The sequence below is a fragment of the Moschus berezovskii genome, chromosome 11 (assembly GCF_049115385.1).
Source record: "Moschus berezovskii isolate FMDL1 chromosome 11, NW_MosBer_1.0, whole genome shotgun sequence".
In the NCBI taxonomy this organism is placed as follows: domain Eukaryota; kingdom Metazoa; phylum Chordata; class Mammalia; order Artiodactyla; family Moschidae; genus Moschus; species Moschus berezovskii.
Window position 1 is genome coordinate 87,553,364 of NC_142470.1, and position 144,179 is coordinate 87,697,542.

A 144,179-nucleotide genomic window follows, 5' to 3' on the forward strand; every position below is an offset into this window, starting at 1 on the left:
CTTTAGCATCAGTCCTTCCAATGAACTTCTACCTTATCCCCCTTACTCCCAACTCCTTGGAGGCAACTAACTTTATTTTTTCACCTCTCCAAGTTTATTTTTGGATAGGTTGGTAGATATATGTATGTTTTCTTATTTTTTCCTTTGGCACAATAGGTAGGCTCTACATAGGCCCTTTTGCAGTTTGGCTTTTTCATTTAAGAATGTCTCTTGGAAATAGCTCTGTATCAATTCATAGATATGTTCCTGTTCCTTCTTGACAGTTAAGAAGTGCTCGTCATGAAGAATTATCATAGCTTATTTAACCAATCATTTATGCTCAGATATTTAGCTTCCAATATTTTGCAACTGCAAATAACACTGTGGTGAATAACCTTGTGCACAAAATAATTTTTTTCGATTATTGGAGTTGTATCTTCAGGGTTAATGCCCAGACGTGAGATTGGCATGTCGAAGTGTAAATGCGAATATATTTGTTGGATATTGCCAAGTTCTTCTCCATAGGGGTTATACCATTTTGTATTCCCAGTGAGGATGCAATGTAGGATAGTGCCCGAGTTCCCCCACATTCTTGCCAACAGAGTGTAATCGTCAGCTTTTGATTTTTTGCCAACCTGATGGGTGAGAAATGGTGTCTCAGTGTTGTTTTAATTTGCATTTCTCTAATTATGAGTAAAGCTGAACTTTTTTTATATGTTTAAGGGCCATAATTTGATCATTTTTTCTGGTGAATAGTCTGTGGATGTTTTTGCCCATTTAGTAACAGGATTTTAAACATTTAAAAGTTGTTTATTTGGCAGAAATAGCTTTTAAAATAATTTATGTTAACTGAGAGAAGAATCCCAAAGTACCTGGCTGTGGATAAACTATGGATTCTGCCCTCCAGGAATTTACAGTCTGTAAGCTGAACACCATTACAGTGGATATGAGCATGAGCTGTGGACACAGACCGCCTGCCTTCAAATGCCAGTCCTGACACTTAGGCAAGTTTTTAATCTCTTTGCGCCTCAGTTTCTCCATTTGTAAGATGAAAGTAACATTAGCATTTAGCTCTTAAGATTATTGTTAGGATTAAATGACTTAACATGTGTAAAGTACTTTGAGCAGGAAACATTCCATAAATGTTGGCTATCTTAAGAGTCAAGAAAATCCTCTCAGTACGTTGATTTGCTCCCATAAGAATTCTATTATATAGTTAGTTATAAAAAATGAAGACCTGGAAGTGTAGAAACATTAGGTGAATCAGTAGATAGAATTGTAACCCATTCATTAATTTATTCATTAATTTATTCTCAGCTATTTTTTGAGGCCCTACTAGGCACTGGCTTAGGTACTGGAGATATAGTCTGAACAAGACAGATCTTTGGGCTCCTGGATGCTCACTCTTTTGTGGTGGAAGAGGCCTGTGTTGGGTGTGGAAAGAAACAAAACCCAAGGAAACCAATTTTGCTTTTTGGCCACACCATGCGCCATGTGGAATCTTAGTTCCCTAACCAGGGATCAAACCCGAAGCCCCTTTATTGGAAACATGGAGTCTTAACCACGGGACTTCTAGGGAAGTCCCCAAGGAAACCAATTTTATCTGTCTTGTTCATCAGTAGTCTGTTCAGCACACATAACAGTGTCAAAATTCGTTTGTTTGAATGAAAGAATGAAGGAAGAAATGACAGAGTAGTGAAAAATGAGGCTTGATGCATAGGTAGGGCCCAGATCATGAAAAACCTTGTTAACTCTTTTGAAGAGTTTGGACTTCATCCTGAGCAGAGAAATCACATGAAATAGATTTGCATCTAAGAAAACTCAAGTTGGTCTGTGTGGAGGATCTAGACAGGGGGAGAACAACAGGGAGGCTGTTATAATAAGTCCAGCGCAAGATGATGAGGTCCAAATCAAGAGGGAGGCTGAGGGGATGGAGAGGAGATAAGCTGAAGGGAGGTTTAGAAGTCAGAGTTGACATCACCCGGACTTGCTGGGTGTAGAGGGAGGAAGAAGGCTGCAGCATCACTGAGAGTTCACTGTGATGAGAAGCTGAAGACAGGAACTTCCCTGGCGGTCCAGTGGTTAACACTCTGTGTTCCCAGGGCAGAGGGCATATGTTTGATCCCTGGTTAGGAAATTAAAATCCTGCGTGCTTCTTGGCACAGCCAAAAAAAGAGAAAGAAATTGAAAAGGGATGACTGATGGGGAAAATGGAGAAAGGCTTTTTTTTAAAAAAATTTTTTTATTTATTTAGTTTTAGCTGCACTGGGTCTTCATTGTTGCCCTCAGGCTTTTCTTAGTTGTGACGAGCAGGGGTGACTGTGTAGTTGTGGTACAATGGGCTTCTCACTGTGGTGGCTTTTCTTTTTGTGGAGCATGGGCTCTTGGTGCAGGCACTTCAGTGGTTGTGGCCAATGGGCTTAGTTGCCCCACTGCATGTGGGATCTTCCCAGACCAGGGATTGAACCAGTGTCCTCTGCATTGCAAGGCAAATTCTGAACCATTGGACCACCAGGGAGGCCCAAGTATGGCCTTTTAAACTTATGGGTTTGAGGTGACCATGGGACAGTGCTCAATCTCTTGACTGTACTTGCTTTCGGCTTTTTTATACTTCTTGGAGTCAGGAGACTAGGACCTTTCCAGCACACTGTAATGGGCCATGAGGTAAACTGTCTAATATTGGAAAGTACACTGGTTAGGGGGCATTCAGTTCAGTTCAGTTCAGTCGCTCAGTCGTGTCCGACTCTCTGCGACCCCATGAATCACAGCACGCCAGGCCTCCCTGTCCATCACCAACTCCCGGAGTTCACTCAAACTCATGTCCACAGAGTCGGTGATGCCATCCAGCCATCTCATTCGCGGCGTCCCCTTCTCCTCCCACCCCCAACTTTTCCCAGCATCAGAGTCTTTTCCAGTGAGTCAACTCATCGCATGAGGTGGCCAAAGAATTGGAGTTTCAGCTTTAGCATCAGTCCTTCCAATGAACACCCAGGATTGATCTCCTTTAGAATGGACTGGTTGGATCTCCTTGCAGTCCAAGGGACTCTCAAGAGTCTTCTCCAGCACCACAGTTCAAAAGCATCAATTCTTCGGCGATCATTACTTTGTCAACAAAGGTACATATAGTCAAAGCTATGGTTTTTCCAGTAGTCATGTATGGATGTGAGAGCTGGACCATAAAGAAGGCTGAGCACTGAAGAATTGATGCTTGTGGTGTTGGAGAGTCCCTTGGTGGAGAAGGAAATGGCAACACACTCCAGTATTCTTGCCTAGAGAATCCTGTGGACAGAGTCGGACATGATTGAAGCAACTTGGCAGCAGCAGCAGCAGAGTCCCTTGGACTGCAAGGAGATCAAACCAGGTAATCTTAAAGGAAATCAATCCTGAATATTCATTGGAAGGACTGATGATGAAGCTGAAGCTCCAATACTTTGGCCACCTGATGCAAAGAGTGGATTCATTAGAAAAGACCCTGATGCTGGGAAAGATTGAAGGCAGGAGGAGAAGGGGACGACAGAGGAGGAGATGGTTGGATGGCATCACCAACTCGATGCCCATGAGTTTGAGTACGCTCCGAGAGATAGTGATGGACAGGGAAGCCTGCCATGCTGCAGTCCATGGGGTCACAACAAATTGGACACGACTGAGCAACTGAACAGCAACAACGCTGGTTGGGAGGTCTCTTGACTAGTAGTGCAGCCTGAACCCTCCAGGGGTCCCTGATGGGGTGTGCTGGTGCTAAGTTTACTGCTAATTGTAACTGGAAGTTTATTCTTTGATGACAAAAATAATTCATCTTTGCATCTTCTCTCACACCTTAGAGGATGCATAATGCAGACTGTGAGCAATATTAAATAGATGTTTCATAGAAGATTAGGAAATGTAGGAAACCCATCATAGGAAATTAGGAAATCCATCATCAAGCAGGGTTCATGGCTTTTGGGGGTTGCCCCAGGGTCACTGAGCCAAGACAGAGAGTTTCCACATACAGAGGAACTCCAAATCCCTTTCCATTGATACAGAAAACAGATGAATAAAGAGTCCAACCAAACCCCCTCTAGAATGGCACTCTGCAAGCTTTGATGACACCAGTGCTTTTCTAGAGGTCATACTAGATGAAAGGCTGTGAGAAGACCTGGACAAGACAGCGATTTGGACACCTGGACACATGCCTTTACCAGAGAGAAGGAATTTCTAGTGAAGCTGGTGATAAGGGCAAAGATCCAAAAGAATAGAAACCATGTTTCACAGGCAGATATTTATTTTTAAAAGTGACCCGAACTTTCTCTAGGATGTCACTGGATCCTCACAAGAAGGTGCATCAGTTAGTAAAGGATCTGCTACAATTCATTTTCTGATTAAAGCGCTTTCTGGTTTGACCCTCCTATAAGGGGCTAGGAGCAGAAGGGCAAGGGTATGCAGTTAAGAAGATAGGAGGAGGGTCTCAAGTAGAAGGAAACAGACAAACAAAGCAGAGGATGGTCTCTAGATGGGAAACGGTATGAGAGACTTGTGCGAAGAAAGACCAAAAGGAAAAGCAGGCCACCAGCAATAGGTTAGGAATGGCGGGAAAGCGAGGGAAGGAGGGGGAGACTAGCACTGGGGGAGGAGGTGGGGAAGAAAAAAGGAGAGAAGGAAAGGACTATGAAACATTTGCGGTGCACAAGTCAACGATTATGGAGAAGAAACGTAAAGAGAATTGGGTTACTGAATTGGGAAGGAGGGACTTGGTTCTCTGGAGAGTCCTGCGATTGCACAGCGCTCGGGGGGTGTGGTCCTGAGTTTAGGGCGGTGGGAGCGCGAGAAGGTTGCGGTGCGAGCGCGAGAAGGTTGCGGTGCGGGCGCCGCCCAATTTCTCCCCAAAGTGGAAGCCTGGGAAAACCGAGGGGCAGGCAAGCAGGCTCGTAGGGAGGAGGCGGGGCGAGGGCGCCGCGGGGCGGGGCGAGGGAGGGCGTGGGGGAGGTGGAGGAGGAGGAGGCGCGACTGAGGGCGGCGCTAGGACCTGCCGGCGCCCCGCCGGCTCCCGGGAGGTTGATAAAGCGGCGGCGGCGTTTGACGTCAGTGGGGAGTTAATTTTAAATCGGTACAAGATGGCGGAGGGGGACGAGGTAACGCGAAGCCAAGAACCGCACCAAGGGCTGCGGCGCCGGCGGCGGACCAGCGACTCCAACACCGGGGTTAACCACGTCTCGTCCACGACCCTCCTAGGTACGGGTTGGCAGGGTGGCGGCCGCAAGGCCGGCGCAGGGAGAGGGCGCGGGCCGCTCGGGCTCGCGGGCACCGGCCGCAGGCGGCGGGGTCGTCGTCCGTGGCTGGCTCCGCTCTCCTCCCGCCGCCGCGTCTGGCCGCCGGGCCTAGCCCCCGCCGCGCCCCGAGCTGCCGCGGCGCGCGGCCTGAAAAGGGCGGCCCCGGGGCCGCGGCTCCCGCAGCTGGCGGGTGAACGGGCGGCGCGCGCGTCTGCGTGCGGCCCGGCCCCCCTGCCCGTCGCCGCCGCGTGGCTGCCGCGGTGTCCGCCCCGACCTGAGGGGGCGGCCTTGAGCAGGGGCTGCAGACCCAGGGCGCGGGGAGGGCGGCGGCGGCGGGCGGCTCTGTCCTCGGGAGCTCCGGGCTCGCGCGGGCGACCTGTCAGCCGCCGGCACTCGCTGCCCTGTGTCTCGCGCGAGGAGAGGGAGGAAGGGTTAACCAGGTCGTGATGGGCCCGGCGGTGGAGGAGGACGCGCAGCGCGCGGGAGGAGCGGACTCCTCGCTGCCAGGTCGGGAGGCTCTCCAGACACCCTTCCAGGAGGGAACCGCAGTCCGCAGGCCAGGGCTGTGTCCCGGGGCTTGGGTTCCGGGGCCCCGCAGTTCCCGAGCCTATTCCTGCGGGTAGTGCGTGGCTAGGATGCAAGTTCCGATTTATTTGTCAAAACTGGGCTTTTGAGCTGTTTACTAGTACTGAGACCATAGTGAGGCCCAATCGGGCTGAAAGTGTTGGTGGTGTGAAGTCACCTGATCCTTCGCTCCCCGGTTTTGCTGAATGTGAGCTCCTACTGTACGGGTAAAGGTGCGCCCCTGCCCCTTGGAAGACGCACTTGCTTTGGCAGCAGGGTGTTGTGTGTCTCTCTTACTCATAACACCCTATTTTTAGGAGTTTAGCATTTGATCTTTCACTGTGGTGTGAATTGAACGCCTGAAATCTTGATTGAGAATTTTGATGGTACTTAAAGGCATAAAGTTTTTCCAAGGCTTGTAATTAGTAAAAGTTTGAGCTTAGGTAAGTATGGCCATGACATAGATAAGAGTTTATTAAATATATTAAGTATGAACTGTGTTTTTCAAATTTCTTTCCACAGTCTGATAAAGGTTTTGTGAGGTAAAATGTAAAACATTTTGACGAGAAACTCCTTTTAATAGAAAACTTTATGTGAAATATATTTTATCATTCACCTTAGCCCTTGGACGTGTTGATCGTATGTCAAAGTGAGGACAAACTGGAAGTTTTGTTAAGGGACAGGGAACAGGAAATAAAGTTGGTTTTATTATTGCTTGCCAACCAAAGCACTTGACAGAGCTGTTTACACAGAAAAAAATGCCACCAAAGAAGAGAGGTATGCCTTAAGTCTATTCTGGTTGGAATTCTCGTCATTAGTTGTTCTGGAATGCCGATGGATTGGTTAATTTAGCTCTTTTGGACCTGTGTGTGCAGGTGTTTGTTTACTTATACCGTTTTAGATGTAGTTTCAAAGCGTTTTATGTGCTTGCCTTATTAGGAGAAACATTGCTTTATGACTCACAGTTATGAACATCGTTTTTAGGCTATGGCATATTCAGAAGAGATGCTATTCTTAAGACTTGATATGTCGGGGTCATCATTTATTAAATGCTCTGTCTGCTACTCACAGGTTTTTGTCTTTTGTGTGTGTTTGTGAAGTTAGTCCTTCACTTGAAAGCCATTTCTATCAAATGACTGCTCAAAATAGTCCTTCTCCCTGCTGATTTTCTCTGAGTTACCCATTACTACATTAAAAACTAAGTAAATTGGTTGAGATTTGTGTTAAAGTAAGAGCAGGCTGTGAATGAGTAGGTACTCATCTGGTGATTTTGGCTGTAGAAACTCTGTCTCCCTCTGCTTTCTGGATAAAGTTGAAGAGTTGGAATGAGTCAGGTGCTGCTCTTGTGGTTCAGTCTTAGGAAAATGCTTTGTGTCTCTTTAGTTTGTATTCTTTTTAGGATTGTAAGACCTTTTTAAAAGACCTAGGAACTCTTCGTTGACTTTGTAGGATGATAAAAATCTGTGGATGTGATTAAATCTATTTAGTAAAGTGTTTTGAAATCCTTCAAATTTTTTATTTGGGAAAGAAGGAGCTGCCTTATAGTAAAGAGGCACTTCTTATAGGGCAGATAAACCAGGAGTTAAAATGAGATTCAGGCCTTAAGTGGAATGCACCTGTTTTCAAATTCATTTTTAGTTTGCCTCTCTGTTTTAACTTTAGGGTAGGGTTTTGGAATACTCACAAGTGAAAGTAAGTTTCTTCAAATTTTTAGACCGTTTCCAAAATTGTGCTTTTTCCTTTTATCTGCTATTAAGCAGCTACTGAGAGTATACCTGGAGGACTGTCACCTAGTTTGATGCTGGAGTTCAAGATGTATTTAAAATTGTGAGACCTAGTAGTAAGATGCATTTTTAAGATGTTTATGTTGTTTATGCTTAATTGGAAGACCTTTTTGACACACAGTTGTAAGTAAAGCTGTTTGGCAGTCTGTCAAAGGGCCAGAAATGTGCGGGGTGGGAATAGAAGTTAGACTTTTTGTAATAGTGACTTATAGCTTTACAGAAGGAGTTTTTCTCTAGAGTGGGTGCAGGGAAACAGCTTTAAAATTTTTTTTTTTTAAAGTGTGATGGTATTCTGATTGTCTAGCCATTTTGGGGTTGTAATGTTTACTCTTTTGGGCATTATTTAACTTTAGGAAGATAGATGTGAATATAGAATAACCAAACTTGATCCTCCAATTCATTATTAATGTAAATTTCTTGCTATCCTTTACTCTTCTTTATCACCCGTAATACAGAAGACCTATTGAGGGTCTCTATAGCTTTAAAAGTGGATATCCAGAAAAAAAGACCAACCTGAGGATATAGTTTCAGTAGGATAATACTTGATACTGTATAAAGCACTTCAAACATTGTGCTTTGATTTTATTCTTAAAACCTTCCTCTGTAGGAATTAAGTTATTGCCACTGAAAGGAGTGATTGAGACTGGTCTACAGTCACAGAAATGACTCAGAGGTACTCTTACTGCTCCTCACCAGACTTGGAGGAGGGTAGGGGCCTCTTTTCATTCAGATTGTCACGTTTCATAGTCATGACTGGGTAAAATTTTGTTGAATGAAGTCTGAAATCATACTGATGAGAAGATGGGGCAGTTAAAAAGTAAAGGTAGGGCAAATCACTTAAGTGGAGTGGGAAATTTTAAAGTAGGAAGGGAAAAGGTGGTTATGGAAGAAAGAAGAATTAATAAACGTTGGGGTTAGTCTTCTGGCCAGTACAAGTAGAATCTAGGGGATTCCCTTGCTAAAGTACCAGTTTAGTAAAGTTATTTGTACAATTGGTATTTCTGTGATTGGCATCAAAATAAATAGTAACTAATAACTTGGTGAAATGTGTAACTTATGGAAGATAATCTAGGCTCTCTAGCAGGTTTTACCTTTTTATTGTATAATACTGATTGTGGGGGCAGTGTTTCTTTAACTGTGACGCTCAGTCATGTCCGACTCTTTGCTACCCCATGGACTGTAGCCTACCAGGCTCCTCTGTCCTTGGGATTTTCCAGGCAATACTGGAGTGGGTTGCCATTTCCTTCTCCAGGAGATATTCCCAACCCAGGGATTGGACCCAGGTCTCCCATACTGTAGGCAGATGCTTTACCGTCTGAGCCACCAGGGAAGTCCAGTGGAAAAAAAATGAGAAATCAAAAGCTGAGTGACTTCATTTAAACTCTGAGCTTGAAATCCCTCACATGCAGTAGTGATAATCATCCCATAAGAGCTGTTGTGGAAAACAAATGAGGTGAGGGTACAAATGTTTCATAAATTATAAAGCTGTGTGTAAGATATAGTAATGTAGGGGTAAGACTATGCCAGCTGGACTGCTTGTTCTGTTATAGTAATGTACGTGTAGATTTGCAGTCAGAAAGTTTCTTTTAATTTTTTTTCCCCTGTAATGTGGACAGTTTAGTGTGGTCAAGAGTGGTGGGTGAATTTTTAACTTTATCTATAAAATGCTGATAATGTGTTCATGATTAGGGTTATTAAATGTGATTAAAGTGCTTAACTCAGTATCAAACATTCTGTTTGGTGGTATTTACTACTATAATGTGTGGTTATTTAAGATGACTTTGAACTAAACATTTAATTTTTAAAATAGGTGATTTGAAAAGTCTTTGTTCAGTTTTTATCAGATAAAAATAAACATTCATATTTCTCAGCTACCTTTATTTTAATAAACTTGCATTTTAGAGAATCATTTAATCATGTGGCAAATAATCTTCTGAAGTTGTTTATTTCAGTTGTAGGATTCAATATGAATCATGGCAGTTTTCAAGTAGAAAACATTGGCTTTTCAAAGAGTAAAGGTGCAAAATCTAATTTATGTCTGTATGCACAAGAATGTCTGAAACAGTGATTGACTTGAAACCACATTAGTCATGAATCCCATAAAAAGCTTTTTTTTCCCCTTTCTGTCGGTCATCATTCATAGATGAGTCTTTGGTAGTGATAAGAATGTACTTATTTTAATTCAGGACTTAATTTTGAATTTTGAGTACTGTAAACTTCCATGGCCTTCAGATTGAAATAACATTTTTTTTCCTTCCTGAAGGAAATATCTACACTAGCAAGCTGGTAGATCTTTTTTTTTGTTTTTGTATTACTAAGTAGATAATCTGTGGAGGCACTTTAGAAACTTTAAAGTCTCCTATAACGAAGCTTTGTAAAGGGGTGAAATTGGCACCCCTTTGAGCTGCTCTTTTCCTGTTTGAATGAATGGGTTTATGAGCTGGATTAAAAGCTGGATTAAGTCCACTTTTATCAGACTGGTGGGAGGGGGTTTGAATTTTGAACGATAAGTTGGAGAGGAATTTTTTTGAAATTTGAACGAAATTCACCATTGTTCTTAGTTTTTTTGATGTCAGTGGGTGATGCCATCCAACCATCTCCTCCTCTGTCGTCCCCTTCTCCTCCTGCCCTCAGTCTTTCCCAGCATGAGTCTTTTCCAGTGAGTTGGCTCTTCCCATCAGGTGGCCAAAGTATTGGAGTTTCAGCTTCAGCAGCTGTCCTTCCATTGAATATTCAGAACTGATTTCCTTTAGGATTGACTGGTTTGATCTCCTTGTAGTCCAAGGGACTCTCTGAAGAGTCTTCTCCAGCACCACAGTTTGAAAGCATCAATTCCTTGGCAGTCAGCCTTCTTTATGGTCCAGCTCTCACATAGGTACTTCACTACTGGAAAACCCATGGCTTTGACTAGTTGAACCTGTGTTGGCAAAGTGATGCTAGGTTCACTAAGCGATGCTAAGTGATCACTGTCTAGGTTTGTCATAGCTTTTCTTCCAAGGAGCAAATGCCTTTTAATTTCCTGGCTGCAGTCACCGTCTACAGTGATTTTGGAGCCCAAGAAAATATAGTCTGTCACTGTTTCCACATCTATTTAGTCTTCCTTTTGATTATGGAGTTATTTCTTACTGAATAATGCTGGCTAAACATCTTTCTAGATAAATCTTGACTTACAGGGTAAGGTCTTAAAAGTAGATTTCAGGGTTCAAATGGTCTGTACAGTTTCAAAATTGAAGACTACATCAGCATATCCATTCGGAAAGCTTATACCCATTTAGTCTGTCTCCATTTGTTCACAAGTGAGTGTTGTTAATTAAAAATAAATACCAACACATGGGAAAAATGGGGATCCTACTGTTTGTTTCATTTGCATTTCTTTGATTACAGTTGATATTGAAATTTTAACATGGTAATTGAATGTGAATTTATTTTAGTTGCATTTTTTTGTATTTGACCTGCTCTCAGTGTTTATCTTATCTTTGTAAAAGTTCTTTTGTATACAAGAAATTCTTTTTCATGTTTGCTTTTTGACTTTGTGGATTGTTTTTGGGAAATACTATATTTTTTAAAAATACTTAAAATGGTTCCATATGAGTTCTTTCCTTAAATTGGCATCTCTGATGGCATGTCTGAACTTATTAACTTAGTGCTAGTCTCTTGAATATTTAGGTATGCACATCTTGAGGTTTTTATTTTCTTTTTTGTTTTGAATTCTTTGTGAGTTATTGAGTGTTTGTTCCTATCTCTTTTTAATACCAAAGTATGGGTATCTGCTTCCCTGATAGCTCAGTTGGTAAAGAATCAGCCAGCAGTACAGGAGACCCCGGTTTGATTCCTGGGTTGGGAAGATCCCGTGGGGAAGGGATAGGCTACCCATTCCAGTATTCTTGGGCTTCCCTTGTGGCTCTGCTGGTAAAGAATCCACTTGCAATGTGGGAGACCTGGGTTCGAGCCCTGGGTTGGGAAGATCACCTGGAGAAGGAAAAGGCTAACCACTCCAGTATTCTGGCCTGGAGAATTCCCTGAACTATAGTAGTCCACCGGGTTGCAAAGAGTTGGACACGACTGAGCGACTTTCATTCACATGGGCATCTGCTTCAGTGCCTAGTAGGGTGGTAGAAGCTTCCAAACTTAGGAGCTAGATTCAGATCACCATTGTTTTCAAGCTTTAGCTTCCTTAACAACAAAACCCTACTTTAGAAATTTAAGGTTGAAAGATAATATTTTTCAAAGCTCCTGACATCTATTGAGTGTACAGGGTTACTCCTCAGGGTAAAGGAGAGCCTGAAGGGGCTGCGGCTAGTTTTCTTTTGGGGGTAAAGAGGTGGAGTAGGACAGTCAGGTAGAGGGCCATCCTTGAACAAAGAACTAGCTTTTTTCTGCCCTTGATGTTATGTTGCTGTATTGACACCTACCTTATAAAAAGACTTTCTGTTTCTTGTAGTGAATACTTTTGTAGAAAAGTGTATCACAGATCACTCTAAGCTTTCATGTAGTTGGGAGATCAGATAGACCTCATGCATATTTGTGAGTAAAGTTTATCATTAAGTTTCTAATTTCAGAAGTAGAAATTAGTGTGTTAATATAGTTAAGGAAGACTTGGGGGAAGTTGGTCTTATCAGTCCTTGAAGTCCTTAGCAGAGTTGTAGGATATACCACTTGTTTGAAGATAGAAAAATAAGCATATGTCGGGAAGCTTTAGTTAAAGTACTTGTTCCTGCTTTCTAAGAATTTTTCAAAAAAGGTTGCTTGAAATATTTAAAAGCACTTAGAAGCAACTGAAAGATCAAATTTTTAGAGCATGTTTAATAAAAAAGGATATGAGTTTTTCTGTAGCCAAGTACAGCAAAGAATTGATTTAAATAACTGAATAACTGCTAGAAAAACTGTCTGAATACCCCCCAGATGTACCTGCTGCTACTGCTAAGTCACTTTAGTCGTGTCCGACTCTGTGCGATCCCATAGACGGAAGCCCACCAGGCTCCCCCGTCCCTGGGATTCTCCAGGCAAGAACACTGGAGTGGGTTGCCATTTCCTTCTCCAATGTGTGAAAGTGAAAAGTGAAAGTGAAGTCACTCAGTCGTGTCCGACCCTCAGCGACCCCACGGACTGCAGCCCACCAGGCTCCTCCATCCATGGGATTTTCTAGGCAATAGTACTGGAGTGGCTTGCCAGTGCCTTCTCCGCCCAGATGTACCTAAGAACTGTAAAGATGTATGCTCCCTACCTCTGTTTTTGATTATGTATGTATGTCTCTGCCGCACGAAATCCTGACACTCTAAAACTGCCAAACTTAGAGAAGGAACAAAGGAGAGGATAGTGAGAACCTTTGATACTCTTATCCCGTTTGTTTTTTTCAAATTAGTCATATTTTATCTAGCTGGAAAGATGGTTATTTGTCCCTTTTTGACCCTGTTTCCTTTTTACCCCTGCTTTTAGTAGGATTTTGCCTGCACTGAGCCAGGGTTGGGATTTGAGTATATTCTTTGCTTTTCTTTCTTTAACCTGCTGCTGTAATAAGTCATCTGAGGTTGAGAGTTGAAGCAAAGTGGAACGTAGTGTCTTGTTTCCAGAGACTTGACAGATATCTGTTTGAGATTTGTCATGAAAAGCCTATTCTAAATTTAAACTTGAGTGTATTTTTTTAAATAACTTCTTTGCTAGCTTGTTACCCCAAATTTCAATAGCTCTTCTATGAGTTTAATATCTTTTGTCTTACTGCAGAGTTAGTTTGGAGGCCTTCAAAGTGAATGATTAAACTATTTGCCTAAATTGAGGCAACGTACTCTGGTTTTGTTGGATTCCTGATTACTGTGTTAAAAAATCTTGGCGTCACTGTACCAACAGTACTTTTGGAAATGGAAATTTAGTGCTTTGTCGCTTTATAAAGGCTTATAGAGAAGAGAATGTCCCTTATAAAAATATGGAATAATTTAGTATTATCTGTTGCCTACTCTAAAGAAGGATATTGAAGCTAGCTAGCTCTTGCATGCCTCACTTTCTATTTTTACTGTCACCTCTTGACTTTGAGCTTTTCACCTTATACTCAGGCTCCTTCGTTTGCCTTATATCTGATTTCCCTGTTTTTAGACTCTCATTATTATACTTACTCACTCATCACTTTCAGTTTATCTGTGCAGCACAGCTTTGATCCTATCACTCTGCTTCAGAGTTTTCCATGGCTCTCCTCAGGATAATGCTTAGCATTTTTAAACTTTTTTTTTTTTTAAATTTATTTGGTGGCATTGGGTCTTAGTTGTGGCACATGGATCTTCCATTTTTGTTCCATCATGCAGATCTTTAGTTGCTGCATGTGAGACCTAGTTCTGACCAGGGATTGAATACAGTCCCTCTACATTGGAGTGCATCTTAGCCACTAGACCACCAGAGAAGTCCTAGCTTAAATTAAGGTTAGCTTAATCTGACTCTCATGACTTAGAGAAATACAGCCTTCTCAAGGGTATCTTCATTGATAACCCTTGTTTAAATAATCCCATATTATCTCTTTCTCCTTATACTGTCACTTTATACTTGTTTGTGTCAGAACTTTGAGAGTAAGGACTGTTAGTAGCAAATTGTACTTCTCTAGTGTCTAGCAATAGTGCCTTGCTCACTGATGATTAGTCTGAAGTACTTAGGTTGAGAGAATCTTCATGAGACATCTCTGAACATTGTTGGAATCAGTGAATATGAAACAGTAAGTTGCATATTTGTTTACATATACATATATATGCATATCTTACCGAAGATGGGAAAGTATAATTTTATTGCATGTTATGTTTTTAAAGTCTTCAGTTAAAACCTGCCCTTCTAGAAGTTTTATGAAGAAAAAAATTTTTCCCTAATGGGGGACTGTATAAATGATTTGCTAACTATAAATGATTACGTTTTGACAAGGAAATTTTTTGAAAAAATAAAGAGAAAGATGCTGCATGCTAAGATTTGTTATAAAAATGAGAAACTTTGCTTTTAAACAAGCTATTTTTGGTAACTTTTTTTTAACTTTATGACTTTATAAAGATCTTGAGCACATAAGAATTCACTTCTGAGTTTGTTCAACGAGCACACTTATTTGACATAGTTGGAGAATGATGGATCTGACAGTTACAAAGACTGGGTGTACATTGTGATCTGACCACTTCAAAATGTTAGAATTTTTTTAGCATCCCTCAGTGTCCTCCTTCATACAGATAAGAAAATTCTTAGCTGCTTTTGAGGATTATATAGTTATTAGCATAGAGCAGGCATTCTAAGTGTTTTTCTCTATTCTAAAGTAAAAGGTACAACATCTAAAATTATTTCATACAGTAAATTATTTCAAGGAATGAGAAAATTCTTAATAATATCTCTTCTCCCAGATACCCAGCTCTTTCAGTTCTCTGTTCAAATGTCTTCTTATTAGAGGAGCCTTGCCTGACTGTTCTTTTGTAAAATGGCAACCCCTATTTTCATTTCCCTTAACTGGTTTTATTTTTCTCTATAGCATTGGCTTCCCTGGTGGCTCAGATGGTAAAGAATCTTCCTGCAATATGGGAGACCTGGGTTCTATCCCTGGGTCAGGCAAATTCCCTGGAGAAGGGAAAGGCAACCCACTCCAGTATTCTTGCCTGGAGAATTCCATGGACAGAGGAGTCTGGTGGGCTACAGTCCTTGGGGTCTCAAAGAGTCAGACGCGACTGAGTGATTAACATTTTTCACCTCACACACTTGGATCTTTAATTCTCTTTCATAGTTTATGTATCAGTAGATATTTAGGTTCCAGTTGTTTTTTGCGGTTAGAGACAGTCCTCCATTGAAGAGGGCCCATGTCTCTTCTGTGCACTTGGGTAAGAATTCCTCTGGCATGTAAATAACTTATCTAAAATTAAATTTAAAAAGTTTCAATAGTGTTTACTCAAATTCTCCAAAATAGTGTACCACACAACAAAAGTGTGTCTTCTCATCCTTTTTTTTTATTTTAAAGGTACAAAAGATGCAGGCCCCCCCCTTGGGGTGACTTCGGTGAGATTTCCTGTAAGACTTTCCTTTAGGAAAGTCCTTTCCTACTGAGGACTCTTAAGTTGCAGAACCTAAATAGAATTTTTCTGAATTTCTGTCTTGTTGATTAGAGCCTCCCAAGCCATTATTTATTCTAGCATTTTTTAACTGGTCAACAAAATTGAGTTCATAAACTGCCACCTTTTTAAAAATAATCTAATTTCAGTTGAAAATTTTCTAATCTTAAAGTATTTGCACGTATATTTAAATGTATACTTTAAGAACTGGTTAATATCTGATGATAAACTTTGGGAGAAATATTTTGTGATCTATTTTACATTTTTCTTCTATTTAGATAAATGCATAAAAAACATTTTTATTATTCAGTATTTTTTTTTTTTTGTAGATTCAGCTTTTATTGTTTGCTCAGTGTGGGGAATAATCTAAATCCTCCATATTGAGGAAAGTCAACTTTGTTTTATATCAACTGAAAAGCCAATCAAAGTCAAATCATGTTTGATAAAATGAACACTTTAAAATTAGAAGTGAGTATATAATGAGCAGTTTTAAATCAGAAGCCAATATTTTAGCCATCTGTTGTGAAGAGCTGACTCATTGGAAAAGACCTGATGCTGGGAAAGATTGAAGGCAGGAGAAGAAGGGGATGCGGTGGTTGGATGGCATCACCAACTACGATGGACATGAATTTGAGCAAGCTCTGGGAGTTGGTGATGGACAGGGAAACCTGGCTTGCTGCAGTCCATGGGGTTGCAGAGTCAGACATGACTGAACAACATTTTTGTCTCCCAGAGAAACCCTAGATATACAATAACTTTTAGTTACTTTGTCTTTTATTAACAATGTTTGGACATACTAATTTTATCTTTTTTAAATACTATTTTTAAAGCAGCAGTGGCAATAAGAAAATATCCCTCATTCTTGAAAATATTTTTAGGATAGTCTTGTTGTTTAGTTGCTAAGTTGTGTCCAACTCTTTTGCGACCCCATGGACAGGCTCCTCTGCCCATGGCATTTCCCAGGCAAGAATACTGAAGTGGGTTGTTCAGTATTCTTTAAATGGAAACAGCAGAGATTCTATGTCATCAATGCCGGTTACTGTGGAAACAGTAGATTGCTGCTACTGCTAAGTCACTTCAGTCGTGTCCAACTCTGTGCGACCCCATAGATGGCAGCCCACCAGGCTCCCCTGTCCCTGGGATTCTCCAGGCAAGAACACTGGAGTGGGTTGCCATTTCCTTCTCCAATGCATGAAAGTGAAAAGAGAAAGTGCAGTTGCTCAGTTGTGTCCGACTCTTCGCGACCCCATGGACTGCAGCCTACCAGGCTCCTCCGTCCATGGGATTTTCCAGGCAAGAGTACTGAAGTGGGTTGTTCAGTATTCTTTAAATGGAAACAGCAAAGATTCTATGTCATCACTGCCGGTTACTGTGGAAACAGTAGATTACAAGTGGAAAATAATGTTTGAGTCTTATAGGAAAACATTTTTTTGTTTATCTCCTGATTTGAGAGTAATGAAGGAAGGAAATATGAACTACTGTATATGCTTTTTAAAAGTATTTTTTAAAGCTTGGTGATTTAGGATGGTCTTGTTGGTCAGATGAGCAAGCTGATGGGGGAAAGTATCTGATGTATGACATTAGTGGAACGTCTCCTGGAGTCTTCAAAATTTTCATTTTTACCATTTGCATCATAGTTCCAGTTTTATAGGAGAGAAATTTAACTGTAAGTTATTAATAGCAGTATTTTATAGGAGCAAATAGTTAAAACTTTTTTGTGGTACCTGTTTGGCTAACGGCTATTTCTCTTCTTAAAAATGTTTGTTTTGAAGTCCAAGTTTGTGTCTTTGTCAGTATTCTTTTTCGGGGCTGCATCTGTTTGGGCAGGGAAAGGGACGCCTGCTATGAAAAGCTCACCAGGTGATTGATGATGGCTCCAGACCAATATTTTTCAACCCTAGCTATATATCATATTAACAAATTAGAAAAATTTTTATATTTATATTTTGTAAGTAGGGGTGTCTATGTACACTGCCTCTTTTCACTTTATACAGCATCCAGAGTAGCTCAACTAGAGTGGTTAGCAGTCTTCCAGGAAAATGGAGGATTATAGTATAACTTGAAAGCTTGTTTTCCTTTACTGAAAACTTTAGCATCCCTGGAAACTACATGAAATAAAATAAAATGAATGATCTTTACATTCTAAATACCTGTAAAATACTGTGATCATCAGTACTCTCTCTGTTCTATTCAGAGGACCATCAATGTTGGCATCACAACATTATCACGTTGGGAGTTAGAAATGCAGTTTTAGCCTCCCATCCCAGATTGCCTGAATCAGAATATTCATTTTAAGAAGATCCAGGTGATTCATATGCATTTAAAAAGTTTGAGAAACACTAATGTAGAAGAAATAATACTAAACAAAGCCACAGTCAGGTCTCCCTCCAAACGGTGGTCCAATCATGTGTTTTCCTGTCTTAAAAATGAGTGAGCTTGGCTGCATAATCTCTAAAACCCCTGTGAATGATATATTAGTTTTAATTTTAAATATGGAGGCTAATTTTTAAGCATCTGTACTAGAACTTGAGTGCCCTAAAATTTCTTGACATTCTGGGGAGTGTATTCATATATTCCCTTTATGTGTAAACACTTGTAAGGAGTTTAAAAATGTCCCCCTCTCCAATTTAGAAAGCTGTTTCTTGAGTTCTTTTAAAAAAATACATAACTTCATAGTACCTTTTTATTGTTTAACCATAATATCTTGGTATGATGAGGACTCACAGGAATTGATTCACAAAGGAGTGAATTTGTCCCTATTGGAGATACTCAGAATTACATTTTTTGTTTTAATCTTTCATGGCACCTGCCCCTCCCAGTCACTAAAATGCTGTGGAAGTAACAGAAAGATTGAGAAGTAGAGTTTGAGAGACCTTTTCTCACTTCTAATAGCTCTGGTCTATATTTCTTTTGTGCTTAGATCTACTTAATTTCCTAATAAAGACATTCAGTTCAGTTCAGTTCAGTCACTCAGTCGTGTCCGACTCTCCGCGACCCCGTGAATCACAGCACGCCAGGCCTCCCTGTCCATCACCAACTCCCGGAGTTCACTCAAACTCATGTCCACAGAGTCGGTGATGCCATCCAGCCATCTCATTCTCCGTCGTCCCCTTTTCCTCCCGCCCCCAACCTTTCCTAGCATCAGAGTCTTTTCCAGTGAGTCAACTCGTCGCATGAGGTGGCCAAAGTATTGCAGTTTCAGCTTTAGCATCAGTCCCTCCAGTGAACACCCAGGATTGATCTCCTTTAGAATGGACTGGTTGGATCTCCTTGCAGTATAAGGGACTCTTCAAGAGTCTTCTCCAACACCACAGTTCAAAAGCATCGATTCTTCGGCAATCAGCTTTCTTCACAGTCCAACTCTCATAGACGGACCTTATTACTTTGAAGCAAATAACAGATTATATGAATGTTCTGTGTGTTAAAAGAGTAAAGGTTTTTAAAGAAACAGCCTTGGTACTATTACCATGCTAGAAAAATAATTCTTTAATACCAAATATCCAGAGTTTTTATTTCCCTGATTGCTTCGGCTTTGTTGTAGTTGATTTGCTTGAACGAGGCCCCCTCACTGCATTCGGTTGATATGACTCTTAAGTCTCCTTCTCTTACTTCTCCCCTTTCTTTTTTCAACTTTTTGTCCAGGTTTGCTTGTCCAGTGAAATTTCCTATATTCTCGTTTTCTGACTCCATCTCTGTGGTGGTAGTGAATGTGACTCTTTTCTTTCCCATATTTAGATCTGGAGGCTTGATCAGTTTGATGTTTTTAAAAATTTTCCTCAAACGTACGTCTTTGGTGGTATCTTTTGGTTTCTGATCCATCACAGTTCAGTTCAGTCCAGTCACTTTGTGTCCAACTCTTTGCAACCTGAAGGACTGCAGCACGCCAGGCTTCCCTGTCCATCACCAGTTCCTGGAGTTTACACAAACTCATGTCCATCGAGTTGCTGATGCCATCCAACCATCTCATCCTCCGTTGTCCTCTTGTCCTCCCGCCTTCAGTCTTTCCCAGCATCAGGGTCTTTTCCAGGGAGTCAGTTCTTCGCATCAGGTGGCCAAAGTATTGAAGCTTCAGCTTCAGCCTCAGTTCTTTCAATGAATATTTAGAACTGATTTTCTTTAGGATTGATTGGTTGAATCTCCTTGCAGTCCAAGGGACTCTCTCAAGAGTCTTCTCCAACACCACAGTTCAAAAGCATCAATTCTTCAGTACTCAGCTTTCTTTATAGTCCAACTCTCACATCCATACATGACCACTGGAAAAACCGTAACTTTGACTAGATGGACCTTTGTTGGCAAAGTAATGTCTCTGCTTTTTAATATGCTGTTTAGGTTGGTCATAGCTTTTCTTCCAAGTAGCAAGCGTCTTTTAATTTCATGGATGCAGTTACCATCTACAGTGATTTTGGAGCCCCCCAAAAATAAAGTCTGCCACTGTTTCCATTGTTTCCCCATCTATTTCCCATGAAGTGATGGGACCAGATGCCATGATCTTAGTTTTCTGAATGTTGTTTTAAGCCAACTTTTTCACTCTCCTCTTTCACTTTCATCAAGAGGCTCTTTAGTTCTCTGCTTTCTGCCATAAGGGTGATGTCATCTGCATATCTTGGCAGTCTTGATTCCAGCTTGTGCTTCATCCAACCTGCCATTTCACATGATGTCAGTGAAACTTTTGATTGTCTCTTTGTGATGTTAACAGTGGGTTAATCTGTCCATTGTAATCTGTCCCCTTTGCTTTTCACTCAGTAGCCTTACTAGTCTTCTGCATTGCTGCCTTTTGAAGTCCTCATTTGTAGGGAATGAAGACCACCTGGGTTCTCTTTAAGACCTTACTACTTAATTGTTTCCTGGATAAACAGTGTTAAGTCAGATCATTAGTTCCTATGTTTTATTTCCAGTTGAGTTTTGTTTTAGGGTATCTTTCTATATCATGCTTGATTTTGAAAATAAATGAGAAGAAAATTGGACAAACATTTTTCAGGCATTGATTAAGAATATAAACTAGACATGTAACATATAAATAAATAAATAAATGTATTATTACTTAGTAATGATTATATAGCTTCCCTGATGACTCAATGGTACAGAATCCACCTGACAGTACTGGAGACTTACGTCCCATTCCTGTGTTGGGAAGATCCTCTGGAGAAGGAAATGACAACCCAGTCCAGTATTCTTGCCTGGAAAATGCCATGGACAGGGGAGCCTGGTGGGCTGCAGTCCACCAGGAGTCGCAAAAGAGTCAGACAGGACATAGCAACTAAACAATAACAATGATTATATATTTACAGCTATACAACCTTTTAAGGAATATTTTTTCTTAAACTAAGTTGGCTGAATTACTAGATGGACCAGGGGTCGAACCTGTGCCTTCTGCTGTGGAAGCATGGAGTCCTAACCACCAGACTACTAGGGAATTCCCTATAACCTCTTCTTAAGAGCAAGATAAAGTGCAAGTCAGGAGTCCTTCATTCCTTGGTAGAATTTGCTTTAACAAGTTAAGTCTGCATTATTCCAAAGATCTTATAATTATTTCCAAAATTAATATTAAAATAGTTTCATATTTTTCTTGGCGATTCTTTAAAACTTTGAATAGCAAATGTCTTCAGTGATTACTTGCTTTTTCCACTTTGAAAGTGCTTTGTAGCTGAACTATTTTGAGTGAGATTCTAACAATTAGGTCAAATTTGCCTTAAAACTATGCATTGCTGTATCTTTCTTGGCTTTGGTTATGCATTCACTTCCTGAAAATTTTTGGTTGTTGATGTTAGTGATTTCAGATAGTTAATTCCTTCTTAAATTCCAGCTAACATTATGGGAAAATTCTTCAGTCCATCTGTAATGGCACTTAACACTTCCATTGAATTTTCAGTGCCAGTTTTCTTCCTAAACCTCTCAGTCTTTTAAGCTAAAAACTTTTTCCTTTGATAGCTCACTTATTTGGTTCAGAGTTTTATGGATTTGCTGATAAATAATATTCTATCAAGTTTTCCCACATCGATAATCAGCCTGTCCGTTTTAAAAAAAAGACTGGTGACTATATTGACCTATAGATCTCTGCGGCTTTCAGTTATATTTTCTTGTCTTTCACAACTGTATGTTGTTGAACATGATAGTTTGAACCTGGAAGATAACTAGTACTCTTTCATATCTCATTTCTGTAGATTTAAATGCCATCCTTTATTTCTAGAGTGACTATTTTTTTACTTAAGTTTTTTAAAATTTTTTGGTGATTTTTCTTTTTGAGATCATAGTTAAAGCAAAAAAAGTTCCAGAGTTTGAAGAAAATATACAAAAAGTAGAGAGCAGAGTATGTATTTGTGTTGAGCACTGACTTCAGATTTTTTTGCTGGATTATTAACCTCAGCTCATTAGCCAGTGATCCTTAATTTTGAGTTGTTCAGTTTGACTCTGATTGTGGGAATATTAATTGTAATAAAGGTCATGGAAGCAGAGTAGGGTTATTGAAAATAGAGCCATTTCTTTCTGAGGCTTTGTGTGTCTGTAAGAGAGGCAGCAATGGGACTTTAGCCAGTTTTGTTGTCTGTTTTGTGTTTATAGCCAGTTCCAGCTTTTTAACACCATTCAGTGGAGAAGACCACAATTATTCTAATGGGAAAAACACAATTTGCTTTATAATGTTAAATTGAAACAAAACATTCTTGACTGAGCATTCTGTAAGAAGTAAATCATTGATGCATTATGCAAGCAACTGTATATCAAGTAAATCTTTTCGATTAGTTTTCAGCGTTAAATTATGTGTTGTATACACGGTACCCCTTTGTGCTCTAAAATATGCAAGCAGCACATGATTTTTTTTGAATTTAAAAAACTATCTGCAAAATATACTGTTTAAGCATTTAATATTTTGCTACTGTTGAAGTAAGGGGCTTCCCTGGTAGTTCAGTGGTAAAGAAACCGCCTGCCAGGCAGGAGACGTGGGTTCAATCCCTGGGTCTTGAAGTTCCCCTGGAGAAGGAAATGGCAACCCAGTCTGTATTCTTGCCTGGGAAATCTCATGGACAGAGGAGCCTGTCGGACTACAGTTCATGGGGTCGCAAAAGTCAGACACGACTTAGCGACTAAACATAGAATTAAAATAACTTCTGGGTTAAAGTTTATGACTGTGTTTTCTTAAAGCTGCCTAGATTATGAATAGACAGTTCCTACAAGAGGAAACAAATATACGTAGAAAAATGATCAGCCTCAGTCAAGGATATGCGTATTAAAGCAAAATGGATACTGTGACTAAAGAAATAAGTTTTAAATTTTCATTTTAGTTTGTTTTAAAAGCAGTTTTCTCAGTATAGGTCTACATATGAATGGAAAATGATTTTTTGGTATTTGATTCAGTTATTGGAAAACTTATGTTGGGAACACCTTGTGTATCTGAACCTTATTCAGTTGTAAATTTTATGAAATCTAAGTGATCGTGTATTTTTGATAAGCATTTAATGTCTGAGTTGAAGGGTGCTGCTGCTGCTGCTGCTAAGTCGCTTCAGTCGTGTCCGACTCTGTGCAACCCCATAGACGGCAGCCCACCAGGCTCCCCCGTCCCTGGGATTCTTCAGGCAAGAACACTGGAGTGGGTTGCCATGTCCTTCTCCAATGCGTGAAAGTGAAAAGTCAAAGTGAGGTTGCTCAGTCGTGTCCAACTGAGTGACCCCATAGACTGCAGCCTACCAGGCTCCTCCATCCGTGGGATTTTCTAGGCAAGAATACCGGAGTGGCTTTCCATTGCCTTCTCTGTGAAGGGTGCTATAAGTGTAAAATACACAGTGAATTTCAAAGACAGTATGAAAGAAAAATGTAAATACCTTAATTTTAAAACATTGATTTTTGAGTCAAAATGAGTATGTTGTATAAATTGAAATTATTTGCTTCTTTTTTACTTTTTAATGTGACTAAAGAAAACTAAAATTTCTGGCTTACTTCACTTTGTATAATAGGCTCCAGTTTCATCCACCTCATTAGAACTAATTCAAATGTATTCTTTTTAATTGCTGAGTAGTACTCCATTGCGGAGAAGGCAATGGCAAGCCACTCCAGTACTCTTGCCTAGAAAATCCCATGGATGGAGGAGCCTGGTGGGCTGCAGTCCGTGGGGTCGCTAAGGGTCGGACACGACTGAGCGACTTCACTTGCACTTTTCACTTTCACACATTGGAGAAGGAAATGGCAACCCACTCCAGTGTTCTTGCCTGGAGAATCCCAGGGATGGGGGAGCCTGGTGGGCTTCCGTCTATGGGGTCGCACAGAGTCGGACACGACTGAAGTGACTTAGCAGCAGCAGCAGCAGCAGTACTCCATTGTGTAAATGTACCGTAGCTTTCTTATCCATTCGTCTGCAGATGGACATCTAGGTTGCTTCCATGTCCTGGCTATTATAAACAGTGCTGTGATGAACATTGAGGTACATGTGTCTCTTTCAATTCTGATTTCCTCGGTGTGTATGCCCAGAAGTGCGATTGCTGGGTCGTATGGCAGTTCTATTTCCAGTTTTTTGAGGAATCTCCACACTGTTCTCCATAGTGGCTGTACTAGTTTGCATTCCCACCAACAGTGTAAGAGGGTTCCCTTTTCTCCACACCCTCTCCAGCATTTATTGCTTGTAGACTTTTGGATAGCAGCCATTCTGACTGGCGTGAAATGGTACCTCATTGTGGTTTTAATTTGCATTTCTCTGATTATGAGTGATGTTGAGCGTCTTTTCATGTGTTTGTTAGCTATCTGTATGTCTTCTTTGGAGAAATGTCTGTTTAGTTCTTTGGCCCATTTTTTGATTGGGTCGTTTATTTTTCTGGAATTGAGCTGCAGAAGTTGCTTGTATATTTTTGAGATTAATCCTTTATCAGTTGCTTCATTTGCTATTATTTTCTCCCATTCTGAAGTCTGTCTTTTCACCTTGTTTATAGTTTCCTTTGCTGTGCAGAAGCTTTTAATTTTAATTAGGTCCCATTTGTTTATTTTTGCTTTTATTTCCAGTATTCTGGGAGGTGGGTCATGGAGGATCCTGCTGTGATTTATGTCAGAGAGTGTTTTGCCTATGTTCTCCTCTAGGCGTTTTATAGTTTCTGGTCTTACATTTATATCTTTAATCCATTTTGAGTTAATTTTTGTGTATGGTGTTAGGGAGTGTTTGTTCTAGTTTCATTCTTTTACAAGTGGTTGACCAGTTTTCCCAGCACCACTTGTTAAAGAGATTGTCTTTTCTCCATTGAATATTCTTGCCTCCCTTGTCAAAGATAAGGTGTCCATAGGTGCATGAATTTATCTCTGGGCTTTCTATTTTGTTCCATTGATCTATATTTCTGTCTTTATGCCAGTACCATACTTTCTTGATGACTGTGGCTTTGTAGTAGAGCCTGAAGTCCGGCAGGTAGATTCTCCCAGTTCCATTCTTTCTCAAGATTGCTTTGGCTATGTGAGGTTTTTTGTATTTCCATACAAATTGTGAAATTATTTGTTTTAGCTCTGTGAAAAACACCGTTGGTATCTTGATAATAGGGATTGCATTGAACTTATAAATTACTTTGGGTAATATATTCATTTTCACAATATTTATTCTTCCAATCCATGAACATGGTATATTTCTCCATCTATTAGTGTCCTCTCTGATTTCTTTCACCAGTGTTTTATGTTTTCTATATATAGGTCTTTTGTTTCTTTAGGTAGATACATTCCTAAGTATTTTATTCTTTTCATTGCAACGGTGAATGGAATTGTTTCCTTAATTTCTCTATTTTCTCATTATTAGTGTATAGGAATGCAAGGGATTTCTGTGTGTTGATTTTATATCTTGCAACTTTACTATATTCATTGATTAGCTCTAGTAATTTTCTGGTAGAGTCTTTAGGGTTTTCTGTGTAGAGGATCATGTCATCTGCAAACAGTGAGAGTTTTACTTCTTCTTTTCCTATTTGAATTCCTTTTATGTCTTTTTCTGCTCTGATTGCTGTGGCCAAAACTTCCAAAACTATGTTGAATAGTAGTGGTGAGAGTGGGCACCCTTGTCTTGTTCCTGACAATACAGTATATTAACACACATATATGGAATATAGCAAGAGGATAACGATAACCCTGTATATGAGACAACAGCAGAGACTTGGATGTGAGGAGCAATCTTTCGGACTCTGTGGGAGAGGGCGAGGGTGGGATAGTTTGGGAGAATGGATTGAAACATGTATATTATCATATGTGAAACGAATCTGACGTGGTTGGGGCTCCCCACCTCAACACTCTGTGGATTTAAGAGGCTGTTCCTTCTGGAAGTGTATAAATTAGCCTGGGATAGAACCTGCACATTGAATTTACTAATTAAGAAATGAGAAACCAGAACTATAAAGGTGGCATAGAAATATAAGAAACTATTCTTAAGTAATCTTTTAAAACTTTGAACAGTTACAGATTTTACCATTTGTTATAAACTGGTATATATAATTTAACCAGAACCATAAGAAATTTAGTATTGTGTGAATTCTGAAGCACTCTCAACATGTTGTAGGAATAATGTGGACTTTCTTGAGTTTTACACATTCATAAGTAAATGGTCTGTATCCCATGCCTTTGTTGGTTTTCTGTGAGCTGTAGTTTCTGGGAAGTGAGCAGCTCTCATTCCTGTAACTCTTGTAATCCAGTCATTTGTGTGCCTCCTTCATGAGGATTCAGTGCGGCTGTGGTGCTGTTATCCCTCTGATAGGAACTCTAACTCGGTGTAAAGCCCCAAAGGTCTGTTACTTATTTTTATTTTATATTGTACTATATTTTATTTACAGTGTTGTGTTTGTTTCAGGTGTATAGCAAAGTGATACAGTCATATATTAAAGAATTGAAAAAAAGAAAACTAAAAATTACCTATGTGGCTCATCTCTCTTGTGGACAGGCCTAGCCTACATTGGTAATTTTTTGTCTCCATATAGTAGTTACTGAGATAGGGTTGTTATCTCCAAATATGAATATGCGTTTGTCTGTTTTTCTCTTTAATTCATGTAGTTTAAGTCTCTTATTTAGGGTTATTATGTTTTTCTGATGTTGACCCATTTTATATCTAGAAATACTTTTTAGTCTCTAAGTCTACTTTGACATCTTATAGCTGCACCGTTTTTCCTATGGTTATTTGTATATGTATCTTTTTTCCTACCTTTTACTCTCAACCTATCATTGCTTTTATATTAAAAGAGCTGCTTGTTTACACAAGTAAACAAGTATACAGTTTTGCTTTTATTATCCAGTGTGACAATCTCTTGTGTTTTCATTGGAATGTTTAGTAGATTTACTTTTAATGTAATTATGTAATTGGGTTTAAGTTTGCCATCTTGCTGTTTGTTTTCTATTTGTCATTTGTTCTTGTTTTTTCTTTGGGTTAATTGGATAGTTTTTAGTGTTTCATTTTGGTTCCTTATTGTCTTTTCTAGCTTATACTTCTTTTACTTTTTTAGTCATTGTGCTAGAGCCAATAGTATGCATTTGTAATGTATCAAAGTCCATTTAGAATCAGTGTTTTTATTGCTTTCCACTTCAGAATCTTAATAACCTTAGAATGTAATTTAATTTATTTGTCCCCACATATTTGTCGTAATTAAAAAAAAATGTACATACTTTATAAACCCCACATTGCAGTTTGTATTTTTGGTCTAAATGATCAATTATCTTTTAAGGACATTACTTCGAGGAAACAGCCAGTCTTTTATTTCTGTATTCATTTATTTGTTACTTTGGGTACTATAGGAAGGGGTGAGGAGGCTTTCCATCTGGTATCATTTCTTTTCTTTGAAGAATGAAGACCATCATTTAGCATCTCGTGTAGTGCGTATCTTCTGGTGACAAATTTGCGTAGCTTTTTTGCTCATTGTCTATATATTGCTTTCATTTTTCAATAATAGTTTCTGAATATAGAAGTCTCAGTTGGCATTCTTTTTTTAATTTAAACACTCTAAAGTTATTATTTTGTTGTCTTCTGGCTTCCAGTGCTTCTGATGAAAAGTAGTCATTTGAATTATTCTCTTTACCGGCTGGTGGCTTAGATGCTAAAGAATCCTGCGGAAGATCTGGGTTCCATCCCTCGGTTGGAAAGATCCCCTGGAGAAGGGAATGGCTACCCACTCCAGTATGTTGGCCTGGAGATTTCCATGGATTGTATAGGCCATGGGATCTTGAAGAGTCGGACACGGCTGACTTTATCTTTCTTCACCACATCACTTCTTTAAAAATTTTCCCTTTGTCTTTGGTTTTTAGCACTCTGACTGATGTGTTTTCTTATTGTATATACCCTATTTGAGGTTTGCTTTTTGGATCTGTAAGTCTCTGACACCAAATTTAGTAACATTTGACTCAGTTCAGTTCAGTCACTCAGTCATGTATGACTCTCTGCGACCCCATGGAGTGCAGCATGCCAGGCTTCCCTGTGCACCGACTCCTCAAGTTTGCTCAAACTCAAGTCCATCCAGTCAGTGATGCCATCCAACCATTTCATCCTTTGTCATCCCCTTCTCCTCCTGCCTTCAATCTTTCCTAGCATCAGGATCTTTTCCAATGAGTCAGTTCTTTCTCATCAGGTGGCCATAGTCATTTTAATTATTGTACTTTTTAGATCTAGAATATTAGTTTTCTATTCATCTATTTATTGGCTGAAACTCCCTGACTATTCACTTACTAAAAGTTTATTGAACATATTTGTAATGTCTTCTTTAAAGCTTTTGTTGAACATCTGGGCCACTGCAGGATTGTTTTCTGTCAACTACTTTTTTTTTTTTTTTTCTCTTTACTCTGGGCTACATTTTCTTCTCTGCATTTCTAATGATTTCTGGTCATGTTCTTTAATTGTACGTGTGCATTCTGGAGAGTCTGGATTCTGTTGTCTAATTTGTGTTGTGGCTCAAAGTTCAGTTACTAATTGCTCTTGACCTTTTATAGGCTTGACTTTGTATCTTTTTAATATGACTCTGTAGAAAGCTTAGAAGAAATCCTCCTAACTTGGGGATACTAAATCTCCAAAGTGTCTCCTTTCTTTTCAGGTCTTAGTGTTAGGCTTTGTTTGGGTGGATCTTCAGTAGATCTTAAAATAGATAAGCATGGGCTTTGAATCTAAGATATGGCCTTCCTGGTGTTTTAGCTTGATGCCTGAGGTGTTTGTGCACAGTGGCTGGGCCAAAATGTCCCAGGGTTCCAGAACAGTTTGACTTCTGGTATCTCTGTTCCTCTTACAACCCTGTAGTTGCTTCTTGGTAAGCGTTGCGTAGTGTGTTCTCCTGTACCTGTGAAGCTTGTCGCCCTTGGCCAAGGGCTTCTGGGCTCTGCCTCTGCATTGTTGTTCAGTCTCAGTCACGTCTGACTCTCTGCGACCCCATGGACTGTAGCATGGTGGGCTTCTCTGTCCTTCACCATCTCCCGGTTTGCTCTAACTCATGTCCATTGAATTGGTGATGCCATCCAGCCATCTTGTTCTCTATCGTCCCCTTCTCCTCCTGCTTTCTACCTTTCCCAGCATCAGTGTCTTTTCTAATGGCTCTTCACATCAGGTGGCTTCGGCTTCAGCATGCGTTCTTCCAATGAAGACTTCTGCATAGTTCCTTTTTCTCTGTCCTGCCTCACAGCTTCCCATCCCACTGCCTTTAGTAGTCCTGAACTCAGATCTTTGCTTGTGCTTTGATTCCCCACTCTACGTTTAGGAAATTGTTGCTAGGCAGAGAGAGGCCGTGGATGGATGTGTGTGTGCGCGCACACGTGCGCAGAGTGGCCGTGGATGGATGTGTGTGTGTGTGCGCGCGCGCATGCGTGCAGAGTGGCCGTGGATGGGTGTGTGTGTGTGTCTGATCTTTTCCCAAGGATTCTTCTCTCTGTTGTCCAGTGCTTGAAAAAAGATGCCTTGTATATTTAGTTTAGTTTTATAGTTTGTGGCAGAGGGCCAGTCTGGTACCAGTTATTCTAATGACTGAAAGAAGAAGCCTCAAATGTTGTTTCTGTCTCCCACTGCAACTCCCAAGTGAGCCTGTGTTTTTAAAAACAAAGCAAAACAGAATTGGGGAAGATTTGTACTACTTTGTGATCTGCCTTTTTCCTGGTGATTTTATACCAGTCTTAAAGATATCTTTAATTTCTTAAATGTGTATATGTGTTTTAAAGCTGCATAATATGTCAATATGTAGTTAAAATATTAGGCCAGTTTCCGGTTTTGAGACATTCAGCATTAATTTTCACTACCATAAATAACACTGAGAGACCAACTTGTATATCTTTGTTAGCATCTTTATTTATTTTCTTGTAATAAATATCTAGAAATAGGTTTACCATGATATAACTGCTTTAAAGTTTTTAAGATATGTGCTGAAATAAACTTTTGAGCACTTATATACTATTTTAATTTTGTTATGGAGTGTAGATGTGGAGCAAATAAATACCAGACACCAAAATAATACTTTGCTTTTGTTGAATAGCTAATTTTTGTAAATAGACTAAGTGCACTGAATCAAGGCCACTTTCCATAAAATTTGTTTTAATTATTTGGAAAGTGAGTAAAGCTTAAAATATACTTTCATTGCTTCTGAAAAGTGAAATACTTTTTACTTGGTTCTCTTTTTGCAAATTTAGTTTTGGGTTGATGTAATCTAATGCTAGTAGCATTTTATTTTAATGTAGATTTATCGCACCTTTTATTGTCGTAGCTTCTAATTAAGCTTGAAGTTTTCAAATGTACTTAGGTCAGTCCTGAAGTGTCACTTTTCCTGTTGGAATATGTACTGAATGTATGAATTTGGCAAATGTAAGATAAAGTATGATTCAACGGCCAAAAAAAAAAAAAGCAAAATGATAGGTGTCTTTTTTTTTATAATTGACTTTTACGGTTCAGAGCAAAATAGAGCACAAAGGAGAGTGTTGGGGTATATTTGTTACAATCAGTGAACTCTCATTGACACATTATTATCATCCAAAGTCCAGGGTTTACAGTAGGTTTCACTTTGAGAGTTGTGTATTCTGTGGGTTTTGGCAAATGTATAATGACATGTCTCTAACATTAGTTTCATAGTCCTAAAATTCCTCTGTGCTCCACCTGCTTATCTCTTTTTTCCTCAACCCTTGGTAAATACTGACTTTTGTTTTTAAACAAAGGTAGTGTCTTTTTTTTTTTTGTAGGCCTTGTAGCAAATAGGTTAAGTATTTGTAGCAAATAGGTTAAGTATATTAGGAAATCTATATTGGCGGGCTGAAACCTACTTTCCCAGCAATCTCCTAGCGTTGAAAAGTGGAAGTGAAATCAGTATTCTCTGCCTAGAATTTAACTTCAGTTTAAAATCTTAAGTAATACTAAATTTAAAAAGATTTCCACTTGTAGGTGATCACTGTTAATATTTACAGGTATTCTACATAAATTTGCATATAATTCTTAAATTTTTTTCCCAATGGCCTATATCAGTATTTGATGAATGAAATACTTTACCTGTATTTAGTCCAAACTTGGTAGAGAAATTATGGTGGGGGAGTAAATTTAGCTGAAGCATGTTAATGTGTTCCATAATATCTTTGAGACATTTGCTACACTTCCTTTTAGAAGTTTGTTGACTAGAAATAGTGACATATATGCCGCCTGTGTATCTGTAGTATCTATCCATGATATTAAAGGAAAACAGGCTACTGTAGTCACCTAATTTAGGTGAAATTTCAAGTTAACAAAGATTTCCTGCCAAATGGTTAGTTTTTGTTTTTATTTTTAAGAAACCAACTAATGCTTTCTTTACATTAAAGATAAGACTGCTGCTGCTAAGTCACTTCAGTCGTGTCCGACTCTGTGTGACCCCATAGACGGAAGCCCACCAGGCTCTCCCGACCCTGGGATTCTCCAGGCAAGAACACTGGAGTGGGTTGCCATTTCCTTCTCCAAAAGATAAGACTACTTGTTGGTTTTAACAAAATCAGCAATCTCCAAATTTGGTCATTGTGATATTTTAGCACTTACTGTGCACGTGAGTACGTGGTCAGTTGTATTTGGCTCTTTGTGGTCCCACCAGGCTCCTCTGTCCATGGAATTTTCCAGGCAAGAGTACTGGAGTGGGTTGTCATTTCCTACTCCAGGGTCTTTTTAATTAAAATGTGTTATTTGTTAGATCTTCGTACTTTTATTTGTGATTTTTATGATAAATATACTACTCTCGAGTTGCTAGAAGTATTTTCCCAAACTATGTGATTGTTAAATTTGCTTATAAAATGGGTGGGAAGGGGCATGTGTAAAACTCCTGAGTAAAATATGTGCGTTTCATTCATTCAAGAAATATTTACTAAATACTTGCTAGGTGCCAGGTGGTTTTCTAAATGCTAAGAGCAAGAGTAGTCACAGGGTGATCCAGATCCTTTTTTTGGTGGCCTGCTCCTTCTGTGCAGGAGGGGGAGATAGATGTGCACATGTAAATGAATGAAAAAGGTAATTTTTAAACACTGGAAAAGGCTCTGGGGGAGGAAACCCTGTTCTGTTAAAGTGACGGGTAGGACCTGTAATTTAGACAGAGTGATTAAGGAAAGCCACAGGGAGGAGATGACATTTGCATTGACCCCTGAACGATGGAGAAGCAAGCCACTTGAATTTCCAGGGACAGAGCTTTCCAGACAGGGAAGAATACAAGACAGAGATTTTAAGGTGGGGAACAGGTTTGGCCTATTCAAGGAACAGCAGGAGTCTAGATTGCACAGAACTGTGGAGGCTATGATCAGGAACTTAGAAGATTTTTTTTTCCCTCTCTTTTCTGGTTACAGTGGGAAACTAATTGAGGGTTTTAAGCAAAGGATTGGTAATCTGGGGGGGAGACATATAATAAATAAGTACTTACATAAATATTCAAATGATGGGTGGATAAAATTTGGGGGAGTGTAGGAGCACTAGGCGGAGAAGGCAATGGCAAGCCACTCCAGTACTCTTGCCTAGAAAATCCCATGGATGGAGGAGCCTGGTAGGCTGCAGTCCGTGGGGTCGCTAAGAGTCGGACACGACTGAGCGACTTCACTTTCACTTTTCACTTTCACACATTGGAGAAGGAAATGGCAACCCACTCCAGTATTCTTGCCTGGAGAATCCCAGGGACGGGGGAGCCTGGTGGGCTTCCGTCTGTGGGGTCACACAGAGTCGGACACGACTGAAGTGACTTAGCAGCAGCAGCAGGAGCACTAGGAACTTTGGGAGAAGATATTCATGAGGCAATGACATTTACCCTGAGGCTTAAGGAATTAATTAGGGGAACAACAAGGGAAAGAGTATTCCACACAGAGGAATAGCATGGTGAAATATGAGTCTAGAAAGAGCTTAGTGGCATAAGGCTCCGAAAAAGGGTAGCTTGTCTATTTGTAGTTTACAGAGGGGAAAATAGCACCAAATGGGGCAGGAGAGATTTGGCAGTGAGTACAGGGTTTTATGACAAAGGTCTGTCTAGTCAAAAGCTATGGTTTTTCCAGTAGTCATGTATGGTTGTGAGAGTTGGACTATAAAGAAAGCTGAGCGCCCAAGAATTGATGCTTTTGAACTATGGTGTCGGAGAAGACTCTTGAGAGTCACTTGGCCTGCAAGGAGATCCAACCAGTCCATCCTGAAGGAAATCAGTCCTGAATATTCATTGGAAGGACTGATGCTCAAGCTGAAGCTCCAATGCTTTGGCCACCTGATGTGAAGAGCTGACTCATTTGAAAAGATCATGATGCTGGGAAAGATTGAAGGCAGGGGAAGGGGCGGACAGACGATGAGATGGTTGGATGCATCACCGACTCGATGGACATGAGTTTTAGCAAGCTCCAGGAGTTGGTGGTGGACAGGGAAGCCTGGCATGCTGCAGTTTTTGGGGTGGCAAAGAGTCGTTCATGACTGAGCGACTGAATTGAACTGAACAGGATTTTATGAGGCACGTGTACGATTTTAGCTGTTAATCCTCTGTAACAATGATTTTAACCAGAGTTACTTAATCACATGTGCCTTTAATATTATTAGTAGTTGCTACTCTGTGAGGATTAGATTGGAGGAGGGTGCAAGAAGGGAGACCAGTTTGGTTCCACTTTAAGTGAGCTAGGATGGTGTTTTTGCTTTCATTTTCATCTCAGGTTCAAAGGATTTGTTAAAATAAGCCACTCATTCTATATATATAAATAATACAGATATTTATTAGAGAATTATCTAGCTAACATTAAAATATTAATATACTAACATTAAAAGAAAAAAGAGCAGAGGATACATCACCTAATTGGGTTTGACCAACATCCAGACTTAAACACCACCAGGAAGTCTCATGACGTAGCACATCTGGAGTCCCAATTGGGAAAAGGTCCCAGGCTTCCACTCCGTGGGTGAGACGTCAAAGATTGAAGTTCGGGCTTCCCATTTATAATCCCAGGAAGCAAACTGATATCATCATCAATCTGTGACCAAATTACAAGCCTAGTTTCATGTTAATGCTGTTTGTTTTGTCTTGTAAAACTTGGAATGTTGTTAAGCCTGAGGCCTGGTTGGCCTGGCCCCCTTCAGGGGCTCAGCCATCTCAAAATTCTTCCCCCCTTTTATGTGCAAGTCTTGCACTCACAGCAGGCAGTCACTCCTGGTCACTCCTGGACAGGGCAGTGTCCAGGCAGTTTAGAAGCCAGGTCAGAGGCCTACTCTGCTTTGTCTCTGAAGCCTAAACAAGACTATTTATTTAATTTCCCTGACAGGTGGTGGTGATGAGAATAAGGATGGCATCAGTAGAGATTTTGAGTGAAGACAGATTTAAGACCTTGGTTAGATTCAGGGGTATGCAGAAGGAGAAGTGTATCATGGACAGGCCTCAGGTGTGTGCCTGCAAATGGGTAGATGGGGATGTTGTTACGTAATGACACTGGTCAATTAAGGTCACTGTAGAGATTTAGCATTCTAAGGTTGTAAGTAAAAGCTTCTCCTGTGGGATTGATTATTTTAAAATTACAGTGCAGTGTGTGCTCAGTCATGTCTGACTCTCTGCATCCCTGTGGACTGTAGCCTGTCAGGCTCCTCTAAGGACTGACATGGGGTTTTTCCAGGCAAGAATACTGGAGTTGCCGTTTCCTTTCTCCAGGGGATCTTCTGGACTAAGGGATCCAACTTTCATCTTTTGTGCCTCCTGCACTGGCAGGCGGCTTCTTTACCCCTGAGCTGTCACCTCATGACAAGCACATATAATGCTTACTATGTATTAAGCATATTTCAACTCATTGAATCCTGATGACAGCTTAATGTGGAAGGTGCTGTGACTATTCCCATGTTACAGATGAGAAGACAGGCACAGAGAAGTTAAAAGACATATAGCTAGACAGTTTTGCTTCCTGGTTCATTCTTAACTACTTATTAGGCTTGGAAGATTTTAATCACACAGTTTGCATACATACTGTGTGGTGATTATCTAGACTCACCTAATGATATATTAAATTGGAATTTAACTGTGTTAGACTTTTCCTGGGAAGTTTACTTTTTTGTGCATTCAGATAGCATACCTGGCTATATCTATAGCATTGAAACAAGTAGTGGTAATATCCTCTTTAATTAAATATTGCTTTCTTTAATTTTCTAAAATTCTTTGAAATTGCTTGGTCTTTGTGTGTGTGCGCGCTAAGTCACTTCAGTCGTGTTTGATTCTTTGCGACCCTATGGACTGTAGTCCGCCAGGCTCCTCTGTCTGTGTGATTCTCCACGCAAGAATACTGGAGTGGGTTGCTATGCCCTCCTCCAGGGGATCTTCTTGGCCTAGGGATTGAACCTGCATCTCTTATGTCTCCTGCATTGTCAGACAAATTCTTTACCACTGTTGCCACCCTAATTCTTTCAAATTGCTTGGTCTTTGTATTGTTACTGTTTGCAGCACCTTTTAAAATCGTGTTGAGTTTACTTTGTACAGTTAAATGTGCTTCATGAAGTGAAGGTAAAGGCGCCAGTGTGCATGCATACTCAGTCGCTCCATCGTGTCCAACTTCTTGTGACCCCATGGAATATAGCCCGCCAGGCTCCCCTGTCCGTGGACTATTTCACGCAAGAATACTGAAGTGGGTTGCCATTTCCTCCTCCAGGGGATCTTCCCACCCAGTGATTGAACCTGCATTGTCAGGTGGATTCTTTACCACTTTGCCACCTGGGAATCCTGAAGTCTCTAATAGTCTTTGGAAATTCCATAAGCTAGATATTTCTTTTTGTAAAGAGACTGAAAATTTATTAATGTAGGTAGGTAGTCTTAGTTCTGAGAATAGTGTCTTTGTGGACTGATACTGGTACACTAATAATGTGCCACTCCTCAGTGGACTGGCTGTCTCCTCCTCTGAGAGGAGAGGCTGTCATTGGGTTGAATGTAGTAGATGCTATATATTTTCTTATATTGGAAACTGGCACTTAGTAGACAAGCCCAAGGGGGAGAGTCTCTTAAAGATACTGATGTGGGAAAGGATAAGATCCCCCAGGAGGGTACTAGAGGGATCAAGCAGTTGATAGGGAAGAAAGGCAGACAAGGTATTATTGTACATAGCCTCTGAAACTAGCTATTTGTTGTTTACTCGCTCAGTTGTGTCCAGCTCTTTTGTGACCTCATGAACTGTAGCCTGCCAGGCTCAACGGTCCATGGGATTTCTGGCAAGCGTACTGGAGTGGGTTGCCATTTGCTTTACCAGGTAGTCTTCCCAGCACAGAGATTTAACCTGTGTCTCCTGCATTGGCAGTCAAGTTCTTTACCACTGAGCCACCAGGGAAGCTGAAACTTAGCTACTCAGTTCAGTTCAGTCGCTCAGTCGTGACCGACTCTCCGCGACCCCATGAATCACAGCACGCCAGGCCTCCCTGTCCATCACCAAATCCCGGAGTTCACTCAAACTCATGTCCATCGAGTTGGTGATGCCATCCAGCCATCTCATTTTCTGTCGTCCCCTTCTCCTCCCGCCCCCAATCCTTCCCAGCATCAGAGTCTTTTCCAGTGAGTCAACTCTTCGCATGGGGTGGCCAAAATATTGGAGTTTCAGCTTTAGCATCAGTCCTTCCAGTGAACACCCAGGATCGACCTCCTTTAGAATGGACATTGCTGCTGCTAAGTCGCTTCAGTCGTGTCCGACTCTGTGCGACCCCATAGACGGCAGCCCACCAGGCTCCTCTGTCCATGGGATTTTCCAGGCAAGAGTACTGGAGTGGGGTGCCATTGCCTAGAATGGACATTAGGTGGGTTTAAAAAAACAGAAGGGAACAAAATGGAAACCTAAACTTTAGAAAATTCTCTCTTCTGTTACATACTCTATTACTTTTTCTTCACTATTCAGTAAAGTTCTTCTGCAAAGGTTAACTTCTTGTTGTGTGCTGGGTGAACAAAAGAGTTTATATAGCTGTTTCTTAGTGACAGTCGCTCAGTTGTGTCTGACTGTTTGCAACCCCATGGACTCTACAGTCCATGGAAATCTCCAGGCCAGAATACTGGAGTGGGTAGCCTTTCCCTTCTCTAGGGGATCTTCCCAACCCAAGAATTGGACTGGGGTCTCCTGCATTGCAGGCGGATTCTTTACCAACTGAGCTAGCTGTTTCTTAGGAGTTATGTAATTTTGAAGGGGTGTCTATGGTGTTTGGTGAGAAAGGGTCCTAGAGGCAAATTAAACTCTGTCCCTCACTAATTGTCCTTCTTGTGTCTTTGTGTCTTCCACTAAAACATTAATCATGCACTTTGTTTTAATAAGGAAGGCTATTCTTTTAGGTAACTGATTAAGTTAGGACCCATTAGCTTTATCATCGGAGAAGGCAATGGCAAGCCACTCCAGTACTCTTGCCTGGAAAATCCCATGGATGAAGGAGCCTGGTAGGCTGCAGTCCATGGGGTCGCTAAGGGTTGGACACGACTGAGTGACTTCACTTTCACTTTTCACTTTTGCACATTGGAGAAGGAAATGGCAACCCACTCCAGTGTTCTTGCCTGGAGAATCCCAGGGACGGGGGAGCCTGGTGGGCTTCCATCTATGGGGTCACACAGAGTTGGACACAACTGAAGTGACTTAGCAGCAGCAGCAGCAGCTTTATCATGTGCCATTTTGGAAAACTTTTTAGGATCTTAACAATTATATATATGTATATATTTATATATATACACATACATAAATAAATATATATTTTTTAGTCTTTGTAACTTGGAATTATTTCCAAGTGAGTCTGGGGGGGAAGAATGGAATTTGAATTATTAGGTGAAGTTGATAGTTTCTGTGTGCATACAGTAGCAGAAGTTGTTTATATATGAATACAGTGTTCAAGAATAGTGCTGCTCACATTTAGCTGTTGAGACTTAATTGAGGCCATATTTAGTTTTGCTGCTTATCTGTATATATAGTAGGAAAGTGACTGGTATTCTTGGTCCTATCTAATAGAGGGAGTGAGACGTTCAGTATGTATTTGAGCATCGCTTCTGTAGCTATTTCCAAGTGATCTATAATGGGGAAGAAGTTATTTGAAATTTTGCTTTAGTTGTGGTTCTTTAGGAAAAAGTTTAGAATGCAGGAATTAAAGTAACCTGTTTCTCTCTTTTTTAACTCTAGGTGAGAATTATGAAGATGATGACCTAGTAAACTCTGATGAGGTTATGAAGAAACCATGTCCAGTACAGATTGTTCTTGCACATGAAGATGACCATAACTTTGAGCTTGATGAAGAAGCTTTGGAGCAGATATTACTACAGGAGCACATACGAGATCTAAACATAGTAGTGGTATCCGTGGCAGGAGCTTTTCGTAAAGGGAAATCATTTCTGCTGGACTTCATGCTTAGATATATGTATAACAAGGTGAATAGTGTCTTTTAAATTGAACCAAGTTAAAAACAAAAATTACCAACCAGTCTTGTTTAAAAATAATAGATTATAAGCAGTAAGAGCTGTATCTTTAGTTTTAAAACATATATAGTTCTTGATAAGACTTCTCAGTTAAGACAGTAATGTCAGTTTGTTTGAGCTCTTGATTCTTCATCTCCCATCTCCATAATTCCTCTTTGCAGGTAGTACATATTGAGGCATATGATTGAGCACCTGTGTTCAATGTGTTCCAAGCATTGTAACTCTAACTCAAAATGTCTGAGTATACTTTAAATTTCCTGAGTATTGTTCAATCTCCTTTTTTGTATTTCTTCACACCTTCCCCTTCTTGATCACCTTTGCAGTAATGGGTGAAGTAGGCTGATAGAGACTTCTGAAAAGCTAAACTTACGCTCCTCAAATAAGTCTCCTTTAGAGAATTTTTCTTTTTGAGGTAAGATTCAGTTCCTTAAAGTGACTTGCATGGCCTTCCATGATCTCTCAGCCTCATTCCTTGCCTCTGTAGTTTTTGCAGTTCCTTGACTATGTCATGTTATCTCTCAGATGTTGTTGTATTGTTGGCTTATCTTTTCATTGGAAGCCCTCCGTGATGTCTAAGACTATGTTATGACTATATGGCTCAGGTCACGTGTTGCATTGATACTGCTTCAGTTACTTATTTTTCGTGGCTAGTGTCAGCTCTGTCAGGAGTGGCCTTATCTTGATTACCATATCTCTCGTGCCTGGCACAGTAATTGGCCCATAGTAAGCACTTATTTCTATTTTGACTAATGAATCACCCTTTCTATTTTCACTTTTTGACAGTTGTTATTTTCCAGACAATTGTTATTTCCTTCCCTTTCCCTAACTTTGACTTTCTCCCCTGGAAAAAAAGCAAAAAAAAAAAAAAAAATTTTCCCCCGACTTGAGTCAGAGTATTTTTCTAATAGTTGAAAGTTGGGCTGAGGGAATGAGAGTTTGATAGGAACCAAGAAGGAGGAATTGAAATTTTGGACTGGAACACTTAGAGGGGAACGGCTTTATAGGAAGAGGCTTTAGATGTTCAGAAGGCCACATGAAGGTGCTAGAAGTAACAGAATTATTTAATTGCCTAAACATCTGTCATGGTGTTCATCTTTACTAATTCTGTGTAAATCTGTAACTGGCTGTGTATGTGCCTTGAGATTAAGTAATAAGGCAAATATTCCTAGTTGATTTTCCAGGAAGCTTTTCAGTATTCTTTTTGTAGGAATCTCTTCAGGCGTACTTAAATACACCTGAGTGTCAAGGATATCAGTTCAGTTGCTCAGTCGTGTCCGACTCTTTGCGACCCCATGAATCACAGCACGCCAGGCCTCCCTGTCCATCACCAACTCCCGGAGTTCACTCAAACTCACCTCCATCGAGTCGGTGATGCCATCCAGCCATCTCATTCTCTCATCCCCTTCTCCTCCTGCCCCCAATCCCTCCCAGCGTCAGAGTCTTTTCCAGTGAGTCAACTCGTCGCATGAGGTGGCCTAAGTATTGGAGTTTCAGCTTTAGCATCAGTCCTTCCAATGAGCACCCAGGATTGATCTCCTTTAGAATGGACTGGTTGGATCTCCTTGCAGTCCAAGGGACTCTCAAGAGTCTTCTCCAGCACCACATTTCAAAAACATCAATTCTTCGGCGATCAGCTTTCTTCACAGTCCAACATCAAGGATATATTTCATGTTAAAGAACACTATTTTGCAGAAGTTGGAAGTTGAGAAAGATACAGTAAAGTTTTTCCACTTAAACTTGATTATTTTCCAGAATTTTACATCTGAAATAGAGAAATGTATAATGACTTATTCTTTAAAAAAAGAAAAAAAGACTGTACATTTAAAGATGATGAATTTCTGTATTTTGAGGCTCTAACTTCTTAAGTTAGCTTGTGTATATTGTATCTATCTGTGTCTGAGCTGTTCACTGCAAGTGTGTTTAATTCCAAGTAGGTGACAGATAGAACTTTAGAAGGGGAAGGAAACTTAGATCACATGTCTAGCAAGTTTCACCCTAGGTGCAATTTCTTATTTGATCTCTGATCAGTTAGTAGTGGCTGTTCAGAGGGGGAGTATCAGCCTCCACATGCGTCATATTTGTTATCTCTGAACTAATAGTGTAGAACCTTACACATTGTTGTAGCCTTCTCAGTTAATATCTTCAAAGGTAACCACTATTCTGAACTCACCACAGGCTAATTTTGTCTGCTTTTGAACTTCACATGAATGAAATCATACCATATGGGTTTATGTTTGGTTTATTTCATTAACATATTTGTGAATTACCCATGTTTTTGCATCTGTGATAGTCCATTGTTTTTGTTACTTTGGTATTCCATTATATGATTATACCACTTTTGTTTATCCATTTAATTGTCAATGGATAATCTTAATAAGTTTTTTGTAAGCTGATTTTTGAATCACATGTTTCCAAAGAAAAGTAGATTACTCTGTTAGTAGGAATTGCTAGAAAAATGTTGATCAAGTGGTCATATAAAAGAAATTCAGTTTAGGAAGGTAGAAGCTTAATGTAGTAGAATTAGTAAAACTTAATTTTTGGGATATATTGAACACTAAGTAATTGGAGCTGTTACTGAACTGTTTTAGATAAGGATTCTTAATCCTTTATAGAGTTGCTTCCCTTTTTAAATACTTATTTTTTGAATTTATTTTTAATCCTTATTTTTTAAAAAACTTTTGTGAACAATTTTTAATGTATAAAATTAGACAGTGAATGCCCATGTACTTAATAATTTTTAGCAAAAAGTGATTTTAATTCTTTTAAGATTCCTCCATTTCTTTCTCTTGGTAAGTTTATTTGTTGAAAAATTTGACTGTTGGTCTTACAGAGTTTCCCAGTCTGGGTTTGCTGATTTTACCCCATTGTTGCAGTTTTCTTGTTCTTTTGTTTTGTGAATTTCCTGTAAATTGTTAATTGAACCTAGATCAGACTCAGGTTTGACTTTTTGGCAAGAGCATTTCATAAATGATATTTTCTTCTATGAGGAGGCACATGTTATCTTTTCACGTAACAATTTTTGAATCTTTATTGATTCTGGGTATTCTGATTCTGTTCTGTTCTGTTCAGTCGCTCGGTCGTGTCCGACTCTTTGCGACCCCGTGGACTGTAGCCTACCAGGCTTCTCCATCCATGGGATTCTCCAGGCAAGAATACTGGAGTGGGTTACCATTTCCTTCTCCAGGGGATCTTCCCGACCCAGGGATCGAACCCGGTTCTCCCGCATTGGGGGGCAGACGGCGTTAACCTCTGAGCCACCAGGGAAGCCCTGTTTGCTGCTGCTAAGTCACTTCAGTCGTGTCCGACTCTGTGCGACCCCATAGACGGAAGCCCACCAGGCTCCCCCATCCCTGGGATTCTCCAGGCAAGAACACTGGAGTGGGTTGCCATTTCCTTCTCCAGTGTGTGAAAGTGAAAAGTGAAAGTGAAGTCGCTCAGTCGTGTCCGACCCTTAGCGACGCCATGGACTACAGCCAACCAGGCTCCTCCATCCATGGGATTTTCTAGGTAATAGTGAAGCCCTGTTTGCTAAACATTTAATAGGTATTATCTCAGTATTTACAGTAACACTATAGAGTTGTATTAGTATTTCAGCTTGGAGTTGAAGAATGAAACTCAGAGTAAGTGGCACAGCTGGGATTCCAAGCCAGGCAATTTGATGCCAAAGCCTTTATTCTAAAAACTATTATGTAAAATGATGTTTGGTCCATTTATATACTTACACTCAATTGTTCTTTTGGAAGTGTTTACTTTTCATTGTTTACTTGAGAAATTGAAATAGACTGACAGGAGTACATGCCTGATAACTTTTCTTGCTGCCCACTGGTGCCTGTGCTTAATAAGTAAGAGAGTTTTGACTTTGTTTATATCATAATTGCTAGTGGCACTTTAAGGGGAGTTATATATAGTTTTTATTCTTTTCCATTTAAGAGTTGCTCCCAGAACTTCTTCCAGAGATCAAGAGTAGGAACTATCTTTAAGGATTATATATAACTTGCCAAAAGCACAACTATATCAGGATCAATATATGGGATATTGAACTTGGTTTCACTTTTTTCTGTAAGGCTAATAATATCTGAGATTAAGACTTGGAAATGTTAATAAATGAAAAAAAAAACTTGGTTTCTTGTGCTTTCTAAGAAAGAAATGTATTTAGAGGAAGAATAATGCTTTTATAAGTTTCTTCCTAGGATCACTTTATTATTATTTTGTGGTATAAGTTAAGTATAACAAAGTATGTAAGCCTTAGTACAGCCAGTGAATTTTCATTGAGTTATACTTTCGTGACCACTGCCTCTCAGATAAAGAAAAGCAGCACTTTCAGCACTCCAGAAGGCTCTCTTGTTCTTTCTCCTAGTTACTACTATCTCCAACTCTCAGGAGCCGCTGCTGTTCTGACTTAAATCACCATCGATCAGTTTTGTCTACTTTTGAGTTTCATATAAATGTAATCATAAAGTGTGCACTTGTGTCTGGTTTCTTTCACTTAATATTAAGTCTAAAAGATTCATTTCGTTGCATGTATCAGTAATTGTTTTTTTTAATTGCCGAGTGGTATTTCATTGGATGAAGATACCATAGGCCTGGAAAAGGTCAGTTTTCATTCCAATCCCAAAGAAAGGCAGTGCCAAAGGATGCTCAAACTACTGCACAGTTGCACTCATCTCACATGCTAGTAAAGTAATGCTCAAAATTCTCCAAGCCAGGCTTCAGCAATACGTGAACTTCTAGAAATTCAAGCTGGTTTTAGAAAAGGCAGAGGAACCAGAGATCAAATTGCCATCTGCTGGATCATCGAAAAAGCAAGAGAGTTCCAGAAAAACATCCGTTTCTGCTTTATTGACTATGCCAAAGCCTTTGACTATATGAATCACAATAAACTGGAAAATTCTGAAAGAGGTGGGAATACCAGACCACCTGACCTGCCTCTGGAGAAATCTGTATGCAGATCAGGAAGCAACAGTTACAACTGGACATGGAACAACAGACTGATTCTGAATTGGGAAAGGAGTATGTCAAGGCTGTATATTGTCACCATGCTTATTTAACTTATATGCAGAGTACATCATGAGAAACGTTGGGCTGGATGAAGCACAAGCTGGAATCAAGATTACCGGGAGAAGTATCAATAACCTTAGATATGCAGATGACACCTCTCTTATGGCAGAAATTGAACTGAAGAGCCTCTTGATGAAAGTGAAAGAGTTGGCTTAAAGCTCAGCATTCAGAAAACTAAAATCATGGTATCTGGTCCCATCACTTCATGGGAAATAGATGGGGAAACAGTGGAAACAGTGGCAGACTTCTAATTTTTGGGGGCTTCGAAATCACTGCAGATGGTGACTGAGGCCATGAAATTAAGAGATGCTTACTCCTTGGAAGGAAAGTTATGACCAACCTAGACAACATATTAAAAAGCAGAGACATTACTTTGCTAACAAAGGTCCGTCTAGTCAAGGCTATGGTTTTCCCAGTAATCATGTGTGGATGGAAAGCTGAGCGCCGAAGAATTGATGCTTTTGAACTGTGGTGTTGGAGAAGACTCTTGAGAGTCCCTTGGACTGCAAGGAGATCCAACTAGTCCATCCTAAAGGAGATCAGTCCTGAGTGTTCATTGGAAGGACTGATGTTGAAGCCGAAACTCCAATACTTTGGCCACCTGATGCAAACAGCTGACTCACTGGAAAAGATCCTGATGCTGGGAAGGATTGGGGGCGGGAGGAGAAGGGGATGACAGAGGATGAGATGGTTGGATGGCATCACCCACTCGATGGATGTGAGTTTGAATAAACTCTGGGAGTTGAGGATGGACAGGGAGGCCTGGTGTGCTGCAGTCCATGGGGTCACAGAGAGTTGAACATGACTGAACGACTGAACTGAACTGAATTGACAGACTTATGGGTTGTTTCTAATTTTTGTTTGTTATGGATCAAGCTATAATGAATGTTCTTATAAAAGTTTTGGTGATGTAAGCACTTACTTCTGTTGAGTTTATACCCAGGAGTAGGAATGTTAGGATCAAAATATTTTCAATAATGGTTTTACCAATTTTTTACTCCCATCAGCAATGTAAAGACTTACAGTTCCTTTACATTTTATAAAACAGTACTGTCATTTAACCATTCTGACAGATGTGCATTTTTAAAATTTTAAGGTATCGCTTTGTTCAGTTTCATATGGTCATAAAATTGCCAGATTTGATAAAGAAGTTTAGATTACTCATTTAATTATTTCTTTAACTGAATTTACTTTTGAATATTTCACCTGTTCCAAGTGATACACTGAATATAACTTATGTAAATGCTGAAATTTAAAATTTGATATTGTTACTATTTTTGCTTATGTCAGAAGCAGGTAGAACTCGGTCAGAGTTAAGATTCAGTAAGGAAAAATAAAAATTGGTGGGCTCATTTTGTCTGCTGAAAATATGCTAAAGAGTTGGGTATAGAGGTTATGTGGACTATTGATTACTTTCTTTGTGTTAGCATGTTAGATTTTCCCCCCTTGATTTCTGAATTGTATATTTCTGTTCTTTCATATGCAGATTTAAAATTAGTGTAATTTCACTTAGAAAGCTTCACGGAATGTTGCCAAAGCCAGAGGAATCAGAAACAGATGACGTGGAGGAGGCTACAATACGTTGTTCAAAGTCCTTATTGCCATGTTTTAGGAGGGCCTTTCTTGGTTGCATTTCTCAGTCTGTTCCCTGAAAATGTTCTGTCATCTGTAGCCTTTGAAATACCTTTCTAGCTTTAAGCCCCAAATGTATGTGCTGCCTGTTTTGTGATATCAAAAGTATTTGATGTTATCACTTACCTCAGTTTTGTACTGAGAGCATTAGTTATTTTTTCCAGTAGACCTTTTCCTATTCCGAAGTATTTGTTCTTATAAGTGAAAATGTACTTTCTCTAAAATAATTGACTTTATTTATGAGGTCATTTATTGAAGAATATCTCAAGTAATAATTGTTATACATAAGCACTAATTACTCAAACACCACCTTTAAAACAGTTGGGGAGTTAAAACAGTTTTATAGAATTCAGGTTCCTTAATACTAACTTTTTTTAGAGGAGAAAGAAATTTTTAAGTGATTAACTCCCTGCTTCATTCCCCTATTTCCCCTGGGACAGTTTTGATGTTTGACTCATGAGTTCTAGTTCAAGATTTCTTTTTTCTCACTCTTTAAAACATTTTTTTTCTTGCACATTTCCTTCTTTCTTTTTATAGTTAATAGGATGTATTTTCTATAGACGCTTTAGAGAATGTTCACTGTAATCCTTTTGTCAAGAAGCAAGTTAATAGAATTTATGCCACATTGCAGTAGTGTATGGACATTTAACGGAGTCATTCTTTTTCCTCTTAGACTTCTGTAGTGTTATAGGGTGGGTTTTGTATGACTAGGTGTCTTTTGTTAAGTTCCTGTACTAAGTGTATTTGATACTTTGTTTTTCTTTTAACAGCTTTATTGAGGTATGATTCACATATAATATATAATTTCATCTACTTGAAACCTGTAATGTACAGTCCCGTGATTTTAGTATATTCACAGTTGTATAATCATCATCACAATAAATTTTAGAACATTTTTATCACCTCAGAATGAAAAATATGAAGCCCTGTACCTTTTAAGCTGTTAACCCACCTATGCCCTATAACCTCTTCTCCCAGCCTCTCACCCTAAGGAACTATAATCTTATTTTCTGTCTCTCTGATTCTGCCTATTCTGGGCATACATATAAATGAAATCATTTAATATGTTGTCTTTTGTAACTTGTTTCTTTCACTTAGCGTAATGTTTTAAATGTGTTCACATGCTGTAGCATTACTGGTGCTTGCTTCCTTCTTGGGAATGAGTAATATTCTGTTGTATAGATACACTTCATTTTCTTTATCCATTCATTGTTGGTGGGTTGTCTCCACCTTTGGCTTATGACTAATGCTATAATTATGAATATGTTAATATATCATATTTTTACTAATTATATAGTATATTAATATGTAGTAATGAGTGATAATGGTATGATACAAGGGTTCAGCTTCATTCTTTTGGATGTGCTTATCCAGTTGTCCCAGCACCGTTTGTTGGAAAGGCTGTTTCCCCATTGAATGCTCTTGGCACCCTTGTTGACAATTAGTTGGTCATAGACATGTGACTTTATTTCTGCACTCTCAATTCTATTGTGTTGGTCTGTTCTTATGCCAGTACTAGGATGTCTTGATTACTGTTGCTTTGTAGTAAGTTTTCAAAACAGGAAATGAGTTCTCTTATTTTTTTATTTTTCTTTTTTCAAGATTGTTCTAGGTCTGTTCTAGGTCCCTTGCAATTCGTTATGAATTTTGGACTTAGCCTGTCAGTTTCTATGGGAGGTTAGTTGGGATTATGTTGGTGATTGGATTGAATCTAAAAGATCAGTTTGGGTAATGTTGTCTGAATATTAAGCATTTTGATCTTTGAACATGGCATGTTTTTCCATTTATATGGGTCGTCTTTAATTTCTTTCAAAAATGTTTTGTAGTTTGTATTTTTTATACTTTTGTTAAATTTACTCCTTATTTGATGATGTTATAAATAAAATTGTTTTCTTAATTTCATTTTCAGGTTGTTCATTGCAAGTATACAATTGATATTTTTATGTTGATCTTTTATCCTGTAATCTTGTTTAACTTATTTATTCGTTCCAGTAGCTTTTTAGTGGACTTTTAAAATGTCTTATGTCATCTGTAAATATAGTTTTCCTTTTTCCCTTCCAATCTGAGTACCTCTTATATCTTTTTCTTGGCTGATTGTCCTGGCTAGAATCTCCAGTACAATGATGAATAGAGGTGATAAGAGCGTGTCTTCTGATCTCTTTCCTAACATTTAGGGAGAAACACCTAGGTTTTCACCACTGTGTATGATGTGAGCTGTAGAATTTTTTTGGAGATATTGTTAAGTTCAGGAAATTCTCTTTCTAGTGTGCTAAGACAGTTTTTATTTGCTTTTTTAATCATGAATGGACATTGGATTTTGTCAGATGCCTTTTCTGTATCTATTCATATGATCATATGGTTTTTCTTTAGTCTGTTGAGTGATTTTGTCAGATGCTTTTTCCGAATCTATTCATATGAATTCATATGATATGATCATATGGTTTTTCTTTAGTCTGTTGATATGATCAGTTCAGTTCAGTTCAGTCGCTCAGTTGTGTCTGACTCTTTGTGACCCCATGGACTGCAGCATGCGAGGCTTCCCTGTCTGTCACCAACTCCCGGAGCCTACTCAAATTCATGTCCATTGAGTCAGTGATGCCATAACCATCTCATCCTCTGTCGGCCCCTTCTCCTGCCTTCAGTCATTCCCAACATCAGGGTCTTTTCAAATGAGTCGGTTCTTTGCATCAGGTGGCCAAAGTATTGGAGCTTCAGCATCAGTACTTCCAATGAATATTCAGGACTGATTTCCTTTAGGATGGACTGGTTGGATCTCCTTGCAGTCCAAGGGACTCTCAAGAATCTTCTTCAATACCACAGTTCAAAAGCATCAATTCTTTGGTGCTCAGCTTTCTTTATAATCCAACTCTCACATCGATACATGACTACTGAAAAAACCGTAGCTTTGACTATACAGACCTTTGTTAGCAAAGTAATGTCTCTGCTTTTTAATATGCTGTCTAGGTTGGTCATGACTTTTCTTCCAAGGAGCAAACGTCTTTTAATTTCATGGCTGCAGTCACCATCTGCAGTGATTTTGGAGCCCCCGAAAGTAAAGTCTGTCACTGTTTGCATTGTTTCCCCATCTGTTTGCCATGAAGTGATGGGACCAGATGCCATGATCTTAGTTTTCTGAATGTTGAGCTTTAAGCCAACTTTTTCACTCTCCTCTTTCACTTTCATCAGGAGGCTCTTTAGTTCTTTTGCGCTTTCTGCCATAAGGGTGGTGTCATCTGTGTATCTGAGGTTGCTGATATTTCTTCTGCAATTTTGATTCCAGCTTGTGCTTCATCCAGTCCAGCATTTCTCATGATGTACTCTGAATATAAGTTAAATAAGCTGGGTGACAGTATACAGCCTTGATGTACTTCTTTCCCAATTTTGAACCAGTCTGTTGTTCCATGTCCTGTTCTAACTGTTGCTTCTTGACCTGCATAGAGATTTCTCAGGTGGCAGGTCAGGTGATCTGGTATTCCCATTTCTTTTAAGAATTTTCCACAGTTTGTTGTAATCCACAAAGTCAGAGGCTTTGGCATAGTCAGTACAGCAGAAATAGATGTTTTTCTGGAACTCTCTCACTTTTTCAATGAAATGGATCATATTAATTTTTTGAATGTTGAGTTAGCCTTGCACTTAGTTGTGGTATATAATTCTTTTTATACATTGTTGGATTCAATTTTCTAATATTTTGTTGAGTATTGTTACATCTATATTCCTGAGATATATTGGTCTTTAGTTTTCTTTTTTTATAATGTCTTCATTTGGTTTTGATATTAAGGTATCACTGGCCTCATAGAATGAATTAGGAAGTATTCCCTCTGCTTCTATTTCTTGGAAAAGTTCAGAGAGAACTAGAATAATTTCTTCCTTAAATGTTTGGTAGAACTTCGCAGTGAAACTGTCTGAACTTGGTTCATTCTTTTTTGAACGTTGTTAATTGTTGATTAAATTTCATTAGTAGATACAGACCTATTCAGATGATGTATTTTTTTCTCATGTGAATTTGGTAGGTTATGTCTTACAAATAGTCCATTTCAAGTCAGTTATCAAAATTGTGGGCATAGAATTGTTCTTAATATTCTTTTATTATCTTTCTAAAGTCCATGAAATTAGTAGTTTTGACTCCTCTGATTTCTGAAATTTTTAATTTATCTTTTCTCTCTCAAATCAGTTTTATTGATCTTTTAATGGACCATCTTTGGTTTGATTATTTTTTTTTCTTTTACTGTTGTCTTGATATCCTATTTTCTTGTGTTCATTGTTATTAAGGTTTCTGCTGTAATTTTATTCTGCTTCTTTTTTTTTAATGTATTTTAAAATTTTTATTTATTTATTTCACTGAGTCAAGTCTTAGCTGCGGCCGTGGGATCTCTGTCGTGTAATGTGGAATCTTTCCATGTGGCATTCGAGCTCTTTAGTTGTCCTGTGTAGGCTTCAGTACTAGAGGCATGTGGACTTAGTTGCTCCAAAGCCTGTGGGGTCTTCATTTCCTGACTGGGGATCAAACCCACATCCCCTGAACAACAAGGCACATTCTTAACCACTGGTCCAGCAGGGGAGTCCCTTATTCTGCTTCTTTAGGTTAAATTATTCTTCTAGGTTTGGTTTTAGATCTTTTTCCTAATATGTGCACCCAGTTCTATAAATTCTTTTCTAATTATTGCTGTCACTGCATTTCACATGTTTTCATAAGTTGTTTTTCTCATTTTCATTTAGTTCAAAATACTTAAAAATTTCTATTGGGATTTTTTTTGACCTATGTGTTATTTATAAGTGTGTTGTGTAAACTTCTACTGTTTGGGGGTTTTCCAGCTATGTTTACATTATTGGTCTCTAGTTTAATTCATTTGTGGTCTGAGAGCATGCTTTGTATGATCTGTTCTTTAAAGTTTACTTTAAGGTGTGTTTTAAAGCCCAGGGTTCTATTTTGGGGAATGTTCTGTATGAGACTGAGAGGAATGTGTATTCCGTTGTTGGATGAAGGATTCTATAAGGTCAATTAGATCTGCTTGAATGTTGGTGCTGTTCATTTCAACTGTATCCTTGAAAGTGAAAGTCACTCAGTCGTGTTTGACTCTTTGCAGCTATGGACTGTATAGTCCATGGAATTCTCCAGGCCAGAATACTGGAGTGGGTAGCCTTTCCCTTCTCCAGGGTATCTTCCCAATCCAGTCATCGAACCCAGGTCTTGCACATGGCAGGTGGATTCTTCACCTGCTGAGTCACAAAGGAAGCCCAAGAATACTGGAGTGGGTAGCCTATCCCTTTTCCAGTGGGTCTTCCCCACCCAGAAATCGAACCAGGGTCTCCTGCATTGCAGGCGGATTCTTTACCAACTGTACAATCAGGAAACTGATAGTTTGTCTTCTGGATCCGTCAATTATTGATTGAGGGGTGTTGAAGTCTCCAAGTGTAATAGTGGATTTTCTTGTTTCTCCTTGAAATTCAGTTTTTTCCTCATATATATTGATGCTTTCTTATTAAGCACATACACATTGAAGATTGTCAAGTTTTTCTGGAGAAATGACTCCTTTTATCATTATGTGTTACCACTCTTTATCCTGATAATTTCTTTGTCTTAAAGTCAGCTCTGTCTGAAATTAGTATAGCTACTCTTTTGTTTTATTTGATTAGTGTTATCATTGTATTCCATTCTAAAGGAGATCAATCCTGGGTGTTCATTGGAGGGACTGATGCTAAAGCTGAAACTGCAATACTTTGGCCACCTCATGCGACGAGTTGACTCACTGGAAAAGACTCTGATGCTGGGAAAGGTTGGGGGCGGGAGGAGAAGGGGACGACGGAGAATGAGATGGCTGGATGGCATCACCGACTCTGTGGACATGAGTTTGAGTGAACTCCGGGAGTTGGTGATGGACAGGGAGGCCTGGCGTGCTGTGATTCATGGGGTCGTGGAGAGTCGGACACGACTGAGCGACTGAACTGAACTGAACTGATCATTGTATATATTTCTCCATTCCTTTTATGTTTAAACTGGGTTTTTTTTTTTTTTTGTGACAGCACATAGTTGGGTTTATTTTTAATCCAGTGACAGTTTCTTTCATTTAATTGGTTTATTTCAATCATGCATGTCTGAAGTGATTATTGATACTTGTTATACTTGTTGGTTCTTTTTATTATCTTTTTTTGCCTTCTTTGCTGCTGCTGCTGCTAAGTCACTTCAGTCGTGTCCGACTCTGTGTGACCCCATAGACGGAAGCCCACCAGGCTCCCCCGTCCCTGGGATTCTCCAGGCAAGAATACTGGAGTGGGTTGCCATTTCCTTCTCCAAGGTGTGAAAGTGAAAAGTGAAAGTGAAGTCGCTCAGTCGTGTCCGACTCTTAGCGACCCCACGGACTGCAGCCTACCAGGCTCCTCCATCCATGGGATTTTCTAGGCAAGAGTACTGGAGTGGCTTGCCATTGCCTTCTCCATTGCCTTCTTTAGCTTTGACTATTTTATATGATTCCACATTCTATTCTTATTTACTGTATCTATTTATTTAAACATTAAAAACATCTAATTGCCTGGAGTTTGCAATATACATTTACAACTGATCTAAGTTTGCTTTTAGAATATTACTGTACTGATTTATGGGTAGTCAGTCAGTTCAGTCGCTCAGTCGTGTCTGACTCTTTGTGACCCCATGAATCACAGCACGCCAGGCCACCCTGTCCATTACCAACTCCCGGAGTTCACTCAGACTCATGCCCATCGAGTCGGTGATGCCATCCAGCCATCTCATTCTCTGTTGTCTCCTTCTCCTCCTGCCCCCAATCCCTCCCAGCATCAGTCTTTTCCAGTGAGTCAACTCGTCGCATGAGGTGGCCAAAGTATTGGAGTTTCAGCTTTAGCATCAGTCCTTCCAATGAACACCCAGGACTGATCTCCTTTAGAATGGACTGGTTGTGTTTTTGGCATTGTGCTTTGTACCATTTATTAAATAAAAATTAAAAAAAAAAAAAAAAGAATGAACTGGTTGGATCTCCTTGCAGTCAGGTACCTTATGACAGAGTAATCCCAGTGCCTCCCTGCTATACTTTATGTTGTTAATTTCCTCTCTGTATGTACCATAATCACCTAATACATTGTTGCAATTAGCACTTTGGACAAGGTGTTGTCTATTAGATGAATTAAGAGAAAGAAGAATAAAAGATATTCTTGTCTTTCTCTGGTATTCTTTTATATATATGTCTGAGTTTCCAGCCTGTATTATTTTCTTTCTTTGTGAAGAACCTTTTAACATTTCTTGCAAGGCAGGGGTACCGGTGACAACCTCCTTCATTTTTTATCTAAGGAAGAATTTATTTCTCCTTCACTTTTGTAGGATAACTTTACTGGAGACAGGATTTTAGGTTGGTGGCTTTTTTCTTTTAACACTTTACATATTTCATTCCATTCTCTTCCTGTTTGTATGGTTTCAGACGAGAAGTCCAAAGTGATTCTTATCGTTCCTTGTTCCTCTATAGATATGTTTTTGTCTTTGTTTTCTTTTAGGATTTCCTTTTAGTCTTTGTCATTTTTCCGTTAGGCTGTGATATGCCTGGTATAGATCTTTTGATATTTATCCTGTTTGGTGTTATCTGATTGTCTTAGATCTGTTCTTTAGTATTTGTCGTTAATTTTAGAAAATTCTCAGCCATTATTACCATGAAATTAAAGACACTTGCTCCTTGGAAGAAAAGTTATGACCAACCTAGACAGCATATTAAAAGGCACAGATACTACTTTGCTGACAAAGGTCTATCTAGTCCAAAGCTATGGTTTTTCCAGTAGTCATATGTGGATATGAGAGTTGGACTATAAAGAAAGCTGAGCACCAAAGAATTGATGCTTGCTTTTGAACTGTGGTGTTGGAGAAGACTCTTGAGAATCCCTTGGACTGCATGGAGATCCAACCAGTCCATCCTAAAGGAAATCAGTCCTGAATATTCATTGGAAGGACTGATGTTGAAGCTGAAACCAGTACTTTGGCCACCTGATGTGAAGAACTGACTCATTGGAAAAGACCCTGATGCTGGGAAAGATCGAAGGCAGGAGAAGAAGGGACTGACAGAGGGTGGGCTGATTGGATGGCATCACCAACTCGATGGACATGAGTTTGAGTAAGCTCCAGGAGTTGGTGATAGGCAGGGAAGCCTGGTGTGCCGCAGTCCATGGGGTGGCAGAGTCAGACCCAACAGAGAGGCTGAACTGACTTGATTACTTCTGATGTTTCTTTTATGCCTTTTCCTCTTCTCCTTCTGGTATTCCCATTATCCCTATTTACTGGTTTAGTTACTCAGTCGTGTCTGACTCTTTATGACCCCGTGGACTATAGCCCACTGGGCTCCTCTGTCCCTGGGCTTTTCCAGGCAAGAATACTGGAGTGGGTTGCCATCTCCTCCTCCAGAAGACCTTCCTGACCCAGGGATTGAACCCACGTGTCCTGCATTGCAAACAAGATTGTTTACCACTGAGCCACCAGGGAAGCCATACCTATTTATACCTTTTTGTAATTGTCCCACAGTTCTTGAATAGTCTCTTCCGTTATTCTTATCCTTTTTTGTTTGTGCATTTCAGCTTGGGAAGTTTCTGTTGATACATGTTTGTGTTCACTGATTCTTTTGTTGATGTGTCCAGTCTGTGGATAAGTATATTAAAAGTGAAAGTCTCTTAGTCGTGTCTGACTCTTTGTGACCCCAGGGACTATACAGTCCATGGAATTCTCCAGGCTAGAATACTGGAGTGGGTAGCCTATCCCTTCTCCAGTGGGTCTTCCCAACCCAGGGATTGAACCCAGGTCTCTGCATTGCAAGTGGATTCTTTATCAGCTGAGCCTCAACGGAAGCCCAGGTATATTAAAGGTATTCTTTATTTCTATAATAGTATTTTTTCTATCTAGCATTTTCTTTTGATTCTTTCTTAGAGTTTGCATCTCTCTGCTTACATTACTTGTTTTTGCACAGTTTCCACTTTTTAAAATTAGAGCTTTTATGATATTTATCTTAGTTACTTTAAATTTCCTGTCTAATATTTCAAAATCTGCCTCATGCCTGAGTTTGATTCTTATGGTTGCTTTGTCTCATCAGTCTGTTTTTCCTCACCTTTTGGCATGGCTTGTACTTATCAGACATGAACTATCAGAAAATAGGAACTGAGAGTTAAGCTTTTACTGTGAAGTTTTATGTTAATCTAGTTCTAGCTCAGAGATTGTTTAATGTTTTCTGCTGCTTTAGATCCCAGAGACTTTAATATTCTCTGCCCCCCTCCATTGTCCTTGGGTTTCCCTAAGAACTCCTTAAATAGAATCAGTGTCTGGCCTCTGTGTCAGTTGTAATCCACTGATTGATGTGGTGGTAATGTTTGCGTGAGGAGAGCTTTATCATTTTTTATTAAATCTCAGTTTTGTAAGTGGACCTGAGTCCCTGGGCTGTGACCTTCAGAAATTTTCTTAGCCTTAACAATTTTTTTTCTCCCTTTACTTGAAACAGGAAGGCTAGAATGAACTGGAGTTGATGAATTGAACTTTCCCAGGGTTAGATAAAGCTCTGATCAGGTAGTTTGCCTTTAAGGGCTGGCCTTTGTTAATGGGGACTGCTCTCAGTGCTTACTTGCCCCTGTGTGTGTTTAAAAATGGTTGCAGGGAGTTCCCTGGTGGTCCAGCTTGGTTAGGGCTCAGCGCTTTCACTGCTAGGCTTGGGTTCAATCCCTGGTCGAGGAACTAAGATTCCGCAAACAATGTTGCAGGGCCAAAACAAACAGAAAGAACCTCAGGGAACTTCTTGTGGTAAAAATGAACCTCCACAGGAGTTCTTTGGTCTCAAGCTAGTTCACCTTTAGCTTCCAGCAGTTTGTCCATATTAATTTAAGTGTTTCTTCAGTTTGCTCTAGCAGTTTCTGCTTCTGGTAAACTGACTTTCAGCTTGCAATTCTTTGTATTTGTCTCTCTCCAGAGTTCAGTGTGCAATTTGCCCTGTGACCTTGATTCTCTGATCAAAGAAAGAAAGGTCATTGATTTTCATGTTGAGCTTTTTTCTTGTTGTGAGGCTGATATGCCTTTTTACATTAGCTTTATACATGGGAGCACTGAGACTAGAAGTCCAGTGGAAGGCTATAAAATCGGATCTCCACACCAAACATCAATGACTAGAAGTGTTTCCCTTTCCTGTTCTAGTAGCACTTTAAGTACACTTGAAAAATTGTGGTTAAAAAGTGCATAACAATTTCCCTTTTTAGTCACTTTTAAGTTTACAATTTAATGGCATTAAGACTGTTCATATTATTGTGCAGTCATCACCACCAATACATTTCCAGAACTTTTCATTTTCTCAGAATGTAGCTCTGTACACAATAAACTCTTTCCTCCATCCCCTGATAACTGTCTCTATGAGTTTAACTATTCTAGATATTTCATGTAAGTATAATCATACAATTTTGTTATTTTGTATCTGGCTTATTTTACTAAGTGTGTCTTCCAGGTCAAGTTCACCTTTTAACCAGAATCATAAGAAAAAAAGATGATTTAAATTTATTCTTCTTTAGCGTGTAGCTCAGTTGTTACAGTTGTCCTTTGTCTGAACTTGTGACTTAGGTCAGTCATTATGTTATCTGTCCAGCCCCAAAAGGGAAGAGTTGGATGAGGAAATGGGTAAGATGTTCCGTTCCGCTCCGTTCCGTCGCTCAGTTGAAGATGTTAGACAGTTTTAAAATTGCTTTAAAAGTCTAATGTTTCTTAATTTGCTCTAGGCCTTGTAGAGTATTCTTACATTCTCAAATGAAAACTCTTTTAAGTTATGCTTGGTGGTCAGAATGTTAATATTATTCTATCATTTGGGTGTTTGTTGTTAATAACCTAACTCCTAAGTTAGGTACTAGTTTATACAGATTAAGATTTTTACCTATTGTGTTTTTATGGGGAATGCTTCATAGCTCAGAAGGACCTGCTCTTTTGTTGTACAGTTACTTGGATCTTTAATTTCATCCTTCCGTCCATTTTCCTATATAGTTGCGTTGAGTTGTTACGGCTTCTCAACGCACCTTTATCTTCTGGCCTGCCCATTATTGAAGTTAGGAGACCTGGCTGCACCACCAACTCAATGTGCAAATTTACCTAGCTTTTGTTTCACTTTGTTGCTAGAGAATGTTATCTTTCCTATGGTGAGATAAGAATTTGTTTCTTATTGTTTAGAGCAGGTAGGTGTTCTTTATTGTTGATAATTATATTATATTGGTGAGTCTTTTTGGCAAGGATTTCTGTTTACTCACTATAATATTTGATTACATTCAAAGTTCAAGTCTTTTCACTTGAGATGCCTTTTGCAACTGGGACTTATTCAGTAAGCTTTTTTTTTTTTCTTTTAACTGGAGAATTAAGATAATTTAAAAAATTTTTAGTTTTTGTCCCTGTATTAATAAATGGTATCAGGTTACTGTTTTTCAAGTTCTTAAGTTTGCTTCTACTAACTCATGACAGCAGATAGTATCTGTTGTGAGCGAGGCTCCTTCTTGAATTCATTAGCATGCACCTGAGGGCAGAGATGTTTGTTCTTTTTCACTGCTATATCCCTTGAATCTGGAACAGTGGCTGGCATACAGTAGGGGTTCAATAAATATTTGTTGAATGACTGTGTTAAATTTACCAGTGTTCAGTATGTTAGAGAAATAACAAGACTTCTTAATTTCATGTTTTGAAATGTCAAAACTTAACTGGTTTTAATTAGTTCAGTTCAGTTCAGTCGCTCAGTCGTGTCCGACTCCGCAACCCCATGAATCACAGCACGCCAGGCCTCCCTGTCCATCACCAGCTCCCAGAGTTCACTCAAACTCATGTCCATCGAGTTGGTGATGCCATCCAGCCATCTCATTCTCTGTCGTCCCCTTCTCCTCCCGCCCCCAATCCCTCCCAGCATCAGAGTCTTTTCCAGTGAGTCAACTTGTCGCATGAGGTGGCCAAAGTATTGCAGTTTCAGCTTTAGCATCAGTCCTTCATTAGTTAGGTTCTCTGATTTCCTTTTCTCTCATTCTTTTATTGACTGATCAATTTAGTACTTCTGCTTCATTGACTATGCTAAAGCCTTTGACTGGTGGATCACAACAAACTCTGGAAAATTCTTAACAAGATGGGAATACCAGACCACTTTACCTGCCTCCTGAGAAACCTGTGTTCAGGTCAAGAAACAGCAGTTAGAACTGGATGTGGAATAATGGACCAGTTCAAAATTAGGGAAGGAATATGTCAAGGCTGTATATTGTCACCCTGCTTATTTAAGTTCTATTCAATGGCAAGCCACTCCAGTACTCTTGCCTAGAAAATCCCATGGACGGAGGAGCCTGGTAGGCTGCAGTCCATGGGGTCGCTACGAGTCAGACATGACTGAGCGACTTCACTTTCCCTTTTCACTTCCACACATTGGAGAAGGAAATGGCAACCCACTCCAGTGTTCTTGCCTGGAGAATCCCAGGGACGGGGGAGCCTGGTGGGCTGCCGTCTATGGGGTCACACAGAGTCGGACACGACTGAAGTGACTTAGCAGCAGCAGCAGCAGCAGCAGAGTGCATCATGCGAAATGCCGGGCTGAAGGAAGCACCCAAGCTGGAATCAAGATTGCCAGGAGAAATATCAGCAACTCCAGATGATATCACTTTAATGGCAGAAACCTAAGAGGAACTAAAGAGCCTCTTGATGAGGGTGAAAGAGAAGAGTAAAAAAGCTGGCTTAAAACTTAGCATTCAAAAAAGTAAAGCATGGCATCCAGTCCCATCACTTCATGGCAAATAGATGGGGAAAAAGTGGAAATGTTGACAGACTTTTATTTTCTTGGGCTCCAAAATCACGGCAGATGGTAATTGCAGCCATGAAATTAAAAGATGCTTGCTCCTTGGAAGGAAAGCTGTGACAAACCTAGACAGCGTATTAAAAAACAGAGATACCACTTTGCCGACAAAGGTCCGTACAGTCAAAGCTGTGGTGGCTCAAATGGTAAAGGAACTGCCGGCAGTGCAGGAGACCCAGGTTTGATCCCTGGTTGGGAAGATACCCTAGAGGGGAAATGGTAACTCACTACAGTATTCTTGCCTGGAGAATTACGTGGACAGAGGAGCCTGGCAGGCTACAGTTGAGTGCTGAAGAATTGATGCTTTTGAACTGAGGTGATGGAGAAGACTCTTGAGAGTCCCTTGAAGAGCAAGGAGTCAAACCAGTCAATCCTAAAGGAAATCAACCCTGAATGTTCATTGAAGGACTAATGGTGAAGCTGGAGCTCCAGTACTTTGGCCATCTGATACAAAGAACCGACTCATTGGAAAAGACTCTGATGCTGGGAAAGACTGAGGGCAGGAGGAGAAGTGGGCAACAGAAGATGAGATGGTTGAATGGTATCACCAACCCAGTGACATGAGTTTGAGCAAAGTCCAGGAAATAGTGAAGGACAGGAAAACCTGATATGCTGTAGTGGATGGAGTCACAAAGAGTTGGGCGACTTAGTGACTGAACAATAGCAATTTAGTAAACATTTCCATTACAGGGTAAACCAAGAAGAGATAATACATAGTTTGTACATCTTTTTCTAATGAGACACTAGTTCTTTTTAAAGTTTCTTTTGGAGATATTAAGGTTAACAGGCATCTTACTTAGCCTGTGATGCAGTCATCTATACTTTTTAAAATTTAGTTTTACTCTCTTATTCATGTATTGTTTCTAGCAGTGATTGAAAGGGTTTTATTTCTTCCATTTCTCTTACCCATGTGCAAAAAGGAACATGTTGAAGCTTAATAATTAAAAAAATTTAATGTATTTATTGAGCAAATATTTTGAGTACCTACTGTGAGCCAGGCACTATTCTATGTTCTGGGGATACTGTCCTGTGTTTTGAGAGGAAAAAAATGACAAAACTTTTTTTCTTCATGGAACTTAAATTCTGATAGAAGAGATAGGGAAAAAAATAAGTAAAAATTAAGTAATATGTAGAATAAAAGTAGATTTATCTAATAGGATAAATTCTTTTAAGTTACTTGGATAGGTTGAATCAGTTCATTAAATATCACTTTGACATTGTTGGGAAATGAGATGCTGTGTATCAGAACCTAGAATAAGGAAGGCACTTTGGTAGAAACAGTTTTGTAAATCAAATGGAGTTTATAGCCCATGCTCTCAATACTTACAGAAGAACTGCAGTGCAAAGCCATTTAAAGGGAACCACCTGAAGTGTCAGTAATAGGCTTTAAGAGTTCAGAAAAGTTGGAGTTTCTTTTCCTGACCACCTGCTCAGTCTAGGCTGAGAGCAGATGGAGCAAAGGTATAGAGATACTAAGCAACCTATGTATTTGGGAATATTGACCTTTTTTGTTGTGGGACAAACTGGAAGAGGTGTGTGTGTTAGGGGGAATTTATTTAAAAAAAATTTTTTTTTAAATTATTTTTTGACCACATGGCATGTGGGATCTTAGTTCCCTGACCAGGGATCAAACCTGCATCCCTTGTAATGAAAGTGCAGTCTTAACCACTGAACCACCAGGGAAGTCCCTAGGGGGACTTTAGGAGCAGAGATAGGGAATGTAAATTAAAGGTGGATTGTATACAACAGGTCTCCAGATGGTCCTGTAAAGAAATGGGGAGCCACATATGGCTTTTTAGCAGCACCATGGCATGATTTTAGATTTCTTGTGAGAACATTAAGTGACAGTTTGGAAGGATGGGTTGGAGGGTACAACAGGGAGGTTCAAGGTGATTTGGAGCATCTAAAAAATATAGTTAGTGAAGACCATAATTGGGCTTATCTAAGGTGTACTGTTAATCTTCTGATGCCTGTGAAGGGTGCTTCTTGAAGCACAAGTCTGTAGTATATAGTATAAATAGAGTTGTACCTTGTGTCAGTGTTGTGACCAACAGAGGATGATGGTCTTAAGTTGAAGATTCTGAAAGTGAAGAAAAGAGTCTTAAGAGAATTTTGTAAGTGATAGGATTGGTAACTACTGGGGATGGAGTTTTGTGGAATAATAATTATAGATGGTTTGTGTTTTACCATCTGAGCCACCAGGGAAGCCCACTGATGTTTAAGACTGATGTTCATATTAAGTAGTGGGCAACACTTTTTTCTCCCACCTTTTCCACATTAAGTTTACCTTACACATCTTTCTCTACCCCTGATTCGAGCTTTGTTATCTATTTTGGACTGTATAGTAAAGCTTATTAGAAGTATTTCTAAAACAAAGGAATTTTTCCTGTGAGGGGAGGTACTTTGAGAAAAGGGTAGATGGGCTTTAAATATTATACTGAACTCCAGGAGCTGGTGATGGACAGGGAGGCCTGGCATGCTGTGATTCATGGGGTCGCAAAGAGTCGGACACGACTGAGCGACTGAACTAAACTGAACTGAAAGTAGAGGGCTCTTAATATATGTCAGTTAACTCATTTATTATATTCCAGATTAAATTTTCTAGATACATTAGCTTATGGTATATTAAATTTCATATAATTTTATAATATTACAACAGTTTAGTCCTGTAATGTATGTGCTAAAACATTTTATTATAAAAAAGTTTAAATATATCCCAAAATAGTAGAGTATAATGAACCCCAGTGTATCCACCAACATTTTCCTGGTCTTGTTTCATCTGTTTTCCTCTCTGCCCTTTTACTTATTTATTTTAACTAGATAAGACTTTATGATTATTTTTACAACCTCAAAGCCATTATTACATCACACAATCATCTTTACCCCAACTTAGCACTATCTAATGGAGAAGGAAATGGCAACCCACTCCATTGTTCTTGCCTGGAGAATCCCAGGGATGGGGGAGCCTGGTGGGCTGCCATCTATAGGGTCACACAGAGTCGGACACGACTGAAGTGACTTAGCAGCAGCACTATCTAATACAGTACCCAGTCTGGATTCAGATTTCCCTTTTGGTTTTGAAAAAGACTTACAGTTGGATTGTTTGAATCAGATTTTATACAAGTCTTGTGGTTATTTTTAAGGTTGTTATTTTTTAGAGAGAAAATTAAGGCAGTGTGAAAACATTTTAGTGTAAGCTATTCTAAGAGAGCAGTGCTGTTTTGACAGTCATTCTGTCTGGAACTTAGTTTTGTAGAAGGAGGTGTCAAAATAGCTGGTATCTTATTTTTATGATTTTGAACATAGGAAGTGTTTCCAAAGTGGGAAAAGTAGTTGTGACCCCACTTATCTAGAAGCCTAGAGTGTGAAAATGAGGGCAGGTTTTTGAAGGTTTGGAGGAAGACCACATCTCTGAGGGATGTGGGGTTTGGGACTGTTTTTGTAACTACTTGTGTAATGTTACAGTATATTTTGTCTCCCTGGATGTACCGTCTTTATCTATAAAATAAGGAGTGGATGATTTCTTTCTTTCTTTTCCTAAAATTTTTATTGAAGTGTGGTTGATTTACAATGTTGTAAAGAGTGGGTGATTTCCTACATTCCTTTTGCGTTCTTATTTTTGTGTGTTTTATTTTATATTTATGCTTTATTTTAACAGGATTCTCAGAGTTGGATTGGTGGAAACAATGAACCATTGACTGGCTTTACATGGCGAGGTGGTTGCGAAAGAGAAACAACAGGCATACAAGTCTGGAATGAAGTATTTGTGATTGAGAGACCTAATGGAACAAAAGTAAAATTCTTTTCATAGTGTTTTTTTTTTTCTTATTATTTTTTCCCCCATATTTCTTGAGCAAAACAACACAGAACTCTTATCTTATTATCTGATAACTTAAACATGTGGATTATTATGTCAAAATGTGTGAGATATGTACTTTTCTTAATTACTGATTTTTATAGTAACCATTTTATATTTGACTTTTATAAATCACTGTTGGTGAGTTTTTACTTAGTATTTCAAACTTTTAAATTCCTAGGTGGCTGTGCTGCTAATGGATACCCAGGGTGCCTTTGATAGCCAGTCAACTATCAAGGATTGTGCCACAGTGTTTGCTTTGAGCACTATGACTAGTTCTGTTCAGGTGAGACACAGGGATGCTCTAGTGTGGTCAGTTCACATAACTCTAATACCTTTGCTCTTCCTCAGAATGCCATTTGATTGAAGAAGGACTAAAATTAGAGAAACTATTTACATTTCTTACTGCTCACTTACGTTTCTGTGCTTGCTGTCCTGGCTTACAATGTGAAATTTCATACTTTTAAGTGCTTACCAGGGAAGCAGTGAACCAATAGCCATTGCCCTTGGTATTTTGTTGTAGCATCAATGCTCTTTTTTTTTTTTAAGGAGTATATATTATTGTATATTATCCTTAATTGAATTCAAGGATATTCAGTTGATACTGTGGCTTCCAGATACAGTAAAATGTAGAGTATATTTTTGTTTTTTTGGCTAAATCAACCAAACAGCAAAATCAAGTAATTAAATTTCGTTTTCTACTTGTTGTGCATGGCAACTCCTACTTGATTATTTGAATGAATGGAGGTATGTTTATATAATAAACTTGGGTCATATTTAACTAAGGAAACCTAAGTGATGTTTATATAATCTAGGATAGCACCTGTTTCACTTAGAAAGGAGTAAAATTCTTTTCTTTTTTGACTTATGCTATACTCTATTATGTTTGGTGTTGTGTCAAGTTCTAGTCTCTTTGAGCTAGGCCATCTTTTTTCTGTATAATTTAGACTGATTGGACTGAATTAAACCACCACAGGTCATTTTGTATTTTTTTTTTACTTTACCTTTTATGAGTTCATCTGTGGTTGACACTTCTCTGGCTGAAAAAAGAATTATTGAAGTATGGTGGTTAGGTCCAGCTGGTGATGATGTTTCTTTTTTTTTTTTTTAAACAGTTAAAAGTATTTTTATTAAAAAAGCACAAATGCAAAGAAATGAACAGAGGAAAATTTATGCGTCGAACCTGGACTGGTCACTTATGATAATATACATGCTACAATTCCATTCTCCCCAATCATTCCACCTTCACCCTCTCCCACAGAGTCCCAAAGACTGTTCTAAATGCCTATGTCTCTTTTGCAGTCTCTTATACAGGGTTCAGGTTACCATTTTTCTAAATTCCATATATATGTGTTAATATACAGTATTGATGTTCTTCTTTCTGGCTTACTTCACTCAAGATACATATTTGCAAATATTTTAAAAAGTATGTGAGATAAGAAATATTTCTCCTGAGATAAAAAATATTTCTCCTGAGATAAATATTTTTTACTGATGAGAGATTATAGATGATACCATCACTGTGTCTTGGTTCTTGTGCTTTCCATTAGTATCTGGAATGTATGACTAGTCTCGATTAAAGTTCCCATCTCCTTCCTCAATTCAAAGTATCTAGCTGTCAGTGGAAACAACTTTTGAATATTATTATGAAATAAAAGAGAAGGGGCTTCTTTTTATTATAGGGATGGAGATGTCTGTCTCTACAAACTAAATGATGTTATTGGGGACCCTCAGAATCTCTCTTTTCCCATTTGTTCTACTTTTTTTCCTCCGATTTTACAGGGTGGCAAAGCTGCCATTTTCCTAAGGCAACCATGAAGTATACCTGAACCATTCCACTTCCAGAATGCCAGGTCACATTGGTCCATCTCCCAGTGGACTGCTGAATGCTCCTTCCCCAGACTTAGGGATGAGGCGAGGAAAGGGGTCAGGAATCATGAGTTCTCCATGTTTTTCAGCACAGGATTCTGGACCCAAACTGGACCCAGAGGGTCTCAGTTTTACCCAGGGACAATACAAAGTTAGGGTCAAATGCTCCTTCAATGCTCCTTCTAGTTCTAAAATTCTGTTTTTGACAACTGTGCATTTTTCACATTCCTTCAAAATATGTGCAGAAACATTAGTAATTTTCAAATAAAGAAGCTATAAAATGTATAATATATCATAATTCTTTTGAAAAGCTACTTTTCAAATATAATCAGTTAGTATTTAAATTAGCAATTTTTTAGATTTTTTTCGCTATAATGCGGGTTCTTTCAAACAGGACAAAAAAATCCAACCAAAGGCACATACTTAAGAAATTATAAGACCTTCCCTGGTGGCTCATATGGTAAAGAATCTGCCTGCAATGCAGGAGACCGGATTCAGTCCCTGGGTTAGGAAGATCCTGTGAAGAGGACATGGCAATCCACTCCAGTATTCTTGCCTGGAGAATCCCATGGACAGAGGAGCCTGGCGGGCTATAGTCCATAGAATCACACAGAATCGGACACGACTGAAGTGACTTAGCATACAAGAAATTATATATCATTGTATTCAGTTTGAAAACTTAGCCTATTTGATATTTATACTTAATTACCATTATCAGCTCTGGTCTATGTGGCTTGGAAAGCCTCCTAAAAATTTGTGGAAAGGGCAAGAGTGCCACCTACTGTTGTGTTTTTTTTTTAAACAGCTACTACAGTCTGGTAAAATTTTCGTGTTATTTAGACTGAGTTTGCTTAAGTAAAAAGATAATCATATTAGAGTCAATGATAGTTGAGGCACCCATGAGTAACTGTAAACTATATATTGTGAATGCTCCAAGGAGGAATTTGATCTTTGTAGAACTATGCCCTTCACATTCATTGACTTAGAAAAATAGTTGCGGAAACCCTATACTTTAAAAAAAAAAAATCATGGCATAACATTAAAAAATCTTACTACATAAGTATAAGTATATAAACGTACAACATAAGTATACTACATATACTTAAAAAAAATGTCTGCTGCTTTCTTGGCCTCACATGCATGTATTCATGATTTTTACATAGTTTACCACCACTGCTCCCCCCTTAATGTTTTATAATTAGGAAAAGAGAAATCCTTTTCATCACCAGTTAAGATAATGACCTATTCATTCATATGTGTTCAGGTATAAAATAGCCTTCATTTCCACAAGTAAAGTTATACACAGCTGGGTATTCAAAGTAAAGCACTAATGAAAACCAAATTCTGTTTTAACAGGTATATAATTTGTCTCAAAATATTCAGGAAGATGATCTTCAACACTTGCAAGTATGTATGTCTCAAAGAATGTATGCCAAAGTATTGAAAATTTAATTCCTACTTTGTTACTTTACACCAAGAATCTATAATATTGTAAGAAAATTGACTATTATATGATTTTAAACAGATATATGACTTTTTAACTAAAAGAAATGTTAATGTATACTTGGTCTTAAAAAATTAAATGCTTGGCTTTCAAATGATTTTAAAGGCCCTGACATCTAGTGGTCTGATATAGAACAGTTTTACAGATGTTTTCTTTCAATGTCTTTGGGGGCATTATTTTAAATAATTTGATTTAATAGTTATTTACAGAATACGGCAGACTTGCAATGGAAGAAATCTACCAGAAACCATTTCAGGTAAATTAAGTATTTTATCATTAAAAGAAATGTATCTGTGAAAAGCTGTCGTCTTGTATTTCTGAAGACATAAGGATATTATGCCAAACTCATTTTTAGCAACAGATCCAGTGGAATTGAAACTAATTTATGGCAGAGTCATCACCAGCTTAACAGTAGCAATTTACAAGATAGGAAATAGAACAAATGATTATAGATTGATTCTTAGAATTTTTACTTAAAAAAGTGAATAACATTTCTCTTAATTAGATGTTAATTCCCAGAGTTGAGATAGTCATGTAAACTTCTTGTATACATCTTAAACTACTGCCATATTATTGGTTGTGTGTGTGTGGGGGATTATATTACAAGTTGAAATTAGACCTGTTATTGTTCATTTTTGAGTCATAGAAAAGTTTCAGAATTTATTATGTCTCTCCCCCATGTTTTTTCATTACCTTTAAATGCTAGATGCAGAATATTAAGTCAGAAATTAATATGGGTGGAGTTATTTGAGAAGCATATGCTCTGCTTGCTTCTTTGGAGTCTTAACATTGGAAAGATTAAAAAAAACAACAAAGCTAATTTCAGATAGTTTCTTTTTTGAAATAAGTGGTTTGTAAGTTGACATAGTATTACTCAGTTAGTTGTGTTATGGTAGGTGAGAATGACTCCACCCTGTTTGCTCATCCATGTGTGAAGTCTTCCCTTATATGAAAGCATCATTGGTGGTTCTTAGTGTCAGTGGGTTTACACTGATTCAGCCTCAGTCTTGTCTGGCTCAAGTGATCATGTTTATGAAATATTTGGACAGGTTATGGTGTCATTTTTTGTATATGATAAAATGTACTCTATTTGGCCTATATCTGTTTTTCTGAACTGGGGTAATTTTGCCACCCAGAGGGCATTTGCTGATATTTGGAGACATTTTAGGTTGTCACAGTTTTGGGGAGGAAGTTAATACCATTGGTATTTAGTTTTTAGAGACCAGACATGCTGTTCAACATCCTGTTATACATAGGACAAGTGTGTACAGCTAAGAATTATCTGACCCAAAGCATCAATAATGCTGAATTGAGAAACCTAAGCATGTAAGAATAAAGAATTCTGTGAATTATTTGGTCTTTTAATTATACAATCTTGGCTTAAAATTATGATCTGTATACCCTGATAGGTCTTTTGTTTCTTCTTAAAAATCCCTGTGTGATTGCTTGTGGTGACCATATATACAGTAAGTTTCTCAAGTGGATGTAGATTCTTGGTATAGGAGTTGGGAGTGTTACTGGTTTATGTAGTAGACTCTTGATATAACTATGAGTATAGTAAACCATTTGGTTACTCTAACTTTTGATAAGGATTGCTTCTGGGGAGTAAGGGATGCTTCAGTTGTTAACGTAGTAATTTTTGGTAAAATTTTGTAAGAAATGATTCTGTTTTTCCTTTTTTCTGTAGACGTTAATGTTTTTGATTCGAGACTGGAGTTATCCTTATGAACATTCATATGGTTTGGAAGGTGGCAAACAATTCCTTGAAAAGAGATTGCAGGTAAGTCCCTATTTCTGAGAGAGGAGAACATAAGCACCAAGTCAGGTGAAGGAATGGGCTGCCTGGACTGCTGCTTAGACCACCAGTGTCTTAAGGATGATCGGGACAAATTGAGTATCCCTGGTTAACCTAGGTAACCCCAAACATAATTGATGAGATGTAAATTGGTAGCACTCCTGCGAAAGAGGACAGTAGAAATGTCCTTGAATAGAAATTAAGGAACAGATATTTCTCTCCAGAGACATATTGAAGGGACATTTCAATAAATCAATATTCACAGGATGAGAGTTTGAGGTAGACTAACTGAACTGAACCTTTTGATCTATTCAGATTGCATGCATGTCTCTTTCTGGCCCAGCTGAGCTTCTGAACATTTGAGACAGGCTGGATAATCTAGTGTGGATGCATTGAACACAAATGATGTGAGTTTCTTTCCAAGGAATATTGTCTCATAGAGTGGCAGCATATAGAGAGCTAGAAAAGGGATCTTAAACATTTCATCTGCTGCTGCTGCGTCACTTCAGTCGTGTCCGACTCTGTGTGACCCCATAGACAGAAGCCCACCAGGGTCCCCCGTCCCTGGGATTCTCCAGGCAAGAACACTGGAGTGGGTTGCCATTTCCTTATAGCATTTATACACAGTTCAGTTCAGTTCAGTCGCTCAGTTGTGTCTGACTTTTTGCAACCCCGTGAACCACAGCACGCCATGCCTCCCTGTCCATCACCAACTCCTGGAGTCCACCCAAACCCATGCCCATTGAGTCAGTGATGCCATCCAACCATCTCATCCTCCGTCATCTCCTTCTCCTCCTGCCCTCAGTCTTTCCCAGTATCAGCGTCTTTTCAAATGAGTCCGCTCTTCACATCAGGTGGCCGAAGTATTGAAGTTTCAGCTTCAAAATCAGTCCTTCCAGTGAACACCCAGGACTGATCTTTAGGATGGACTGGTTTGATCTCCTTGCAGTCCAGGGGACTCTCAAGAGTCTTCTCCAAAACCATAGTTCCACACATACCTCAAAACTGGAACCCAGAAAAGTGACTTGCCTTTGGTCATTTAACAAATTATTGGTAACTGTAATAGGACCCAAATATCCAGACTCTTGTTCTGACCCATGCAAAATGCCACACCAAGGCAGTCCTAAAAAATAAACTCACCACCATGATCCTTTATTCCTAGAGGTGTCCTCCCGTGGAAAACCTCAGTTCAAATACTACCCTCCTACTGACATCCACAAAAAATACATAAAAATCCCTTTATTCATAAGTAGGAGGTTTCTTTGGGGTAATAAGCTTTTGTTTGTTCCCTGTGGAAGGATGCATTTAGTTTTGTAACAATATTCAAAGACTGAGGGTATAATATAATTTTTCTTAATCCTAAACTGAGATTAAAACCAAATCCTTATTCTTAGATTATATGAAAGGCATTTCTAGACTGTCAGAGGTTTTCATTCATCAGCATTTTCTTTGGTTTGTTCAGAAGAAATTAACACAAAATACATTAGGCATGCTAAATAAATTCAGAATTATGGACTTCAAAGACAACGGGATTTTTAAATACATTATTAAAGTGATACAGAAAAGTACACAGACCATAAGCATGCACCTTGATGAATTTGTGAAAATTGAACATAGCCATATAATTACCCGGAAGCACCCAGCTCTGTCTGCTAACTCCCCCTTGTCCCCAGACCCTTCATTGCTGTTCAGACCTTTAAGAGGCTTTGTTTTTGGACTTTTTATGAAAGGAATCACACATGGTATGTATTCTTTTGTGTCCAGTTTCTTTTGCCCAGTATTACGTTTCTGAGATTAGTTCATGTTGTTGCATGTAGTTTAGTTCACTTATTCTCATTGATGTTCAGTATTCCATTGTAAGAATAACAATAGTTTTTCCATTTTACTCTCAATGGAGATTTGGGTAGTTTCCAGGTTTTGTTGATTACTAGGTATATGTATTTTAGAATGGTTTTGAGACGAGTTTAGAAGGGGATGTGTGAATTGTATTGGGATAAGTAGTTATTAAAAATCTAACTTTAGTATATTCTTCCAGAAAATACATAGTGGTTTCTCTTCCTCAAAAAACTGATGACTAGCATATGTCATAAATAATCATTTGGAATGAGTGCTGAAATCTTAAGGTTCTTTGGAATTTTAAAGTTCTTTAGACTGCACTGGTGTTTTTCACCTTATCTGTTGTTTTGCTCAGTGGCTGACCAAAATTTTTATTTATAGGTGGATTAGTACTTTGCTTTTCTCTTTGCCATTATAAGTACTTTAAAGACGGGTTTATAAATCACAGTCACACCTGTTGTTCGGTGTTAGATATTATGATTAATTATTATTTGTATTTATTCATATCCTTGGTAGCTAATGGGCTTCCCTTGTGACTCAGTTGGTGAAGAATCTGCCTGCAGTGTGGGAGACATGGGTGATTCCTGGGTTGGGAAGATCCCCTGGAGAAGGGAAAGGCTACCCACTCCAATATTCTGTCTAGAGAATTCCATGGACTGTATAATGCATGGGGTTGCAAAGAGTCAGACTCGGACTTTCACTTTGGTAACTAACAGAAAAAAAAAATTCTCTTGGTTTAGGAGAGGAGGTGGGTCTTACCAAATGGTTAGAAATGGGTCTTTAATAAAATTTTATATTGTCAAAAATCACCCATCTGGAGTAGCATTTGTATTACTGTGCATGTGAGTGTGTGTGTGTACTGTTTAAAAATAAATTTGTTTTTCTCTCGTTTGCTCCTTTACCCTGTCTCCTCCTACCTCCAGGTAAAACAGAATCAACATGAAGAGCTGCAGAATGTAAGGAAGCACATTCACAATTGTTTCTCAAATCTTGGTTGCTTCCTTTTGCCACATCCTGGTCTTAAAGTTGCAACTAATCCTAGTTTTGATGGGAGATTGAAAGGTGGGAATTCCCATTCTTGCTAAATAATCAGAACTCAAGTTTTAGAGACTGAAAGTTAAAAAAAATAATATATATATATATGGTTCCTTAAAATGTCTCTCTTATACTGGAGGATATTTCGATGCATTGTTAATGAAGTGATTGTAGTGCTCTGTGGTCTTTCTAGCCTTCCATTGGTTTGTTGCAAATGCCTAGCATATTGATTAACATATTTTTTAATGTCTGTTGCTCAGCACTGATGTCCTAAAAATACTGAAGGCTAAGAACATTTCAGTATTTCATCTGATTGCAGTCTGCTAAAAAGCATTACCAATAAATATATTGTATTGATATAATTAGATTTTAGTCTGTTTTGGGGTGATGGTATAATTTTCTGTGTATGTTTTAGGATTATTTTGAGCGTGATTTCAGAAGACTTGAGGATTAACAAAACTTTAATAGTATGGCTAGAAAACAAAATTTAGTTTTAATATTTAATACAGTTTCATGAATCGCCTGCCATTTGGAAAGGATAGTTTACTTAAAATACTAGATGTGGAATTTGTTTTGGTAGTTCACAGTTTTTTATTATTTGAGCTGACAGAATTATTGGAAGATGAAGAAAATGGGGTACTAGAGTTGGGGGGCATTATATTTTTTCCTAGGAGATGAGTCAGTATGACAGGTTTGGATGAGTTTTTTGAAATGAATCTATACTTAAGTATCATACTCTTGTTTTATAAAACAGAATCTCATTAACTCTTATCAGTGGTGACTTTACTTCTTTTTTTTTTTAACTAATATGTTGATTAATTTCGTGCCCCTCAGATATTGATGAAGAGTTTAAACGAGAGCTTCGAAATCTGGTTCCATTGCTCCTCGCCCCAGAAAATTTGGTAGAAAAAGAGATAAGTGGATCTAAAGTCACTTGTAGAGATCTTGTAGAATACTTTAAGGTAGGAAAATGCTTACATTAAATGACTGTGTAAGTTAGAAATATAGTTGACTTAAAACTCATATGTATGTTATAAAAATTCCTTATCTGTATTTTAAAGCAATGAAGTACAATTTATAATTTATTTTTTTGCCTTGAATTGCATGTATCAATATTTTAGAATATTTAAGATTGTAGCAGACAACATGTATCTTTTACACAGTGATTTTATTTGTTTATACAGTTATCCTACTGTTTCTGCAGCTGTGATATGCAGAGAAGGGCCATTCATATTATACTACTCTGTGATTTGAAAATGTAACAGATACTGGGAGTATAATTCTGCATCTTGAGTTCTCATAGAAAACCTTCTCTCAGAGTCTGAGTACTTGTTGAGAGCCTTTGAAAGTTATCAAAACTGGGTTCTGAGCTCAAGTAAATTATTCATAGATTTTTTTCCCCCTCTGCTCTCTAGTCTTTATAGCTCGCTTGCCAGAGCAAGGCCACTGTTGAGGGTTGTAATTATTTGTAGTAGTTGTAGATGGATGGGAAAACACAGTTAATGAAATAGTGTATTTAGTGGACACTTGATCACTTTCATACTATCTTTGTCTAGTTATGAAATAATTTAAGAGTCAGATAAAAGTTGAGGTGAAAGATTCCTATATGGAACTTACTTAAAAATTTTCGTCTTTCTTACTCTTAAACCACAAATTCGGTAATTTTTTTTGCCCTTGAACTGAAGTATACTTTAATCTGGTCAAAGTAAAATACTGAGTTAAAATGTTTTGTTACATATTTATTTGAAACATTGGCAATTTGGCAGTAGGAGAGAATTGTGGATTTCTTTTCATAGAGTAGATGGCATTTTATATATAACTTTAAATATGAAACAATTTTTCTGCCAAGTTGGAATTATATTTAGAGACATTTCTCCAGAATATAATTTAGCAACACACTTTTTTAATAATGTTGATAATAGGATTAACTGTTGAAATGAAAGTATATGATTTTTAAAGCTTAGACTTTCCTTTTAATAGTGTGAATCATTTTTCTATCTAATGATTTTTCTTTGGGGATATGGAGCCAAATTGCATAACCTGTCAATATAATGAGTCTTCTGTATTTTTAGGCTTACATTAAAATTTATCAAGGAGAGGAGCTTCCACATCCAAAGTCCATGCTTCAGGTACTATGTGCGTTGTACATACATTTATTTATGAGGGAGAAGAAAATTCTGCTTTAGGGAAAAATGCTGGAAATGGGTTGGTGCTTCTTTGTATGCAAATACATTTTAGATACTTAAGGCATGGGTCCTGAAATTTTTGAGTTTTTGTAACTACAGATTGCAGACCTTGTACACACACAGTAGCTTCATAGAAATGAAGGTCCTTGGTGCTTTCTCTTCAGTTGCTCAAGAAGTGTAGGAAAATTTCTGTTTCAGAAGATAGCTTGATATGGGCCTTGCTGAACCAAGCTGCTTCTGTTCTCTGGGTCTTTGATAATGAATGTTGTTTGAAATAGTCTTATTTTCTCTTTATTTTAATGAGTGACAGCTACTTCTAGTGACTTTGGTTTTTTTTTTCCTTGCTTTTTTTTAAAAAAAGATATTCTTTAAGGACAATGTTATTTTAACCTGTTTCATTTTTTAAAAATTTGCTACTTTGGGCAATTTCCCAGTTTTATAGTGGATTAAACTTTTTTCATTAAATCCATGTAGTAAACAGTTTTGTGGATTTAAAAATGTATCCTGTGTCATACTGATTATGAGAGAGAGGACCATATGAGTAATTCTTGATTCTTTGCACTCGGAGATGGGACATATTTTAGGGCTGTATTTATTTAATTCTCTTAGAATTTCCTGGGCATATGTGTTCTGTTCTACAAACCCACTTTAACAAATGTAAGCAAAAAAAAAATTAATCAGGTAGTTCTATTAGAAGCAGTTATTATATCCTTTATACTAGTGTTTCCTCCATTAGAAAGGAAAACTGGAAGTTGATAATATTTTTGTTTCATTTTCAGACTTGGTCACTGTACATAATTTATTGTCTTAATCAGCATTTATAGTCATCAGATATTTCACATAAAGTTGGCACATTTTATTTTATTTTTTAGGCAACAGCTGAAGCTAATAATCTTGCTGCAGTAGCAGGAGCAAGAGAGATCTATTGCAAAAGTATGGAGCAGGTTTGTGACTAACATTTATATTAGACACTAGAGTGAGAAGATTTTTATATTTAAAATCATTGAACTAATTCGTACTCCTTATACATTGTCATGTTACATCATTCCCAAATTTACTTTTATCATCTCTACTGAAAATAAATTTAAGATTATAATTTCCATCGTTAGAGTGCAGGATGAGAGTAGTAAGTTATTACATAAACCGCGCTAAAATAGTTTTTGACACGCTTCAGAGTGTTATTATCAGTAGCCTCTGCTGTTAGTAACATTGTCCTAAGACCAATAGCGATTTCTGTGCTAAGCTTGGTAATTCAAATACTCAAGTACCTTTTTTATGTGTTACACCTCTTAACCCACTTCCTTGCCAGCAGTCTTTTTGGGTGTATTACTGGGTCAGCTGACATCAGTACAGATTGTAGTGTAATTCTTTTTGTCTTTATTGGTATATAGTTAATTGTGAAAATTTATTTTGCCTGAGTCAGTTAAATATATAAGAAATGTATAGATTATGATGACCTGTGGAGCATTACAAACAAATTTAAAACTAAATCATGTAGGTGGTTTAACTTAACTGACGGGGGAATTTCTTTCAAGTGTGACTTATTTCCAGCATGTAATCTGTCCTACTGTCTGTACAGGTATGTGGTGGGGACAAGCCTTACATTGCACCTTCAGATCTGGAGCGAAAACACCTGGATCTTAAGGAAGTGGCGATTAAACAGTTTCGTTCAGTGAAAAAAATGGGTGGAGATGAATTCTGCCGGCGTTATCAGGACCAGCTTGAGGCTGAAATTGAAGAAACCTATGCAAATTTTATAAAGCACAATGATGGCAAAAATATCTTCTATGCTGCTCGTACCCCTGCCACACTGTTTGCGGTCATGTTTGCTATGTATATAATCTCAGGACTGACTGGCTTCGTTGGCCTAAACTCTATAGCCGTCTTGTGTAACCTTGTCATGGGGTTAGCACTGACGTCTCTTTGTACTTGGGCATATGTTAAATACTCTGGGGAATTCAGAGAAATTGGAACAATGATTGATCAGATTGCTGAAACACTATGGGAACAGGTTGGTATCTATCTTTTGGTTTTTCAGTGACTAATCTTATCCTTGTGGCTCCCCACCCCTCCTCCAGTCCCCCATTCCCCACCCTCACCCCCAATATTTCCACATCTACTTTTTCTTTATATGGAGAATGGCAAAAGGATATTTTCTGTTTTGTTTAGATGCATAATCTGAATATATATAAACTGAAGAGTTTTTTTTCCTTTAAAGTTGTAGTGTGCTTTGGTTGACTTCTATCTGTAATACTCTGGATAGTTTCTTAGTTATAGGCCTGATTATACCAGACAAGTGGGCAGGACCAGAGTCTTTAAAGATTCCCCCCACCCTTTTTCTTTTTTTTGAGAAAAGAAAATATCAGTGCAAGAGTTATGAAGGTAAGGAAATAAGTTTGCAAGTGCAGTTCTTTTGAAGTTTCTTACTAGGATTGATAAGAAGCAATGCATGCTTATATTCCAGGAGAAATGGGTGATATTCATGTCTTCATTGCCTTCCATGAAGATCATAGTGGTTTACTGTTGTACTTACTACAAAGAACAATCTTATAGGTTATTCTTACAGCAAATAATCTTTGACTTCTGTACTATGGAAATGCTAATGAGCAAACCAAAGTACCACAGTGGCCAGCTTTTCTTAATCATAATCTGTTGCCTCAACCAGAATTCAAATCATGATTTTTTACCTCAAACCAGAGTTCAAAGTTGGGCCTGACAAGTATCTACTAAGGAAAGCCTTGTTGTGTATCAGCCATCTGTTGTCTGGAATTGCCTGTGTTCAGAAAATTCCACTTAAGGATATTGTTATTAAAATGGTCATCGTGAAATACCTGAGCATCATATCAAGAATGAAAGCTACAGTTATTACTGATGGACAATATAAAAGGCGTTTTCAGATATTATTTCTGGGCCAATGAAGTATTGGGCTTATTTGAAGATTTAAGATAACGCGGGTCCATGCTGGTTTCGGTTTTAAAGTCAAAGGCTGAAGAAGTTGATTGATGCTGATTTTTCTACTAATAATGTCATCATTATTTTATGCAGTGACCCACTATATTAATTTGCATTTTATATTTCTTTAGAGAAATGCTCTATTCAGATCTGATTTGGAAGCTTATGTCTGGATATTTATTAAATTTTTATATCTTAAAAAAGTTCATTCTTTATATTCCTCTGATACGTTCTGATAGAAGATGGATTAAAAGCTATCACAACCTAAAAAAAGCTATCACAGCATCACTTAAAATATTATCTACTTTAAAAGTGTTGAATCATTATTAATTTTCTGCCACATGGAATTTCAGTAATTGTACAGTGTCTTCTGAAAATCAGTCATCTCCAGTACAGCACTGATTCTAAGATTTTAGAGGTGCCACTATCACAAAACAAATCAATGGAAGAATCTAAAGTGTGTACAATTATTTTTATAGTTGAGGTAAGGTGATCACTAGGTGGAAGGTCTGTGCAGTGTCAACAAACCTTGTCTAAATTTTTTTGCATTTCTCTTTTCTTTTGCTTCAGAGGAGTCCCAGGAAGGTGAGAAACTATGAAGTCTCAAATTTTTATAGTCTTAATTAAACTCTTTAAATTCAAGGCCCTCTTGAGTCATTCTCCTAACGAATCACTCCATGTTTTAGGTGTTTTCCAAACTGTTCGAAGTTTCTAGACGTCGAATGGTTCATCGTGTTCTTTCATCAGCACAGCGACAGAGACTGTCATCCAACAATAACAAGAAGAAAAACTAGACAGTATTTTTAACTTTTTTCCCTATCTGAAGTGTTCACACTTATACATGTAGGACAATAAGCAGGACCGTCTGGGCCGGTCTGCATAAATGCTGTATACATACCAGATTTGATGCTGCATATAGGGTATGGAATTGCACATCCATCTCATAGGAATTGTAATGGTTTGAATAGGAGGAAAGTAATTTTTGTTACATTATAAAATGTCTACCTGCATTGTTTGTAGCATCATAACTTTTTTTTGGGAGAAGCATCTTTTTATTTCCCACATTCCTGGTTATTTTCTTCATTGCTTTGAATTGAATTTTTATATCTATTTTTATATGTAACTCTTTTTTTACCTCATGTTTTTATTTGTTTTGCACATTTCTCATACCACAGGTATTGAAGCCCCTGGGTGATAATTTGATGGAGGAAAACATAAGGCAGTCTGTAACAAACTCTATCAAAGCAGGCCTGACTGACCAGGTGTCTCATCATGCCAGATTAAAGACAGACTGACACTTCATCTCCTCATGGACTCCACTCTCCCTTTTTTTCATGCTTGCTGTACAATGAGAACTCAAATAAAAATAAACCAAAGTTTACAATCAACTGTAGAAGTAGTTTAGTATAACTGGCTTCACAGATGGCTGCCACAGAGTGTGAAATTGTTTGTTGGTTTTAAGCATTCTGTTCATAGCTCCTGAGACATGTTGATTGGCTGAGGAGCATTAGTTTATCATGCACACTGGTGCCATGTTTAATTCTTTTTTTTTTCCTTCTTTGATGTTAGTGAAATTTGTCTTATGTAAAAGGATATTTCAGGGAAATATTTTAAGAAATCTATTTAGAGTCTTTTTAACACAGTGTCCCATTGAAATTTTAATTTTTAGAGAAGTTATGAATCACTGTAGCAAGATTCAGATTGGAATGACAATGAAGCCTTTATTGAGCCACGACATTAAAAGTATATATTGCTTTACTGCCTTCAATACCAGTATTACATAAATGCATGTATCAGAAATTTCACAGAAATTACACAACTCTTGTAGCTAAGAAAGTGATTCTGAAGTGTACATTTGTCTTGCCTTTTTAAATTTATAAACCTGCCCTAAAACGAGATGCATATCTGGGAAACTAAGCTGTCTTTATGCAGTTTAGCCTTCATGTACATAAAATATGCCATTAATTTTATTGGGGGAGAAATTCCATCCAAAAATGTTGCCTACAGCTATGAGTTAAGAGTGTCTGTACAGTGTGTAGCTTTTATTTTCTAAAATCACAGATAGGGCATGTATATGAATTATAAATATATAAATACAATTTTGTATTAAAAGTTTTGTAGTTTATGGCAAAATCTGGTTCTGTGGTAGGCTAATGAGTACAGTCCCTGTGAAGGAATGTTTGTGGCTCATGTCAGTGTATGAATGCATAGACAATTTGAAGTTTTTGATATATTTGTGATATTTATCTTGAGCACTGCAATCTCACTCCCCACCCCACCCCCCACCCTCGAGGGAATTCAGTGGGAATGTTTATGGTGACTTTGTCCTCTGTTGCATTTTAAAATTATTTTCTGTAATTTATTTTCAGTACATAATTAAAAATTTGTTGCATATATAAAATGGAACTTGTGATTTTTTTTAAGGAATTCTTCAAATATGTATTCCATTACATAAACCTATTTGTTTATACTGAAAAGAGCATGAGTGAGGAACACCCATGTGAGAGCTATAAGCTATTGTACCTCGAAGCTAAGCTTGTAAACAGTTACTTTTCTGTGTCTGTCTCTGTCAGAGAAAACTTGTGATTAGCTAGGGGATTTATTAATTTTTGTTTCTCTTTTTTTTGGTATATGTAAGGCTAACATTTTGCAGTACTTTTGTAGCCTTCTCTGAACACCTGTTTAAAGCACCTAGTTTGGTTTTTAAGTGAAGAGAACTCAGATGTTGAGTTGCATGGCCGAAAGCTCAAAATTTACTTTGGTATATATCTCCCCACTCCTGCTTCAGATCCTATTTTTATATGGATTGTGTTTGTTTCCATCTATTATTAAACTGCTACCACCTCATCTGTTCTTTAAGAGAATCGACCTGAAAAGTGTCTCATTTCTTTTATTATATTTTATGAATGTTGTGGACTGTTTTTATGAATGGAAAAAATAAAAAGTTTGTTGTATAATAGCAATTCTTCTGAAATTAAAGTGACACAGGTAACTTTTGTTTTTTTGTTTTTTTTTAACAAAAGAGTTGTGAAATCTAGATCATTGGATTTCTTAATATTTCTTGTTAGAAAGAGTGTTTTCCCCAAAGATACAGTTCTATTAAGGATTCCAAGAAAGTACTTTGGTTTCAGCTGGAAGACTGAATATTGTTAAGCAAGAAGCAGTAAAAGGGATTAAAGACAAACTCAAACTGTTTACTGAAATAATTTTGGTGTTAGTATATTTTCTGTGGTATAATTTTTTAGTAATTTATATTACAAGTTTGTTTTTTTTAAACAAATTGTCTTCTTCATTAAGATATAAATAATTTACTTCTGTGGAAGAGATAGTAATTTGTGACCCTACTATTGAGTATGCCTTATATATTTCTCATGATAATAGTCATCCTTGCTTCACTAAGTATATTCTGCTTGTGAAATGGAATAGAGGTAATTTTTGAGAATTTATATTATTTGATGAACTTTAATTAGTCATTTTACTTGCAGAACTGGGTGGCTTGAGCAGTTTCTGTTGCTGTAGGTGTGACTACTGCTGGAGTTACATTGTTTCATTATTGTAGGGGTAAACATTTTTTGGGTGGACTTTCTTGCCTGGAGAATCCCAGGGAAGGGGGAGCCCGGTTCCGTCTATGGGGTCACACAGAGTCGGACACGACTGAAGTGACTTAGCAGCAGCAGCAGCAACTTGCTGGGAGGGATTGGGGGCAGGAGGAGAAGGGGATGACAGGATGAGATGGCGGGATGGCATCACCGACTCGATGGACAGAAGTTTGGGTGAGCTCCGGGAGTTGGTGATGGACAGGGAGGCCTGGCCTACTGCAGTTCATGGGGTTACAAAGAGTCGGACAGGACTGAGTGACTGAACTGAACTAACTTGATTAAGAACCTATTGAGAATATATCATAAAATTCCAGAAAGCACTATAACGTTACTATTAATGGTTCACTAAGGTCAAAATGGGCTTATAGAAAGATTTTAAGCAGTTGCTTAGTCTTTGGACTTTCTGATTAGCTGTTTCTCTGCCACTGTGGGTTGCCTGGGTCTGTTGCACACATTTTTAGATTTCAGCAGTTTCATTCTTGGCATGAGATTTTTTTTCCTACTTTGACCAGGATTGCTCTGTGCACCTAAATGCTTTTCCATTTGTGTCTTAGTTGTGAGGTGATGGTGAACATCAGTTTGGAGAGCTGGCAGCTGTTCCTGGCAGCCATCTACTGGGCCAGAATTTGCTCATCAAATAAATGACTGTCTTGCATTCAGTCTGGAGCCTCTGTCAGAAAAGGAACGTAACTTTGGGGAATTCTTGGCTTTTGGGGAAACAAAGCTACATGAGGGCTTTCTCATGCAGGACAAAGAAATGCCACCTTCTCTGTCTAAGTCTTTTATAGATTTTAGGAATTTCTCCTCTCCAGATTTGCAGTTTGCCAAAATTTAAGGTGAGGAATCGATCTACCCTTGACATACTTGAGAGCAGGACAGCTCCTGTTAACATTCTTCAGTGAAAGCTAGGAGCTGACCAGGTCAAAAGTGCCTGAAGAGCAGTGTAAGAAAAGCTTAGGAGAAAGGGGGGAAATCAGAACCTTCATATAGTCAATCAAGCACTTGCACATACGTTAGTGCTTTCTGTTCAACCATCGTGTTATAGGAAACCACTTAAAAAAAGCTGTCTCGGGTGTCTCAAGCTTGCAAACCAGGATTTTGCCTCTCCACACCAGGGGTTTGAGTCAGTGGAAAGTTTCAGACAGATGAGTGATACTCGTAACTCAAAATTGTCTTAGCTGCATTTTAAAATTACTAAAGGTGGAGAAGAAAGATTTTGTTAATATTGAAGCAAGGTGAAAATGTCTCATAATACTACGTTTAAAAAGTGGCGTTAAACAAGTAGTGGAACCCTGTCCTTTTGATTGTATGTGCCAGAGGTAACCATATATTTGGTGTGTGTGCTATGGAAAACTCTCCCGTGCTTATTGACACATTTTACGTATGCATAAAACATGGTTTTTATTTTACACAAAAATAGAATTACCCTGTACATTATACATTTTTCTCATACAACACTGACGTTTTCTTGGGCTGTTAAGTAATTCTTCAATGCTCATGCAGTTGCCTTGACCCTTCTGAGGGTCGATGGGGTTTTGAGGAGAGAGCCCAGACCTTGAATCTTACTTTTTGTGCTGTTCTCCCCGCTACCACAGGATTGGTGAGAGAATCAGATACATCGAGGGTGCTTGGGAAGCAGGTACTGTAGAAAATTTGTACTCAGTTTTGTTTGTCCATCTGCTGGCTCTATTTGGCCAGTTGACTAATAACTACTTCCTGAAGCTTGTCCACACTTTGATGGTGTGTGTGGGTCATCTGGACTGTGATTTGTGTTTGTGCTCAGTCGTGTCTAACTCTATGCCACCCCATGGACTGTAGGCCACCAGGCTCCATTGTCCAATTCAATTTCCAGGCAAGAATACTGAAGTGGGTTGCCATTTACTTCTCCAGGGAATCTTCCCTACCCAGGGATTGAACCCAAATTTTCCTGCATTGGCAGGCAGATTTTTTACTCTGTACCACCTGGGCTGTTATTTAAATAACATTTTTAAGCTTTCTGAAAATTTGTATGGCAAACAATGTCATTGTGGAGTAAAATAGTTCTGTAGCTACTGTCAGAGCAAGAAAGGTCATCTAAAATGTCATAGTTTAGACTTTGCAATCGCAAAATGTGAAGACTAAATGCTTGGGTGACTTGGAGCTGGAAGAATACTTGAATTTAAACTCGGGGGAGAAGGAGATGAACCTTGGGGTTATAACAGCTTTGTTCCAAGCACCACCACTTCCAAGCTTTGTAAACTTGGGCCAACACTTAAGTAACAGTTGAGCCTCACTTTCATCTATTAAATGGAGATGATACCTACCTCTCAGGGTTGTTAGGAGAATAGGATGAGAACATAAAATCCTCATAGACATTCTTTTGAATCCCTTTTATGGGGGGTGATATTTGTGAAATGTGCATCTGTGTTACAAATCATACCTACTCTTAATTTCACACCCTCTGCTTTCTGAAGAGAATAACCATGATAACTCTTGGAGGGTGATAGTCATTGTGGAGCAAAACTATCAGCATTTCCTTTCCTCAACAGAACTAAGTTCCTTGGAAAGAAGGAACTATACTTCATGCATCATTTAGCCTTTCATATTGTCTAGTATTTTTTTATAAATGGTAAATGCTCAGAATATTTGAACATGGGCTGGACTGGTCAACTGCATCCCTTCACCCACCTTCTGTACTTAAACATCCACTATAGATGAGCTATACCATCTGCTGTAGATGGGCAAGGTGGTTATGTGGCAACTATGGACCCCTAAGTATCAGTGGTTGTATTATTCCACCTTGGCCTCAAAATAAGGAACGTGATTATTAACAAAAAAATCTCGTAACTGAGAAAGTGAGGATAGGCTACCCTTAGGGATTTGGATTATCTTTAGAACATATACTGATCTAATGCAGCTTTTTAAGTATCTTCTCTTTGTGTGTATGTGTGTGTGTATGTATAAATTTATAAAGTATTTCTGGAAAAACGAGTGTGTGATTACTTAAACTGACACACGGATTTTACTTCTGAAACTCTAGCTATAAAAAGTCATTTCAAATTAAGTGTCTACTCTTAAGTTTTTCAGTTCAGTTCAGTCGTGACCCACTCTTTGCGACCCCATGAATCACAGCACACCAGGCCTCCCTGTCCATCACCAACTCCTGGAGTTCACTCAAACTCATGTCCATTGAGTCGATGATGCCATCCAGCTATCTCATTCTCTGTCGTCCCCTTCTCCTCCCGCCCCCAATCCTTCCCAGCATCAGTCTTTTCCAGTGAGTTAACTCTTTGCATGAGGTGGCCAAAGTTTTGGAGTTTCAGCTTTAGCATCAGTCCTAACAATGAACACCCAGGACTGATCTTCAGAATGGACTGGTTGGATCTCCTTGCAGTCCAAGGGACTCTCAAGAGTCTTCTCCAGCACCACAGCATCAATTCTTCGGCGATCAGCTTTCTTCACAGTCCAACTCTCACATCCATACATGACCACTGGAAAAACCATAGCTTTAACTAGACGGACCTTGGTTGCAAAGTATGTCTCTGCTCTTTAATATACTATCTAGGTTGGTCATAATTTTCCTTCCAAGGAGCAAGTGTCTTTTAATTTCATGGCTGCAATCAGCATCCGCAGTGATTTTGGAGCCCAAAAAATAAAGTCTGACGCTGTTTCCACTGTTTCCCCATCTATTTCCCATGAAGTGATGGGACCAGATGCCATGATCTTTGTTTTCTGAATGTTGAGCTTCAAGCCAACCTTTTCACTCTCTTTCACTTTGATCAAGAGGCTTTTGAGTTCCTCTTCTACAGAACTGTATTTATAGACCTGCACAGTAAGGAGGTAAGAGTTCTTACATTCATTGTGTCTCTAGGAATGCTAACACTGCTTAAAACAGAGGGGAGAACTGTTAGTGTTGAAGGTTTTACAGGAGATAAGAAAACTAATACATACCACTGGTGCTGATGTACTAATAACCTTGGGGTGGCTATTTTAACCTCAGTCTTTGATAGAGGAGTTATCTGAGACTCACAGAGGTTGGCCAGTTTTACCAAAATGTTCTGGGATTGGAAGTCAGGTGTACCGGCTTTAGAGTCTAGAGAGCCAGAGACCACCCTTCCTGTTGCACTGTTGTGAAGAATAAACAGTCCTGCACATGCAGGGCAAGGGAGAAGGAAAGAGGTCAACGGTAGGGAGGAGTGCAGCAGTGGGCTGGTTGGGTTCCAGTGTAGGATGGAGAAGGAGTGGTGGGAGAGAAAATTGTGAAGACCCTGGTCAGATTGTGAAGTCCTTTTACAGACCACGTAGAGGGACTAGGCATGTAGATGTTAAGGATACATGGGTGATTCTTAGAAAAATGGAGGCAGTCAGTTAAGCAGCGGTTTTGTCTTAGTTTCTCAAAGTATGGTTTTATTTTTAAATCAGTCACCTGGAAGTGCTTGTTTTAAATGCACATTGTTGCCCCGCCCCACACTGTAATGAACTCGAATCTGTATTTCTGATAGGCCTCTCAGATCCTTCTGATGTGTACTGGAGCTTGATATCCAGTATTTTGAGAAGTGTTTCCTAATGGGTAGTAAGGTAATCAACTTCTGCTGTTTTTTTTCCCCTTTGGCAATTAAATTGTCTTTTTCCCTTTGAAATAGAATGTACGACTGAAAGAGCACAGGGCTTGAGGCAGTAGGGAGGATGGGGGGACACCAGAGCCATTCTGGGACAGGAATTTGTGCCTCTGATCCCTCTACCTGACACCTTTGCCAAGGAGGAAGAGCCTGTAAGCCAGAGATTTTAGAAGGAGCAGGTCCTGCTTTAGGTCCAGAACACCACCTCCACAGCAAGAAGCACAGACTGGCAGAGCCCTTGGAAATCAGATAGCTCCCCCACTCGCTTCATCCACGCAGACACACAGAAGCTCAGATAGGGAAGCGTGTGCGAAGCCCCTTTAGTTGTGCCTGACTCTGCAACCCTATTGACTGTACCCACCGGGCTCCTCTGTCCGTGGGATTCTCCAGGCAAGAATACTGGAGTTTTTTTTTTGCCATTTTCTTCTTCACTGGATCTTCCTGACCCATCCAGGGACTGAACTCACGTCTCGTATGTCTCCTGCATTGGCAGGAGGCTTCTTAACCACTAGTGCCACCTGCTGCTGCTGCTGCTGCTGCTAAGTCACTTCAGTCGTGTCCGACTCTGTGTGACCCCATAGACAGAAGCCCACCAGGTTCCCCTGTCCCTGGGATTCTCCAGGTAAGAACACTGGAGTGGGTTGCCATTTCCTTCTCCAATGTGTGAAAGTGGAAAGTGAAAAGTGAAAGTGAAGTCGCTCAGTCGTGTCCGACCCTTAGCGACCCCATGGACTGCAGCCTACCAGGTTCCTCCATCCATGGGATTTTCTAGGCAAGAGTACTGGAGTGGCTTGCCATTGCCTTCTCCGAGTGCCACCTGGGAAACCCCCAGATAGGGAAGGGCACATAACAAATCAGAGGTGAAGTCAGGACTAGGACACCTGGGCAACCTTAGCAGAGAAATGTCACAGGCCTGCATGTGAGAGCAGATCATCATACACACAAGTCAAGTGAATGACCCTGTGGCCAGAAATGGCTGTGGTTTCCTGGTAGCAGTGTGGTCCCTGACCTCAGCGAGAGGTTGCTATATAAATGCCAAGAACGGGATCATGGTTATGAACCTCAGGACTTATTTTAGCACCAGAGGGTGGAGCTCTCTGGCCAGCTCAGCTTCTTGGGGTTTCTGAGGAACTGGTGGTGCTGCTTGAAGGCCCCTGTGCCTTCACCTGGGGTGGGGAAAAGGAGAAGCCATCAGGGCTGGGTGAAGCCTTGTCCTGATCCCAGTGAGGACGACGGTGAGAGCAGGTCAGAGTGGTATTTGTTCTTAGTTTCTGGGCAGTGGGACTCTTCTCCAGCAGGAGAGAGGGCTTAGAGCCATTTTTCCTCAGGCTGGCTGGGAGGTAACCAGCAGCTCTTTGTTCTGGAAGTCCCACCAGGCTGCCATGTTGGTTAGGACATTGGTGTACCCTAGGATGGCAAAAATGGTGGGTACTCCAGCCTCACGATAAAATGTACCGCAAGTAGACGCGGGCGGCCTGAAGATGGAGTCGATGAAGAGCTGCTGTTGGCGGCTGTCGGACTGGCGAGCCTCTTGGCTTTCTGTGCGCTTCCGTCAGAGTGCAGGTGAGGAGCCTGTGACAGGGAGGAGGCCGTGGACACGATGAAAGCGTTTTCGGGCAGGCTGAAGTCCTCGGAAGGGGAGACGTAGGTGAACTAGCAGCGTGAGGCTCTCCACGGGGCTGAGGCTGGAGGTGGTGGCGCGGGCACTAGCCCGGACACGGGAGGCGTGGCAGGAGCAGTGGCTCCGGTAGGCGAGGCCACCAAGAAGTGGGGCGCCCGGCGCAGGCCGATGTGGAAGCACCCCCCGTAGGGCCGGGGCACCTCGGCCGAAGGCTGAGCTCACTGACAGAAGAGAACTGGGCACCCCGCAGGTGTGGCCCTAATCTCCTTGAAGTGGAAGAGCAGAGACCAGAGGACACAGAAGAGGAAGGCGGCGGTGGGCTGCACACCGTGACCGGGCCACCAGGGCGAGGTGGAGCCGGACCGGGGCCCCATGCCGGCCCAGCGACAGTGCGGCCGGGGCCTCTTGTCAGGCCCGGGTGTGGTGGCGCGGAGGCCGGCTGGCAGCCAGGAGCGCCGGGGGACACTCAGACCCGGCCCAGCTCTGCCGTTTTTATACTAACTAGGAGAGCTTTCTGCAGAGAGCTGAAATTGTGTTCTTATGTCATCTACCTGAGAGGGACGTGCAGCCGGTGTTGGAAAGGATAGCAATTGACAGTAGATTAAAAGTACTTTCTTCCATATGAAACTGAATATTGTCTCTCCCAAATTACAGACCTGTTTTTAACCTTAGACCTTCTTTTTTGTTTTTGTGTTTTTGTTTTTATTTTTTTGTTCAAGACATGAAAGGGATTAAGTCATGACTGTACAGTAAATCCTCAAGTAACGTTAGGAGTTGAGGAAAGTGGACCGATTTAACTACCTCACCTCCACTTAGTTTTCATGCCAAAGGGAATAATTTTTCCTTCTCTTTTTTATTTTTAAACTATGAAAGTATGATAACACATTTACAGGAGACTTGGAAAATACAGAACAAAGTTACATATAGTTCCACTATATATTACAATTATTTTTTTAAGTAGATGAATTAAGATTTTTAGATGGAATTTCAATATCAACCTTAGGCATTCTTTTAAACTGTCACTCTGTTTCCCTAGCTTTGGACTGATTCTCCTTTAAAATACTTCCCTTGAGGAACAAAGTAGTTTTAACCACAGCTGATCATCACAATTATCTTATTTCATTTCATTAGGAAAATATTTAAGAATGATAAGAGACTTTTCATAGTGTTCCTTGTTTCAACTTTGAAGGCAAAGAAAAGAACCCCAGGGCTAAATCATAAAATTGTCTCTATGAATCAGCAGAGATTATACCTCTTATCAAAGTATAATCTTCAAAAAAATCAAACTTGACTGTGAATATTTGTCAAATTTATTCACCTCCTTAATGAGGAAACTGATAAGGTGGCAAAGCTGGTTTGAAGCAGAATTGGAGGAATAGGAGTTATGTAGTCTACCAGAAAGGGTGTTTTGAAATGAGTGTGCTGAGTGATCTAAGCCTTCCAAAGTGAATAGCAAAGTCAAACCTCTAGGTTAGCGAGTCTCAAGGACTTTTATTCTTAGGACCCATTATATTCTTAAAAACTGAGGATCCCAAGTGATCTATCAATATTAAACTTATTAGACACTAAAACAAAAATGTTTAAATATTAGTTATAGTGGGCTCTTGAACAAGGTGGGTGTTAGGGTTACCCACCCTCGCCACAGTCAAAACTCCAGGAATCACTTTACAGTCCACCCTTCATCCTGGGTTCTGCTTCTCTGGATTCAACCAGCCATAGATTATGTAGCACAGCAGCTGGTATCTATGGAAAAATTTGTTGTTGTTAGCCATTTCCTTCTCCAGGGGATCTTCCCAACCCAGGGACTGAACACGCCGCTCCTGCTTGGCAGATGGATTCTTTACCATTCAGACACCAGGGAAGACCCTACAGAAAAATGTCTGTGTATAATAGACCTGCAAAATCCAAATCTATGTTTTTCAAGGGTCAACTGTATTTTCTTAAAAGATTTTTTCTTTTATGTGGACCATTATTTTTAAAAAGTCTTTATTGAGTTTGTTGCAATATTTTGTTTTGGTTTTTTTGGCCATGAGGCGTGTAGGATCTCAGCTCCCTGACAAAGGATCCCATTGCTTTGGAAGGCGAAGTCTTAACTGCTAGACTGCTAGAGAAATCCCAAAGGTCAACCATATTTTAAAAATAAAAAGAACAAGCCTATTAACATTTTTAAATGGAAAATAACTTTAGATATGTTTTCAGAAAAAAGGCATTTTTACACTTTTTGCAAAAAGAACACTAAACTGGCTTATCAGAAGATAGCTGAATTCTCATATCAATTTCTTCATTCACATGTTGCAATATGTTGTTTTGGTTGAAGTATATGAGGAAAATCTGACCTCATACTTATGTAGTTGGAAAGGGAAGACCTTGCAGAGTCCCAGAGTGTCTTGAGACATCTCAGGGGTCCTTAGATTACATTTTGAGAACCACTACCTTTTATTAAAAAATACCCTTGGCAGGTATGTTAAACAATGCCTCAGTAGAACTTTGAAAGTACATGCTGTACTGTCTTTTGCTTATTTCCAAGTTTTGGATGATTTTTCTTAATATTTCAAAGCCTATGTCATACTCCTATCACCAGAAAGAGTTTGGGTCAGACAGACCAAATTCCATTTGTGAACAGTGAGAACTGGGACTACATTGTAAACTCATTTCTTTAAACAATCCCTCCAAACAAAAATGTCTTTTTTTCTTCTCAATGTAAAACGCACAAAATTTAGAAAATATAAAAACCAATTATCTTTAGTACTTGAACTTATTTGAGGTAAACACTGATACCTTCTTTTTTCTTTTTTTAATTTTCTTCAGTCTGTCATCTGTGTTAGTATATAGAATGAAAGTGAAAGTTGCTCAGCCATGTCCAGCTCTTTGCGATCCCATGGTGGAATCTCCAGGCCAGAATACTGGAATAGGTAGCCTTTCCCTTCTTCAGGGGATCTTCCCAATCTAGGGATCACACCCCGGTCTGCATGGCAGGAGGATTCTTTACCAGCTGAACCACCAGGGAAGCCCAAGAATACTGGAGTGGGTAGTCTATCCCTTCTCCAGGGGATCTTCCCGACCTGGAATCGAACGAGGGTCTCCTGCATTGCAGGAAGTTTTGGAGTATAAATAAAAGTAAGCATATGTTTGAATTTGAGACCAAGTTTTTTAAAAAAAATTTAATATATTTTTAAATTTAACATATCACAAGCCTTTTTCATGACAGTAAATCATGTCCTAAGTTTTTTAACAGCTATTTTATTTTGTTATAATTTATTTACTTAGTTTCATAATGTATACTTGACCTCTTCATTCTTGGTGTGTTCATAACACAGCAGTGAATAACTCTGTACCTATGTCTTTGTGGACATCTCTGCTAATAACTTGGAGACTGGGACAAATTCCAGAAATAGAATTACTGACCTATAGAAATCTTGTACCAGTTCACACCTCCTTTAGCAGTGTTTGAGAATACTGTCCCATCACCACTGCTTTTAGGGCCAACCCCATCATGTTCCTGTCATCCACCTACTATCAGAAAATGAAGTCATTTATCTTCTTATTGCTTCATTTATCACTGAATCCAGTCGTTCTCATTCTTGTCTGTATATCAGAATCACCGCACCCAGCCAACCCTGGAGATTGTGTTTCAGGTGGTCTGTGGCACAGGCTTCATTTTCTAAAAGTTCCCCAGGTGATTCTGTTGTGCGCTTAGGACTGAAGACCCTCCCCTGCCCTCCTACCCTTCCTCTGTGCTGTCTACGGTCCAGTCCCTCTGTTCTCTCTTCCTGTCTTGCCTTAACTGAAACTGGGTTTCCTCTTTCTTTCCCTCAGTAGGATGTCTCCTTACAGCCTTTTCAAGGCTAGTTTTCTCCACACCTGTGTTCTTCAGGTCCTGAAGGAGGGTTAGATTAATTGTCCTCTATTGCTGATTCAAATCTTTTTTCCATTAGCTGACCACAAACAAACCAGGTTCTTCAGAGCCGTCAGACTTTCCCACTCCTCACCCCAACTTGCTACTGGCATTTGCCACCCTCTCTTCTTCACTGATAACTACAGCACTTGGCTTGCAGTGCTTCTTTTCTGCTCCTTCTGTGGTCATTCTTGGCAACTGTAACACCACAGAAATGACCCATCACATACCTTAACTTTTTTTCAGCTCCCATGATATCTTTTTTCCACTCCATTTCCACCTGGTCCTAAGTAGGACTAGTCCTCAGTCACACTGTCCTACTGTATCCCTGCTGCCTCCCAAATCTAAATTTTTGACAGTTATCACTCCTAATCTTTCAATTCATTTACTCTGGTATTTCCTTTCAAGCAATCCTCTGATCTCATCAAAACCTTATTCTCTGGCCTTACTGCATATTCATACATGTCACACTCATCTCGCTTTCTTACTCAGCTTAGATTCAGTGGTCCAGCATGACAGCCATTCTTCTCTTTTTTTAAAAGTTTGGCTGTGACATGTGGGATCTTAGTTTCCCCACCAGGGATGGAACCCGTGGCCCTGGCATTGGAAGTGCAGAGTCTTAACCACTGGACCTCCAGGGAAGTCCCAGTTTTTCTTGTATGTATATTCTTAGTCTCTTTGTGGTGTGTATGCGTGTTAGTCATTCAGTCATGTCTGACTCTTTGTGACCCCATGGACTGTAGCCCGCCAGGCTCCTCTGTCCATGGGATTTTCCAGGCAAGAATACTGGAGTGGGTTCCCATTTCCTTCTCCAGGGGATCTTCCTGACCCAGGGGTCTAACCTGTGTCTCTTGTGTCTTCTGCATTTGCCACTTAAGTCACCTGAGAAGCCACAAGAATGTGGTAAGTGCTACAGAAAAAAAAAAAAAAGGATCAGGATGAGGAGTGCTGGGAAGGTTTAATTAATTAATTAAAAAATTGTGGCATAATTTACATAAGATGCACACATCTTGTGCAGCTCAGTTTTCACAAATGTACACACCTACATAACTGCCATCTAGGTCAAAATATAGAAGCTTCCCACTGTTCCAGAAAGTTCCCGTGTGCCCCCTTTCCACAGGTAGTTCCATGTCAATCCTCCTGTTATTGGGGGGGAGGGCACTGACCTATTTTCTGTTACTCTGTTTTGCCTGATTTTGAACTTTGTCTGCATGAATTCATGTGTATGTATGCTTGGGGCTGGTTTCCTTCAGCTTCAGTCAATACTGAATGTTTGTAGTGCTGAGTTGTTGCCAGGATTCATGCTTTAGTAGGCTCTATTGCATCCCACTGGTAGATATGCATGTATATGTCCATGGATGACATTTGAACTGATTCCAGTTTGGGCAGCCGTGACATTCCTGTGCGTGTCTCTTGGGTGGGTTGTAGGAGAGGAACTGCCTAGTTGAAGGGTCAACCAAGGAAGGTCGTGTTCACCTCTTTGCCCAGGGGCCTGAGGCATAACCTAGAGTACTTTCTTTCTCTTTTTTTTTTAAGATTTGCTTTAAATTATGAAAGTACAATAACACATTTACAGGAGACTTGGAAAATACAGAACAAGGTTACATATAGTTCCACTGTATATTAAGATTTTTCGTTGGAGGACTTTCCTGGTGGCTCAGCGGTAAGGAATCTGCTTGCCAACGCATGTGGGCTCTTCACTAAGCCTGTGCGCCACAGCCATTGAACCTGTGCTCCAGAGCCCATGCCCTGCAACAAGACAAGCCACTGTAATGAGCAACCCGAGCACCGCAACTAGAGAAAAAGCCCACCTAGCAACAAAGACCCGGCACAGCCAATAAATAAATAATTGCAAAAAGAGTTTTAGTTGGAGAGTTCAATATCAAACTCTCAAAAATTAATAGAATGAATATACAGACAAGTAGAAGGATATAGTAGACCTGAAAAGCACTGTGAACCAATTCAACATAATTAATATTTATAACATTTCACACAACAATAGGATACAAATTCAAGTTCCCATAGACTGTAAACTAGGAGACACTGGAACATATCCAGGGACATAAAACAAAGTGCAAAATTTTCAAGGTCTAAAGGTATTAAAATCGTATAAAGTCTGTTCTCTTATCACTGTGGAATTATACAAAAATCAATATCTGAAGATATTAAAAAATAACCCACATGTTTTCAAGTTTGGTGTGACATTTACCAAGAGAGATCTTCGACTTAACCATCGAAAACCTCAGAGTTAGACTGAAAAAAACACGCTGGGTGACTGCACAGAAGAAAGCATTTAAATGAGAAATTGGTATCAAGATGATAAATTAATATTAATGATACTTTAAACAAAATCCCATGTATTTGGAAATGAAATGTCCACTTTTAAATGATGGTTGCATCTAAGAAGCCATAACAAGGGAAAATGAGAAAATGTTTGTAATAGAATAAAAATGGAAAGAGTATTTACCAGAATTTGCTGCATGCAGCTGAAGTTGCTCAATGCAATTAAATACAATGGGGATCTTGTATGAAAACAAATAATGGACACTAGCATAAAATTTTATGAAATTTGAGCAAAATCTGTACTTTAATGATGCTGTAGAGGTTTACTGTTTTAAGTGGGATGATGGGGGTGTGATTCATCGTGAAGGTGACATTTGAACCAAGACTTGGAGGAGGTGAGGCAATGAACCATGCAGATATTTCAGGGAAGAGTATGCCAGAACAAAGGAAGTACTGAGGCCTGAGGAATGAGGGTGCATATCCTGTGAAAGGGATCAGTCAAGCTCTTAGGGGCCAGGTCATGTAGGGCTTCTACACAGTTAAAAGAAATTTTTATTAGAAGGCAAACTGGAAACTATTAGGGCATTTTGAGGAGAAGAGTGATGGGAACTGATTTTGATTGGGTCATTTTGGTTGTTGGAATGAGACTAGATTGTAGGGGGGTGGGCAGGGCAGAAAAAGAAAAAGAAAGATCAATTAGGAAATGATGGAAATAGTCCAGATGAGAGATGATGATGATTGTGGATCAGATGGTAAGAAATAGATTAGGTATATACTTTGAAAAACGTCAAAGGACTGACAAAGGTCTGTCTAGTCAAAGCTATGGTTTTTCCTGTAGTCATGTATGGATGTGAGAGTTGGATCATAAAGAAAGCTGAGCGAAGAATTGATGCTTTTGAACCGTGGCATTGGAGAAGACTTTTGAGAGTCCCTTGGACTTCACGGAGATCCAACCGGTCTATCCTAAAGGAAATCAGTCCCGAATATTCATTGGAAGGACTGATGCTGAAGCTGAAATTCCAATACTTTGGCCAAGTGATACGAAGAACTGACTCATTGGAAAAGACCCTCATGCTGGGAAAGATTGAAGGCAGGAGAAGAAGGGGATGACAGAGGATAAGATGGTTGGATGGCATCACTGACTCGATGGACATGGGTTCATCCCAGAGCAAACTCTGGGAGTTGGTGATGGATAGGGAAGCCTGGCATGCTGCAGTCCATGGGGTCACAAAGAGTCAGACATGACTGAACAACTAACTGAATTGATAGTTTGATGAAATAATAAGCCATAATATAATGTTTTTTTTTTAATGTAAGACATTTTGTATTATTCCTAGTCTTTACAACAGTGCTTGAAATTTTTCAAGGATGATAAAACTGCGTCTGAGAGAGGCAAAGCAAACTGCCTTAGGCACAAAGCTACTAAATTTTTCTGCACTAGTCAGATGTCTTAGTTCTCACAACAGAATCCGTTCTAGCTAGTTAACATGGGAAGGGATTCACAAAGGCTCTTCAAAATTTGCAGAATTTTGGAGAAGCTAGGCTGAGCTGCTAGGAACAACAGATCACAGAACCACAGATCAGATTCGAGCATGTAATGGAGCCGCAGGCAAAACACATGGACTCTGCTGTGGACAGAGGAGACAGTTCCATCACCACTGACTTCAGAACCAGCTACCTTTGCTTCCCTGGATGTTCTTTGTTTTTCAGAAAACTTGCTTTCAAAACAAAGTCTTGCACTTGTATTTCTGATTGGTAGGCTTTAGTACACTTACATTAATTTCAAATTTTCAAATGTATCTTTGAAATGAATTCAAAATGCATCTTGAAATGGATTCAAAATTTCAATGCATTGAAAAAATCTATTTCTAATGAGGGAGGTAAGATTTATATTGGGGGAATTATCCAAGTGAGAAGAAGCTGTTTGAGAGACCCAGGAAGGGATAAATGTTCACCGCAGTCACTCTGTGGATGCCCTACATCAGTGTACACCCTTCCTTCATCCTTAAACCTCCAGCCTAAAGAACACAGCCTCGCTCCTTAAAAGGGGAAGCCCCTAGTTTCAGTGGCTTGCATTCAGCTCTATATTCAGGATTTTGGTTTGCTGTTCATTCTTCTAATTTAAACACTCTTTTCTTAATGCCTTGGAAAGTGAAAGTGAAGTCTCTCAGTCGTGCCTGACTCTTTGCGACCCCATGACTATAGCCTGCCAGACTCCTCCATCCATGGGATTTTCCAGGTAAGAATACTGGTATGGGTTGCCATTTCCTTCTCTAGGGGATCTTCCTGACCCAGTGAATGAACCCGGGTCTCCTGCATTGCGGGCATACTCTTTATGTCTGAGCCACCAGGGAATCCCTACCCTGAATAAATTATAAAATATTATCAACAGAGACTATATACAATATATATTAGGGAAGGGAGAGGAGAAAGATTTAGCATATATTTATATAACATAACTCACCAGCAAGGGGAAATATAAGAATACAGTTAATATTTATTTATTCCATGTTGCCTTGACCTCAACCATAACTTGGTTTGCCTTTACCTGGTTCAGTTCAGTTGCTTAGTTATATCTGACTCATTGCAACCCCATGGACTGCAGCATGCCAGGCTTCCCTGTCCACCAACTCCCAAAGCTTGCTCAAACTCATGTCCTTTGAGTCGCTGATGCCATCCAAACATCTCATCCTCTGTCAGCCCCTTTTCCTCTTGCCCTCAATCTTTCCCAGCATCAGTGTCTTTTCCAAAGAGTCAGTTCTTTGCACCACATGGCCAAAGTATTGGAGTTTCAGCTTCAGCATCAGTCCTTCCAATGAATATTCAGAACTGATTTCCTTTAGGACTGACTGGTTTGATCTCCTTGCAATCCAAGGGACTCTCAAGAGTCTTCTCCAACACCACAGTTCAAAAGCATCAATTCTCTGGTACTCAGTTTTCTTTATGGGCCAACTCTCATATCCATACATGACTACTGGAAAAACCATAGCTTTGACTAGATGGAGCTTTGTTGATAAAGTAATGTCTCTGCTTTTTAATATGCTGTCTAGGTTGGTCATAACTTTTCTTCCAAGGAGCAAGCATCTTTTAATTTCATGGCTGCAGTCACCATCTACAGTGATTTTGGAGCCCAAGAAAATAAAGTCTGTCACTGTTTTCATTGTTTCTCCATCTATTTGCCATGAAGTGATGGGACCAGATGCCATGATCTTAGTTTTTTGAATGTTGAGTTTTAAGCCAAATTTTTCACTCTCCTCTTTCACTTTCAGCAAGAGGCTCTTTAGTTCCTCCTCACTTTCTGCCATAAGGCTGGTGTCCTCTGCATGTCTGAGGTTATTGATATTTCATTCAGCAATCTTGCTTCCAGCTTGTGCTTCATTTAGTTTGGCATTTCGCATGATGTACTCTGCATATAAGTTAAAAAAGCAAGGTGACAATATACAGCCTTGATGTACTCCTTTCCCAGTTTGGAACATCTGTTGTTCCATGTCCCATTCTAAATGTTGCTTTTTGGCCTGCATACAGATTTCTCAGGAGGCAGGTAAGGTGGTCTGGTATTCCCATCTCTTGAAGAATTTTCCACAGTTTGTTGTGATCCACACAGTTTGTTGTGATCCACACTTCCTTTAGTGTAGTCAAGGAAGCAGATGTTTTTCTGGAATTCTTTTGCTTTTTCTATGATACAGCGGATGTTGGCAACTTGATCTCTGGTTCCTCTGCCTTTTCTAAGTCCAGCTTGAAACATCTGAAAGTTCTTGGTTCACATACTGTTGAAGCCTAGCTTGGAGAATTTTGAGCATTACTTTGCTAGTGTCCTTTACCTGGTGGAGGATTTTTATTCCTGAGGATCTAAGTCCTGGGTGACCTGTTTCTCTGGGGTTGCTTTAGTCGTGTTAACTTTCACCATTTGATGGGGAAGTACAAGGAGGACACTTTAGTTTTGAACATTCCTCCAGCCTGTCTCAGGAAGCAGAGCTATTTCCCTAACACCCGGGATCAGTGACCCCAGCTGAAATGGTCAACCCTTCCCCTTTCATCCCATTTTATTTGCTTGTTTAGTGGTGTGGTGTAAGGAACCTGAAATGACCAAGTGCCAGTCTCCAGTGGTAGATACCGCTGGTGGAAACATTTCTCTTTTGGACATTTTCTATATTGCGTGCACTGGCATGCACGGCACATATTTATATTCCCTTCAGAATTGTTCTGCACACACTGATTGTTTTGACTCATCAGAGAAACCTAAGCTTCCAGGTGGGTACAGAGGTATATTAAATGTCAAAATATTTTTCCTAATGTGACTCTCTTCATATTCAATAAAACCGCCCCAACTAAAGATGATGCCTATAAGAAAAAGGAAGAAGGAAGAAGGGAGACGAGCTGTTTAGTAGTGGCAGAGCTGCCTCAAGATTTGATGAGTGTTCCAGAAGAATATGGTGACTTCCCTTTGGGGACATTATAGAATTCTTTTATTTTAAACTTTAAAAATATTTACTATTTTATTTACTTATTTTTTGGTTGTACCGGGTCTCAGTTGCAACATGTGGGATCTAGTTTCCTGATCAGGGATTGAACCTGCCCCCCTGCACTGGGATGACAGAGTCACTGGACTACTAGGGAATCCCAGGACACTGTAGAATTCTTGAGTTGGATGGGTGGGTCAGGGTAAAGCCCTTCTATTTCAAAGGATCTATTTCTGTCCTTGCCTTCATTGATGCTTGAGAGATACAGATTGTGACTGATTATGACCTTAGGACTAGCAGCAGGGGTCTCTGAGAACAGATGAAAGATAACACTGAGAACTTTATATCTTAACCAGCTCTGCCATCTTGGAAACCATCATATGGTTTTTTTAAAATTTTTTTAACCTTGCAGCTTTTAGATCCTAAGCTCTCAAAGATTTATTTTTGGCAGTAAGCAACATTCAGAAAATCTATCTTTATTGTTAAGTCTGAATATTCCAATTTATTAATTTGTTTAACCCAGTGGAATTATTAGAGGACATCATGTCTAATTGCCACCAATTTATTTCAAACAACTATGAACAGAGAATTGCAAAACATTTCTTTCTTTGGGCCTATATACTCTCTGTATTATGCCTCTGCAAACAGAGTATGTAAACCTATTTTCTTTTCTGTTTGTGTATGCATTCGGCACATTAATTGAGTGCCTGCTGCATTCCAGCTAATTTCATGCTGGGGACACACTGGTGAACCGCAGGCACAGTCTGTTTGCCATAGCCTTTCCATTCTGGCAAGGGCTGCTGCTGCTAAGTCGCTTCAGTCATGTCCGACTCTGTGTGACCCCATAGACGGAAGCCCACCAGGCTCCCCCATCCCTGGGATTCTCCAGGCAAGAACACTGGAGTGGGTTGCCATTTCCTTCTCCAATGTGTGAAAGTGAAAAGTGAAAGTGAAGTCGCTCAGTCGTGTCCGATGCTTAGCGACCCCACGGACTGCAGCCCACCAGGCTCCTCCATCCATGGGATTTTCTAGACAAGAGTACTGGAGTGGTTTGCCATTGCCTTCTCAGAACGCTGCTCGTACACACCAAAATCAGCTCTATCTCCTGCTGCAGTTGGTATGTCCTGTCATTTACCTAGAATACAGCAGGGGGCAGATAAAGTCCATCTTTCAAAGTCATTTGTGGCAACCCAGCATTTTAGATGACACCAGATTAGAATTGTTACTTCAGTTTTTGAAAGAAACTGGAATCTGGTTTTGCATTTTGCTCAGGGCTTACCTGACTTAGGTATCTCTGGTATCAAATCTGGAAAAAAGTCAAACTACAGGAACATTTTCTCTTCATATTCAATGAACATCTGAATTCAGACTTCAGAGTAAGTATTTTTGGGGAATAGTTGTGAGGGAAGCTTGCTAAGTAAAGGGATTTTATTCTTAATGCTTTAAAAAATAACAACTATTAAGTAAATTTAATATTAACTTATACAATATTGTCTACAAATCTGATTTTTTAATTTATATGTTTGCTTAAACTGAGTTGTAGCCACGCTTTGATTTTTGATGAGAGGATGAGTAAGGAGACCATTGTTTTCTTTAGCTAACCTTATTCCCATTTCAGAAATAGTAGTCACTCCCACATCCCTTCAGAGTGAATAAGAGGAAATGTTAGAAATGTAGAGAAAGAAACCGCACATGCGTGTATGTGTATGTTTGTGTGTGTGTGTGTGACATATTGTTATGGCCATGAGAATGCATCAGAGGAGCAGAAGAGAGGAAAGGACCAGGGATGTGGGGTGTTGCATTTTGGCCAAAGACTTTGAGAGAATATTCTAATTTTGGACTTTCTAAACGATCCATTAGGTTTGCTGGGTACTCTAAAGCAGTAAGTATTCAACTGAGCTACGAAGCTAGGCATTGGGCTTTTCTACGCAAAGGAAAATCTGAGCTAGAGAGGAGAATTACCTGATCAGATGCCTTTTATCAACCAGCACCTTTCTGGGCTTGTTCTTTAATCTACGGCATCCCTGACCCTCCTGTTCTGTTACTCCCCACGGGTCAAATACAAGAAAATTGTACCAGCTCTCTTTGGCCATGACTTCCTAGACAGCAAGTGGGTGAGTGGAAAGGGAGGGAGCTAAATCAATCTCTAGTGAATCTGAGTCAATCGCATCTTATTCTGTTGAATTATTTCTCTTCCCCAATAGATAGTAAGTTCTGTGGACCAGGGTCATGTTTACCTTGTTCACCGCTGACTTTCCTGTGCCTATACATTTTTCACACACCAGTGTTTAGGAGCATAAATAACATCCCTCCCACTGACCTCATTAAGAAAAGCCTAAAGAGATTAAAAAATGTGGATAATCCCACCCATGAGTTATTTGGAATTGTATGTGTGCATGTATGTGACTGATTTCCAATCACCTGTCACTGGTTCACCTATGAGTATGATGAAATAGAGAGGTAATGAGCAGGAATAGCTAAGGAATTCTGAATAGGCTCAATGGTAAAGAATCCATCTGTAAGGAAGGAGACGAGGGAGACCTGGGTTCAATCCCTGGGTCAGGAAGATCACTTGAAGAAGGAAATGGCAACCCAGTCCCACATTCTTGCCTGGAGAATCCCATGGACAGAAGGGCCTGGTGGGCTACAGTCTGGGGGTCACAAAGAGTCAGACATGACTTAGCAACTAAATACACACACACATACAATACAAGGAGTCCTGAAATGTCTTCAAAGTTGACCATCTAGGAGACTTCCCTGGAGGTCTAGTGGTTAAGAATCCACCTTGCAATGCAAGTTTGACCCCCTGGTCAGGGAACTAAGATCCCACATGTCACACAGCAACTAAGCCCACGTGCCACAACTAGAGGATCCATGCATTGCAAGGAAAGATCCTGCATGAGGCAACGAAGATCCAGCAAGCCTCAACTAAGACCCAACGCAGCCAAATAAATTTTTGTTGACCATCCAATATTGTGAAATGAAGTGAAGTGAGAGTTGCTTAGTCGTGTCCGACTCCTTGTGACTTCATGGACTATAGAGTCCATGGAATTCTCCAGGCTAGAATACTGGAGTGGGTAGCCTTTCCCTTTTCCAGGGGATCTTTCCAACCCAGGGATCGAACCCAGGTCTTCTGCATTGCAGGTGGATTCTTTACCAACTGAACTATCAGGGAAGCCCTATCCAATATTGTAGACTCTTTGAATTAGAAGGGCCTTACCCTGCCACCCATCCAAGTCAGGAATTCTACAGTGACTCCAAAGGAAGTCACCATAATCTGCTGAAACACTCACCAAATATTGAGGCAGTTATTCCAGTACTACAAAGCTTTCCTTCCTTCTTCTTTCTTTCTTTTTGGCAGGAGGATGTTTAAAAAATATAGAAAAATACATTCATATGCCCACTGCCTAGAATGAACAAGTACTAATGTTTTGTTGTTTGACCTTAGTCATCCATCACTGGGAAATAATTCTCCCTTTTTGTACCTATAGGAGTGAACTACTGGACCATCTTTTCAAGGATGTTTGGGTGGTAAATAAGTGTGGAAGGTAGAGATAGTGGTTGCCTTCAGAATAAAGGGCAAGTTTCTTAAAATCTTGGAAGACAGAGTGTGTCTTACACTGGAGCAACAAAATGCTGATTTCTCACTATTGCTATTGCTGTGAGTAACAATCTGCCTTTTGTTTCTGGCCTAAGAGTTTTGTGCTAGCATCTGGGAAACTGTGGCACAAAACTTATACAAAGAATGAAAGGAAATTAAGCCCACATCTATTTCAGATTTGTAAAGATAGTCTAAAAGTTGAAAATTAATCAAAAAAATTATTGTGTTCAGATGAAAAGAGAAAAAAACCTGTATTATTACAGCAGTAGAAAGTAAAGGCATTGATTAAATCTAGCAACAATTACTAATAGAAATTCCATGTAAATTGAAGATAAAATAAGGCTTTTAAAACATGTTGATGACTGTATTGAATTATGAAATAGAGAAGCCATTTTAAAATCAGGAACAAATAGCACTGACCACTTTTATCGTTACTAACTGTTGTTTTGAAAGTTTCAAATAATTCAATAGGACAATAAAATATGTAAAATGTTAGAGAAAAACCAGTCACAGAGACTCAGGATGAGCCACGGAAAGATTAGGAGCTTGAAATGCACAGACATGGACTGAAATCCCACTTTGTCTCCATTGCATCTGTGGAACTTTGGGCAAAGTTCAGTTTTCTCTTCAGTGAAATGGATATAATAATCATTTTTGGAGATTCTGCACGTATTAAATTCCCTCCGCTCTTGTCAAAGGGCCCAGCTCAGTGGCCTGACACACACTCGGTTCAACTGCTCATTCCTTCCAACACTTTCGACCTCTGAGAATTTGAAAAGTAGTAAGATCCTGGATGTTTGTGAAGCCTATAATGTCACTATCACATTTTCTGTGATTAAGAATGACACCAATATAGAGATGCCTAATCTTTTTCGTTCAAGCTTCTTCCAGAAACCTGAGAACTTTCAATACTTGCAACCCAAATTGATGATTCTGCCTCTTCCAGAAGAAAATCAATAAACATTAGTGCCTCCTTGGCAGACAAATTATAGGAACCACAAGTTCCACAGTGTTTCATAATCTTATGAAATGTCATAATCTTATGACAAACCCCATCTGAGTTCCTGGAGGAGGAATCTTTTCTTACCAGGATCCCACTGGTCAGGCCCAGAGTCGGCTGTGCCTCCCTCCCTAGGTTTTGCCACTTTGCTCATATGATTTGTCTGCACTTCCGCCTTCTGTGAGCTTGGCCATTTCCTGGCTTGGTGGGTTCCCAGCCCTGCAGAGCCACCTCTTCTCCATGGAGAGGCCTGGGAGGGCTACTGCTTTGGCCGCGGACTATTGGGCCTCAGCTCCAGCAATGACATGTCAGGCTGAAGGTTTACTTCTCTGGAACTTTTAAAAATAAGGTTTATTTATTTATTTTTGGCTGTTCTGAGTCTTTGTTGCTGGGTGGGCTCTCTTTAGTTGTAGCGAGTAGGGGCTGCTCCTGCTGCAGAGCACAGGCTCTAGAGCGTGCGAGCTTCAGTAGTTGCAGCTCACGGGCTTAGTTGCTCCAGGGACTGTGGGAATCTTCCTGGACCAAGGATCGAAACCATGTCCCCTGCATTGGCAGGTGGGTTCTTATCTACTGGACCACCAGGGAAGTGGTCTCTGGAACATTTTTTAGAGCTTATGGCTCAGCCTTTTCTGCTCATCTGTGTGAAGTAATCTTTGAGTTACTTCACTTCTGGATCTGCTTTCTCAAAACCCATAATTTTAGTCAATTCGAAGAAAACATCAGACAGCTCGGAGGGAGGGGCAGTGTATGACCAGGAATCTTCACAATGGTCAAAGTCATGATAAACAAGGAAAGACAGAAAAATGGTCACAGATTGGAGGAGACAAAGGAGACATGATGACTAAACACAACGTAGGATCCTGGAATGTTAGTGGAGAAATGGGTGAAATCCGAATAATATTTGGAGTATAGCTTATGGCATGATACCAATGTTAATTTCTTATTAATAATTTTGACAAAAGTGGCATGGTCAGAAAAGATGTTACCATTAGCAGGCACAGGATATATGGGAACCCTCAGAACTACATTTGTAACTTTTCTGTAAATATAAATTTATTTCAAAATCAAAAGTTTACTAAAAAGAAAAAGTCCCTTCTAAGCCTGAGATAACCTCTGGTTGTTATGGTTCAGAAAATGAAGCCAGGTTTCCAGTGTCACAGAAAATGCTGTTCCACTGGTGGTGTTCTCTCTTCCACTCAGTGATGTGTGCATAGTACAGTGTCAAGTTCAACTGTCATTTTCTTTTAGCTCAGATGGGACCAGGGACCCCTAAGATGTGCCTGTGAGTGAGCCCAGAAACATGCAGGGGGTCAGGCAACATCACAAAATGGTGCCTCTCTTTCTACTAGAAAGAGAAGCTCTGTTTAATGACCATACACACAGCCGTGTCCCTACTCCAACTGCCCTACAGTGATTGGAGTCAGAGTTTGCAACTCATCACTAGAGTTTCAGATACGCTCCCAGGATTGACATTTGCCTAAGGATACTGTGGTTGGACCTGACAGCCAGGTTGTGTGGCTGGGTCATTTTCTAAATGGCTTCTGGCATTGTGTAGCAGGATCCAAGAAGGACCCCCTTCTCTCTAAAGCAAACAAAACCAGCATCAGGAACATTGGGGAAGTAGAGGGGGCTGAAGTGAGCTGTCAGAGTGAGGAAGGGGCCAGCAGGAGAGTTAGAAACCTTGACAAGTATTTTCATCTCTCCAGAGGAATCAAGCTTCTCCAAATTTGTGGTTCCGTCGACTCCACAGGAATTGTATCACTCTCAGTGTTCCCAGGCAATTATTTCTCCTCACAAAGCTGAGCCTCCCCTTTCAGGATCCAATCAAGCAACCACAAATCAAAGATAGCTTGGACTCATTCCACTAATAGCATGGAAAGCCATTAGCTGAAGTTGTTTGAAAAGGGAAGTGGCTCAGATATCTCTGGTCTCACCAGAAAAGCTTCTGTAATGTCAGATTATGGTTACCAAATGGCTTAGGGGCTGAGGCATCATGTTTCTCATAAGGAGCGGTTATTTATTGCACCACTGAACCAACACACTCTCCCTTACTCAGTTGCACAAGATAAGATGAAGAGTCCTTTCAAGTTGAATTAAGTTTAAAAGGAAAAGGACACACATGCTCCCAGCTAATGCTTGGGTTTAGCTCTGGTTGTGAAGGAAGAAAGAATAGATGGCGCCCTCTGTGGGTGGTCTGCGGGGCTCTGCAAGGCCCTCTTTGCCCCAATGAACTTGTGGGGCTCATTCCTTTTGGTTAGGGCACTCTTGCCAAGAGTGTGTTTGTCAAAATGTTAAAAGTCAGGGCTGTTCATCACCATTAACTTACCAGGGACCCATGTTTCTTTGGGGAATTATTTCTCCCGGTCTCCCTTCCCTGCGGTTCTGAGGGCCTGCCAAGCCCCGAACTCCATGCCCTTGTCCAGGGCTTAGATGGGTATCCTCAGACCACAGTGATTGGTTCAGGGATGGGCACATGACAGATTCTGGGGTGATCAGGGGCCTTTCCTCAGACTGATCTAAGAAGAGCTAGTGGTGAAATCATCTTAACTGGGGAGGTTAGAGGGATGGATGGGAATCTAGATTCCAGAGGCTATGTTTTCAGTCACACAGAATGAAGGGAATAAAGCCAAGTAGGGGTAAGGAAAAAGGAGTTTTCATGGCATCAAGACCCAATTCTAGGCACTGAGAGCACAGACATGTGTTTGGATGCTCCAGGTTCTTTCCAATGAAGCCCCATTTTAATTGAGCGTGTTTGTACTGGCTTCCATCACTCTCAAGAAAGAACATTCTGACTAACGCTGTCATCAATGTGCCTAACTTCTAATCCTGCATGGACAAGAAAAGGCTGCTTGCTGGCCTGACTTTGTTGGGGTTAGAGTCCCTGAGTGGGCTCCCAACTATCAGGGGCCTCTTCTGGTCAGGATGGACGGGTGAGAAAAATAAAAACATTTTGACTGGACATCCGTGAAAGTGTAAGGTCCAAGTGTGGCCTGTTCTTCCTGGGGTTTTCTCCCTTTTGCTCACTGGATTTTCTGGAAGTTTCTTTTGAAGAAAGGACTCTGTAGCTAGCATTGTTTTATGTTTACCAGCTGAGAAGATCTTTACCAGCCTCTCCAAGGCTGATGTTCTTTATGGTTTCCCTTTCTTAATCACCTGGCCTGGGCATGATTAGAGACCTAAGAGATTGCCGTGTTCACAGGCCGGGCAGCCCAGGGGATGGGACGGGAAGTGGTCACTTGGGTGGAGACAGGCCTGAGCTCCCATCCAGGCCTTCCCCGCGGGCCTCCATTGCTGCCAGCCTCTGTAGGCCCCCGCTGAGATAAGCCTGGAGTGTGTCAGTCTCGTGGAGTTTCCGCCTCAGCTGGCCGTTCCCATCCTTGGATGATCCGTCCCAGTCAGAACGGTACGTGCGGGCGTGCAGGGTGGTCAGGAGCTCCGAGGCCCGCGCGAGCCAGAGAGCCTGCCGTGAGTGGGGCCGGATGGGAGGCGGGGCCCGCGGGGTGGAGAAGAATAAACTCCTTCATGGCTCTGAAGGCCCGCCGAGCCGGATTTTCAATTATAAATAATCCCTGGATTTGTTCAAAGCTCAGCAACAGCCCCGACTGCCCTACAGCTGGCCAGAGCAGCCCACGTGACTTTTCAGATCTCAGGGGTGTCCCGCCTCCCTCTTGGCCTTTGCAGTTGATGGAGGCGGGGGTCTGCGCTGACAACACAGCTGAGACCCATTTATCGAACTGAAATCTAAGTTTTCACCGCGTATGTTAACCGAGTTTCTGTGCAACAGAACTCAGGAAACAAAGAACCTCGTCCTTGCAGTGGAGAACTGTTCATTTGTACAGCTCATCTTTACTGAACACCTACTGTGTGCCTATACACCCATCCTGCGCTAGGGACTGGGGCGGACGGGGTCGGGGGGAGCTCTGGGGCGGAGAAAAATATGCCTCTGTTCCTGAGTGGAGGAAGCGAAGCCGAGGGGGAGATAACGTGCTGGGACTGGCCTCGTCCGGACGCGCTAGAATGGGCCGCGAAGGGGCTGATGGGAGGGCTGGGGCTGAGGGGTGCGTGGAGCCTGAAGCTGCCGGCTCAACACAGGCCGTGGGCTTGTTTGTAAACCCTGTGGCCGGTGGTGGCTGGATAAGACGTTATGCAAAAAAGCTGTGAGCAGCCTGAAAGCTGGGGGAGGGTGTGGTGGTCCCTGGGTGCGTGGGGTCGGGGGAGCGGGGTCGGGTGGGAGATAGGTCCTTCTTCCTCCTTTTCTGCAACCCCAGCCCCAGTCTGCTTTGCCCGTGCACGTAGCCATGGCCTAGGCCAAAACGTTTTGATTCAATAAATACTTTTTAGGGAAAACCAAGAAATCCCAGAAAACATCACTTGAAGAAAGTGTCCTTCTAGGGTTTTAATGAAGGTGGAGGGAAGGGAGGGTGGAGTGCAAAATCACATTTTCACCCAAAGGAATGAAATGGTGCATGGTGTCTTTTCAAACGGTGCTGTGTTTCAGGAATGGCTTGGGCTGTGGGGATGTAGGGGAGGGTAAAATTATCTCACTGTAATTTGAGAAAAAGTGTCCTTTTTTTTTTTTTTTCTTATTCCCTGTAGAAGTGAAAGTGGAATGTGTGTGTGTGTGTGTGGTGCTGGCTGGAATATCAGATGACTTGACATCGGATAAACGACTCATGTTATATATGTTATTGAATTGGTTGCCTCCGAAAGAAATTGTTAAATTTTTCAACATCAGCATTATCAAGCCTCCTAGCAAGGATTTTATGAGAACAACAGGAAAAGACGTCATATCTTTCCTAATTCAGTCCTCCTAGTACTCTCTTCTTTTCCCTACTGCTTTTGTGTCAAAGAACACATTTGTCCAAGGGCGGAAGATTCAGGACACTGCATCAGGACTCCCCATTGTCCCCTAAAACGCACCTTGAACAATTCATTTCCTGAACTTCTTTTAAAGTATCTATTTTATTTATCAAAAGTTTTTATAGTATGTAAAGCAGTTATCCTTCAATAAATAAATTAATTAAAAATTGCAGCAGTATAGCTCCTTATAAGTATAAGAAAATCTGAACAGTATCAAAAATAATGTCTGTAATGTATGTGTTTGATTCTATTTATGATTACATAATTTTTATTCATACCAATATAATTGTATTTTAAATAAAATGTAGATTTTAAAGCTTAAAAAAAGTTTTTATTGTAGTATAATTGATTTACAATGTTGTTTTCGTTTCTATTGTACAGCAAATTGAATCAGTTATATGTGTACATATATCCACTATTTTTAAAGATTCTTTTCCTATATAGGTCACTACAGAGTTTTGAGAAGAGTTCCCTGAGCTATACAGCATTTCCCAAACTTTTGAAGGCCTTATGGCCTTGCTAGAAACCGAACATTCTCAAGAACAGAACACATGTCTGTTGAAAGTCCCCAGGTGCCCAGGGCTGGCGGGACTCATTGTTGGTTAAGATCTTGTCTGGCTGTTGAATGTGTGGGAGTGATCCCTAGTGGGGGGTGGGGGGAAATCCAGGATGGTGGGAATGTGGCCAAGGTATGCAGAGCTGCAAAGAAACTAACAGCTTGGTTCCACTGTCCTTGAACCGTGGGGATGAGCCTGGCTCTAGGAACCCTGGGATCATCATGGGAAGGGGTGGGCGTGAGAGAACCTGGACAAAGGCAGATCTGAGTGTTGTGGGTCCCTCTGGATTTAGCGTGTTTCAGTAAATCCCTAGCTTACCCCTCAAGGTCTGAAGATGGATGAAGGTCCTCCCCTCCCACACTTCTTTTTTCATTTCCTGAGCAAGACATCACTTCACCTCTCTGGACTCATCTTTCCTGTCTGATGAAGGGATTGAGCTAGATAATCTCCAGTGTCTTTTCAGCACTATCCTCCTGTGCAGGGCTGAATCAAAGTGGAAATGCAAGACCCTTGTTCAAAAATCAGGGGAAAATTGCCCTTTAAGTTCCTAAAATATAAAGCTCTTTTCTTTCTCTTGTGTTACTCACTTTCGACTTACGATTTTTTAAAAATATAGATTGATAGTCTTTTAAAAATATTTTGATTTATTTTTGGTTGTGCTGGGTCTTCACTGATGCACTGGGTTTTGCTGCTTGCAGTGAGTGGTAATTACTGTCTAGCTGTGGTGTGCGGGCTGCTTATTGCAGTGGTTTCTCTTGTGGAGCACAGGTTCTAGGGTGCGTGGGCTTCAGTAGGTGCAGCAGGTAGTCAGTAGTTGAGCTCACAGGCTCAGTAGTTGTGGTATACAGTCCTAGCCACTCTGCTGCATGTGGGATCTTCCTGGACCAGGAATCGAACCCGTATCCCTTGCACTGGCACACGCATCTTCATCACTGAGCCACTAGGGAAGTCCCAACTTAGGATGTTTTTAATTTACTAGTTAATGTTTTTCTAAGAAAAGAAAAATTAAAATTTAGTATTAGCACGAATGTTACGATTCATCCTTAAATCATGCACTGAAATTACACAGTTCACATTTTGTAGCTTGCACATGCAGATATATTTTGTCTTTAAATATAAAGAACAGCGGAAACACTGCACACAACTAACTTAGTTCTTTTCACTTGTTGATCTGTGCATATTCTGCCTACATTCTCAACTTCCTGATGGGTAAGGAAGGATGGGTAAGGAAGGACTGAAAGGAAAAGAATTATGAAAGTGCCTTATCTCTCCCCTTCCTTCCACATCATAATTTTCAGCATAAGTGGTGGACTAATACAGGCAAATAACATGAGTAAGAAAGAAAAAAGCTGCTACAGGAAAATATCACCTGCTTCTATAAAAAGAAATAAAAAATGAACCACCATAGGGTCTTATACAAAGACATTAGAAGAAGAAAGAAGGAAAGTAACAGGAAAAACAAATGTTAAATGAAGTACATGCTCCAGAAAAACACCGTAGTCCCACTGATAAAATTATGACATTAAAACAACATTACACTGCTGCTGCTGCTGCTAAGTCACTTCAGTAGTGTCTGACTCTGTGTGACCCCATAGATGGAAGCCCACCAGGCTCCCCGTCCCTGGGATTCTCCAGGCAAGAACACTGGAGTGGGTACTAGAGTGGCCAAAATTCAGAACACTGACAGCACAGGATGCTGACCAGGATGTGGAGCCGCAGAAACTGTCATTCACTGGTGGTGAGAATGCAAAGTGGTACAGCCACTTTTTCCTTTTTAATTGAACTATAGTTGATTTTACAACGTTGCGCTAATTTCTGCTGTATGGCAGTGACTCAGGTCCAGCCACTTTGGAAGACAGTTGGACAGTTTCACACAATTCAGCAATTGTGCTCCCTAGCATTTGCCCAAATGCACTGAAAATTTATGTCCACAGAAAATCCTGCACACTGATGTTTATAGAAGAGTTTTCACAATTGCTGAAACTATTGAGCAAACAAGACATCCTTTGATAGGTGAATGGACAAATAAACTGTGGTACATTCTGACAATGGATTGTTATTCAGTGCTACAAGGAAATGGACTTAAGCTATAAAAAGATTTGGAGCAACCTTAAATGCATATTATTGCTAATGAAAGAAGCCAATCTGAAAAAGCTACATAGCATTTGATTCCAACTCTGTGATGAATTGTGGTGCTGGAGGATTCTTGTGAATCCCTTGGACTGCAAGGACATCCAACCAGTCAATCCTGAAGGAAATCAACCCTGAATATTCACTGGAAGGGCTGATGCTGAAGCTGAAGCTTCAATATTTTGGCCAACTGATGCGAAGAATTGACTCATTGGAAAAGACCCTGATGCTGGGAAGGATTGAGGGCAAGTGGAGAAGGGGGCGATAGAGGAGGAGATGGTTGAGTAGCGTTGCTGACTGAATGGACATGAGTCTGAGCAAACTCCGGGAGATAGTGAAGGACAGGGAAGCCTGGTGTGCTGCAGTCCATGGGGTCACAAAGAGTTGGACACAGATTAGCGACTAAACAACAACAAGAAGTATGATATTCTGGAAAGGGAAGACTGTGATGACAATAAAAACAGATCTGTGGTTGCCAGGGGCTTGTGTGGATGCAGGGATGGATAGATGGAGCACAGAGGATTTCAAGGGTTGTGGAACTATTCTGTATGTTACTGTTATGGTGGCTGCAAGCCATCATTCATTTGTCAAAACACATAGACGGTACAACACCATCAGGGAACCTTAATGTAAACTAAAGACTTTGAGTGATAATGGTATGCCAGTGTAGATTCATGTGGGGGATATTGAAAGTGGAGGAGGCTAAGCATGTGTCAGGGCAAGGGGTGTATGGGAACTCTGCTCTTTTCACTCAGTTTTGCTATGGACCTAAAAATTCTCTAAAAAGTAAAGTCTATTGGAAAAAATTATGACAAAATGTTTTGGAATTAATTTCAAAAGTAATCAAATCAAGAGCCCAAGGTAGAGATACAAAGATCAGGCGAGATATGTTGCATTGACAAAAGCTGCTGGAATGTAAACAGGTGTAATGTGAATGACCAAGTAAGAGTCACAGGAAGTTAGAGCTGGAGAAGGAAGCTGGCTGCCCAGGTCGTCACAGACAAGGTCCCTGCCTCAGCCTCTCGTGATAGGGAAGGTCTGGAAAAACTAGCGGAGGAAGAAGAGTGATACTGGAATTGGGCTGATTTGCTTTTCGATTCTGGCATCCACAGTGAGAACAAGGCCAAGTCAGTCTACAGAAGATGGGAGACTTCATGGAGGAGACCCGAGGGGCTCCAGTCACCAGCCAGTCAATCATTTGACCTCTTGCCTAATCAACCCAGAGCTGACCACCATCTATGACATAACTTAGCCAAGACTGCGAAACCATCCTAAATTGTTTATTTTTTATTTTATTGAAATATAATTGCTTTACACTGTTGTGGTAGTTTCTGCTATACTGAAGTGAATCAGCTATGTGTATGCATATATCCTCTCCCCCTTGGACCTCCCTTCCACCCTACCCTCACCCCGCCCCTCTGGGTCATCACAGAGCACTGAGCTGACCTCCCTGTGTGTATAGCAGCTTCCCACTAGCTGTCTGTTTTACACATGGTTGTGTATTTATGTGAATCCTAATCTCCCAGTTCGTTCCACACTCCCCTTTCCCTGCTGTGTCCACAGGTCTGTTTATGCCTGTGTCTCTGTTGTTGCTCTGCAGATAGATTCTAAATCGTTGCTGCACAGAATTTTAAGCTTAATGTGTTATTATAGACTACGTTTCGGGGTGGTTTATTCCATAGCCATAATAACTGATTCAACTCTGCCACCATGGACTTATCAAAACTCACATGGCTTCACTCTTTTCATCTGTAATTTGAGGATAAGATCAACTTGAAGTTGTCATCATATTAACAAATGAACGTTTAAAACATATAGAACATAGTAGGGTTCCAACAAAATATTTTACTTGAATGAATAAATGGTTAGTATTTAATAAATCTCCCCCACAGAACAACTACTATAATGATGATACCTAAGAGGCCTTTCACCACACAGACTTTGGGGACTGGGGAAACCCGAGGTTCAGGGAAGCCATCAGCGAAGTAAGATGGAAACTGCTCGCCTTGCCAGGAACTTACTCACACGACTAGGATCAGCCAGGCTGTTATTGTACACGTAATGGAAGAGAAAGTGCTTCCACTGCTCATTCCACAGCCAAACCACAGATCCTGGCAACTCCTCGCCTTGGAGGCAACAAAGACACATTCACAGGGCTTGGCTCCTTTCTTCTGAATCCTACACCTCAAGCTAAAGAAGTCTGTCACGCAAGGCTGGCCTGCTGGGAGCAGCTGGGAAGTCCATCCGGGCTATGCTCGGGCCACCCTTCCCTCGGTCGCCTTCTCTTGTGTGCCCTCACGTGTGAATTCTGGGAATGCCCGGGAATGGCAGGACTGGTAGCTTCTTCTGTTTTGCTTTCAGGAATCTTGTTTGTTATTATTATTATTTTTGAAGCTCTTGAGCCAGGAGAGAGGGTTCCCTTTTATCACATGAGAGACACCTCGTGGACAGTCCATCAAGAATGTCTTAATATCGGGTTAATAGATACTTTGAGAGCCAGTATATTGTCAGGCTTTGCGCCAGGTCTTGGAGAGGCAGATAGAGAAGATTAGAGTTGCCTTTTCATTATCCATCAGACAAGAGGGCATGGCCTGGAGACAGGGCACAGGGCAGGAAGTGTCAGGAGACTGGGCTTTCTGAGCCTCAGGTTCCTCATCTGTAATGTTAGTGATGGGCCTCGATGACCTTGATGCTCCATCCACCTCTTAGGTGCTGGTGAGCCTGTGGTCACTGGCAAAAGCATGGAAGAATCTTGTTTCCATGTGCTCAGAAAAGCCTGGCCACCTAGTTTTTCCTTTTATTATTATGTCATATTTGATATTGGCAACAGAATGTGACTATCACACAGGTAATGATGAAGCAGAGGAACAACAGGAGAATCTGTGTGCCTTAGAGGTCATGATCAATATCATTGCATCAGCTGGTGGGCTCCTTTCCTATGCCACACCCTGCCTACCCCAAGAAGTAACCACCATTCTGAATTTTATTGCTATAAACTCTTGGTTTTGAAAAATAAGTTAGCACATATGTATACAGCATCAAGTCATATATTTAATTTTGCTTTATAAAAATGTTATTCTACTATTCTATCCCCAGTCTTTTCACTTGCTTTTTTCACCTAGTATTATGTTTCTAAGATTTATCCATGTGGCAAGAAGTTCATTATTTTCGCTATGATATGTAACATTTTATTGCAGGAGTCTGAATATACCCAGCTACTTTGGGACAAGCATTGTCCAGTTATTATTACAGTGTTACTGTGAACATTTCTATAAATAAATGCTGTGAAAAACTCCATAAACTTCTAGAGTTTATACTGAGAAAGAAGTAGAATCACTTGAATCTTAGGCACGTGTGTAAGAGTTTCTTCAAGGTAGAGTAACTAGGCTATAAAATACTTGAAAATTCAACTAATTTTTTCCAAAGGAGTTGTACTAATTTAGACTGCTACCATCAGAATCTAAAAATTCCTGTTGACTCACACCCTCTCTAAGACTATGACAGTGTCTGACTTCTTAATTTTTGCCAATCCAGTGGGCGAAAAATGGTATCTCGCTGCTGTCTTAATTAGTCTCAGAGGTTGAGTGTTCTTTGATGGGTTTATAGATGACTCAAGTTTACTACTCTGTCAACTGACTGTTATTGTCCTTTGCATATTTTTCCACTGGGCTGTTGACTTTGTGTTTATTCATCTAATCACTGGACTTTGAAGATGGAAAGAAATCCTCTTTATGGATGTTTTATTGGTTACATATATTGCACATATCTTCTCCTGGTTTGTGGCTTTCTGATCACTTTCATCATGGAATATATTGTGAAACAGAAGTTCTTAATTTGAAAGTAGTCAAATTTATTATTTTTTTCTTTGATAATTTGTACTTTCATGTTTTGCTTTAAGAAGTCTCTCCCACCCTGAGGTCCTAAAGATGATCTCCAATATTTTCTTCAAAAATTTTATTTTTGCCTTTTATATCTTCACCTCTGCAGGATTTGATTTTTCTGTGTAGTGTGATCTGATTATAGGTTTTCTCTTTTTCTCCATATAGGTAACCGGTTGACCTGTACTATTTATTGAAGAATTTTGTTGTTTCCTTAGTGATCTACAGTGTCTTCTCCATTACATCTCAGGCCCCTACCCCCTTCTCTTTCTCTCTTTCTGCAGAGTTCTCTAGTCTGTTCCATCGGGCAGTTTATCTATATCTGTGCCAGTAAATACTGCGTTCATTACATCAGCTTTGTAATAAGTCTTGATATTCCTCTTCAAGAGTGCCTTGTTTATTCTGAGATCTTGGCTTCTCCACATAAATTTGAGAATTATTGGTTAAGTTCCTCAGCAATTCTGTTTGACTTTTTGTTGGAGTCGTATCCAATCTTTAGATCAGTTTGGAGAGAAGCACCAATGTGTGATTTTCCAAAAGATTATATTATGATCTTTGAGTAGCTGATGGTGTAGTGGGGAAGAGAGACACATTGGAACAATGCCATGTGGTAAATAGTATATGAAAATGAAACACAGCAGAGGAGTTAGGGCAAGAGTTATAGAGAAGATAACATGTGTGAAGAGTCCCCATGAACAAAGATTCTGTATTCTGGCTTCAGATGTAAAAAGTGTGTCTATCCTGTTTTGTCAGACCCCTCCTCAGGAGATAACCACCAAGATTACCCTCACTGAAGCCCTAGAATTATTGTGATCGTCGCACAGTGGGATCAGTTTGTCCAGGACCTAAAAACCGGTGTGCCCTGAGCACTCTTTTCTCTGCATCCAAATGTGGTATCTCTTTCATATCATGTTCGCCCCACACCCTACACATTTTGGTTACCTTTGTAGTTCTCATCTTTCCCAGAGAGACCTACTTAGGGTCTCTGCTGTCTTCTTATGAAGCCAATTCATTTGACGACTCAGTTTTACAAGTTCAACTTTTGATAGCTTTGCCTCCACGTTTTATTCAATTCTGGACCAAGTGTTCCTAGTTGTACTTCAACAATCAATTAGTACAGGACATTGAATATCTATTCTGAGGCTAGGCACTTTCAGAGGATGCAGAGTCCAGGGATATAGAGTCAGGTAGACCTGGGTTCGAATCTTGGCTTTTTCCTTATTAGCTGGGCAATATTGGACCAACTACTTTATTTTTCTAATTATATGGTTCTTCATGAATGGCTCTTCACTTAGTCACTCAGTCATATCCGATTCTTTGTGACCCTGTGGACTCTAGCCCTCCAGGCTTCTCTGTACATGGGGATTCTCCAGGCAAGAATACTGGAGTGGGTTGCCATGCCGTTCTCCAGGGGATCTTTCCAACTTAGGGGTTGAACCCAGGTCTCCCACATTGCAGGCGGATTCTTTACCATCTGAGCCACCAGGGAAGCCCTCATGAATAACAAGCTATGATAATTCCGGGTTCAGATAATATATATAAAGGTATCTTGTACATATAATATTTTAATCAAAAGAACAAAAAATGTTAATTAAAAAAACTAGAACAGAAGATGGTAACTTGCTTCTGAAACATTTTTTCCTTTGAGGAACATATGAGGTAGTGGGAGGTAAGACCCTCAGAGAGGATGTGTACTAAAGGAAAGGCACAGTCCATAAAGGTTCATAAATCTGTATGCAGGTCAAGAAGCAACAGTTAGAACTGGACATGGAACAACAGACTGGTTCCAAATTGGGAAAGGAGTACATCAAGCCTACATAATGTCACCCTGCTTATTTAACTTATATGCAGAGTACATCATGTGAAATGCTGGGTTGAATGAAGCACAAGCTGGAATCGAGATTGCCAGGAGAAATATCAATAACCTCAGATATGCGGATGACACCACCCTTATCGCAGAAAGCGAAGAAGAACTAAAGAACCTCTTGATGAAAGTGAAAGAGGAGAGTGAAAAAGTTGGCTTAAAGCTCAATATTCAGAAAACTAAGATCATGGCATCCGGTCCCATCACTTCATGGCAAACAGATGGGGAAACAGTAGAAATGGTGAGAGACTATTTTTGGGGGGTTCCAGAATCACTGCAGGTGGTGATCGCAGCCATGAAATTAAAAGACACTTGCTCCCTGGAAGGAAAACTATGATCAACCTAGACAGCATACTAAAAAGCAGAGTCATTACTTTGCCAACAAAGGTCCATCTAGTCAAAGATATGGTTTTTCCAGTAGTCATGCATGAATGTGAGAGTTGGACTATAAAGAAAGCTGATCACTGAAGAACTGATGCTTTTGAACTGTGGTGTTGGAGAAGACTCTTGAGAGTCCCTTGGACTGCAAGGAGATCCAACTAGTCAATCCTAAGGAAATCAGTCCTGAATATTCATTGAAAGGACTGATGCTGAAGCTGAAACTCCAATACTTTGGCCACCTGATGCAAAGAACTGACTCATTGGGAAAGACCCTGATGCTGGGAAAGATTGAAGGCAGGAGGAGAAGGGGCTGACAGAAGATGAGATGGTTTGATGGTATCACTGACTTGATGGACGTGAGTTTGAGTAAACTCCAGGAGTTGATGATGGACAGGGAAGCCTGGTGTGCTGCAATCCATGGGGTCACCAAGAGTTGGACACAGCTGAGACTGAACTGAACTGAATAAGGTCCAAAAAATTATGTTGACACTCTGCTTTGATCCAGAAAAGATTTACGATATCACGTAAAATAGTTAAATTAGAGCAAGGTAACAGCATCACCGACTCTGTGGACATGAGTTTGAGTGAGCTCCGGGAGTTGGTGATGGACAGGGAGGCCTGGCGTGCTGTGATTCATGGGGTTGCGGAGAGTCGGACATGACTGAGCGACTGAACTGAACTGAACTGAACAACTTAGAAGTGATGAAAAGCAAAGCAAAAATCAAGAGTGACACTCGCAGTGAAGGTAGGAAGAAGGAAGTGCAGAAAATGCACACCAAGGAGGCTTTTCCACACACTTGTTTTATGGGGTACTCATATTCAATGCTAAGCTTTCCAGCGGCCCCACCAGTGGAAAGAGTGACAACTTACAACTACAGGGAATGCCAAATATAGAAGAAGGATCACCATGGAGGGAGTGGGGCTGGATAGGGAAGGTGACTTGACAATAATGAGGTTTGAGCTAATTTTTTATGGACATTGAAACTATGGACTCCAGAGGGAGGCACTCAAACAAAGTATAGAGGAGGAGAATAAAGAGGTTGTCCTGGGGTGTAGGGATCCTTTTGGCTTGTCTCAAGATAGGACCGGCAGATGACTGAGGTCCTTAACACTGGTCTTTAGATTTCACACAGCAGAGCCCTAGCTCTCCCTGACAGAAAATAACCTGATGGAAGGGGTATTTGGAGGAAATTACCCTGGCACCACACAGCTGCAGTTTTCTCCTCTGCAGGTTGTAATTCATCATAGGCATTTAGGAAGATGCTGTCATGCATGTCTCTCCTGACATAGTGCACATCTGGTTCTGCCATTGGCAGTCCAGAGTATTTAGAAAATCTGCACAACATTGGTGTCTAATAACCTTTGCTTTAAATACAGTGAAGCCAACCACAAACTTAGAAATGGCACACATCCCTCTGGACTAATTTAGTCCAGGTTCTCTATGTGACTGAGGAAATCCCTTGAGTAGTCTGGACACTGGCATGAGTGTTGAAAACCAGGGAGGTTGCAACTAATCTTAGAAATAAAAGGAAAGGGAGCGACTTTCGCTTTGAGTTTGTTTGCCTTGCATGTATAAAGTTTTGAGAGTTTGAAATAGCTCTAGACCGAACAGCCTTCTGCACAAAATTATACAATCACCAGAAATTTTTTGTTTTTAAAGAAAGTTATATTTTTGTAACATGTGGACATCATGACCCATTTAGGCTTAAATTCTGGCTGAGCAGATTTTTTTTTCCCTTTGTTGTACTTTGAGGGGCTCATGAACTCCTTCAGCCCTTAGAAGAAATGAAATGAATAGCTTCTTAGTTGTTCAATGACACAGGTCTATAGAGGGAAGGGACAAGTTCCATAGGGGACAGGAAAACATCTGCGGGAACACACACTTTCTCAGCCCAAGAAGAGCTCTTGGCAAAACTATAGGCGATCTCTTCTTGACCCCAATTAGTTGTAATCCGTGTGCAATCTGTCCTCTGGGACAGCTGTTATCAGACTATGTGGGGAAAGCATGTCCTTGCTAAACTTTTGATGGAGTAGGGCAAAGGGCAAGGCTTTATTGCTCTGACAGTCACGCATTCACTTCCTATCATCCAACTGGTTGTTTTCTTTGGAGGCCATTCTCAACTGATTCTTGGGAAGCAAGTTGAATTTGCTGGAGGGGAAGTGGTAAGATTAACCACCAGCACATCTTCCTTGATCGGTTCCTGACTCGCAGCTGGGAAGAGAATTTCATTTGCAAGTGTCAGAAACCTTTGGGAGAGACAGTCTGTTGAAAGGTTCTAGATTTTTAATTCTTCCACACCTACATGGATGGATCAAGTTGGAATGGTTTCTGTAAAGAAGTGTAAATAAAATCTGGAAAAAAAAATAAATTTGGGAAATAATGTATACTCTGTTTTGGGGGCATGTATTATATCACAGAATAAAAAAATTTTTGATAGGTTCTATTATCAATAATCGTGGTATTCTTTCTTTGTTCAATAAAGCATTTATCAAAAGCATCAGTAGGAAACCCACCTACTGATACTTAGTTTTCTGTGAAATATATTTGCAACACATTGATGAGGAAACTCAGTGGAAATGAACAAGTATTAAAAACTCTCAGAGTCACAAAGCTGGCTGTGGTTAGCTGTGGTCAAGAGTTGCTGCCATTGAGTGACATCCACCACGGAAGCCCCATTCCTGCCCTCTGGGGCCACCAAACATACTCCAGTGCAGTACCCAGGGCTCTCACTGTATACTTTCCCTGCCAAAAATGACCTTACCCCACTCACTCTCTCACTCCTGTCCAATTACTATGCTTTCACAATCCTGGCTCCAAATTCACCTTTGCCTTGGTGTATTCTGTAAAGTAGCATCTTTAGAATAAAGGAAAAGTATTTTTATTATTTTATTTTCTTATTACAACAAAGCATGTATATCACAGAAACACTGTGAAGTGATGTGAACCAGTAAAAGGAAACAAAGTCCATCCAGAAATAACTACTGTTAATGTTTTAGTGACCATCCTCTCAAAGTTTTCCTCTACCCCAGAAACATATATACACACATGTATCAAAAGTGGGAAATTTTGACTTTGTTCACTTAGTACTGTATTGTGAGGGGACCATCTTGTTTTCGTTCTACTTGCCATGTCTCATACAGAGAGTGACACTCTGTAAGTACCCAATAATTATGTAATGAATGAATGACCAATCCTGAGGTCTTTTCTAGCTCTAAACCCATTTGATCTTTATCATGTTTTTGTTCTGTGAATCTTCCATGTGTCTCCACTTTACACTGATTGTTTTTTTTTTTTAATTAGGAGACTTCATTTTTTTAGAACAGTTTTATATTTACACAAAAATTGAGAAGATCATACATGGAGTCTCCATATGCAGCCCCTCTCCACCAGCACAGTTTCCCTATTAATAACATCTTGCATTAATGTGGAACATTTGGTACTGTGAGTTTTTTTGTTTTGTTTTTTTTAACCATTTTAGTAGGTGTGTAGTAGTAGCTCACTGTTTGTTTTAATTTGCAATTCCCTAATGATATATGATGTCATCTTTTCACATACTTATTTGAAGTCTGTATTTTTTGTTTAGTGAGAGGTGTGTTCAGATATTTTGCCTATTTTTTAATTGGGTTGTTTGATTCTTATTGTTGAGTTTTAAGCATTCTTTATATCCAGTGATAATTTCACCAGATATAAAAGTCTAGGTTGATGGCTTTTCCTTTAGTACTTTAAACATTTCATTCCATTCTCTTCTGGCTTGCATGGATTCTGAAGAGAAGTCCAATGGTAATTTTTATCTTTGATCTGCTACAAATCAGATTTCTTATTTTCTTAACTTTTTTAATCTTTATCTTTGGCTTTCTATAGTTTGGTATGTTTGGGGATAGATTTTTTGGGTATTTATCCTACTTGGTGTTCTCTGAATTTCTCTGGATCTGTGGTTTGGTGTCTGTCATTAATTTTGAGAATTTCTCAGCCATTATTACCTCAGTATATCTTCTTTTCCTTTCTCTCTTTCTTTCCCTTCTTCTTTGCCTCCTCCTTCTCGTGTTTTTGCTTCACGCTTGTTTTGCCTTTTGCAGTTGTTCCACAGTTCCTTGAGATTCTGTTTCATTTAAAAAATCATTCTTTCTCTTTGCATTTCTGTTTGAGGATGGCCTATCTTCAAACTCACTAATTCTTTTTAGAGTTTCCATTGCTCTGTTTACATTACCCATCTGTTCTTGCATGTTTTCTCATTTTCCTTGAGAGCCCTTAACATATTAATCACAGCTATTTTAAACTCTCTATCTGGTAATTCTGAAAGCTACGCTATGCCTGAGTCTATCTCTTAAGCTTTCTTTGTCTCTTCAGACTGTGTTTTTCCTTGCTTTCTAGCAAATCATTTACTTTTTTGTTGAAATCCAGACATGATATATTGGGTAAAGAAACTGAGATAAATAGGCTCTTAGTGTGAGCTGTGCTATGTCTAATGTCTTTTGCAGCTGTAGTGCTAGAGGCTTCATTTTCTTCTAGTTTCCTTACTTGTCTTCCTTCTCATATTGTTTTTATGTCTCCCTAAACTCTTCTTAAGTAGAATCTGTGTCTTACAGCTCTCGGTTGTATGCCACTGTAATTGTGGTGGAACTCTGCTGATGTAGTGGTTGGCTATGGGTGGGGAGAGCTGATTTATAATCTTATGATTAGAACTTAGTTTTTTAGTGAGCCTCAGTCCCTGGGCTGTGACCTTCAGAAAGGTTCCTTAGTTTTTTCCCTTACTTTATGTAAGAAGACTAGAGGGGATTAGAGTTGACTAATTTCCCTTATGCTAGGTCAGATAAGGCTCTGGTAAAAAACAACTTCCCTTGGAGTACAGGCCTTTCTTATGGAAAATGCTCTGGACACATGTCACAAAGGTACTTTTCCCCTGGCATATTTAAATGTGGTTACTTCCCTCCTCCCTCTGCTGGAAACAGGAGGGGATTGTTCTCCAACTTTCACTGTGAGAACCTGATAGGGATTTTTGAGGTAAAATCCATGAAAATGGAGCCTCTTCCTCCTACCCCCAAAACCTGCCTTCCCCCACCGAAGTTTTTAAATCTCAAGGTGTCCACACTCATCCTCTATTAATTCTTCAAAATTACCATTAAAGTGTTCCAACTAGCCACTGCCTCTAGTGGCTTCAGCTTCAGGTAAGCTGGTCGAAGCTTTGATTTTCCACGTGCACCTGTCTCTCCAGATTTCAAGATGGTGAGTTGCCCTGTGATTTGAATTCTCTGATGTTTCCAAGAAAAGTTGTTGGTTTTCAATTTACTTAGTTTTGTTTTTTTTTCTTGTGAGTGCATTGCTTATGACTTCCAAGCTCTTTAAGTGTCAGCATTTGAACTAGAAGGTCCTCTATTGATTTTCACCTGATCCATTTAATGGTCATTTATTGAGCATGATCTGTTGCTAGGACCTTATACTTAATCTAGTTGGGACACAGGCATGGCCAGTCCAAGCCTCTATCCTTAGGGACCATCTGAGGTCATTTTCATGGTGTATACTTTGTCTCTCAAACTGAGCCAAGGTTCCCCATTCCTGTTCTGTGTGTTTATATTCTGACTTCCTCAGGCAACTTTTTCTCAAACAATCCATCGATCCACATTCTCAACAGTTCAAGAGTTCCCCAAGAACACTTAAAAATTTTATGTTTGCATTTTAATTATAACATAAAATTTAGGATAGCTTAAGGATATTATAGAACAGGGGTTGGGAAATTATGGCCCATGGACTAACTCCAGCCCACCACCTGTTTATTTGTATAACAAGTTTTATTGAAAGAAGCTATGCTCATGTGTTTATGTAGTGTTTATGACTGTTTTCATGCTACAACGGTGGAGCTGAAAATGGTGGAGAAAGTGTATGGCCCATGATGCCTAAAATATTTACCATCTGGCACATCCCAGAAAGAGTTCACTATCTTTGCTCTAGAAGATCTTTAGGTGATTATGATCACATAATTTCAGCATCAGTGTTTGTGTTTATGGTCATGAGGCTGTTAGGTAGATAGAATAGGGAAAAGGAGTCCAAAAAGGCGGTGGCTAAAAGACAAGGAAGAGAAAAGCCCGCAAAAATAGAACAGAGGAAGCTCAAAGGCAGGTCCGAGGACGCAGTGAGGACTTCAGGTAGGACAGCTCTCCTGACTAAGCCCAATTTGCATAGGGCAGGCCCAGGGGGAAGAAAACATATAAAAGGAGGAGCCCAGCTCGCGCTCTCTCTCCCGCATGTGTACACTCTTTCTCTCTAATCCACCCCCTGCCCTAACCCTGCACGCGCTGGCGCGTTCCTCCGCTCTCTTCTCTTCTTCGAGGATGGATTCTCCTGCTATCTTCTAAATAAAATAGAGCTGTAACACTGATTTATCTAAGAGCTATGACACGGTTTGTTCAAGACCTGAGAGCTGTGACGTGCCAAGGGCTTTAATGTCCGTCGCCCCAAATCATTGTTGTGAAGAGACAAAGAACCGAGGAACATACACTTGCCTGACAAGGCCAAATGAAGATTACAAATTAGGTTTCTTGTGAATTTAAAATTAAGAACATGGAGAGTGAATTGAGTAAGTACATGAGAAATTTGAGAACAAATCATGCAACCTGCAGAAGAACTTGCCCTGACGTAGACAGAACCAGATTCATGTTGGGGGCCCACACCATGTGAGGGTATCTTATCTGTATATGTGCTGACTTACTGCAACTCAATAACAACAGTAGTGATCATGGCAATGACCACATTCGAAACCCTTTTAAATTTCATTTCTAATTTCTATCCCAGAAATAATAAAGTTAGATACCCATTTGATGCTGCTTCCAGTAAATATCACAATGCTAATCTCTCTTCAGTGGAAGATAATCATCTTTACTTAATTAGCAGGTAACACCTTACTAAAATCAGTGTTGGAGAATTTGCCTGCTGGCAGAATTTTCCTTAAGAAAGAAATCTCAATATCATAAACCAGCAAACAAAGCTCTGCCTTAGTTGTACCATTCTGTATGTTATGTGTATTCTGGGCAGGAATTCCAGACTCTGCCTTTCAAGAAAGAGTCCCTCTACCTCATAGGCCCATGACCCTGGATGTTCTTTTTTTTTTTACTTTTTATTTTATACTGAATAAAAAATAACCAGCTACTATATAGCTGGTTAACAATGTTGTGATAGTTTCCGGGCACAGCAAAGTGACTCAGCCATATATATACACATATCCATTCTTCCCCAAACTCCCCTCCCAGACTGGATGTTCAATATTCTTTATCATTCTGCCTGTTCCTATCTTGGGGTATGAGGGACACCTGGGGGGGCTCTGCCCCACCCTTACCCCCACCCCAACCAAGAGTCTGCTCTTTAGGCAATCTCTCTTCTAGATCAGTCTCTGTTTTAGTATCCTTCCTTCATGTTTAGATTCTTTTTTTGTGTCCTTTCTTGCCTGAGAACCTCTGTAAGAACTCACTATATTACACAGGATCTAATAATATTGATCTTGAGGGAAAAGGTATAAGTCTTGGTCAATTTCCTCATCAGAAGTATTTTGAGCCCCAGAGTACATCATGAGGAACGCTGGGCTGGAAGAAGCACAAGCTGGAATCAAGATTGCTGGGAGAAATATCAATAACCTCAGATATGCAGATGACACTACCCTTATGGCAGAAAGTGAAGAGGAACTCAAAAGCCTCTTGATGAAAGTGAAAGAGGAGAGTGAAAAGGTTGGCTTGAAGCTCAACATTCAGAAAACAAAGATCATGGCATCTGGTCCCATCACTTCATGGCAAATAGATGGGGAAACAGTGGAAACAGTGTCAGACTTTATTTTTTTGGGCTGCAAAATCACTGCAGATGCTGATTGCAGCCATGAAATTAAAAGACACTTACTCCTTGGAAGGAAAATTATGACCAACCTTGACAGTATATTAAAAAGCAGAGACATTACTTTGCCAACCAAGGTCCGTCTAGTCAAGGCAATGGTTTTTCCCGTGGTCATGTATGGATGTGAGAGTTGGACTGTGAAGAAAGCTGATCGCCGAAGAATTGATGCTTTTGAACTGTGGTGTTGGAGAAGACTCTTGAGAGCCCCTTATACTGCAAGGAGATCCAACCAGTCCATTCTAAAGGAGATCAATCCTGGATGTTCATTGGAGGGACTGATGCTAAAGCTGAAACTGCAATACTTTGGCCACCTCATGCGATGAGTTGACTCACTGGAAAAGACTCTGATGCTGGGAAAGGTTGGGGGCGGGAGGAGAAGGGGACGACCGAGAATGAGATGGCTGGATGGCATCACCGACTCTGTGGACATGAGTTTGAGTGAACTCCAGGAGTTGGTGATGGACAGGGAGGCCTGGCGTGCTGTGATTCATGGGGTCGTGGAGAGTCGGACACGACTGAGCGACTGAACTGAACTGAACGTTTCCCATCTCCTTCCTTGCAGAGTTCTGTACCAAGTGGTGGGTGTTGGGAATAGCAGACTTTGTTATGCCACAGAAATACACTTACATTTTTCACCCAGAACGACAGGGACTCCCAGGAATCCACTGCCTATGTCGGAGAAAGCAATGGCAACCTACTCCAGTACTGTTGCCTGGAAAATCCCATGAATGCAGGAGCCTGGTAGGCTGCAGTCCATGGGGTTGCTAAGAGTCGGACATGACTGAGCGACTTCACTTTCACTTTTCACTTTCACGTATTGGAGAAGGAAATGGCAACCCACTCCAGTGTTCTTGCCTGGAGAATCCCAGGGATGGGGGAGCCTGGTGGGCTGCCATCTAGGGGGTCGCACAGAGCTGGACACGACTGAAGCGACTTAACAGCAACAGCACAGCATGACGGATAAACCCTGAGTAGAAGTCTGGGTACTGAAGTCAGAGATAGTGCAAACATTCTGCTCTCCCCTTTTATGGGTATAGGAACCTGGAGAAGTCAGTTGTGCACTTCCATCCTGTGGAATGAAGGGTGTCTAATGTACGATTTAGCTAAATGCGATTTGAGGCCCTATTTTAAAAAGAGCATAAAGTGCTCTAAGGCAATGTCCATTTCTCGATTTTTTGTTACAGCTTTATTGAGATATAATTCACAGACTCAAAGTATGCAATTCAATGGTTTTAATATATTCAGACTTGTGGAACTATCACCATAATCAATTTTAGAACTTTTCATCAACTCAAAAGGAAATTCCATACTCACTAGCTATCATCCTTCACTGTACCCATTCCTCCTGACACTGAGCTCATCTACTTTTGTTTCTCTATGGGCGTGCATGCTAAGTTGCTTCAGTTGTGTTCTACTCTTTTGTGACCCCATGGACCGTAGCCCACCAGGCTCCTCTGTCCATGGGATTCACCAGGCAAGAATACTGGAATGGGTTGCCATTTCCTTCTCCATTTGTCTCTCTGTATCTACTTATTCTGGACAGTTCATATAAATGGATCCGTATAATATGTATATGGTTATATGTGAGTACTCTCTTTTGCTTAACATACTGTGTTCAAGGTTCTTCTATGTTACAGTATGTATCAGTACTCCATTCTTCTGTATGGCCAAATAAAATTCCATTCTATGGATATAACACATTTTGCTTATCCATTCATTAATTGGTAGACATTTGGATTGCTTCCATTTTTGGCTATTATAAATAATGCCACTGTAAACATTCATGTACAAGTTTTTGTATAGATACATGGGTTTAGATCTGGAGTCTTGATTTTATTTCATTGTTCCATTTAGCTATCCTTCTGCCAGTAACACATGGTATTGATTACTGTTGATGATGAATTTTAAAATCAAGATGTCCAAGTCCTCCAAATTTGTTTTTCACTTTTAAGGTTTTGTTGGTTATCCTGGTTTTCTTGAGTTTCCATGTGAATTTAGTATTCAGCTAGGATTCCGAGAGAGATTGCACTGAATCTGTAGATCATTTGGGGAGTTTTGCTATCTTAACCATATTAAATCTTCCAGCCCATCAACACGGATATTTTCTCATTGATATAAATTTTATAAATTCTTTCAACAATGTTTTGTCATTTTCAGAATATAAGTTCCCCTGCTGAGTACTTAACATGCTTGAGACACATCAGTGGTGTAATTCGTCAACCACATCACCTCCCCCCGCAACATGTTGTCTAGAGAACACAGACCATAACTTAATTTCAGTTTTCTTCTCTATTTTGCACAGAGGAGGTGTTCAATCTGAATTTGTTGAAAAGATAACCAAGGAACAAATAAATTCCTCACTTTGCTTCCTGTGCCCTGGAAATCAGAGCGGCAGGATCCTTTTCAGCTCATTAACAATCATGTTACACGAGCAGATGCTGGCTCATAGCAGCTGTGCTGCCAATGCATGTGCTGCTTCTGGAGTCCTTCATTTTGCCAAAAAAATTTAAGAGAGTCCTTATTCACAGCAAGAGCCTTTCCCTAGGAAGAGCCACCTCTACGAGAATCTCCAGATAAGGAAGGGAGTTTGTGCCCTGAGCCCCAGGCTTGTATAATTCCATGCAATTTTGCATGCACAGTCCTGCCTGCTGAGCAGGGCTGGGACAGCACAGAGAAGGCCCTAGGATGCTACGGCATGCAGACCCACAGGTGTGCAATTGTCTCAGACCACAAAGCCTCTCAGGAAATGGGTGTGGGGTTTGCAGGGTCAGTTTCCTGCCAAACCTTCGCCTCCTTCTAGCCAGTCTACCCCATCTTTTGCCCCCAGGCACCCATCCCTGACCCCAGCTCCTTTCTAACCCTACCTGACTGTCTTACCTGAGAAAGGGCCCCAGAGAGGATTTGCTCCATCTCCTTCTAAACATTCAAAATCAGTTAAACGAATGCAACAGATTTTAGTAACTGAGTGTTTTTGTAATAAAGGGTAAGGGGGAAAATGTGTTCTTTGAGCCCCAAACGTGGTTCCTGTTTCCAGCAGCAATTGAAGTGAGCTCTGCGGATCACTGGGAATTAGATCTTAAAGAAGACAGGGAGAATCCTTGTGGGGATAGTGCAGGGAGCACTATCTGGATGCCAATCCCAAGCTGGTACCTGTGGGACCTTAGGCAAGTTAAGGGGAGTTAAGTTAATTAACCTCCTATGCCAACAGCTCCTCATCCTTAGAGCAAGGAATACCTGCCCCACCTAGTCTTCTGTTGGGCATTATATGAACTAATATATGGACAGTACTGACCCAGGGTGAACTCAATCAATATTGGCTTCTTTTCCTTTCGTGGAGATATTGAGGGTGGCAAATAGACCATAACGCAGATTCAGATGGAGGCAGAAATTGAACAAATATTTATGAAGTTCCCACCGAGTGCAGGAGCCCAGGGTCTGGTGGAGGATGTAGACAAGCACACAGGCAATTAGAGGCAGGGTAATAGTGATCATAATAAGAGTAAGGCTGGGTGCTTGTGAGGTCCTGGCAGGGGCACCCACTCTTGGGGGTATAGCGAAGAGAATGTACCTGGAGGCAACTTCCTATAAACCTAGATCAGAGGATTAATAAGAATTACTTGGACAAAGCATATGGGTCACTATATTGGACAGAGGAAATAGTAAGTACCTGGAAGCGAAATTCCTTATGCATTAATGGACTGTTGGTAATAAAAATAACAACAATAGCGACATTGTTGTGGACCTACTATGTCCTAAGCATGCTACAAAATGCTGTAAATACATTGTTTTATTGATTCTCACAGCTCTTTGAGCAATGTATTATTAATTGTACACATAAGGAAACTGAGACTTGGAGTGATAAAGGAATCTGTAAGATCACAGAGCTGGTGGGTGGTGGGAGATACTTTCATTAGGACTTGGATACCAAAGCCAGCACTGGCTCCTAACCCCTGTACAGGGCTGCCTTTGGTAACAGACTTTGACTGAGTAGGACTTCTCAGGTGGCACTAGTGGTAAAGAACCCGCCTGCCAATGCAGCAGACCCAAGAGATGTGGGTTTGATCCCTAGGACAGGAAGATCCCCTGGAGGAGGGCATGGCAACCCACTCCAGTATTCCTGCCTGCAGAATCCAATGGGCAGAGGAGCCTGGCAGGTTACAGTCCATGGGGTCTCAAAGAGTCGGACACGATTGAAGCAACTTAGCATGCATGCATGTGGCTGAGAAAGAGCTTTCTGAGGATGCTGGGGGTGGGGGGGGCGTTGCTTCAGGCAAGGCTGTTAGATCAACAGTTAGATGAACAGAAGAGATCTTCATGGCCACGCTCACTCTGCCCTTTCCCCGACTTGGCCATCTTGCAGATGCAGAGCCTTGAGGTCAGTGCAGATCACTCCAGGCTGACTAAACAGCAACTCTCTGGGATGCTTCCTGTTAGAAGTGTGCCGGGAAAGACTGCCTCACAAAGTGAGCACCGCCCAGCTTTCGGGGGCTCCAGACACGTAGCTGACATTGTGAAGAGCACCTCTAGGGCTCTGCAGAGTGGCAGCCTTGTCAAATTCAGATGCTCTGGCATGCTAGGATTTATTGAGAAAGTGAATTATTGGCAGGGTTTTGGAGCTCATATGTTTTTCAGAGTTTTGTAAAAATAGTCTGTCTCACAGTAGAGTTTGGCTCAATTGAGGGTATAATAATGGAGTTAGGTGAATTTGGCGGAGGAGGAGGTCCTGGGGGAGACAGAGAATTCCCATAACTTAAGTAAGAATATTTTCAAGTCTTGAAATGAGAAGCACACTTAAACTTAGAAAACAATGGATGCTTACAGAGGTTCGTCTATCTTGACATCTTTCACTATTAAATTTCCTGCCAGTATCTTACAAATAAAGACATGTTGACAGCATGTGAAAAGTTACTCAACAGCACTAGCCATCAGGAAAATGCAAATCACAATCACAACGAGGTAGTACTTTGTATCCACTAGGACTGCTGTGATCAGAAAGACAAACAATAGCAAGTGTCGGCAAAGGTGTGGAGAGGTTGGCACCCTCACACACTACTGGCGGGAATGTGAAATGGTGTAGCTGTTTTGGAAGTCTGGCAACTCCTCAAAAGGTTAAATATAGAGTTACCATAGGTTCAACATAGAACTAATCCCAGGTATATGTCCAGGAGAAATGGAAATCCATGTCCATAAAAAACAGCTATATGTTTTGATGTTTTTAATGTTCAGTTACGTTCATAGCAGCATTATTCAAAATAGCTGAAACATGGAAACAGTCCAAGTGTCTTTCAACTGATAAATGGATAAACAAAACAGATACATCTATCTATGCAATAGAATATTATTCTGAAGTGTGATGAACCTTGAAAACATGCTGACTGGAAAAACTAGTTGCAAAGAATTGTATATTATATGATTCCGTTTTTATGAAATGTCTAGAATAGGTAAATCTATACAGGCAGAAAGCAGGTTTGTGGTTGCCTAAGGCTGCATGTGGGGTGGGGAGAGATGGGGATTGACTGCTAATGAGAACAGGGTTTCTTTTGGTAATGAAAATGTTCTAATACTGACTCTCAGTTCAGTTCAGTTCAGTCGCTCAGTTGTGTCCGACTCTTTGAGACCCCATGAACCACAGCACGCCAGGCTTCCCTGTCCATCACCAACTCCCGGAGTTCACTCAAACTCATGTCCATTGAGTCGGTGATGCCATCCAGCCATCTCATTCTCTGTCGTCCCCGTCTCCTCCTACCCCCAATCCCTCCTAGCATCAGACTCTTTTCCAGTGAGTCAACTCATCGCATGAGGTGGCCAAAGTATTGGAGTTTCAGCTTTAGGGTAAGTCCTTCCAATGAACACCCAGGATTGATCTCCTTTAGAATGGACTGGTTAGATTTCCTTGCAGTCCAAGTGATTGACTCTATGAACGTGTTAAAGTCATTGGGTTGTATTCTTTCAGTGGGTGACATCTATGGTATGTAAATTACATCTCAATAAAGTTATTTTTAAGAAACAACCATTAGGGGAAATTCTCGTTTGGTCTGGTAGTTAGAATGCTATGCTTTCACTGCAGACGGCACATGTTTGATCCCTGTGGCGAAAAAAAAGAAACAACCATTATAGGCAGTGGTGGGGTGCCATGGGCTTATGGGCAGATTGTCCCCTCTGTTCCATATTGACTCCAGGCCCACTGGGCCCATGGAATAAGAGGTTCATATTTACCTGATGAGAAAACCAGACTCAGTGAGACCATGGAGCTTCCCTGGGCTCACTGTGGTTTACAGGTCTATTCAGCAGTGAGTTCTCCTAGTAACCAGTCCAGGCACATTCGACAGACCTGTGGTTTTCAAGCTCTGCTCTACTGAGTCTCTTTGGGGACACCCATTGGTATGGGCAGTGGGTCGGGATACGAATGAGAAGTAGAGTTGCTGATCAGGCGAGCTCTATTCTCCTACTTCAGTTCAGTCGCTCAGTCGTGTCTGACTCTTTGTGTCCCCATGGACTGCAGCACGCCAGGCCTCCCTGTCCATCACCAGCTCCCAGAGTTTACTCAAACTCATGTCCATTGAGTCAGTGATGCCACCCAACCATCTCATCCTCTATCAGCCCCTTCTCCTGCCTTCAATCTTTCCCAGCATTAGGGTTTTTTCCAATGAGTTTGTTCTTTGCATCAGGTGACGAAAGTATTGGGAGCTTCAGCATCAGTCCTTACAATGAATATTCAGGACTAATTTCCTTTAGGATTGACTGGTTGGATCTCCTTGCAGTCCAAGAGACTCTCAAGAGTCTTTTCCAACACCACAGTTCAAAAGCATCAATTCTTTGGCGCTCAGCTTTCTTTATAGTCCAGCTCTCACATCCATACATGACTACTGGAAAAACCATTGCTTTGACAAGACGGACTTTTGTTGGTAAAGTAATGTCTCTGCTTTTGAATATGCTGTCTAGGTTGGTCATAGCTTACTTCCAAAGAGCAAGTGTCTTTTAATTTCATGGCTGCAATTACCATCTGCAGTGATTTTGGAGCCCCCTAAAATAAAGTCTCTCAACATTTCCATTGTTTCCCCATCTATTTCCCATGAAGGGATGGGACCAGATGCCATGATCTTAGTTTTCTGAAGGTCGAGTTTTAAGACAACTTTTTCACTCTCCTCTTTCACTTTCATCAAGAAGTTCTTTAGTTCCTCTTCACTTTCTGCCATAAGGGTGATGTCATCTGCATATCTGAGGTTGATATTTCTCCTGGCAGTCTTGATTCCAGTTTGCGCTTCATCCAGCCTGGCATTTTGCATGATGTACTCTGCATATAAATTAAATATGCAGGGTGGCAATATACAGCCTTGATGTACTCCTTTTTCTATTTGGAACCAGTCTCTTGTTCCATGTCCAGTTCTAACTTGCTTCTTGACCTGCATACAGATTTCTGAGGAGGCATGTCAGGTGGTCTGGTATTCCCATCTCTTGAAGAATTTTCCACAGTTTATTGTGATCCACACTGTCAAAGGCTTTGGCGTAGTCAATAAAGCAAACGTAGATTTTTTTCTGGAACTCTCTTGCTTTTTCGACAATCCAGCAGATCTAATTAGATCTTCTGGCAATTTGATCTCTGCCTTTTCTAAATCCAGCTTGAACATCTGGACATTCACGGTTCACATACTGTTGAAGCCTGGCTTGGAGAATTTTGAGCATTACTTTGCTATCATGTGAGATGAGTGCAACTGTGTGGTAGTTTGAACATTCTTTGGCATTGCCTTTCTTTGGGATTGGAATGAAAACTGACCTTTTCCAGTCCTGTGGCCGTTGCTGAGTTTTACAGATTTGCTGGCATATTGAGTGCAGCACTTTCACAACATCATCTTTCAGGATTTGAAATAGCTCAGCTGGGATTCCATCACCTCCACTAACTTTGTTCATAGTGATTCTTCCTAAGGCCCACTTGACTTCACATTCCAGGAGGTCTGGCTCTAGGTGAATGATCACACCATTGTGGTTTTCTGGGTCATTAAGATCTTTTTTGTATAGTTCTTCTGTTAATTCTTGCCACTTCTTCTTAATATCTTCTGCTTCTATTAGGTTCATACCATTTCTGTCCTTTATTGAGCTCATTGTTGCATGAAATGTTCCCTTGGTATCTCTAATTTTCTTGAAGAGATCTCTAGTCTTTCTCATTATATTGTTTTCCTCTATTTCTTTGCATTGATCTCTGAGGAAGGCTTTCTTATCTCGCCTTGCTATTCTTTGGAACCCTGCATTCAAATGGGTATCTCTTTCCTTTTCTCCTTTGCCTGTAAGCTCTCTTCTTTTTTCAGCTATTTATTTGTAAGGCTTCCTCAGAACTTTTTGCCTTTTTCAATCATTTTGCCTTTTTCCATTTCTTTTTCTTGGGGATGGTCTTGATCACTGCCTCCTGTACAATGTCATGAACCTCCGTCCATAGTTCTTCAGGCACTCTGTCTATCAGATCTCCTACTTAGTTTGAATCAAAGCACTTAAATTGATATATTGGGCTCACAATAATGCCTTTTTTGAAAAACAATTTTTTTTTCTCTGCTAAAATCCATTGCCCTTAACCCGAGGATTCTCCAATTGCAAATACAGTAGACCAAACACTTGCCTCAATCTCAGCACCCAACGTGGGGCTATATCTATAGAAAGATGGTCACAATTCAAACACAAAGCGGTAACTCAGGCTGCTAAGCTCTTGCTGCCTTGGTGTTGGCCCTCTGCTGAGGAATGCACCCGCAAGGTATCTGTTTATAATATGAATTGCCAATGAATGAGGGAGAAATATTGCCCTTGGCCAAGAATATAGCCTGTTGCTAGAAAACAATACAGCTAAACCGTTATGAAATTATCAGAAAATGCTGTCACTTAATAATAATATTGCACAAGATGTCCTTGTCCCCAGAAATCCTCCCATCCTCATCCAAGACTGTCTTTAGAGGCAAAAACTGCTTCCCAACAAAATCTAGGTTTTCTCAATTTGTCTTAACAAGGAATGACATAAGTTTACCGGACAAAAGAGTCCCATTTTTTGTTGCCTGTGTTTAATCTGCATGGACAGAAAGCTGTAAATATTGTAAGTGGTTGTTGCTGGCTGGCCTTGGAGGAGCCGTTCGTTAAAGACCATGGTTCGCTGGTTTCTTGTGTGGCTTCCAAGGACCCAGGGGTTCCTTGCTCATCATCACCATGAGGTCTGGCAAACAAAAGCCGGAGGCCCAGGAGCCTGTGTGGAAGGATAATGTGACCTTTGACCTCCACTAGCAAGGCCTGGAGGGAAACAGGCGAAGTCAGGCTCCAGTAACGTTTAATGACAGATCTTGTTAAGGTTAAAAAAACAGCTCTGGCGTCCAGCTGGGACTTCATCTGGGGAGGCACTCAGAGGGTCTTTAGCAACAGCCGTGAGGCCCCTTGCGCAGCTGCCCGGGGCCGCCAAGCCGTCTTTCTGAGCCCGCCAATGCCCAGGACCCCCGCCCCTGAGGAGGACCCCCGCCGCTGCCCAGGACCTGCGACCCGAGTCAGTCTAAGTCAGGAGGGAAAGTCATTCATTTTTTCCCTATTGCCTCCAGCAAGCCTCACCCCTCTGAGGCTATGATGAGCTTCTGACAGCAGCTCGGCACTGATTCTGGTTTTTCTCTTAGAAAAAAATAATCATCAAGAAAAGCATTGAGATTAGTGCCCTGATAAAAGAGATCCCACGTAGTGTCTAGCCCTTTCTACACGTGCCGGTATGGTGAAGAGACAGCTGTTTATAACTCAGAACTCTCACCGGAACCAAACCATGCTCACACAGGGATCTCCGAATTCCAGCCTCTAGGACTGTAGAAGGAAATTTTCTTGTGGCTAAGCCGCCTAGTCTATGTATTTCTGTTCTAAGCTCCAGAGGTGACTAAGGCAACATCTTTCCTGAGTGAAAAGCGCTTTCAGCCGGGTGTGATTGGTGTTTAACTTGCAGGTTGAATGGAGTGAGATGAAGATCTAGGATATAACTTTGCTCTGAAATAGTTAAACTTCAGATTGAGAGTCAGGCCACAAGCAGAAGACCTCCATAATCTTCAATTCTGAATAATTCCTATATATATATATTTTTTTTAATTTTCTTCTTTTAAAAATTTAATTTCATTAAAAAAATTTTAAATTGGAATAAAATTGTTTTACGTTGTTGTGTTAGTTTCTGCTATACAACAATGTGAATCAACTGTAAGGAAACATAGATCCTCTCTCTCCTCAGCCTCCCTTCCCCTCCCCCATCCCATCCCTCTGGGTCATCAAAGAGTATGGAGCTGAACTCCCTGTATTATATAGCAGGCTCCCACTGGCTATCTATTACATATGGTAATGTAAATAATAATTCCTATCTGGCAACATATGTATTTGTGGCACATCTGAATGGATATTTAATGCCTCTCCCTTAAAAATTTTTTAAAATTGTAGTTGATTTAGAATGTTGTGTTAGTTTCTGGTATATAACAAAGTGAATCAGTTATACATAAATCCACTCTTTTTTTTTTTTTTTTAATTCTTTTCCCATGTAGGCCATTGTAGAGTATTGAATAGAATTCCCTGTACTATACAATATGTTCTTAGTAGTTTATCTATTATCTATATATCAATCTATAGTCGTGTGGATATGAATGACCCCTTTTTTTCATGCTTAAAGAAAGAAAGAAAAAAGTGATGTGGCATGCCCTAGACATCTCCAGATTTGACTCTATGGTTCTTACCAGTGCTTGCAGCCATTTGGCATTTTATTGCCAATATCTCAGCAGCCCAGGATTGGGCATCTGCTGCCCTGTGAAGCAGCTTCACAGCTCTTGATTCATCCCTGCATGCAGTGATTCTGGGGAAATAAGGATGGCTCTGCGGAAATGAACATAAAGGGAAGGATAGAACTCCAGCAAAAGCTGAAAATGTGGTGAGGTGAACTGAGGACTGTTGCAGGGAACCTGTGATTCCAGAGGAAGTGTGATGTGGGAGCAAGCCTGTTGGAGTAAGCCTTTTGGAGCATGTCCATTGTCTGAAATTTGGGGATTCCTGAAGGTTTCGATGGGCTTCCCAGGTGGCACTAGTGGTAAAGAAGCCACCTGCCAGTGCAGGAGATGTAAGAGATGTGGGTTCGATCTCTGGGTCAGAAAGATCCCCTAGAGGAGGGCATGGCAACTCACTCCAGTATTCTTGCCTGGAGAATTCCATGGACAGGCCAGACTGTAGCCTGGCCAGCTACAGTCTTTGGGGTGGCAAAGAGTAGGCACGACTGAAGCGACTTAGCACAAAGCACAAAGGTTTGGACACATTATTCTCGATATCAAAGGGTTTGTTACAAAAAAAGAGTGTGATATAGGGAATATTATTTTATTTGAAGACAATTATTGATTCATATGCACTTGTAAGAAATAGTAGTGGAACTTTGCTGGTGGTTCAGTGGTTAACAATCCCCTTCTAATGCAGGGGACACAGGTTTGATCCTCAGTTGGGGAACTAAGATCCCACAGGCTGCAGGGACAACTTAACCCCCACACTGCAATTACTGAGCCTGCGTGCCACAACTAGAGAGGAGCCCATGCTCCAGGACAAAAATACTGAGTGCCGAAGCTAAGACCCGACACAACCAAATAAATATTAAAAAGGAAAGAAAAGAAACTTGAGATGGAACTGCTGAGCTAGCCTTTTTGCAGATAGTTGTCTAGGATTCCTTTTCTTGGATGGGTTTTGTTCGAGAAGCTTCTTAATTTTAGTTATGGCTGCTTTCAGACTTCTCAGACAACTGAGAAAACCAGTGGTTCTTTCAGAGCCACATGCCTGGAGGTCTCTGCCTAATGGAGACTCTGGCCAACCTGTGGCCTCCACCCTCCTGGCTGGAGCGTGAGTGAATAAATACTTGGAAACTGAAGAAGTTGACAGTGGTGTCACGCTAGAAAGCTGGAGGATCCACTTATAACATTTTGGACACTGGTCAACATTGATTCACTCATTTTAAAATCTATTTTCTCACCATACATTGCATTCTGGCTTTTGCCTCTCTTCCGATTCCTCTCCTGACTACTAAATCCAGCAGTCTTTCTTCACACTTTTCTCACCCTCCTGGAGCTGTTTAGAGCACCGGCTGTTAGCCACTGTTCAGATAAATTGACATAATAACATGATGTCCATTTGTCACCCCAATTTGCAGACAAGGAAATGGAGGATTTGGACCCAGAAACTATGACTCCAAAGCCCATGCTTTTATCCACTGCATTGCATTTGTAGTTGCTGATCATCTGCTCTTCTTCTCTTTGTGAAACATTATTCTGGGTTGGCTTATGTGCATGCATTTTTTGATCATTTTCTCCTCTATTTTTCTTCTTCCAATACCTATGGGTAAACGTTCCCCAAGATTCTTTCTTTAGCTTTCTCTCTTCTTTCTCTTTATCACTATCTTTGATTGTTGTAGTGAATAACAAATATATTTATCTCCAGTAACATCCTGTCATCTCCTAACATAGACTCACATTTCTTGCTTGTTTAGCATCTGTATTTCTATAAAAATCATAATTTCTAATTCTGACTGCATCATCTTTTTTATTCATGTATAGCAGAAATTTATAATGTATAACACCTGATGTGAAGAACTGACTCCTTGGAAAAGACCCTGATGCTAGGAAAGATTGAAGGCAGGAGGAGAAGGGGACGACAGAGGATGAGATGGTTGGATGGCATCACCGACTCAATGGAGATGAGTTTGAGAAAACTCTGGGAGTTGGTGATAGACAGAGAGGCCTGGCATGCTGCAGTTCATGGGGTTGAGAAGAGTTGGACACGACTGAGTGACTGAACTGAACTGAACAGAAATTTATTCATGTTCAAGAGATTTTCGCAAAGGGAACACACCCTTGTAACCAGACCCAAGATCAAGAAACAGAACATTACGAGCATGCCCTTATCCCACTCCTGCTCCCTTCTAGTCATCACCACCAAGTAACCACCCCAAAATAACCGATATTCTGATTTTAATGCAATAGTTTAGTTTTTCTTTTTTGAACTTTAATGGAATCATATTTATGTTTTGTGACTTTTTTCATTCAGCATCATGTTTATAGTATCATTCCAAGTTGTTACATGTAGAGATAGTTTATTCATTCTCATTAATAAATAATAGTCCTTTATGCAAATATACCATATTTCTTAAAATTCTTTCTGTTTTTCATAGACATCTGGATAGTTTCCAGTTTTAGGCTGTTATGAATAATGCTGCTTTAAACATTCTCATCAGTTTTTCTTGGTGGACATACGCTTTTCTCTCGTGTTCATGCTTAAGAATGAAATTGCTAGGTCTCTAAATGCAAGTTCATTTTTAGTAGATATTGCTGAATGGTTTTCCAAAGTGGCTCTTCCAATATCAACTAACTTTTCTACCAGAAATGTATCAAAAATCCATTTGATCCATACTTTTGCCAACGTTTAATATTGCCTATTTTTTAAAAAAATTTTTTACTTATTTCTGGTACATATGCAACATTATCTCATTATGGTTTATAATTTGCATCTCCCTAGTGACTATGAGGTTAGGCAACTTTTCATGTGTATTGTGCATTTGCAAAGCATCCTGTTAAGTACCTGTTGGTATCTTTCTGTCCATTTTTCTATTGAGTTATTTTCTTCATATTGATTTATACTAGTACTTTGTATATTCCAGAGATGATTCCTTTGTTAGGTATTTCAACCACTCTGTGGTTTGCTTTCCATTCTCTTAATGGTGTTTCTTAGATGAAAAAGAGCTGTTAATTTTAATGTAATCCAAATATTCATTTTCCCTCCTTTCTTGTTCAGTTCAGTTGCTCCGTCGTGTCCGGCTCTTTGCGACCCCATGAATCACAGCACGCCAGGCCTCCCTGTCCATCACCAACTCCCGGAGTTCACTCAAACTCATGTCCATCGAGTCGATGATGCCATCCAGCCATCTCATTCTCTGTCGTCCCCGTCTCCTCCTGCCCCCAATCCCTCCCAGCATCAGAGTCTTTTCCAGTGAGTCAACTCATCGCATGAGGTGGCCAAAGTATTGTTCAGTTCAGTTCAGTTGCTCAGTCGTGTCCTACTCTCCGTGACCCCATGAATCACAGCACACCAGGCCTCCCTGTCCATCACCAACTCCTGGAGTTCACTCAAACTCATGTCCAAGCATTCCTTTAATCCTGTTCAAATAAATATCCTTTTATTCTTGACTTCTGTACTTCTAATAATGGTCTTCCTAACTTTCCAGTCCAGCAAGTTTACCATTTTGGAGTCCCTTTGATTTGTTTCTCTGCTCTGGTCCAATTTAATTAGTCACTATATCAATTTGATGCTACTTTAGAATCAGTTCTTACATACCTATCATTCTTTCAGCCACCATCCCTGTTCAGACTCCACTTAGCTCATCACAAACGCTTCTAAGTTGCTCTTCCCGCCTCTCTTCTCTCCTTTAGCCATATCCCTGCTGTAGTCATCCTGCTAAAACACAACACGATATCACTGCTTGACTCCAAACACCCAAAAGTACCCTATGGATTCAGAATGAAACCCACTCCTCACCGACCCTCCCAGACCTTCCAGGATCTGGCCCTCCTTGCTCACACATGCTTTCACACAACCTGTGCTGCACTCATGCTGCATAGTTTGCTGTTGTTCTCTATGTTCCTGCTTTCTTTCTCCATGCTATGATATCAAGAGTTTCCTCATCCCCGGCAGCTTTTCCTAGTGAGATGCCGCCTTTCTTTTAGGCTCAGTTTAAACACTGTATTTCTCTATGAGATTTTCCCCTGACCCTCTCTCGTAATACCATGTTTGTCTCTATTTAATGCTATCTTGTGCTATGCTGCTGCTAAGTCGCTTCAGTCGTGTCCGACTCTGTGCGACCCGAGACGGCAGCCCATCAGGCTGCCCCATCCCTGGGATTCTCCAGGCAGGAACACTGGAGTGGGTTGCCATTTCCTTCCTCAATGCATGAAAGTGAAAAGTGAAAGTGAAGTCGCTCAGTCGTGTACGACACCCAGCAACCCCGTGGACTGCAGCCTATGTATATGTTTTGTTTCCAAGTCTAGCTTGTAGGATTCTGGAGGAGAAGATTGTAAGATTCTGTCTCATTGATCTTTGTCTCTCTACAGGACATTCCACTGGGTCTTTCTAATAACTAAGTCCCAACATATATTGATTCATTTATTTATTGGCTTCGCTGATATCTCAGTTGGTAAAGAATCCACCTGCGATGTAGGAGACCCCGGTTTGATTCCTGGGTTGGGAAGATCCGCTGGAGAAGGGGTAGGCTATCCACTCCAGTATTCTTGGGCTTCCCTTGTGGCTCAGCTGGTAAAGAATCTGCCTGCATCGTGGGAGACCTGGGTTCGATCCCTGGGTTGGGAAGATCCCCTGGAGAAGGGAAAAGCTACCCACTCCAATATTATGGCCTAGAAAATTTCATGGACTATAGTCCATGGGGCCACAAAGAGTCAGACATGACTGAGCAACTTTCACTTTCACTTTTCAATAAGAAATTAGTAAGAAAGTAGTAACTTATAATAGCAATTTCTTACAGTAACTACAATTTATTGAGTATAATGGTAAGTGCTAAACATATATCAAATATAATGGGGTTTTGAGGATTAAATGGGACATTGAAAGTAAAGACCTTGAAACATAGTAAAGACTCAGTAAGTGGTAGCAATATTATTATTCCTATTTAACAGGTGAGAAGACTAAAGCAGGTAGATAATAAGTCACTTGCTTGATGTTGCATAGCTAGGTGGAGTTGATTCTTGAGCTCAAATGTCTATTTTTGCTTAGTTTCTTTCATTTAGCATAGTGATTTTGAGATTCAGTCATGTCATTGTATATACTGATAATTCATGTCTTTAATTGATGAATAGTACATACAGTGTCCACTGCATGGATAGACGATAATTTATTAATCCCTTCACCAACTGATAGATATTTGGATTGTTTCCAACTTTTGGCTTTTACAGATAAAGTTGCCAAGAACATTCATGCACAATCTTTGTGTGAATATATAATTTTGTTTCTTTTGGTTAAATAGCTAGGGGTGAAATGACTTTGTTGCATGACAGGTATATATTAAACTTAAGAAACTGCCAAATTGTTTGGCAGTGTTTGTGCCACTTTATATTCCTATCATCAGGGTATGAGTTTCAATTCCTCCCCATATTCACAAATATTTTGTGATACATTAGTCTTTTTAATCTTAAACTAATGGGTGTGTAGTGGTATCTCATTGTGGTTTAATTTGCATTCTTATACGTATGTCACAACTGATGACTAATGATGTTGAATATGTTTTCATGTATTTGTTGGCTATTTATATATAGTCTTTAGTGAGGAATCTGTTCATATCATTTCAAGTTTCTAAGAGCCCTTTATATTTTGGATGCAAGTCTTTATCAGATAAATGTGTGGTGTGAATATTTTGTACCAGTATTTTATTTACCCTTTTGTTTCCTTATTGGCACATTTCAAAGAGCAAAAGTTTTGAATTTTGATAAAGTTTAATTATTAATATCTTTTCTTTTATTGTTAGTGTTTTTGGTGTCATATCTTAGAAATCCTTAACTGCCCTAAGGTCTCAATTTTTTTTCTTCCCTTTCCTACAAGTTTCAGATTTTCAGGTTTCACATTAAGCTGTGGGATATACTTTGAGTTGATTTTTTGTATGATGGGGAGTAAGGATTGATGTTTATTTTTTTTTAACATGGATAATTAGTGCATGTATTTAAAAGACTTTCCATTCTCCATTGAATTGCCTTGGCATCTTTGTCAAAAATTGGAAACAATCCAAATATTAAATGGATCAGTCTATTTCTTGACTCTGTTTTGTTCCATTGATCTAAATGTCCATCCCTAAATGATATCTAACAGTCTGAATTGCTATAACTTTATAGTTAGTGTTGAAATCAAGTAGAATAAATCTTCCAACTATGTTATTTGTTAAAATTGCTTTGGTTACTCTATGTTCTTTGAATTTCCATATAAATCTTAGAATTGGCTTGTCAGTTTCTACAAAAATTTTTGTAGGAATTTTGATTGAAATTATTATTGAAAGGTGAGGAGAATTGGGACAGTATTGTCATTTTAACAGTATATTGTCACCTTGCTTATTTAACTTATATGCAGAGGACATCATGAGGAACGCTGGGCTGGAAGAAGCACAAGCTGGAATCAAGATTGCGGGGAGAAATATCAATAACCTCAGATATGCAGATGACACTACCCTTATGGCAGAAAGTGAAGAGGAACTCAAAAGCCTGTTGATGAAAGTGAAAGAGGAGAGTGAAAAGGTTGGCTTGAAGCTCAACATTCAGAAAACAAAGATCATGGCATCTGGTCCCATCACTTCATGGGAAATAGATGGAAAAACAGTGGAAACAGTGTCAGACTTTATTTTTTTGGGCTCCAAAATCACTGCAGATGCTGATTGCAGCCATGAAATTAAAAGACGCTTGCTCCTTGGAAGGAAAGTTATGACCAACCTTAATAGTATATTAAAAAGCAGAGACATTACTTTGCCAACCAAGGTCCGTCTAGTCAAGGCTATGGTTTTTCCCGTGGTCATGTATGGATGTGAGAGTTGGACTGTGAAGAAAGCTGATCGCCGAAGAATCGATGCTTTTGAACGGTGGTGTTGGAGAAGACTCTTGAGAGTCCCTTGGACTGCAAGGAGATTCAACCAGTCCATTCTAGAGGAGATCAATCCTGGATGTTCATTGGAGGGACTGATGCTAAAGCTGAAACTGCAATACTTTGGCCACCTCATGCGACGAGTTGACTCACTGGAAAAGACTCTGATGCTGGGAAAGGTTGGGGGCGGGAGGAGAAGGGGATGACGGAGAATGAGATGGCTGGATGGCATCACCGACTCAGTGGACATGAGTTTGAGTGTACTCCGGGAGTTGGTGTTGGACAGGGAGGCCTGGCGTGCTGTGATTCATGGGGTCGCGGAGAGTCGGACACGACTGAGTGACTGAACTGAACTGAACTGAACCTTTCATGATGACTTGAAAGTCTCATGTCAAAGGAGTGAAAGCCAGAGAATGGAAGGGGCTTGGATCTCCAAGTCACATTTGAAGAATAGGTAAGCTACTCCACCAGGGGTGTTCACACTGAACTTTGTGTGATACAAAATTAAATATTAATATATAAATCACTGAGATTTTGGAGCTGTTTGTCCTAGCAGGTAGAAAATTTTCATAAATAACCATTTTTGGTTTTTATGATAAAGCCCTTAGAGCCAAAGAAACAGTAATAGCTTAGGCTTGTTTACTTCATAACCAAAGAGAAATAGACTCAAATTAAATGCTTGGCCTATGACCTTGAAGGTGACTCAATCTAGTGAGCCATACAAACTTTCTTGGGTTTTATTCCAAAGAGTGACAAAATACATACTTTGGTATTTAGATTCTGGCTCTTCAAAGTTCTTGCTGGGTCCTAATCTCTTTGTGCACTGGCCAGTGACTTTCATTTTAGTTTTTCTACTACCCTCCTTCCCAGCATATGATTATTTTCATGCTCAGCCCATCAACTGAGGTAGTGCTGGGTTCATATTGATACCTTCTTATTGGGCCTTTCTGACTTTTCATATACAAGTGTCTCAAGCCTAAATGACGGCTATGGTTTTTCCAGTAGTCATGTATGGATGTGAGAGTTGGACTGTGAAGAAAGCTGATTGCCGAAGAATTGATGCTTTTGAACTGTGGTGTTGGAGAAGACTCTTGAGAGTCCCTTGGACTGCAAGGAGATCCAACCAGTCCATTCTAAAGGAGATCAGTCCTGGGTGTTCATTGGAAGGACTGATGCTAAAGCTGAAACTCCAATACTTTGGCCACCTCATGCGACAAGTTGACTCACTGGAAAAGGCTCTGATGCTGGGAAGGATTGGGGGCGGGAGGAGAAGGGGATGACAGAGAATGAGATGGCTGGATGGCATCACTGACTCAATGGAGGTGAGTTTGAGTGAAGTCTGGGAGTTGGTGATGTACAGAGAGGCCTGGCCTGCTGTGATTCATGGGGTCGCAGAGTTGGACACGACTGAGCAACTAAACTGTACTGAACTGAACCTTATAACTTCATGTAAATATGCCTTTTTCTTGACTTCTTGATTTCCATTAATTGTGCTGAGAACATTCTATTACTATTAAAACTACATCACTAATTAGATAATCTTGACTAAATATTTAAATGAAAGGAGAGATCTAATATATATTGATGGTTGTTTGGATCTAGATTTTAACTCTATATAATATATGTGGATCTATTAAGTGAGCAATTTTAATAGTATTTAAATTGTTAGTTGTAAATAAATAACTTTTATTACTTTTATTTAAAAGATATGTGGTAGATAGTAGACTCTTGGTATGTGTGAATTTAACATTTGTGACTTTAAATCTTCACTTTCGATCATGAGGACACACAACATAGAGTCATTTTCCAGGAATTTGAGTCTTGAATTTGTGGGTGAGCCCAGCTGACTACTTAACTATTAAATCTATCTTAGGGCTCTCTACTCATTCGTGTGCATTTAACAACTCTTATGAGGTAATGAAAATTCCATTTTTCTCCTTCTTTAAAAAAAAATTGTTTTACTGAAGCATAGGCTTCACCAATGACTCAGTAGGTAAAGAATCTGCCTGCAATGTAGGAAACACAGGAGATACGGGCTTGATCCCTGGGTTGGGAAGATCCCCTGGAGGAAGAAATGGTAACCCACTCCAATATTCTTGTCTGAAAAATCTCATGGGTAGAGAAGCCTGAAGGGCTACAGTCCAAAGGGTTGCAAAGAGTCAGGCATGACTGAGTGACTGAGCTCACACAATAGTTGATTTACCATATTGTATTAGTTTCTGATGTACAGCAGAGTGATTCAGTTATACATATATGTTTATATTCTTTCTCATATTATTTTCCAATATGATTTATTACAGGATTTTGAATATAATTCTCTGTGGTATGCAGTGGAACTTTGTTGTATACCCATTCTATATGTAATGGTCTGCATTTGCTAATCCAAAACTCTCAATCCATCTCTCTCCCACCCTCCCTCATCCTTGGCAACCACAGACTGTTCTCTATGTCTTCAAGTCTATTTTTGTTTTGTAGGTAAGTTCATTTGTATCTTAGAAAATTGTATATATATATATATTTTTTTTTTTTTGGTGAAACATAGCCTAGAAAAGAAAACTAGCTTCTAGTATTGCTGATAGAAGTGAAATGAAGCAAAAGCAGTCTGAGAAAATTCTGATTCTTATTCAGAAAATATGAATTAAATATAAATGAATGAATGAAATATCTAATTTTGTGATAATACCAAATTAAGTGAACAAGTATACCATATAATTTATAAAGAGAAAAGTTGATTCATTTAAACTGTTCATCAAGTGTTTAAGAATTTCTTTCATGAAATAAAATATTGATAAATTTTATAATTGAGCTTAGTTCTAATAAATATAGAACATATATAAACTTTGGTCACATTCATACTCACAAGGACTCACTTTCCCTAAATAAGTTTATCAAGTTCATTTCTCTAAAGAGTTTGATCTCTCCCTAAAATGGATTCTAGAATTAACCAGTTAGATTTTCTCTACTATATTACTCCTGAATTCTCCATACATGGCAAATTGGTGATGATTGTAGACTGTTCCATAGATATCTACTGAAAAAGGACAGCTCTGAAATTTTCTAGATACTTTAGGTCAAAAATCCTGCTCTTAAGTTAAAAGTAAGTTGTTTTGCAAAAATCTTTTTTTTAAAAAAATCTCCTAAAATCAGCTTCTCTTGAATAATCTTTTAATTCATCTCTTCATTTTGGCTTTACAGGAATAATATATAGACTTATTTTAATTAGTATGAGAAAAAGATTTTAGTCAAATGGAATATATTTTCTTCAGAAAATTTGCTGTGGATTTCTTTGTTTTTGTTTCTTTTGTAGAATTCTGGTTGAGTAGATCAACAGCCATATTGTTCATATCTTTTAATCAAACTGGTATACTTTTAATATTCTAAATATCAAGACAAGATGTTACCCAAAGATTCTTGCTTCTGATAGTCACACTTATAAATAATCCCCTCCCACACTGAATTGGGCTGACCTGCATAACCACTTGGGTACTGGATATGATGGTGCTTGACTTCTGAGGCTATGTTATGGAAGTTCCCTGTTTCTCTCTCTTGGATTATTGCTCTGAGGGAAGCTACTGCCATGTCCCATGGACACTCAGTCAGCTCTACAGAGAAGCTGGCTGGCAAGGAACTGAGGCCTCTGTAATACAGTAGGCACTAATTTGGTAGATACATGAATGAGCCAGCTTGGAAGTGAATCTTCCAGCCCCAGACAAGCCATCACATGATATCCCAGCCCTGGTCATCATCTTGACTACAACCTTGTGAAGTTGCCCACAGAGACTCTGTGAAATAGTAAAAGTGAATTGTTGTTTGAACCACTGTGTTTTGTGATAATTTGTTATGAAGCAATTGATAACTAGTACAACTAATTAGGAAAGCTTGAGAAAAATTTTCCTAAGTATTCTTACAAAAACTCTTGTATCATCTTATTTAATATAGTAATAAGCTATTTTTATGAGGTGATAAAGGACAGAAATGGTATGGACCTAACAGAAGCAGAAGGTATTAAGAAGAGGTGGCAAGGATAAACAGAAGAACTGTACAAAAAAGATCTTCATGACCCAGATAACCATGATGGTGTGATCACTCACCTAGAGCCAGACATCCTGGAGTGTGAAGTCAAGTGGGCCTTAGGAAGCATCACTACAAAGCTAGTAGAGGTGATGGAGTTCCAGTGGAGCTCTTTCAAATCCTGAAAGATGACACTGTGAAAGTGCTGCACTCAATATGCCAGCAAATCTGGAAAACTCAGCAGTGGCCACAGGACTGGAAAAGGTCAGTTTTCATTCCAATCCCAAAAAAAAGGCAATGCCAAAGAATGTTCAAACTACCACACAACTGCACTCATCTCACATGCTAGCAAAGTAATGCTCAAAATTCTCCAAGCCAGGCTTCAACAGTATGTGAACCGTGAATGTCCAGATGTTCAAGCTGGATTTAGAAAAGGCAGAGGAACCAGAGATCAAATTGCCAACATCCGTTGGATCATTGAAAAAGCAAGAGAGTTCCAGAAAAACATCTACGTTTGCTTTATTGACTACACCAAAGCCTTTGACAGTGTGGATCACAACAAACTGTGGAAAATTCTTCAAGAGATGGGAATACCAGACCACCTGACCTGCCTCCTTAGAAATCTGTTTGCAGGTCAAGAAGCAACAGTTAGAACTGGACATGGAACAACAGACTGGGTTCAAAATGGGAAAGGAGTACATCAAGGCTGTGTATTGTTTCCCTGCTTATTTAACTTATATGCAGAGTACTTCATGTGAAATACCAGGCAGGATGAAGCACAAGCTGGAATCAAGATTGCTGGGTGAAATGTCAATAACCTCAGATACGCAGATGACACCACTGTTGTGGCAGAAAGTGAAGAGGAACTAAAGAACCACTTGATGAAAGTAAAAGAGGAGAGTGAAAAAGTTGGCTTAAAACTCAACCTTCAGAAAATTAAGATCATGGCATCTGGTTCCGTCAC

At 40.0% G+C, this 144,179-nt stretch overlaps 1 protein-coding gene and 1 pseudogene across 5 annotated transcripts; one reads left to right on the forward strand and one right to left on the reverse strand.

Moving 5' to 3' along the window:
- Positions 1–5,030: 5,030 nt before the first annotated feature.
- On the forward strand, positions 5,031–77,951 carry ATL2 (atlastin GTPase 2). Of its 5 annotated transcripts, none has more exons than XM_088841534.1 (14): positions 5,031–5,187; positions 38,140–38,384; positions 61,596–61,730; positions 61,975–62,079; positions 65,019–65,069; positions 65,366–65,422; positions 66,854–66,946; positions 69,721–69,859; positions 70,667–70,794; positions 71,905–71,961; positions 72,891–72,962; positions 73,598–74,029; positions 75,541–75,555; positions 75,657–76,139. In XM_088841534.1, exons 1-14 carry the CDS (start codon positions 5,070–5,072, stop codon positions 75,762–75,764), a joined length of 1,755 nt encoding a protein of 584 aa, XP_088697660.1. In that variant the 5' UTR covers positions 5,031–5,069; the 3' UTR covers positions 75,765–76,139. The 5 variants fall into 5 exon arrangements, with proteins under 5 accessions (XP_088697660.1, XP_055255045.1, XP_088697659.1 ...); XM_088841535.1 differs by lacking the exon at positions 5,031–5,187 and adding an exon at positions 5,516–5,732; XM_055399070.2 differs by lacking the exons at positions 75,541–75,555; positions 75,657–76,139 and adding an exon at positions 76,146–77,951.
- A 6,540-nt stretch (positions 77,952–84,491) lies between these two features.
- On the reverse strand, positions 84,492–88,872 carry LOC129540067 (acyltransferase PGAP2 pseudogene; annotated as a pseudogene).
- Positions 88,873–144,179: the final 55,307 nt, after the last annotated feature.

Bases quoted from the DNA above. Each gene is read 5' to 3' on its own strand.
- ATL2 (XM_088841534.1), top strand. From the start codon at position 5,070: ATGGCGGAGGGGGACGAGGTAACGCGAAGCCAAGAACCGCACCAAGGG. The intron at 5,188-38,139 runs GTACGGGTTGGC...TTTTAACTCTAG, and splicing joins CTCGTCCACGACCCTCCTAG to GTGAGAATTATGAAGATGAT. The intron at 69,860-70,666 runs GTGGGAATTCCC...CGTGCCCCTCAG, and splicing joins TTTTGATGGGAGATTGAAAG to ATATTGATGAAGAGTTTAAA.